We start from the raw sequence: 144,179 nt of genomic DNA, 5'->3' as shown, positions 1-144,179 counted from the left end.
TCCACCTTGAACTTCACCCTGCCTTCCGTAGACTTTCGTATCCTGAATCCCACCTGGTCCTCTCTTCTAGGTTGAAATAGCCATTTCCTAAAGTTCTAATCTGATGGAATCCTGTTCTTTCTTCCCACATGGTGGGAGACAGTGTGTTTCTCTAGGCCTCCGGCAGACCCCAGGGACAGCAAGCCAGCCTCCCCTCGGGCCATTCAGTGATTCGCAGCCACATTGCCCAGTGACCACCTGACTCCTGTGTATCCCATAAACCCAATTTCTGTTCCCAACTTTACAGGCCTTGCATAGCCATGGGGAGTCCGTGGGAAGGCTGCCCTGGCCAGAGAGCTTCCGTCAGAGCATTAATGAGATGGAAGAATGAAGCTGTGAGAACTGATGGACCCTTGAGTAAGGGACCCCAGAGCCCAAGATGCTCTCCACACATGTGCTCCTGTTTCTGGGGCAGCCATAGGAGAGCACAGATCCCTGTGCAGGGAAAGGCTCAGACCCCGCTGGAACCCCCGCCCTCAGAGAGGAGCTGGGAGGGTTTGGCACAGTGACAAGCTCTCTGTGTCTGCTTGGTCCCCTGCAGGTGGGTTTCTACATAGGTGAGAAGCATTTATCCTTGTCCCAGGGCTCGGATCAGAGTTACTCAAATTTTGGGACAAATGAATCACCTGAGATTTTGGTGAAATGCAGATTCTAACTCGGCAGGCCTGCAATCCTGCGTTTCGAACAAGCTTCCAGGAGATGCTGATGCCACTGCTGCAGGACCTCCTTGGGGTAGCGGGGCCTAGCTGACAACCCCAAAAGTCTCACTAAAGCCCCTATTACATTATCAATAGGATGCCTGCCAGAGTGAGTGCCACCCCAAATACAAGGGCAGGGAAACTGTTAAAATGGTCTTCGAGTCATGTGAGAAATAATTGAGCCATATGAGTAAAGAGTAATCCAAAATTTATGTCGACTGTTAAGAGTGCAAGCAATCTTAGCATCATTTTGTAGCAGCTCCCTCCCTGGATCTTCCAGACGAGGAAGCTGAGGCTGCAAGAGGGAAGCAATTGGCCCGGGTCACGTGGCCAGGTGGGGACGCCCACGCACTTTCCACCATGATCAACACGGCGCTTGGGGATCTCACCGGTCTTGAAAATCAAGACCGTGTGACTGCGACACACGGTTACAAAGCACAAACTATGAGAAGAAGCCTGTACCAAAAATCAGGACCCATTACTTACTCTCTCTGGGCCTGTTTCCCCACGGGTTAAAGCAATTTTTTTTGATAGACCTGTCCTTTCGAATTCAAAGGGCATCACAGGAGGCAGTGATTGTGTCGCATCATTTGAAAATGGTGGAGCTGAGCGCCCAGTGGGAACCCATCACACACAGCTCTTCTTGCAAAGGACTTCAGTGAGGTGCAGGAGGTGGGGGTCAAACACACGAGGCCGGAGGAGTTTGGGGAGAAAAGGAGAAAGCTAGAGGGACAGGCCTGTGCTAGGCTCTGGGTGAGCCATGAGCAGGGAAGAATCAGGCCCTCTGGCCTGGGGGCTACTTCTGCAGTGAGGGAAATGTCTCACGTCTGTGCTCTCCAGTGTGGTCGCCACCAGCCACATGTGGCTGTCAAATCCTGGAAATGTAGCTAGCGTGTCTGCGGAACTGAGTTTTACATTTTAGTTAATTTTTACTAATTTAAGTTTAAATAACCACATGTGGCCAGTGGCTCCTGTATTGGACAGGGAAGATCTAGACCACGCCCAACATTTGTTGGGAGCTGTAAAAGGAAAACTATGTGTTAGCTCTTCTTACCGCCTGATAAAATGCTGATTAACACCACTGCGATGAACCACCGTTCACAGCTCTTCAGCTGCTCTTGTGAGACCTTCACCTTGCTCTGAAATGAATGGCCATGGTGGCAATGGGTGCGGAAGGGGTGGGAGTGAGGATATATGTTTATCCTTTCACACACTCTTTCTGCCCTCAATCACAAATGCTACAGGCTGGGTAAAATTCCATTAAAAAATAAAGAGGTTTTAGGGCTTCCCTGGTGGCGCAGTGGTTGAGAGTCCGCCTGCCGATGCAGGGGACGCGGGTTCGTGCCCCGGTCCGGGAAGGTCCCACATGCCGCAGAGTGGCTGGGCCCATGAGCCATGGCCGCTGAGCCTGCGCGTCCGGAGCCTGTGCTGCGCAATGGGAGAGGCCGCAACAGTGGGAGGCCCGCGTACCGCAAAAAAAAAAAAAAGAAAAAAAAAAAGAGGTTTTAAAAAAAAACAAACATTAGGAATCTTGGTTGATTCCTGACTACAAATCTGGCTGGAATGGGATGGATAGGCACTCAGAAGTACCGATTCTAGCTAGGCCGGAGGGAGGGATGGAGCCACTGCCCACAGGTTCCTGACCTTGTGTGGAACAAAGACCCCTTGGACAGGCTGTAGAACCCTTCTCCGAAGAATGAATTTAGGCTGTAAAGGAAATTAGGCTGAGATATAATTCTACCCTAGGGGACAAGGAACTGCAGATTAAGAGCTCCTTGATTTAAGCAGAGTGACTGAGCCTTTGCTTAGCCACCTGTCCCCTCTCTTCCCCACTGCCCCCTTTGCCACCTCAGGGGCAATCAGGATGAGAAGACCAGTCAAGACTTGCCTTCTTCCCTGGAAGGTAGGTGTGCCATTGAAAGGCAGGGGACCGCCTCCTGTGACACAGTGAGGGACAACACTGCCCCAGGCAGAAGGAGCGTGTGGGCAGGCGAGGGGCTCCCAGACAGCTGCAGAGGCTGCCCCCTTGTTAGCCCTCCCCGACCCCCGTGTCACTCCCTCAGTGGACATAATGCCATGTGCTGAAATGAGGCATGGTATCACTGACAGGAGAACATAACAAGGCAAATTGAAATAGCACTCTTGATGCAAACACCCTTTTAAAGTTTACCACCCTGATCCTACGCCATTAGACAAAGCAATTATGGACGCTGTTGTCAGGCGCCGCCCCCCCGCCGCCCCCCACCGCATACCCACCAGTTGAAGTGAAAGCCTCTAATGGAGACTTGGGCTATGTGGCTGGAGAGGCTGCATGTGCCTGGGGGGCCGGGAGGGCAGGGGTAGGGGAAGGGCTGAAACAATGGCCACAGCTGGGTTAATTAATCCAATGAGGAAATGGGATAAAAACTCATCTTGCAATAGTAACCCAAAGTGTTCAAATGCAAAGTATGCAAAGTAAACAAGGTAACCCTCTCTTAACAGAAACGCTTGGTGACTGTGAGTGGGAGGATGAGCCTGACGAACTCAGCCTTTGGTTGAGAAATGAGAGGGGCCGTGTGCTAATGAATGCTTTTATGATGATCCCAAATAATAAACTGGTAACGTTACATCTGACAGGAATTTTTCCATTCTTTTTTTTTTCTTTTTGTTCCCCCAGCATTTATAGTATGCACATTCATGCCACAATATAACCTTCATGGATTCTGATAAAGCTGGTCTTAAAAGCAAATTTATTTCTTTAAACATTCTAATGCAAAATCAATTTAAAAGGTTCTTCAGATTTTACAAGGCATGAAAGCTATTCAAATAGAATTGACATGAATATTTTAATGTCTGTTTAGTAACGGTTACAATGAAGCTGTTCGTGGTTGTGTCAGGTACTAAAAACATACTTTTCCATTAAATATCACCATTGTAGAGCTTTCTGCTGAAAATTTTAATAAAGTCTGTTTCTAAAAGTTATGATGGGGGCTTCCCTGGTGACACAGTGGTTGAGAGTCCGCCTGCCGATGCGGGGGACGCGGGTTCGTGCCCCGGTCTGGGTGGCACAGTGGTTGAGAGTCTGCCTGCCGATGCGGGGGACGCGGGTTCGTGCCCCAGTCTGGGAGGATCCCGCATGTCGCAGAGCGGCTGGGCCCATGGGCCATGGCCGCTGGGCCTGCGCGTCCGGAGCCTGTGCTCCGCGATGGAAGAGGCCACAACAGTGAGAGGCCCGCGTACCGCAAAATAAAATAAAGTTATGATGGGTCAGTTCTGCTTAGTAAATGCAGCACAATATGCCATATCATTTTGTACACAATTCAAGTTTTTATTAAGCTTCAAAATACATGCCTTTTCTGAGTAAATAAACAGCTTAGATGCAGAACCAAAAACAGACATGGTCAGACATGGCATCTGTGAGGAGTAGGACCAGGATATTTTGGCTTTTCCCTTTGTACCTTCTCCACTGTTGGAATGTACATTTCTACATACATAATAACTCTAACAATAATGATCCAACAATGATAGCTGAAGGTTTGTCTTTTCAAATATAGAGTTGAACAGAAAAATAGAAGACAGTAGTTTTTTGTTTGTTTGTTTTGGTTTTGGTTTTTTTTGCGGTACGTGGGCCTCTCACTGTTGTGGCCTCTCCCGTTGTGGAGCACAGTCTCCGGACGCGCGGGCTCCGCGGCATGTGGGATCTTCCCAGACCGGGGCACGAACCCGTGTCCCCCACATCGGCAGGCAGACTCTCAACCACTGCGCCACCAGGGAAGCCCGAAGACAGTAGTTTGACGTATAAAATTCTCAAATTATTCCAAATGATTTTTATGTGAATGAAAAGTCTTCCCTTCAGAAAATTAAGGCTAATGCTAACTAAAATATACCCATCTTTTAAAAATTGGATTATTGGTTCTTAATGATTTCAAACTCACTAAAAACATCCTATACTTTAATAAACCCTCCAAAAATTACAGCTAATGCTATTTAGATTTAAGGAAATTCACCCTTTTCTTCTTTTAATGAGTACCATTCCTTTTTTCCCCCAAGACCAGGAAGTGGTCTCCAGCTTACTAAAAGTGAAACAATGCCCCCTCCTCCCTCTTCCCCAGCTGCCCCCCCCCCCAGTTCTTGGTTCCTTTGGCCACTCAGGCCTGTGAAACATTTCCCTCCTCCTTCCTTCCAAAGGAGCCCCACATTCAGAGCACCAACCCCACTCTTTCCCTGGCCCACTCCTACCCTGAGTCTAGGCCTTGACCATCTATCAGAGTTTGTATTCTTGATGATAAGAAGCCCACCTGACAACCCCATTCCCAGAAACGAATATATGCAAAGCACCTAGAACAGGGCCCACCTGCCAGGGGTGTATAACACTCGGTCGCTTCCTTTGGGATCGTTCTCATTGTCACCATCGGTATTACTATCTGAACGCTGAGTACCAGTTTAAGGTCCCACCTCTGCCGTCAACTACAGTAATCTGAGCTTAGGTTGGACTCACACTACTCTTCGAGAAACCTCTTCTCCCTCTCTTGATCTGTAGAGAGCGGGTAACATTTACCTAGCCTGGGACACTGTATGGAGTAAGTGTGCTGCTGTACCGAGCCCTGGTGAACCGAGCTCTCAACCACTCAGACCACTGAATTGTCTTCTCTGTGGTCTTCTTGTCTGCGGTTTTTGTCCCCAGTTCTGATTGGCCGTATATATTGTTTCAAATAGATCTTCATAAATATAACTTTATACATTCTTGCTTTAAAAAGTTGAACGGCTCCTCACTATCCATACAATAAAATACCAAGTTCTGCATCTTGGCCTGGGAGCTTGTCCCATTTGGATGTCCACCCACTTTCCCTCCATCCCCACTGCTGGCCGCCACAGCCTTCAGCCTTAGCCCCCAAAGGTTCTTCATCCACCTGAAAATCCAGCACCTCTTAGCTGCCCTGGTGCCCACTTTACAGGTTTTCCTTTGGCTGATGGGGGCTGTGCTCCTTTGCTTTCATCCCACTCTTGAGCCAGGCTGGTGATGACTCGGGACAGGATCAGGGCCCCATGGGCCTCCATCAATGTTTGCTGTTGCTGCTGAAATAAAACGAGAAAATGCTGTCAAACCCACAAAGCAGGGTGGAAATTGAAGGTGTTAACTAAAATGCCACTTTCACATAGATCATTAGCCATCGTTGTGAGGAAAGAACTCTGAGGCACATCCACAAGGAATCCGGGGCTCTTGCAGGTGACCCGTCCTTCTTCCTGCACTTTGTCACCTGATGAATCTTAAATGTTTGACTGTGAGAGCTCTAGTTTACTATGAATCCAAGGAGGAGGCTAGCTCAGCTCTCCTGCAGGAATCACTAGGGGTGAAAAGTGCAATCTTTAAAAATCTCTGGACCAACTCTGTAAAAAGCAAAAAAGTTTCTCAAATAAAAATGCACATTAAAAAATAATGGACTAGTGATACAGCAACAACATGGGCGAACCCTGAAAACACGCTCGGTGAGAGAAGCCAGATACAAAATATCACATATTGTATGATTCCATTTATATAAAATTTTAGAAAATGCAAACAATAGTGACAGAAAGCTTCCCAGCATTGCCTGGCATGGGGCGGTGGAGAGGTACAGGAGAGAGGGGTCACCAAGGGGCTTGTGACTATACTCACTGCCTTGAGTGTGGTGAGGGCATCACGGGGGTACACGTATGTCAAGTGTATCCATCTGTACACTTTAAATGTGTGCAGTTTCTCGTATGTCGGTTTATCTCTCAGTAGAGCTGTTAAAACCAAACACCTTGTATTCAATCAACAAGAAGAAAAATAAAGCCACACAATCCCGTGCCTTCAGCATGATTAGAAGACAAAAAAAAAAAAAATGCACACACTTCCCGATCTCCCCCAGTGTCAGCACCTCGGTGAGTGTTCAAGCCTGGTAATCAGGTTGGATGAGCCTTTGTTTATCTTGCTTTCAGCTTTAACTGAAGAAAACACTACTGGGTTTCCCCACCAGGCTTTCCAAAGTCAAGATTTGGGATATTCTTGACAAGATGTCAGTCAGACAAATATAACTCTCTTTTCCATACTGCTATAATACATTTGGCAGTACACTAGTGTGTGACACTTTCACCAATCAACAATAACACATCTTGTCATCAGGAATTGCTTTACTTTTTTGGTATTTCAATTGTTCTCTTCAGGTAGGAAGAATCTGTTTTGAATAGTTCTAGAATTTTTGAAGCGATTTTATGGCTGTACAACTGTAGGCCAATCAAAGTTGCCAAAGCAACAATCTATATTTGGAGACTCCCTGTTCAAAAGGGCACTTTTGAATTATGTTTTAAAATTTAACTTTGTTTTAAAATTATTTTAAGCTTTCAGAAAGTTACAAAAATAGTTCAGAGAACTCTTCATCTGCTCCTGACCCAGATTCCCTCCCCCGAGGTGAACCTATTATATAACCATAGAATGATCATCACTATCAGGAAATGAACCAGACTCCCAACTACAGACTTTGTTTGGATATCACCACTTTTCCACTGATGTCCTTTTTCTGGCCCCGGACCTACTCCAGGATCCCGCTTTCCATGTAGGTATCACGTCTCCAATCAGGGCAGGTCCTCAGTCTTTATCTTTCCTGACTTTGAAACTTTTAAAGTGTACTGGTCAGTTATCTTATGAGTGTCTTTCAGTTTGGGTTTGTCTGATGCTTTCTCATGAGATTGAAATTGTGCCTTTCGGGAAATGCACGGAGAAGAAATGTTGGATTCCTCTCAGTTCATGACGTCAGGGGTACATGGAGTCGATGGGTCTCATCACTGGTGATGTTAACCCTGATTGTTTGGATGAAGTGGTGTCTGCCTGGTGTCTCCAGGGCAAGGTTACCAGCTTTCCATTTGTAATTAACAAGTATCTTAGGGGGAGGGGAATATTTAAATATTCTGTTCCTCCTCAAATTTTGCCCTGATTTTGGCATCCAGTGAAGGATCTTGCCTATGACAATTTTTATTGTGATGTTGGCTTAGTGATGATTTTGTATTTCTCTCATTCACAAGGATACTTCTGCACAGATGTGTAGGTATTTCAGAATAGAGTTCATGCACTTGAAGATTTCGTACAATGATCTCAAAAACTACCTCCAGGGTCAGCTCTGGATATCTGTTCCCCTCCTCTCACACTGCCTATGATTTCTCATGGTGGAAGTGGAAGTTTGGTCTTAATAAATCAAACATTAAAGGTAACCCCAAAGATGAAAGGCTACGGGAGTAACACAATGACGGTGAGAAACAGGGGGAAGGAAGCAGAAAGGTGGATGCTGTGCACCAACCCCAGGATGCTCTCCCCCCAAGTTTTTATACACTTTTGGGAAGCAGGCAAGATTTTTAAAATGAGGTACATTTAAAATGTGCTATTTGTATCTCCATTTGTGGGGATTTATTGTTGTGTTTATTAACTGGAAATTTATTTCAAAGAATATAGCGGCTTCTCCTCAAAACAACTAAGAATGTACCAAAGGTGGCCACAGACTTCTGCTCTGCCCTGTTTCCAGGATAGCTCTGGATACTCATGTTCAAGGAGAAGAACTTAGTCTCTGGTTTCCCAAGAGTGTGGCCAAGGGGCGAGGGTTTTTTCTCGGGAGACGGGGGATAAACAAGCTTCCAGCCAGAAATACAAAACTTTGTAAGAAAGAACTTGTTTTGAGTTACTCAAAACCCACAGGGAAAGTAAAGGTGGTTTCGATCTTCATAAGCAGATATTTGGAAACTACGCAGATTGAGAAAAGGCCTGTTCAAAACATGATCTGCCCAGCTCAGCTGAAATCCAAAGTCTTGATTTTGAAGTATCGTCTTGCTTCAGAGTGATCCTTACCTGGCAAGGTGAGTTCTTGGTACTGAGGAAGGGAAGTGATGTGGGCGCTGATTTAAGCTCCAGCATTGTGCAGGGGGCTGTGTCTTTTACAGTCTTTGCAACGAAGGGTAGTGAGGTCACAAGTCAATTTTACATGACAACTGCTCATCTAAAGAAAATAAATTTTTATAATCATACTGCACATTTGTTTAGTATTTACTATGTTCAGGCACTGTTCCAAGTGGTTTATATGTATTAGTTCATTTACTACTTATAACATCCCTATGTGGTAGGTACCACTTAGTGCACCCACTTTAGAGATGGGAAAACCACATCATGGGAACGTTTAAGTTACTTGCCTGAAATTGCACAATAAATGGCAGACGTGGGATTCAAACCCATGCCATCTGGAGTCAGAGCTGGTTCCTTAGCCTTCCTGTTCTACTAGCCACAAAAGAAGTGGCTCATCAGGTAGTATCAAATAAAAGGCAAATGTTATCTTTTATAATGTGAAGTGTCAGGGGGATGTTTAGAAAAACCACCATCAGCACCATCTGTCAATCAAAAGTCCAATCTTAACTGTTACAACTGTATCGCATAAGCATCATGCATGCCTACTGGGGGTGGACAGCTCCTCTGGGCCATACTGAAGGCATGCAGCAAAGGTGCATTTTCACACCTTAGTGCAGCCTTACCTAAAACACCACTCCCTTCCCCCTTGCATTCCATCAAGGAGGGGGCATGGGGATCAGAAAGGATCCATTTGTCATCAGCACTCAATGTCCTGACAGGCTCCAGACAAAACCAATCTCAGCTAACATGAGGGCTCTTTCAAGGAAAATAAGCCTCAAAGCAGGCAAAAAGGTCTTTTAATTATCCTGGACAGTTGTGGACACGGGTAGGTTAAAGTAATGCTACTAGAAGGAACATGCATTCTTTACATGGGACTGGAGCCTTTGGAAGGAAATGAACAGGCCCTGGCTGTGGCTCGGCGTGTTCTCCTGTAGGTGAACTCCAGAGGCGAGGAGCAGCAGCATCACTGTCAGGAGTGGAAGCAGGAGGGCCACGTCCACAGCATGCTCCCCGCCCCCAGGACCACAGGCCGCGTCCACAGCGTGCTCCGAGCCCCCAGGACCACAGGCCGCGTCCACAGCGTGCTCCCAGCCCCCAGGACCACAGGCGGCGTCCACAGCGTGCTCCGAGCCCCCAGGACCACCGGCCGCGTCCACAGCGTGCTCCCAGCCCCCAGGGGCCACAGCCTGGGGGGGCCCCACTCTCTGGATCAGCAGAGCCCTGGGCAAGGAAAACCCCGAGCTACTGGAGTTTTCAAGAAAGAAGGAGGAATTGAAGTCTGGGACTTCTTTCCTTCTTCCAAGAAGGAGGCAAGTGTGCTAGAGGAGAAGGCTGGGAAGCAGCGACAAAAGAGAGACAGTTAGAGGAGGAAAGAGGGTGGGGGAGAGGTACCCTGCCATGTCCTTCACAGGGTCCACACAAACATCACCTAGATTTCCACTCATTTTTCTTTCAAATTTTTTATTTCCCCCAGAGTAGCAGCTCTGAATGTCAGGAGGAAAGAAGTATCATTGAATTAATTCATATCACGTACAGAACACCCATCACTGAGAGACACTGGTTCTGTCAAGAACCTGCCCTGGGCTGGCGCTCCAGACCCCGAGTTCTTACCGGTGTTCTCGGGCTTCTTCCCACCATTCACACTCTATGTGGACTATAAACAAACAAACAGAAAAACAAAATAACAGAACAAACCAAGCCAAACACACACAAACATGCAGGTACAGAGTACAGAGTAGTGGTTACCAGGGGGGAAGATGTAGGGGAGGGTGAAATAGATAAAGGGGTCAACTGTATGGTGATGGATTGAAACTAAATTTTTGATGGTGAGTATGCTGTAGTGTATATAGAAGTACAAATATAATGCTGTACACATGAAACATATAATGGTATAAACCAATGTTACCTCAAAAATAAAAGACACATATAATAAGTGTATGACTTGATGAACTTCTACAAAGTGAACACATCAGTGAAACCAGCATCCAAATCAACAAAGAGAACACTCCCAGCATCCCTACAAAGCCCCTGCTCCCTCTGGGTCACTCCCACCCAAGGGTAACCACTATCTTGACCTCTAACAGCAAAGATTAGTCTTGCCCGGTTTTGTAGTTTATATAAATGTAATTCTACAGTATGTATTTTCTTGTGTCTGGCTTCTTCTACTCGAGATAATAACTGTGAACTTCATCTGTGTATTTGCGTGTAGTTGTGGTTCGTGCATTCTCATTGCTGCATTTGTTATGTGAGTATGTATAGCACGATTTACTTATGCATTTACTATAGATGGTCCTTCAGGTAGATTCCAGTTTGGGGGCTATTATGAATACTGTTTTTACGGACATTCTAGTCTATGTATTTTGTTGAAAAGATGTATACATCTCAGTTGGATATATACCTAGGAGTGGAATTGCTAGATTTAAAAAAAAATATATCACCTGTTCCCAAAAGAAATTTATGATGGATTTTTAAAAAGTCACAGATAGACTAAAATTCAAAACTATTTTATCAAAATGAAAGGTCCTGAAGTAAAGAAGGGAGCATAGTTTTATACACACCAACAAAAAATTCACTCCTGTTCACAAACATGGTTCATTGTGCTTACCTTCTTTTCTTTAAAGAACTGAAACAAACCCTACCTTTTAATGATGAATTAAAATTTACTCCTGAATTACCAGGCTACTTCATGTGCAATTTTCACTCCTAATTACTTGAGGGGTGGGGATAGTCTATTATGTATTATATAATATATATTATAAAGTGGTTTATATTTATCCCAAATTATCACACAGTAAACACAGACCAACTTCAATCATATTTTATTATAAAAATAGTAGAGTAATAGGTCTATATTTGCCTTAATAGTATTGTACAATGTCAGTTTCCTGGTTTTGACAGCGTACTGTGGTTCTGTGAGATGACTATTTTTGCAACTTATGTCTTAAGTTATTTCAAAATAAAAGGTTTTAAATAAAAAATAATAAAATGTTTAATTAGCCATAATTCTTTGCCTACCAGAACCATCTTAGTATAGCATATTTCCTTCTACTTTTGTCCCTATGAAATAAGTGCAATTTTCTAGTCTACTCTTTTCCACCACCTAATATATATTGAAAAACATTTCCCCAAGTTTTCTCACCAATCTTCTCTCACAGCTTAGAGAAGTTTAATCATCCAAGTTTCATCATCCTGACTATTGAATGTTTAAGTTGATTTCCATTTTCAGGCCAAACAACAGCTATCCTGCAGGTATCACAGTCTCGCTGGGGAGAAGCCAGAATGAGCCTGAGGCCCCCAGGTGTCTCTGTAGGAGTCCCCTCACCAGCGTTGGCTCCCCACAGAGCAGAGGGTACACTGGCCACGCCACCTACTTTGCAAAGCAGATGTCAGGTTCTTGCCAGGCAACTGCACTGCAAATTTTAATGCAACGATTTTTAAACTTTGTATTCTGAGAACTATTCTGTGTACAACAAGCTCCCCAGTCCACTAAAGACAGAGAACCTAGTATTTCACAGAGACAGTACTTAACAAATCACCATGTCCTCTGGCCCATCAGTTCCACTCAGCTCTAGACATTCATCCAGCAGACACCGCCACCTCTCTTCTAAATGCACTACATATGTACGGCTGTTCTCAGTGGCAGTGGTGGTAAGAACCGCAGTGCTCACCAACAGGACCTTGGTCAGGTGACTGACGGCAGCTCCTTAAGATGGAACATTACGCTGCTTAAAAGAAAAAGAATGAAGAGGCTCTCCCTTTGAACTACTGTGGAAAATCTGTAAGATACATGATGAAGTGTAAAAATGCAAGTTGAAGTACACCAGTGTGCTACCACAGAAGGAATATAATCATATTTATTTGAATTTACATAAAGCGTCCACACGAGACATGGATAACAGCAATGGCCCATAGGGAGGAAAATGTGGAGGCTGGGAAAGGGGATAGGAGGGCAGAATGTTCACTGAATATTCTTTTTGGTAAATGATCCCCTTTGATTTATGAGGGGTGATATTTATGAGGTAGGTGATATTTTCTGATAAGGAAATAAAGTCCCAAAGTTTTCCAATAAGATTGCATTTTACATAGATAGCTTGTGGGAAGCAGCCGCATAGCACAGGGAGATCAGCTTGGTGCTTTGTGACCACCTAGAGGGGTGGGATAGGGAGGGTGGGAGGGAGGGAGACGCGAGGGGGAAGGGATATGGGAACATATGTATATGTATAACTGATTCACTTTGTTATAAAGCAGAAACTAACTCACCATTGTAAAGCAATTATACTCCAATAAAGATGTTGGAAAAAAAAAAAAGATTGCATTTTACACAAACGAGTACTGCTCCAGGAAGGAAAGAAGGAATGGAGAAAGAAGAGAGAGTGAGAAAGGGGGAGGGGTCAGGATGGGGGTGGGGGAGTCAGAGGGAGGGACTGAGGGAGTGAGAAAGGACAAAAGGGAAAAAGAAAGAACCAGACCCAGAAGCAAGCCCTTGCTCAGCCTCTGGAGTGGCTGTCTACTTCCTGAATACGGAGTGGGCTGTTGAAAGAAGGACTACTTTGAAGACAGGAGTCTGATAAAGCTACTGTGAAAGCACTGGCCTCATAAATCCCTCCAGTGGTAATGGCAGGGCCGACACAGGGATCTCATTTACCAAGGGGCCAAAAAGCAAAAGGAATTTTCATTCTTTTTCCCTATCCCACCATGTGAAATTCATCCTCGGTGTCACTGAGTGTCAGTGGTATTGGCTCTGCCATGATGGTGCTCTCTAATGCTGCCCAAGCCCACATTTGCCAGAGCCCGAAAGAGGTGCCTTGAGAGTATCTGCAGCAGCTGCTGCTGCTACAGAGGCTCAGAAGCAATATGAAAGCATAACAATAAGGAGTAGGTTCGTCTGGGAATGACAGGAAATTCCAAATGAAAGTAGCTTATATCAGATACAGATTTCCTTTTCTCTCTCACAAAATAAATCTGAAGGCAGACAGTCCAGGATGGCAGAGCTGCTCCGCACAGTACTCAGGAACTCAGGCTCTCTGGAGTTCTCTGTTCTACTACCCCTATCATGATCCTTGTCCTCATGATCCAAGATGGCTGCTGGAGGCCCACCCATCACATCCATGTTCTAGGCCAGCTGCTAAAGTAAAGAACAAAGAAAGATGTGCCTCTTCTCTTGAAGGAACGTCACACAACACTTCTACTTTCAACTCATTGGCCCAAACCTAGTCATATGGCCACACCCATCCAGGAAGTTGGGAAATGCTGCTTTTCAGTTGATCACATGTTTATCCTAAATAAAACTGAGATTCTATTATAAAGGGGGAAGGAAAGAAGAGGTCAGTGGTACGCAAACAGCAGCCTTCTGCAGGAGCCAATGTATATGAAGAGTTTACAGTAATTTTATCCTCAACACATATTTTTATCCACCAAGAGTTAGTTATATTTTTTCAAAAACTCTTTATGGCAGTCCACATTTGGAAAAGATGCTCATAATTGTTTTGCACTTAAACTGAGTCTGTAGAGTTGAAGCTAGGGAATTATCTTCATAACGGTATTGATAACAGCGAAGCTCGGGACCTCCCTGGTGGTGCAGTGGTTAAGAATCCGCCTGCCAATGCAGGGGACATGGGTTTGATCCCTGGTCTGTAAAGATCCCCCATGCCACGGAGCAACTAGGCCAGTGTGCCACAACTATTGAAACCCGTGCGCCTAGAGCCCATGGTCCGCAACAAGAGAAGCCACCACACTGAGAAGCCCGCGCACCGCAACGAAGAGTAGTACCCGCTTGCCTCAACTAGAGAAAGCCCGCGTGCAGCAATGAAGACCCAATGTAGCCAAAATAAATAAATAAGTAAATTTTTTAAAACTGTGAAGCTCAGTGAAGAATTAGCAAAATTCTTATGTCCCTCCACTTTCGAAGGCTCATGAAAGGAAATGTAGTTTTGATATTAAGGTAATGTTGCTTTGGTCATAACTATGACCTTAAACAGAACCCACTGTTCTCCTCGTGACTCACATTGTAGTTTAACAAAAGCCTAAATCAAGAGATTCTGATGCTCCCTCTTTTTTCTAGGTGGCAGTCCTTGGTTAGACAAAGAACAGGCTTAGATTTAGCTGTAGTTTACTTTTCAGTAGCAGTTATTTATGAATCTGCTGTTATGCCTATTCTAAACTCTACTATTTAAGCAAATTTACTTTCAACTCTCAACTGAGTTCACCAAAGACAAGTAATCCTTCTGCAACTGGCAGGGCTGAAGATTAAGCCACCCTGGGCAATTAAGCGTATCCCAAGGTTCAGCTGGTATGCTGCAGTTTACATTAATTACAGGCGTTTAGCAAGGTTCTACAGCTTACACCCCTGCTTTGAAGGAGGATTTGTAGCCTTCATTAGCATCCTGTATCAGGCTAGGATGCTGTGGCATACGCCACCGTCAGGCTGTGTCACAGTATTATGAGATTAGGGCTGCAAACGTCATCCTTCTGCCACTAGTGGAACCCTCTAGTACTTGGCCTCCGGGAGCAGCTGCGCCAGTTTTTGAAGGCAAAGCCTGAGAGGGTGCCAGTAAGGAAGTGCAAACAACCAGGGTTAACACGGTTATGAAATTTGAAATTGGGGATTCCATTTTGAATCAAAGCCCCAAATGGGTACAAATGAACATAACTTTCAGGATGTCCAATTTGGTGTTTTTAAAAGGAGACTACAAGTATGGCAGCAATATCAGTTAACTATTGCTGTGTTATAAACGTTTCCAAAAGAGTCTCAGCAGCATCCAATAATAAGCACTCATTTAGCTCCCAAATCTGTGTGTCTGGGCATCGACCAATTTAGCCTGGGCCTGGCTCGGGTGACTCAGCTGCCCCCAGGATTCTCATTCCCCTCCTGGGACTGGCAGGTTAGCCTAGGCAGGCCCTTCTCATGATGGTGGCGGGAGCAAAAGAGTGAGAATTCACAAGTGCTGTCCAAGAGTTTGCTTGTGTCACGTCTGCTGACATCCCATCGGCCAAAGCAGGTCACTTGGCCAGAGCCAAGGTGTATGGAAGTATGCCCTGCCCTACAAAGTTACATGGTGAAGAGCACAGATGTAGAAAGGGATAAAGAATGTAATGCAATCTACCAGGTGGGACAAAGAGACTTGAAAATATACACCTGATTAATGATGAAGAAAGGAAATGAGTCAATGAAAAATGAAGTCCCACATTTAAAAAAAAATTACTAATGGAAGACTGCCAACTATGTTTAGGACCTAGAGGATCATGTTCTATATGGCTGGAACTCTATTAATTTAGGGTCATCTAGACCAGTTGTTCTTAGCATTCCTGAGCTCTGGATTTTTCTTACACACATGCATAAACATACAACATTTTATAAGCCTCCTGTGGACTGTCTGAAAACCATCTATAAGCCCTGGTTAAAATTGCATTTTAAGGCAAACTTCTCATTGTGACAGGTGGGGAAACTGAGTTATATTATGGTTTCTTTATGCTTCAAAGAGGTCTTTCAGCTGGTGTAAAATGTATGTGTTTGGTTGGATTTGCTTTAAAACCTCCTGAGGCGTTCCTTCACACAGTGTAAAATCCCTGACCCTTCCTGTGGCCTTCAGGGCCCTCCAAGAACTGACCCCTGCCTACCTTCACAGCCTTGCCTTCATCTCCCATCCTCCCTACATCCAGCCACACAGCCTTCCATTCTGTTTCCTGCACCTGCCAAGTTTGAGGCCTGTGCAGTTGCTGTTCCCTCTGCCTGGAATGTGTGTTTCCTGCACCTGCCAAGTTTGAGGCCTGTGCAGTTGCTGTTCCCTCTGCCTGGAATGTGTGTTTCCTGCATATTTACACTACTGGCTCCCCTGCTTCATTTAAAATTCTGTATAGAGTCTGTCTCTGAACACCTCATTTAAAGTGCCACCACTCAATCGCTCTTGCCTTGTTTATAATTTTAGTCATTTGTTGTTTCTCTCTCCATCTGGGGGTAAGACCAGAGGGCAAAGACTTTATCTTGTTCCCCAGTGCATCCTTGGCAACCAGCAACAAGCCTCAAACAGCAGGCACTCAGTAGGCATTAAATGAGTAATTTGACACGTTACACTGTAAGTTGTACGTCCACAGAGAAACCATCTCCACAGAGGAGATGAAAACATACTGGAATATATTCCACAACCAAATAAGAGAGAGAATTTATACAGCTCATTCTTGCAAAGAAAGTGGAACCCTTCTACAAGTCTTCTGGGTGGCTTTCCTTTAAGAAACTTAATGTTTAATATCAAAGTAAATAAGGACAATTCATTAAGTCAAACTATTAACCATAGCTAACTAGCCCTCTCAAGGATTTTGTAGGGTTTTTATTATTGAGTGATAGCTCTGTTGGTACAAATGGGAATGTTGTCTGAATAAAGCTTTGGGGTAAGAACTTGTAACTGACAGACCAAGGGGCATGTTGGTCCCTTTACAGGTGGGTGCCATATGGCTCCCTTTCTTGGTTTGTGGCTTTCTTCTGTATTACCAATTTGAAATTTGGAGCATCTTATAAAACACCAAATGGAAATGGTGAGTTGGCTGTGAGGAAGTTATAAGCTATTCTTAGCAGTGATTTATGGAAGTTCTGATTTCAGAGGTTAACAAAGATTTGCTTTGGGTTTATGTGCCATTTTCCGAAGTCATTCTGAACTGAGAGATAAATACGTAGCCCTCTTTGCTGACGCCTTTTATGGGTAGGTGCAGCTGGATGAAAATCAGCCACAAAGGAGATCCCGGTGTTATCATTAATGGTGACTTTGTGTAACAGATGTTGTCTACATATTAGAGGAGGCTGCTTAATTTGTCTCTTGCAAACATGAAGCCTCTTAAAACTATTATGTACTAAACATTGTCTGGAAAATTCCATTCTTTTGTAACACAGTCCTCCTTCAGGAAGAGCAGCAGTTGAGAATTAAAAGAATAAAAGCGGGACTCAAATGAAGGAATACTACGCCCTTTACATTTGTGTGCATCATGATTACGGCAAAGAGAGACCAACGGGGGGAAAAAGACATTATGGTATTGCCAAAGGAGAATACATGTATTAAAAACAAAAGTCTAAATGAATTCTGGGCAAATGGTGACAAATTAGGGCGGAAATGGGGTTTTGCCTCCTGCCATTTGCAAGGAGGCATCCCCATTGACTTTACTAGCTAAGGACAGAGTGATGACAAAGACCTAGAAATCTTGCGCACAATGTTAGGAAAGTGACTTCATCCCACTCACCATCTGGTCAGCTCAGCCTATTTTTCAGGCAAAAGAGTAATCTCTTGTTAGGCACATTAAGCCCCAATTCTCCACACTGCCTACCGTGCACACACACACACACTGTTGTGATAGTCCTATACCACACTTCTCCACCTTTTCTTCTCTCTACAAATATGTGCGAATTCCGTTTTTATTTTGGGGCATCTCTGGGGAAGGTATCATGCATATCATCAAACAAGTTGCTTTCACCTTTTTCTCCGTAAATAAAAGGAGACTTTCACGAGACCATAAAAAGAAGGTTGTAGATGGTAGAGTTATACATTGATATAACCACTTTGGAAAGAAATTTGGCAATTTTTATCAAGAACCAAAAAGACTTCAATTTATAAAAATATTGAACCACTGTTGCACACCTGAAACTAATATAATATTGTAAGCCACTATATTTCAGTAAAACAAATGAACCAAAAAGACTTCAAACATTGTGCCCCCAAACTTCACTTCTGAGAATCTACTCTAATTCAAAATAATTCAAAATAATAAAAAGACATGTCACAGAAATACATTTTTATAATAGCAAAAATGGAATTTTTGTAATAATAAAATTGGAAGCAAGCCCAAATTCTTATATTAGGTTATATTTAATAAATTATTATAAATTACCTAACAAAATATTTTTCAGCAATTAGAATTATGGTCATGAAAACTAGTAACATGAAAACATTTATGCTAGATGTTAAAGGAATTAAAAAATGAAAAATTGTATATATATGATTATTTATATCCTTGTACAATATGAATATGAAAAAGACTCTAGGGAAATATACCATAAAGATAAATATGTTTGTAAAACCTAGAAAGATATAGAAAGGAGGCATGGTGCAATCTTAAGAGTAATTATTTTCCTCAGTAAGCACCAGCTAGTATATATGAGAAACAGTTTTCCGCATACTAAACTACTTCATTATACATTTATCGTTCCTGGCAACCGTCCTCCCTGTGGCCATATTTTCCGACTGTTCATTAGATCATCAGTATATATGAAAGAGTAAATGTTTGTATCAGCACTCATTTCAACCCTAAAAACAGCACACTTGTTTCTCCTCTTGACTTAGAGGAGGGGTGCAGAAGCCCCTCCATCATGTTCCCAAGGAAACTCCAAGAGTCTCAGAACAAAGGTCGACACAAGAGAGTTGAGGCAATAAACTGTCCTGCAATGTTTCACCTAATTAATTCCTCAGCACAATGATTTCAAGGTGTGTAATTGCAATATATACTCAATAATAAGGACCTTTCCTCCTTGGAATCCATTTTAGCATTCTAAATACAGAGAGGCTGGTTGACTTAAGACATTAATAAAGACCTCCAAGACTGCTCACACTTTGAGGGTCAATACAGAAACACCTGATACCCACAGGCCCTACGTGTTATCACTGGCTGCCACGGAGCACCAAGAGCTGGCGCCGGAGACTATCTGTGGACTCACAGATGACCAGCCTCAGAGTCGAACATAGCCTTCTAAAAGTGTAAAGTAGCTTACTCTTTGCTGTCGTTGCTAGTGCCATATTGCTCAGGTGTTGCACATAACTTAGCTCAGAGATGTATTTAGTTTACAATAACCTCCCCCACTCCAGAGGCGAGGAGTCCCTAGTTTAAAACAAACAAACAAACAACTGCACCACCCACAGACTGAGCAGAAAGTAAATACCACCCAGGAAATGGGGCAGAAGCCAGGTGGAGAATTCCTCCGCAGGCCTCACATGTCCTGAAGGTCCTACTCTATGCCCAGCACAGAGTTGGCCTCGGGTTGCTTCAAAGGCATTAGGATCATTCCCTGCCCTTAAGGACCTTAAAATCTGGTGGAAGGGCATGATGCATGAGTAATTGATGGTTAAGCAGTCCCTACTAGTAGGCCATGGACAGAAATTGTTTTATTTTTCTCCAGCCTCTGCTTCCAGCTGGGCTGCATCAGATGCCCCTATTCTGGTCCTTAACATCTTCGGTCCATCACAGACTTCCCTAGTCCAGCCACTATGGAAAACAGTATGAAGGTTCCTCAAAAAATTAAAAGTAGAACTACCATATGACCCAAAGTCCCACTCTGGGTATATATCCAAAGGAAATGATAACAGGATATCAAAAAGATATCTGCACTCCCACGTTTATTGCAGCATTATTCACAATAGCCAAGATATGGAAATGACTGAAGTGTCTGTCAACAGATGAATGAACAAAGAAGATGTGATACATATATACACAAAGGAATATTATTCAACCATGAGAAAGAATAGGCTGCCATTTGCAGAAACATGGATGGACCTTGAGGGCATTATGTCAAGTGAGTTAAGTCAGACACAGAAAAACAAATATTGCATGATCTCACTTTTATGTGGAATCTAAAAAAGCCAAACTTGTAGAAACAGAGTAGAATGGTGGTTACCAGGAGCTGGAGGTGATGGGGGAATTGAGGACATGTGGTTCAAAGGGCGCAAACTTCCATTTAGAAGATGAATAAGTTCTGGAGACCTAATACAAGCATTATACACAGCATTATTATAGTCAACAATATCGTATTATATTCTTCAAAGCAGCTAACAAACTAGGTCTTAAATGTTCTCATCAAAAAAGAAAAGATAATTATGTGATGTGACGGAGGTGTTTAGCTGAAGCTACAGTGGCAATCATGTTACAATATATAAATGTATGAAATCAATACTTTGTGCACCTTAAATTTATACAATGTTCTATGTCAATTATATCTCAATTTAAAAAAACTTCCCCAATTGCTTCTGGTTATTAAATTAAGTACATATAATTCTACTGAAATTTCATTTTCCTTATGATAATTTCAATTTTTTTATATTTGATATTTGGTAAAATACAAATGTAGTATGTTGTATTCCTAATGAACCAAATAATGACAACAATAATGATAATACTGCCGTGAACAACTCTGTATTTCTCACTGCATTTTGGATGATTTCTCAATACTCCTGCTCTTGGTACACACTGCCAAGTCCTTTTCCAGGTTAGCTGTACCAATTCACACTCCCACAAGCCATTATGAAAGCCCCCGTCTTAACACAGCCTCAGTAGCATCATCTATTTTTAATCTTTTGTAATTTCATCAGCAAAATGGTATCTCATAGCTGTTCTGATTGACATTTCTTTCTTTACAGATCAGTCTGAATTTTTCACAAATTTATTTTTCATTTATATTTATTTTGCAATATTACTATTCTTGTTCTTTACCCATGTATCTATAGGGATTCTAATGTATGAACTTTTTATAATTTAAAGCCATTATATTTGAAAGTCATTTTTCATAACTTGTTTACTTTTAGTATTTTATCATTTCTTAAGCATAGAGATAAAAGTTTATGAACTCAAAAATACTGATATTTTCCTTTGTGATTTTTCATTATGTTTAGAAAATGGTCTATTCTTCTAGAGATCAGTTTTATATTTATCAAATTTTTTTCAAATACTATTACTTAATTTTCTTATATTCAATTCTAAATTTATCTGAAATTTATCATAAGGTTTGGGCAGAGAAGGAGAATCTATATTTTTCCCGCAAATAGCCTGCCAACTTTTTCAAAACATTTATTGAATTATCCATCTTTTACCTACTGACTTGTGATGCTTTTCTTATCAAATGTTGTTTTCATGTACAATTACAATCATGTAGCTAGCTATTCTGCTGCACTTAGCTATTTTTAAGCCTTAACCACTGTGTTTTAAATAGCATACCTTTAAAGCATGCTTTTATAGGGGATATCCCATCACTGGCTTGACAATATCTGTCTTTTTATCTCTTTCAGATTAACTTTAGAATTATTTTCTCAAAGCCCTCAAAAACAGACCTTAAATTGCCTTAAATAAATTATCTAATTTGAGAAGAATTAGGTCTCATTACTCATGGCCACTAGCCATCCTTCCCAGAAACACAAGTGTCTTCATTTATTTGAAGCTTCTTTTATATTTCTTTTTCATTACTGAGATTTCTTGTTAAGAATAGAGATTTATTTTTTTAAATTAAGTATACTAGTCCCATTATCTGCAATATTTTCATATTAGATGTTATGTAAATAGTCTTGAAGCTTCAAAGAGTGAACTGATTTTTTTTCCTGGTTGGCTTGTGTGTGTGTGCTTCCATATTAATTTCAATAATGTAAACCTCTAATTGTCTCTTTTGGGTTCTATCTATACAGGCAAAATATAATAAAGAAGCAAATTGAAAACCAAAAGAAAATAAAAGGGATAAGATAAAAAAGATAAAAGGGAAAGAAAGGAAAGTGCTGCTTATTTCAACTGGATCATTGGTATAGGTCTTAACTTTCGATAAGGAGACATAGCTTATTAAAAGATATACTACTGGAATTCCCTGGTGCTCCAGTGGTTAGGACTCAGCACTTTCACTGCCATGGCCCGGGTTCAATCCCTGGTGGGGGAACTAAGATCCCACAAGCCAATGTGGTCAAAAAAAAAGATATACTACTTAATTTTGTAATGATTATTCTAGCTTAATATCCATGCATCTGTGTAGCATGTACAAAGTTAAATGCTCAAAGTGCTTGTTGAACATAGCTAAAGCACTGGGTTTGAGCTAACCTGACTCTCTAACATTAAAGCCACTGAAGAATACATTTCCTCCAAAATGCAGGGGTCTATATGGAAATATAACATTGTATTATGTTTGTTATTACTATACTGTATTCATAATCCTCCCAAATAGTTTTGTTTCAGGGTGATTCATTTTCCCTGGGATTTGGACTTCATACTGGTGATTTTGTCATCATGTTCTTAGAGAATTGCAGGCACACATATTTGTTAATATTGAACACATGAGTGTCACCACTGGCTTCTATATAGAACAGGTGCATTAATTACATCCTAAAATGAAAAAACTTGTCTTCTCAAACATTTTTTAACTCTAGAAAATATGATAATGGTTTTTTATATCAGAGAGTTTTCATTCTTCACTTAGAAGAAACTATGTCTTCCAAATGCAGAACACTTTGCTAAAGATGATGGCACATAAGAGAAAGTGTTTTATAGATAACACTAGTTTTTCATTCCAAATGTTTATAGTTTACGTAACAGTATATATGGAGCTTAACTGCCACAGAAACATTTTCCCACATGCCTCTTACTCTGCACTTGAATTTTCTACCTAGAGTCTCAGCAATTGCAACACTTTAAGTACTTGATTGTGGTGAGTGATTTTTGAAGTTTTTTGACAGTTTGCTTAAGTTCCACTTCAGACACACCTCGACAGACGTCTGTATCAACTCTCCCCGCTTCTCTGCAACAAATGTTTTCTGCAGGATGTTCACAGGGCTTGATCACATCTCTGCTTCACACAGGGTTGAACATCAAGGTCATCTGACCTAAGTTCAGGAGAGCTGGACGCTGCTTGATAGGGACAAGTCCAATGATGTATTTTTTATCCAGAAGGCTAAGCAATTCTTTTGAAGAATTTTTAAAGAGGCCAAGACACATGGGCCTTCTTCTGAAGGCAGCTCTCCAATCAGACTGAAATTCCAAACTATCTTATAACATTGGTCATACTGTCAATACCATTTTGAATATCTGTGACTAGTTTTCTGAATTTCACCTTGATAAAAGTCTATTGGTGAGCAGTTCTTTTTCTTCCGCTGCACCTTCAACCTACAGCCTACAGCAACCACCCCCTCTAGAAAGCTTTCTTTCCAGTTAATAGCAGTGTTTTGGTGAGTTACTGAGTTTTAAAAGTACACATAATAGACAGAGGTATAGAGGATGTATGTTATCTTAAGGCCAGGAAACACCTCTCTATTATCATACACTAAAGAATGTTAACAGGTTTTTGTTTTACTCTGCATAATTTTTTTGAAGAAACTAGGAATATTAAAGAGTCAAAGAGGTAAAAATGAGAAACTTTCCTCTAATGACCTTATAACTACAAGCCAATCTATATACAATTCCAGAATTACAACATATTTTGGGATCTCTCTCTCACTCAATGTCACCATCATCAAAATCACCAACAATATTCACATATATCTGTGGTATATTTTCTATGTGTCAGGCCCTGTGATTAGTATTTACTTATATGGATTAACTCATTTAAGCCACACTATTATCCTTTCAGGAAGATGCTACTACTATTTCCATTTGCAGATGAGAAGAAGGTTAGGCTCTCGGCTGTACTTCTCACAGGTAGGAAGTTGGAGCTGGGGCATGAGCCCAACTGGGTGGATACCTGAGCCCTCAATCTTCATCACTTGTATACTGTCTTGCTTTCTGTCCTTGAGGCTTCAGCCAGGAGCCAATCTTTGAATCTCCCTTTCCTCCACACCCTTTATTCAATTACTCAGGTCCCATGGAGTCTCACTGGCTCTCAAATCTCCATCCTCCCCTTGGCTGGGCTTGCACCAGCTCTTAACAGGTCTCCCCTCCATGACTGCAACTGCCTCCTGCCTCACTGTCCCCCGACTCCAGTCAACCCTCTGCACCGGCACAAAGCGAGAACCCAATCAGCCCAGGTTCCACTTAACAAAAGCAGAGATGTGACCATGTTACTCCCCAGTGAGGACAGAATAAAGCTTCAAACCTTGAGGATGGTATTCAGAGTTCTTGCGTTCAGGTTCCAAGCCACCTTTCCCGCTGGATGGTCTGACACTCCCTCTTGCCAGCCTAAGATCCAGTAACCCAAAATTACCAATAATCACCCAGACAAGCCAGGGACTTTCCTGACTCTGTGACTTTTCTCAAATTCTTCCCTCTGTTTGGAATGTCCTTTCCTCTATCCTACCTCTAATCCCCAGTTTCTGCTAGTCAAAAGCCTAGACCTTCTTCAAGACCCTGCTCAGGTGCAAAGCCTTCCTTGACTCCTTGAGTTGGGAGTACTTGCTCTCAGAGGACTGTTTACATAGGTCCACACTCCTTTATGCACAGTTCAGAAATGTAAAATGCTGTGAAAACCAAAACTTCTTTTTATAACTTTGATGCAAACTTTTTGGTGGCCTCACCTAATCCAAACTGACGTGAGACTGTCATTTATAGTCAGTGTGAAACTTTGCCTTTCACTTTAGAAATGTTGGCTTCACTTTAGAAATAAAAACTGCGTGTGATTACCACATACTGCCCCAGATTCTGCTGGGGGTGTTACATAAAATATGGTATATGAACCATATTACCATACGTTCTGAATTCCATAGTGCCTCTGGCCTCAGTAATTTTGGATGATGGATTGTAGACCTATGCTTAGTGCTCTCCACAGTATTTGATATAAAAGGTAGTTTTATCATTCATCTCACCAGCCACCTAAGGTTCGTCTTAATAGAACCAGGCACATGTGTGGCTGACGTCACCACATACTTCATGTAAGCAATGAGGGGCATCAGGAATGAGTCCCCTAACCTTCCTGCTGCAGTCTCCTGCCTTTTCTTCCGTTCTGGTTTTACTTTGCTTAGTTCCCACACCTGTGCAGGACCAACTCCTTCAATTTGCACTCTGAATCCCATCCCTTCTTCAGACCTGACTGCTTTAATTATCCCCTATATATTCCCTACATTACCCATTGGGTCTTTTCATTCCATCTATAAGAAAATTCAAGTCTTCCCATGTTCTTTTTAAAAACATTTATCCACACTGACTTAAATAAATAAATAGTTGCTCATCCTTATAGTAATAAACCGACTAATAAATGTAGAAGGAACATATCTTTTTAGAAAAAAACACATTTTATAACCATCATAGCAATAATTGATTTAGGCAAAAATCATCAATGAATACTAAATATTAATAGTAGGTGACTGTCTAATGAGGAGCAGGATATTTACATAGTCTCAAAGTATCTTTCCATAAATTACTAATTATGGAAGGAAAACAGCTACTTTACAACGGAGAAATATGGCAGACCCCACATCACCAAGTAATGTAAGATCATATCCCCAATAAGGGAACAAAACAACATCATGTGCCTCTTGATACGATGCCTTGAGAAAGACACATCACTTCTGGGGCAGTCCTGGAAAATTAGAAGCCTTAATCAAATTTGGAGAGAGCATCATCAAATCCACAGTGAAGGACATTCTATAAAATAACCAGTCTGTACTCCTCAAAAAATGTTAATGTCATGAAAGATAAAGAAAGACTTAAGAACTGTTCCATTTCAAGGAAACCAAAGAGACATGACAACTAAATGAAATACACAATCCCGACTTGCATCCAGAATGGAGAAAAAATAGCTATAAAGGATTTCTTAAACACGATTACTGAATGTAGATTAGATAATGGCATTATATCCGTGTGAAAGTCTTATTCTGGTAACTGTACTGTTGTAATGGAAGGTAATGTCCTTATTCATTGGAAACCTGCACTGAAATATCTGAACGTAAAAGGGGCATGACGGGGCCTCCCTGGTGGCGCAGTGGTTGAGAGTCCGCCTGCCGATGCAGGGGATACGGGTTCGTGCCCCGGTCTGGGAGGATCCCATATGCCGCGGAGCGGCTGGGCCCGTGAGCCATGGCCGCTGGGCCTGCGCGTCCGGAGCCTGTGCTCCGCAACGGGGGAGGCCACAACAGTGAGAGGCCCGCATACCACAAAAAAAAAAAAAAAAAAAAAAAGGGGCATGACGTCTGCAACTGACATAATTCAAGAAAAGAGAATAAGAGACAGGATGATAAAACAATGAGGCAAAATGTTAACAAATGGTGAATGGTGAATTTGGGCACATGGGAGCTCTTTGTACTATTTTTGCAACTTTTCTGCAAGTTTGAAATAACAAATGAACAAAACATTCCTTAGACTCTAGCTTCACCTAAAGTCAACAACTTTTTTGTCTCCTCTCTTATGGTCTCATTCTTCTTATACTCACTGACTTCACTTCCTCACTTTGTGTTGACTTAAGTTCCAATTCCACTACCTCTTTTTCTCATCCACCTTAACCTCCTTTGAGCTTTTTTAAAAATTCCCGACTCTTCTGTAAAATCTTAACCTCCTTGGGGTTCCACAGTACAACTCTCTCTTGTCTTTACCCTACTTTCCTCATCTTTCTTGGTATGTTCACTGACTCCTCATCAGGTGGTTTTCCCCCCAAGACATCTTCACTTTCTTTTCTTTCTGTTCACCATTCTCTCCCGAAGCATCTCATCCACTCCCACTGCTTTCTCCTGAGCAGTTAATCCAGCCCTGGCTCTCTCCCAAATTCCAGAACTACATAAACAATGGCCTAATGATGAGCTTCTCATGGATGCTGCCAATTTTACCAAATTAACTTTACCATCTCTCCCTTCAAACTTTCTTCTGTAGCCCATGTCTCAATCAGTAAAGTTCCTAACCACTCAGTCTAGCTTGGAACCGCAAGGCTGCTGTTAACTCCTCTTTCCCTTCCTCTCTCTGCCCCTCCTTCTCTCCTCTCCTCTTGGACACTTACAGCGTCTGGGCTTGGCTGCCTAGACACCTGTGGGAGTGGCTGGTTGAATGACGCCATCCAGCCTCTCACTGGGTTGTGGCCCAGACTCCTTAGCATGAGAGTCAAAGCACCTCCCAGTCCCGGGGCAGCCTCTCTTCTGGCTCCACCTGCTCCCACCTCTGCGGCCCTCCTCCTGCTCCAGCTACACTTACCCTCTCACTGGAACCAGGCACATCACGTCATCTCATTCCTTCACCCCTCTTCACCTGCTGTTTTATCTACTCTTCCCTAATCCTCCACCTGATGATCCTACCCATCTCCCAAGGAAGGTCCAGTTTAAATATCACTTGCATTACAAAGCCTTCCCTTATCCTTCCCAGTTTAGTTGAACCAGATTTAATTCTCTGAACTCCCACAGCACTTGATTTAGACTCCTGTTTTAGAGCCATCTGCAGAGTAAAGTATAGCCCAGTTAGTGGTGTACACACCTGTCTCTCCAAATTTTAAACTCCTAGGAGGCAGGGCTACATGGGATTCACTTTTGATTTCCAGTAACTCCCAAGCACATGGTAGGCTCCCAGCAAGTGTTTACGTGGACTTTCATGTCTGCTTGCTGCGATTATGGCAGTTGCCCTGAGACAGTTCTAACAACATCTGTGGCTCTTACTTTGAAGTGCCTTTGTTGGGAGCCCATTGGCCAATTACAGTTCCTTACTCCTGTCTCTGCTGCTCAGTCTTGGCTCCATGCATAAGCCTTGGCTTCCACTTTGGCTCCTACCCCTGCCCTGAATATCAGTCAGGCTGATGTCCTGCACTGTCCTGAGGTCCCATTTTCCTCTTGCCTGCCCTCTTCTCTGGAACCTGAGCTTCTGGAAGAGGTGCGGTTATACCTTGACTTGGAACGATGGGTAGAAGTAACCACTCAATTCTCTTCAAAGACTTCCATTCTGTTCTTTTGTCCCCATAGCCCAGCCCCCGCCAGGTGAGCCGTGCTCTGCCTCGAGTCCCTCTGGGTTAAACAGACATTGACTTTAAGCTCCCAGTGAGACCTCATGGAGCATCTGGTAGAAACCCTTCAACACACAGAGAAGGGAATTGAGACTCAGAGAGATAAATAGACTCGTCTAAGGTCATCTGGCAGTTGGCAGCAGCCTTTTGAGTTCACTGCTTTTTCCACTTTGCCTCTGTGAAGAGAGGTTTACATATCATCACTCATGATTATGAAACAGATTCCCCTTATGTTATTTAGTACCAGACAGTCATGTTCCAATATTTGATTGCTGAATATATTATATTTCTCTATGTTTGCTAAGTAGGTTTTCATGTATTGTAAATAACGCAGATGGACAATGTCTCACAGATGGGAACTGACTAAATATTGGTCCTTATTTTGCCAGATAATTGTAAAATAATAACCACCTGGGGAAAAAAATCAGATATAGTTTTCTATGCCATATTGTCTTCAATAACATTGGATCTGATTAACATGGAAAAAAAACAAAGCTGAAATGAGAAAAATAAAGAGGGTTATTTACATCCTGCTCTGTTTTTATGTCCTCAAAAAAGCTGTACTGCAGCACAATTTCAATGATTGTCACAAAATTGGTAGTTCTCAGCAGCACCTAAGATTCTCCATTGACCTGATTGTTCCTGGAATTCATTATAAAAGAAAGATAAGGATAATTTTCCTGGGATTATTATCAAGCATCTGATTGTATAAGCAACTACAATTTTCAGGTGTTTTCTGAGCATAAAAGTACAGCAAACAGAAAGCAGTGATTAAGAAGAAACCCACAAAACATGTTATATTCAAACCTCCTTGTGTCTGTATTTGTTTTGTCTTCTTTAGAATTCAAAAATCAAAGAAGGCAGAAACTATTTATTTTGATTCACTTTTACTTAATACTACCCTTCCTGTAGCTTATGTAAATGCCTTTTCTACTTCTTATATTTTGACATGTGTTAAGTGCTTTTACCAAAAAAAAAAAAAATCTTCTAAACAATGCATGAGCCATTTCCAAAATAAAATGTCTTCCCCAGCACTTAAACTATATTCAGTTACAAACAGGAGTTTAATGATGTCCAGTATGAATTTAATTATACAACCGTTCATGTGATGATTTGTCTCCCTCACTCTACAGTAAGTGACATAATGTTTTAGTTTGGGTTCCTCCATAAGCAGGTCCTGAGCTGAGGATTTTAGTGCAAGTGGTTTACTGGGAGGTGAACGCTGGAAGCACCTCTGGGAGTGAGGAAGTGAGACAGAAAAGAAGGAAGTAAAAAGAGGGTGTATTACTGAGCAGGTCACCACTATGGGCCATTGGGCTCAATGCTGCTGGGGACCTCTGGGATGCTATGTGGAACGTGCCTCAGACTTGTTCCCCCCTTGGGAATACCAACCCACCCCCATCTGGCATAGTGTAAGGGCAGCTGGGGTGGGGAAGCATTAATTTTGCAGTTTTTTTGGCCTGAGGCTAAATAAAACCTTCAGCAAAGAAGTCAAAGTGCTGATGGTTGGAAGCCGTAGTGTCAACATACACAGGAATGATGAGTGCAAAGGACATCTGGGCAGGGCACCCACAGTTGTGCTATCATAGTTTATGCCTATTTAGGGACTTCCCTGGTGGTACAGTGGTTAAGAATCTGCCTGCCGATGCAGGGGACATGGGTTCGATCCCTGGCCCGGGAAGATCACACATGCCACGGAACTAAGCCCATGCGCCACAACTACTGAGCCTGCGCTCTAGAGCCCGCAAGCCACAACTACTGAGCCTGCGTGCTGCAACTACTGAAGCCTGCATGCCTAGAGCCTGTGCTCCGCAACAAGAGAAGCCACCACAGTGAGAAGCCTACGCACCGCAACGGAGAGTAGCCCCCACTCGCCGCAACTAGAGAAAGCCCGCGTGCAGCAACAAAGACCCAACGCAGCCAAAAAAAAAAGGTTATGCCCATTTTAAAAAATACTGGATGTGTTTATTATTGAATAGGTGACACACACATGGTTGAACTTTTTTACCTTCTTAACCATTTGTTTTTATTGAAGTATAGTTGATTTACAATTTTGTGTTAGTTTTAGGTGTATAGCATAGTGATTGGCTTTTGTTTTTGTTTTGCAGATTATATTCCATTATAGGTTATTACAAGATACTGGGTATAATTCCCTGTGCTATATAGTAAATCTTTATTGCTTATCTACCCTATGCCCATTTTTGATCACCACTGCATCACGCAGCAGAGAGTGTGCCATGTGGTAGATGCTCAATGTGGAAGGAAGGAAGGGAGGGAGGGAGGAAGGAAGGGAGGGAGGAATTGCCCTTCTAAATCCATAACCAATCTAAGCATCACAATGAAACTGAATCATTGATGGATAAGCTGGTTCTTAATGTGTCCCTTTATTCTATTTTATGTATCAATATTTTCTACTGTACATTTGCAGCCTCCCAAAAGCCTTTGTGGAGGTAAGAAATGCAAACAGCGTAAGGAAGGGCAAAAAGTTCACTTTTCAGATGATCAGGAAAAATGGGCAAGACTGTATTTAGAGAGAGGTGAGGTTGTCCTCGTGACCAGCAGAGCCTTAAAGGATTTAAATCAGCTCTTGGAACTAATGCATCTGTAATGGAAGGGGATTCTGAGGAGGGGTATTAAGACCTGCCCAGGCAAAACTCTTCAATTTGAGTTGAGATATTACTCTAAGATATTACTCCTCAGTTTGTACATTTCTTCCCTTCTATTCCTAATTCCCATACCCTCATCCTGACCAAGGTCCCTGCCTTCACACACAGACTCAATATCAATCTCTTTCCCACCATAAAGACTACTCCCATGTCCTAGTCAGCCCTAATTCCTCCTCATCAAAATGTACATGTCCTACATCCTACGGAACCCTGCCCCCTCCTGTTCCAAGTTCAGCCATGCCAAATAGCACTAAATACGAACAGGTGAAAGAACATGTGCATGATCTCTCCCAACCGCACATGTGCATTTTTTTATTGGGGTACAGTTGCTTTACAATGTTATGTTAGTTTCTGCTGTACAACAAAGTGAATCAGCTCTATGCATACATATATCCCCTCCCTCTTGGACCCCCCTCCCACCCCCTCCATCCTTACTCCAAAGTGGTGACTTCTAAATACCACAAGCTTATAAGGAAAATTCTTTAAAATAAGATACAACCCTTTTATTTGGGAATCATTTAAAACTTACAAAAAGCAGCAAAAATAAAAATAGCACAAGGCAACCCTGTACCCAGATTGTCTTCCCTCCCTCTTTTCCCTGCATACTTTTTGCTGAACCATGAGGGTAACATACATCATGGCCCTTTATCCCTAAATACTACAGTATGTATTTCCTATGAATAGGAATACTCTTTTTCTTTAACTTTTTATTTTATATTGGAGTATAGCCGATTAACTATGTTGTGATAGTTTCAGGTGCACAGCAAAGCGACTCAGCCATACATATACATGTATCCAATTCTCCCCCAAACTCCCCTCTCATCCAGGCTGCCACATAACATTTAGCAGAGTTCCCTGTTCTATACAGTAGGTCCTTGTTGGTTAATAGGAATATTCTTTGCGGGGGGGGGGGTTTGTTTTTGTTTTTTGGTACGCGGGCCTCTTACTGTTGTGGCCTCTCCCGTTGCAGAGTACAGGCTCTGGACGCACAGGCTCAGCGGCCATGGCTCACGGGCCCAGCCGCTCCGCGGCACGTGGGATCTTCCTGGACCGGGGCACAAACCCGTGTCCCCTGCATCGGCAGGCGGACTCTTAACCACTGCGCCACCAGGGAAGCCCCGCAAATGGAATTTTGACTCAAGAATCTGGTATATGACAAGCTTTTACAAAAGGCACAAATTAATTATATAACATAGCATTAAGTGGTGAAAAAATGAGTAATATTTGATTCTTCAGTTTTCCCAACCAATCATTCAGGCCTTGAAAATTAGTATTGGACATGAAGCCCAATATATCTCAGAACTACGTATGTTCACAAAGATATACATAACTAATCTAAGTCAAAGAACCCACTGAAATCAAATGGCCATTTACACTCTCAACAAAAGCAAGAATATCTAAGAAATAAATACTCCATTACGTCAGTTTGTATTGTTGAAAGTGCTTACTGAGAAAGCAGAAAATCTATAAAGCAAGCAGTCAAGGGCAGTAACTGCTGTCTAAAGAGAGAGAATGAAATTACTGACAATGATGAAGTGATTTCAGGAGGAAATGAGAAAATCACATATCAACAAATAGAATTTTTACAAAAGAAAATAGTTTATCCAAGCCTTGATACTCAGCATTCTGGAAATAAATGCATTGCTGACATCTGATTCATATGACATTAGTAACTAAATCACCAAGTAATGGAAAAACTCAGGACTGAGGCATTATCGTTAGAGGAGTATAAGGTCATGTACGTCAGTATGGCTGAGGAAGTCATTTTAAATCTGTTTCAACATAAATGTCTAGGCTATCAAGGAACCTGAGGTTAGGTGTGATGAATACCTACAACATTAGTATTTGGAGTTCCTGACACATATATTTTTAGCTTTTTAAAGGTGTTTGGGGACTTCCCTGGTGGTGCAGTGGTTAAAAATCTGCCTGCCAATGCAGGGGATATGGGTTCAATCCCTGGTCCGGGAAGATCCCACATGCCGCGAAGCAACTAAGCCCATGTGCCACAACTACTGAACCTGCGCTCTTGAGCCCACGAGCAACAACTACTGAGCCTGTGCGCCACAACTACTGAAGCCTGCACACGCCAGAGCCCGCGTGCCGCAACTGAAGCCCGCGCGCTCTAGGGCCCATGTGCCTCAACTACTAAGCCTGTGTGCTGCAACTACTGAAGCCCACCCGCCTAGAGCCCGTGCTCCCCAAGAAGAGAAGCCACCGCAATGAGAAGCCCACGCACCGCAACGAAGAGTAGCCCCCGCTCGCTGCAACTAGAGAAAGCCTGCGTGCAGTGACAAAGACCCAGTGCAGCCAAAAAATAAATAAAATCAATAAAAATTTTAAAAACTAAAAACATAATAAATAAAGGTGTTTCGTTTGTTGGTTGTCTCCAGCTATTAGCAACTACAGAAACACCTTTGAGCATGAACTAGCATTTTGTGGGGGATGGACTCTTCAATATGCAAAGGTGCTCCTACCTTTCGGCACTTCTGGGAACCTAAGGATATGTCAATGTAACTGTTCAGGGATTGGTGGTTACCATAAGAAGTCTGACTGCTATCAGCTTTTAAGCCACACCCTTGCCTCTGCCCCTCTGCCCCACATTTGGGCAAGTGGATGGGAAAACCTTAGTGCTTCCTCTGCTGACGTCAGAGGAAGGTTCAGACCAGGCAAGGCCCTGCCCGCACGCAGGAACCCACCCCAACCACAGGAAACACGCGTATCTCCTTTCCGTACTCTCTCACCCATTCTGGACCTCCTTGGCTGCCTGCCCTGCTCTCCCTAGAGACTTCCTATTGTGGACATAATTACACTTTTCATACCCTCTTGGTGTGTGCGTGGTACCATCGGTGCCACAACAGAAACAAATTTTGAGAGGGTGTCCATTCTGTTTCTCAGAGTGGCTGCAACAGTAACTAATAACATATTGCTTAGCCAGGCTTCTCTCCCCTGATACAGAAAACTCTAGGCCAACGGCTTAGTAGCTTAAAAATTATAAAGCTAGTATATATTTGGTCAAAGCTGGAAACAAAAGACTTGTTCAACTTAATAACAAGAGAATCATATGTTCTACATTTCACTTACTTATAAAACATCCGGGACAATTGTATTAACAACTCTGTAGACACAACCAATGTCATCAAACTGGGCTCTTGGTTATACTCAACTTCTGTGGTGCTCATGAGAGTCTATTTCACCAGACCTGTCAAGAAGTAACTTCATACTACCCTCCTCCATTAAGCCTGGAAGAAGATTTTTAAAAAATCATCAGTAGCAATAAATACACTTAAATATTTTATAATCTTTGCGTGGGAAAAGAGTGAAAAACTAGAAGCCACAAAGGAAAATAACAACACATTTGACTGTACAAAAATTTAAAGTCCTTTTGGCAAAAGACACTAGAATCAAAATTAAAAGACAAACAACAAACTGGGGGAAATATCTGCAATGTATACACAAGACAAAGAGTTAACATCTTTACCACATAAAAACTCTTACAAATCAAAACAGAAAAAATGTTACCGAGTTTGGGATTGACATTTACACAATGTTATATTTTAAATGGATAACCAACAAGGACCTACTGCATAGCGCAAGGAACTCTGCTCAATATTATGTAACAACCTAAATGGGAAAAGAATTTGGAAAAGGATACATGTGTATGTATAACTGAATCACTTTGCTGTATACCTGAAACTATCACAACATTGTTCATCAACTATACTCCAATATAAAATAAAAAGTTTAAAAAAATAATTTAAAAAAACAGAAAAGATGAATATTACAGTAGAAAAAAATATATGAACAGGCAATTGACTATTAAGTATATGAAATGATGCTCACCCTATTAATAATCAAAGAGATACAAACTGAAACAATAAAACACTCTGTTTGCCCTAGTATGGGTATGATCTGAGATAGATGAAAAAGAACGATAAAGCTCAGTGCTGACCACAGCATAGGGAAAAAGTGAACCTTATGTACTGCTGGTGAGAGCATAAATGGTGCTGTCTTTCTAAAGGGTAGTGTGTATCAAAATATAAATTTTATCTGTTCCGCCTCTAAGGATACATCTTAAGTCAATCATTGTTCAGGTGCACTAAGATGTACCTACAGGGATGTGTGTGGGAGTATTGTTCACAGTATCTGAAAATTGGAGCAACGTGAACATCAGTCAGTGAGGCACTGGTGAAGTAACCCATGCTATAACTAACTATACAATGGAATTTCACACAGCTTACAACATGAAAAATGCCATCAACACAGGAGTGAACGAAGAAGATTACAGTCTGTGTAGTATCACCCCATGTATGTTTTTTTTTAATGAATAAAAGAATCTAGAAGACTACATACTAAATTTTTAAATGGGTGACTCTGAAGTCATGTCTTGGAAAAGGGCAAGAGGCAGCATGACTGAAGGCCCTGGGATCATTTGCACACAGGTGCCTTCCTAGAAGACTGAAATTTGGAAAGCGAAATGGAGTGATGAAGACTGCAGGTAAAATCAGCTTCTCCTCTGGCCCCAGATGGCTGCTGCTCCAATTACTGGGCCACTAGGGTAGAGGGAGATGTCTTCCACTGACAACAGCCCTACAAATAAGGAACCATGAGCTCAATAGGGATGGGTGGCTGAATCAGGTGGCTGAGATGCATTTTCATTTACCACCACCCAGCCAGTTATTCCTGGCTATACTGCCCTCAAGAAAAGGGAGATGAAAGCGCCTGTTGTAACACTGTGGGATGGGGATGGGAGCACGGGGGGTGCTACAAAGTTCTGAGGAACTCTGTAAACAGCCCAAGCCTGGCTTCGTGAGCTGGCTCTGACCTAGGCAGAGGGGACAGTAAGGACGACTACTCCCTTTATCAGGGAGGGAGGGAAATGACATCAAGAAAAGGGCAATGGCTTGCCTTCTGGGAGCTGTCGGAGCATGTTGAGGCAGAGTCCCTTCAGAGGCATACTCTGCAAGCTGTCGATGGGACGAGAGAGAGACAAGCTTTGTCAAGCAGGAAACACCACGGTATAGTGGAGGCAACCTAGTGCCACCCTTAGCAGGTGCAGTGAATGTCCCTATCTGTAAGCCTAGCTGCAACATTCTGGAATCTGGTGCTCAGCCATGTGCATGGAACAGAGTGGGAGGTCCCCACAGTCTGTGAGTGACCGTGCTCATCGAGTGTCAAGGCAGGGGTGAACGTTTCCAAGGCTACAGAAAGCCCACCCAATGGCAGTTAGAGAGCAAGTGTCACTGAGGAAGAGAATACAGTAGATCAGGGTTCTCTGGTCAAAGCAAAAAACTTCCCCTCTCATTTCTCTCTCTTCCATAGCCATGGGATCCCCAGGAGCGAGTGACTAATTTAGAAGCTCAGACCCTGGAGGTGTATGGAGCATAGTTTTTTAGTGGTTGGTGCTCCAGCCCTTGCTCCCTTCACCCCCACCACCCCCAAAATAGACAAATCCACCTACAGCTAAATATGGACTCAGAGAGACAGTACTTTAGAAACAAAATCTCTGATGAAATACAGCTCTTGTCAAAGAAACCAGAGACGTATTGCTTTGAACAGGCAGGGGAGAAGCTCCATCCTCCATCTTGATGAACACTCTGCCCTTCAAACTCAGGCCAGAAAAAATGAAGTTAGACAAAAACAAAGAGACCCTTACTAGAAGTTCAAAGAAAAAAAATATTTCTACTTTATTTGTAATGTTTTACTCTTGAATACTTTTAATATCGAAACAGATTTTCTAGAAACTAGAAATTATGGGACCAAAGACATTTAAAACTTAACCACACTAATGAATTTAAAATTTTTGAGATTTATACTCATAGAGATCAGTGAAACAGAAATGAGAGCTCAGAAACATTAGATATACCCATATATGGTGAATTAATTTTCAACAAAAACAGAAAGGCTATTCAACAAATGGTCCTTGAATGACTGGATATCCATCTGTGAAAGAAAGGAAGAGAGAAAGGAAGGAGGGAGGGAGGGGGAGAGAAGAAAGAAAGGAAGGAAGGAAGGATGGAAGGAAGGAAGGAAATAACTAGATCCACACTTCCTCATAGTCTCACAAAAGTGGACACAAAATGTACCACAGACCTTAAAGTAAAATCTAAACCTTTAAAAGGGCACGGTTGATTTTTTTGTTAATGTTAATATTCTATATTTTAATTGTAGTGGTGATTACATGACTGTGTACATTTGTCAAAACTCACAGAATTGAACACTAAAAAGTGTGAATTTTAATGTATGTAAATTATACCTTAATTAAAAATTTTTTAAAATTATGAGTGTTAAGGGGGCTTCCCTGGTGGCGCAGTGGTTGAGAGTCCGCCTGCCGATGCAGGGTACACGGGTTCCTGCCCCAGTCCGGGAGGATCCCACATGCCGCGGAGCGGCTGGGCCCGTGAGCCATGGCTGCTGAGCCAGCCTGTGCTCCGCAATGGGAGAGGCCACAACAGTGAGAGGCCCGCGTACCACCAAAAAAAAAAAAAAAAAAAAAAAAAAGTTATGAGTGTTAAGAAAGGATCACTTTACATAAAACCTATCAACTCTGCCACTAACCATCAAAAGTGACTTCGGCAAAACCCTAAACTTTCTGGGCTCAACTCTTTAGTAAGTATATTGAAGTCAACGTAAGTGGTTCCTGAAACATATAAATATGTTTATAAATATATCTGGGGTTGACTAGAGGAGAAAAAAACATGAATTGTACAGAATTTAGAGACCATGAATTATATAAAATTCAGAAACATCATTACTTCAAAATATTTCCCAGCCCTTGAAAACAACATTTAAAAGATTTGGTTTATTTTTTAACATTTGGGAACATGTTTGTTTCTTCGAAATAAAACAGTAAAATGTAAAACAACCAACCAAGGTCTTTCTCTCTTTTGTCATTAACAAATAAAGCTTTTAGTACAAAAGCAATACAAAGTAGCTATATTGACCATAAGCTTTGTATTTTCAGCAAGGTTGCTACACACAGCAGTTTCCCAGCAATGGAGATAAATTTTAAGACATCTGAGCCTGTCTCTTCCCTGCACATAACCTCCTGCAAAAGGGGAAATTCACTTCACAGGAGCTTGGGCACAATTCATATCCTCTGCCCTCTGACTCACAGGCATATTGTAAACAATGTCACCACAGCCCAGCACTACACACATATGCAAGCTTGCCCACTGGGGTCTCATTTAGATGCATGGCTCCAGGCTGGGCTGGTACTCATAACAATCTCCTGCTGCACAGAAGTTCCATGCCTAACCCTTAGCTCCAAAGCTGGAATGGGATTTAGGACACTGAACATCAGTTTCCCCTAGGCCATCCCATTAAAAGTGTATAAATGGATTTAAACTCTACTTAGAAAAATTTGGAAGAGAAGTGGACTTTTCCACTTTGGGAGGTTTAAAGGGCACAGTGTCTGAGAATCAAAGAATCTCTACATTGGAAGTTATATAGTGCCCCCTCACATCCAAGATAGTTATGCCTTATTGTAAGTACCTGAAGAGTTGTCGCTTAGCTTCTGCTTTTACAGACTCACCTAGGGGAATAGGAAAAACTTAGTGGCATTCCCAAATCAATTCACAATTAGGAATGGATTTTCAAATTTATCAACTACCCAACACTGTTGAATAATTTTCCCAGAAGTTTCTTATGTTGAATTAAGATCTGCCTACATATATAAAATTTCCACCAATAGATCTTTCAAAAAAATTTTAACTGAAGTATAGCTGATATACAATGTTGTGTTAACCAATAGATCTTTTGATGCTACTGATAACAAATCTAATCTCCCTTTTATAACTCTAAGTATTTTCAGACAGCTTTAATTTTGCATTAAAAAATTTTTAATGTAAGCTGGCAATTCCCAGAACAGCAAAAAAATAAAGTTCTTAAACAAATATATAAAATTCTACTGTCTAATAAACTGCTTATTTAGTGGCTACTAAGTGCTTATTAGCATATTTCACTCCCAAAAGTAAAGAGCTTAGAAGTCATCATTCTCTTCTTTACAGCGAGCAAAAAGCTGAACAAACTGAAATATCAGTGGCTTTTCTTGGACCCATTAGAGAACTGAGGATGCAAGGCTATCTGCCACCTTGAAATCTGGCAAGATGGGAGAACTCTCAGAGTCACAGCTGAGATCTGCTTAACTGGAGCAGAAGTGCTAGAGCCATAAACTGGTAGGGGCACATAAATGGTAAATTTGATGAATCGCTGGAGGCTGAGGGTAAACTAACATAAGAGTGAGAATCTCTTTGGGGGGTTCAGCCTTAGGGGGGTCCACACTTCTGTGGGTTTTACCTCCAAGAACCCCACCAGTTTCTTGTGATAAAAAGCCAAGAAAGATCCCCTCAGGGCTGTGGCAGGGGGAGGGGAAAAGTAATCACTGTGAAATATACCCAGAGCACTGCCCTACAAATGCCCATTCTTCAAGGGGAAGGACTTTGCTGAAGACTTATCTGACCTGGGGGAAGGGCATTTCTCCAACCCCAGCCCTCTCTAGTTTTTCTGCCTCACTGAAGGCTGGGGAGAGCTAAAATACACTTGTGAAGGTCACATCCAGGGACACAGGCCCACTAAAAGACTGAGATTTAATCATAAGATTATAGAACACTTCCCCTCCCCTATGCTTTACCACTATATCATTAGTATTACAGTATAGTAACAGTGGGACTGCAGCTGAAAGAGCTTTGAGACACAGACTGTATTTAAGGAAGTCCTTAGTGCAGCCCTAAAACAACGAGAGAGACAAAAGCAAGGACTTCACTAGAAAAATGTGAAGGCCTCTGGCACCTACAACTACAGAAAACATTAAACACAGCAAAACTCCTAAGCAGATTAATATTAAAATGGAAATCAAAAAAAAAGCTGGGGTAGCAATACTTGTATCAGAAAAAATAGACTTTAATACAAAGACCATTCAAGAGACAAAGAAAGACATTACCTAATGATCAAGGGATCAACCTAAGAAGAAGATATAACAATTGTAAATATATATGCACCCAACATAGAAGCACCTAAATACATAAAGCAAATATTAACAGACATAAAGGGAGAAACTGACAGTAACACAATATTAGTACAGAGCTTTAACATCCCACTTACATCAATGGACAGATCAACCAAACAGAAAATCAATAAGGAAACACTGGCCTTAAATGATACATTAGACCACATGGACTTAATAGATATATATGGAAAATCCCATCCAAAAGCAGCAGAATACGAATTCTTTTCAAGTGAACATGGAACATTCTCTAGGATAGATCACATGCTAAACCACAAAACAAGCCTTGGTAAATTTAAGAAAACTGAAATCATATCAAGAATATTTTCTGAACCACAACACTATGAGACCAGAAATCAAATACAAGAAAAAAAAAGTAAAAAACACAAACACGTGGAGGCTAAACAATAGACTATTAAACAACCAATGGATCATCAAAAAAAATCAAAGAGGAAATTTTAAAAAATACCTGAGACAAATGAAAATGAAAACACAATGATCCAACATCTATGGTACAGAGAACTTCCCTGGTGGTCCAGCAGTTAAGAATCCACCTTCCAATGCAGGGGATGCAGGTTCGATCCCTGGTTGGGGAACTAATATCCCATATGCCACGGGGCAACTAAGTCCGCATGCCACAACTACTGAGCCCATGTGCCACAACTAGAGAGCGCACATGCCACAACTACAGAGCCCACATGCTCTGGAACCCAGGCACCACAACTAGAGAGCCCATGTGCTCTGGAGCCCACGAGCCACAACTAGAGAGCCCACACACCACACTAGAGAGAAACCCACATGCCACAGCGAAGATCCTGTGCATTGCAATGAAGCTCCCACATGCCACAACTAAGACCCAATGTAGCCAAATAAATAAATAAATAAATAGATAAATAAATAAATAAGAATTTTAAAAAATTATAAATATTGGGCTTCCCTGGTGGCGCAGTGGTTGAGAGTCCGCCTGCTGATGCAGGGGACACAGGTTCGTGCCCCAGTCTGGGAAGATCCCACATGCCATGGAGCAGCTGGGCCCGTGAGCCATGGCCACTGAGCCTGCGCATCTGGAGCCTGTGCTCTGCAATGGGAGAGGCCACAACAGTGAGAGGCCCACGTACCACAAAAAAAAAAAAAATTATAAATATTTATTTATTTATTTATTCTTGGCTGCATTGGGTCTTAGTTGCAGCACGTGGGATCTTTCATTGCGACACGTGGGCTCTTCGTTGCAGCACACAGGCTTCTCTCTAATTGTGGCGCGTGGGCTCCAGAGCATATGGGCTCAGTAGTTGTGGAGCGCAGGCTCTCTAGTTGTGGTGCACGGGCTCCAGAGCGTGCGGGCTCAGTAGTTGCAGAACGCAGGCTCTCTAGTTGTGGCGTGTGCACTCTAGAGCACATGGGCTCAGTAGTTGCAGCACATGGGCTTAGTTGCCCCATGGCATGTGGGATCTTAGTTCCCCAACCAGGGATCGAACCCATGTCCCCTGCATTGGAAGTCGGATTCTTAACCACTGGACCACCAGGGAAGTCCCAATAAATATTTTAAAAGAAAAAAAAATCTATGGTACACACCAAAAGAGGTTCTAAGAGATAAGTTTATAGTGACATAAGCCTACCTCAGGAAATAAGAAAAATCTCAAATAAACAACCTAACTTTACACCTAAAGGAACTAGAAAAAGAAGAACAAACAAAATCCAAAGTTAGTAGAAGGAAAGAATTCATAAAGATCAAAGCAGGAATAAATGAAATAGAGACCAAAAAAAATAACAGAAAAGATCAGTAAAACAAAGCTGGGTCTTTGAAAAGATAAACAAAAATGATAAATCTTTAACCAGATGCATCAAGAAAAAAGACAGAGAGCTCAGATCAGTAAAAAAAGAAATGTAAAAGAAGTTACAACCGACACCACAGAAATACAAAGGATCATCAGAGATTACTAGAAACAACATACGCCGATCAAATGGACAACCTAGAAGAAGTAGACAAATTCCTAGAAATGTACAATCTCCCAAGACTGAACTATTCCCAAAAATTTCAGAGGAAAGAATGCTTCTGAACTAATCCTGTGAGGCCAGCATCACCCTGACACCAAAACCAGACAAAGATATAACAAAAAAAGAAACTTACAGGCCAATACCACTGATGAACATAGCTGCAGAAATCTTCAACAAAATATTAACAAACTGAATCCAACTATCTATTAAAAAGATAATAAACTATGATTAAGTGGAATTTGTCCCAGGGATGCCAGGATGGTTCAATATATGCAATTCAATCAATGTGATACATCACCTTAACAATATGAAGACTAAAAACCATATAATCCCCTCAATAGATGCTGAAAAAGCTTTTGACAAAATTCAACATTGGTTTATGATAAAAAGCTCTCCAGAAATTGGGTACAGAGGGAACATATGTAGACATAATAAAGGTGATATATAATAAGCCCACAGCTAACATCATACTCAACAGTGAAAAGCTGAAAGCATTTCCTCTATGATCAGGAATGAGAAAGGATGCCCACTCTCACCTTTATTCAACATAATATTGGAAGTCCCAGCCACAGCAATCAGACAAGAAAAAGAAGTAAGAGGAATCCATATTGGAAAGGAAGAAGTAAAACTGTCACTGTTTGTAGACAACATAATACTATACATAGAAAATCCTACCAAAAAAAAAAAACTACTAGAGCTTATCAATGAATTCAGTAAAGTTGCAGGATACAAAATTAATATACAGAAATCTGTTTCATTTCTATACACTAAAAATGAACTATCAGAAAGAGAAATTAAGGAAACAATCCCATTTACAATCACATCAAAAATAATAATATACCTAGGAATAAACTTACCTAAGGAGGTAAAATAAAAAAACCTGTACTTGGAAAACTATAAGACACTGATGAAACAAACTGAAGACAACACAAACAGATAGAAAGATATATACCATGTTCATAGATTGGAAGAATTAATATTGTTAAAATGTCCTTACTACCTGAAACAATCTATAGATTCAATGCAATCCCTATCAAAATACCAATGGTATTTTTCACAGAACTAGAACAAATAATTTAAGAATTTGTATGGAAACATGAAAGACACCAAATAGACAAAACGACCTTGAGAACGAATAACAGAGCTGGAGGTATCATGCTCCCTGACTTCAGACTATGCTACAAAGCTACAGTGATCAAAACAGGATGGTACTGGCACAAAAACAGACACATAGGTCAATGGAACAGAATAGAGAGCCCATCAGTAAACCCACACACTTATGGTCAATTCATCTATGACAGAGGAGGCAAGAAAATACAATGGAGAAAAGAAAGTCTCTTCAATAAGTGGTGCTGGGAAAATTGGACAGCTACATGTAAAAGAATGAAATTAGAACATTTTCTCACACCACACACAAAAATAAACTCAAAATGGATTAAAGACCTAAACATAAGACCAGATATTATACAACTTCTAGAGGAAAACACAGGCAGAACACTCTTTGACATAAATTGCAGCAATATCTTTATGGATCCATCTGCTAGAATAATGGAAATAAAACAAAAATAAACAAATGGGACCTAATTAAACTTAAACACTTTTGCACAGCAAAGGAAATCATAAACAAAATGAAAAGACAACACAGGGAACGGGAGAAAATATTTGCAAATGATGCAACTGAAAAAGGGTTAATCTCCAAAATATACAAACAGCTCATACAGCTCAATATCAATAAAACAAACAACCGAATCAAAAATGGGCAGAAGACTTTAACAGACATTTCTCCAAAGAAGACATACAGATGGCCAGTAGGCACATGAAAAGATGCTCAACATTGCTAATTATTAGAGAAATGCAAGTCAAAACTACAATGAGGTATCACCTCACACTGGTCAGAATGGCCATCACCAAAAATTCTACAAATAATAAACGTTGGAGAGGGTGTAGAGCAAAAGGAACCCTCCTACACTGCTGGTGGGAATGTAAATTGGTACAGCCACTACGGGTATGGGAAACAGTATGGAGGTTCCTTAGAAAACTAAAAATAGAGCTGCCATATGATCCTGCAATCCCACTCCTGGGCATGTTATCTGGAATACACATAATTCAAAAAGATACGTGCATCCCAATGTTCATTGCAGCAGTACTGACAAGAGCCAAGACATGGAAGCAACCTAAATTTCCATTGACAGATGAATGGATAAAGAAGATGTGGTATATTTATACAATTGAATATTACTCAGCCATAAAAATGAATGAAATAATGCCATTAGCAGCAACATGGATAGACCTAGAGATGACCATGCTAAGTGAAGTAAGCCAGACAGAGAAAGACAAACATCATATGAAATCACTTATATGCAGAATCTTTTTTAAACAATGATACAAATGAATTTATATACAGAACAGAAATAGACCCACCAGCATAGAAAACACATTTATGGTGACCAAAGGGGAAAGGTGGGGGAGGGATAGATTAGGAGTTCGGGATTAACATGTACACACTGCTATATTGAACACAGATAACAAGCAGGGACCTACTGTATAGCACAGGGAACTGTACTCAATAGTTTGTAATAACCTACAAGGGAAAAGAATCTGAAAAAAAGAGATATTTATGTATGTATAACTGAATCACTTTGCTGTACTCCTGAAACTAACATGACATTATAAATCAAGTATACTTCAATAAAAAAAATGTTAAGGTACTTCCTTTATGCCTGAAGAGTCATGTTTTCCCCAAAGGGAGGATAATGTTATTCAACATTTTGGCTGTAGAGGGGCTTACCTGGTGGTGCAGTGGTTAAGAATCCACCTGCCAACGCAGGAGACAGGTTTGAGCCTAGTCCAGGAAGATCCCACGTGCTGCGGAGCAACTAAGCCCGTGCACCAAAACTACTGAGCCTGCGTGCCACAACTACTGAAGTCCATGCGCTTAGAGCCCATACTCCACAACAAGAGAAGCCACCTCAATGAGAAGCCCATGCACCACAACAAAGAGTAGCCACCGCTCGCAGCAACTAGAGAAAGCCCATGCACAAACATGAAGACCCAATGCAGCCAAAAATAAATAAATAAATAATTTTTTTTTTAAAAAGTGGAAGGAATCACTACTCAATATTGAGGTTTAAAAACAAACAAACAAAAATTTTGGCTGTAGAATGTCATGGGACAAGAGGAGATGACCTGAAGGGGCAGTGTCAGGAGATGGTGAGAAGACTCAGTCCTCAAAGGAACAAATCTTTCTCTCCCCAAGTCCATATCCATTACTATACTAACGTTACTTCTCAGCTATCTCCTTTGACGTATCATGGGTTGCCAACCTCTGCAATAAAACATGGTATTTTAGGAAACATGTCTTTTTGTTGTTCTCAGAAAGAAAGCAGTGAGAGAAAAAGAAAGGAAGCAATAAATAAAGCAAACACTTTATGCAACAGCTATGATTGGTGACTTCATCTATTATTTAAACCTATTTAATCTAACCTTCACATTTTTACAGATGGGAAAACTGAGTTCAGAAAGATTAAGTAAAATTTTCCATCAAATTTTACAGTTTGATAGAGTAGGAGTCAACTGAAGTCTAATTCTAAAGCATGACTGCATTTTACTATGCCATATTCCTCTCAAAGAAAACTAATCGGGGATGAAAATACAAATATATCAGAGTCCTAAGCTAAATCTTCTAGCTTGAATACTTATTTAAGAGTGGTTATTTCTGAATGTTATTTCAGAGGACTTTCCCCTCGCACTTTATATATTTCTTGGTTAATTTTCTTTTCTTTTTTGATTTTTTAAATGAGCAATAGTACTTTAGCAAATAGAAGACTATTAAGGAAATACTAAGTTATGTATGTAAAGCTGAACTAGACTGGTAAAAACAATTTTTTTTAATGATTATCCAGTGTTGGTGAGAGATGTAGGGAGAAAAGGTTACATCACACACCACTGACACATTAACTGATACTGGTTTTTTTTTGGAGGCTAATTTGGCAACTCCTACCAAAATGTATAATAAACTTACCCTTTGATCCAATTTTACTTCTAGAAATCTATCCTGCAGAAATATTTGTACCAGTACACACAGATCTGCATGAATGTTCACTGCAGCACTGTTTGTAATAGAAAGAGAGAAGGAAAGAGGGAAAGGGAGAGAGAGAGAGAGAAAGACAGGAGGGGAAGAAATGAAAGAGCCTAAACTCATTAACATGGGACTGAAAAAATAACATATAGTAAACCTGAATCATGGGATATAAATAAGTAGATTCTAGAATGAGAACATCTACGTGCACTGCCATGAAAGCACATATTTGTACTAACAAGGAACATATGTATAAGTACTAATTTGGAGGGACTTCCCAGTGGTCCAGTGGTTAAGATTCCATGCTGCCAATGCAGGGGGCACAGGTTCGATCCCTAGTGGGTGAACTAAGATCCCACATGCCACACCATGTAGCCAAAAAAAAAAAGTACTCATTTTGAAACTGATATAAAATATCATTCAGTGAAGAAATCAGAATATATATGAAATGATGCCATTATATTTTTAAAGTGTGAATATAAGTTCTAGATACATAAAGAAACAGAACTACAGAATATGTGTAGTCATACAGATCTGGAAAAACTCACACAGAAAACCCTTCATACCTTCATAGTGATTACTTAGGGAGATTGGCGTGGGATTGGGTATTTGTAACGGTGAGTTTCACTTTCACTTTTACCTTGGCTGAGTTTGACCAACATTTTCTGTAAAAGCACCAGCAAGTAAATATTTTAGGCTTGTGGGCCATATGGTCTCTGTTGCAACTACTCAACTCTGCCACTCATAAAGGTGTGTGGGTATATTCAATAAAATGTTATTTATGAACACTGAACTTTAAATTGCATATAACTTTCACATGTCACAAAATATTATTATTCATTTTTCAACCACTTCAAGGTAGAAACCATTCTTAGCTCCTGGGCTGTAGAAGAACAGGTGCCTGGTTGAATTTGGCCTGGGGGCTATAGTTTTGGAGCTACAGATAAAATTTTAATATATTGGGTTAAATAAAATACATTTTTATTTAATCTCACCTGTTTCTTTTTACTTTGTTTAATGTAGCTACTAGAAAATTTTAAATTATGTATGTGATTCACATTGTATTTGTATTGGACAGAACTGTTCTACAATAATATACTTCAACAGTATTTTTAATTGTTTTTCAACACGATTCTATTACTTCAGTAACTGTAATAATATTGAGCAGATATCAATAATGCCTATAATCTACAAATCAAATATTTACATAATTTTGAGAAATTATATTGTAAATATTTTTAAGGAGATTGCTTTATTACTGCAGTAACTATAGAAAAAAGTCTTTTTATCACTGCTCTATTAACTCTGCTTATAGTCACTAGAAACTTCCAAACTTTCTGCTGTCCTTATAAAGAAAATGTACAGAAAACAAATATCCAGTTGAATAGTAAGTTTTTAAACTTTATCTAGATAGCCATCAGAATAGTCTGACAATGTAAGAATAGTTTCATTAACAATAACTACTCAAAGATCACATAAATCCTAATCTATCACCCTTGTAGAGATGCAGGAAAGAAGTATCTTTGAGATCTCTTTCCCACGCCTTTTCAGAATATTTTTTCATTAGAAAAGATAAATGCACCCCTATGTTCACTGCAGCATTACTTACAACAGCCAAAATATGAAAGCAACCTAGGTGTTCATCAATAGATGAATGGATAAAGAAGATGTGATGTATTTATACAGTGGAATATTACTCAGCCATAAAAAAGAATGAAATCTCGGCATTTGTGATAACATGGATGGACCTGTTATGCTAAGTGAAACAAGCCATACAAAGAAAGACAAATACTGTATGAGTTCATTTACATGTGGAATCTAAAAAAAATGAACAAACATAACAAAACATAAATAGAATTATAGATACAGAGAACAAACAGGTGCTTGCCAGGGTGAAGGGGAGTAATGGGAGAAAAATAAATAGGTGAGGAAGATTAAGAGGTACAAACTTCCAGGTGCAAAATAAATGAGTCATGGGTATGAAATGTACAGTGTAGAGAACATAGTCAATAACTATGTAATGTCTTTGTATGGTAACATATCAAAACTAGACTTATCGCGGTGATCAGTTTGAAATGTACAGAAATATCAAATCACTATTTTGTGTAACAGGAACTAACGTAGTGTTGTAGGTCAATTATACTTCAAAACCAACCAACCAACCAAACAGACTCATAGAAAAACAGATCAGATTTTTGGTTACCAGAAGTGGGGGGTGAGGGGAGGGAGAATTGGACGAAGTTGGTCAAAAGGTACAAACTTCCAGTTATAAGATAAATTAACACTAGGGATGTAATGTACAACATGATAAATACAATTAACACTGATATATGTTATATATGAAAGTTGTTAAGATAGTAAATCCTAAGAGTTCCCATCACAAGAAAAACAGTTATTTCTATTTCTTTATTTCTCATATTTTATACCTATATGAGATAATGGAAATTATCACTAAACTTATAATCACTTCATGATGTATGTAAATAAAATCATTATGCCGTATACCTCAAACTTATACCGTGCTGTATGCCAACTATATCTCAGTACACCTGGAAGAAAAAAAAGAATATTTTTTCACTTGAATCACTGTCAATGTCAATCACACTTTCTCTTCTATTATAACTATCAAATGAGATAAACACCTAAAGTTCACGAACGTACCTAGCACATTAGTAAAAGATTACTGTTAGTGGGTTTCAGGATTTTAGCCTTATCTCCACCTTACAAATGGGATATGTTCTAAAAAGTTCATTAGTAAGTCAATTGTTTAGAACCTGGCGTGTGCATATATATATACACATATATATGTACACACAAGCATACGTTCATATGTACATATAATTTAAAATAATAAAGTAATAAACACATACGTACATACAATTTAAAAGTACCATTTCAAGATCAGAATATGGATGCCAAGAATAAGTTTCCTCTTTCTGGTACCAGAAGGGCTCCCTTCCCAATTTTCTAAAGCATTCAGGACACTCCTGATAATCACCTGATAAATAGTAATCACTTGATAAATTCTTGGTTAATAATTGTGTATATTCACTACAAACTTTTTTTGTTTTGGGGCACTTTTTGTATGAAAAGGAGAAAACATAATATGATAATATGATTAATATAGTATCTTCTTATATTTAGAGGGCTTTGTGGGAGACCAGACTTATAATTTGGCATCAAAAGGTTGAATTGGGACTGATATCTGCAAATGAGAGGGACATAGTTACCCTCAGTATAAGAACTTTCTAATAACCAAAGCGTAACAATGTTGTGGTTTTTATGAAGTCTTCTTTGAAAAGTGTGGAGTTCAGTCCTGGAACATCAGAAGGCTACACATCTGGACCATATTACTTACTTTGCTCCCACCCCTCAGTTACCTTAATTGAGCTGATTTGGTGTTGAGGTCTCAAATTTTTGAGGAATGGCCACTAAAACAAGCTAACTTTAGGAAATAACTCTGCTAGAAAACTATTAAGAATGTTACAGTATTCAGTGTTTCCTATATGAAGCCCCCTGTGAGGAATTTCTTTTAGAGCGCTTCTTTTCCTGAAGAATCGAGGCGGGGGTGGGGGTGGTGTTTGTTTTTGGTTTTGTTTTGTTTTCTCCCCTAAAAATAAGGAAAGTGTAACTGGCTTTTTCAGCTGACCACTAGGACGCTTACAGCCAAGGTTGAGGTTCAACTACAGGAACTTGGTAGGCTTTATGGCCCATAGATTTGATGATTTTTTCAGCCATATCTTAACTTCTTACTATTACAAGATCCTTATTTACGAGGTCATAATTCTTACTAAATGTTTGAAGTACACAAACATATTTATTTAAAAGCTGCCTCATATCCTTTATGAATCAAGTTAGAAGAAGAAGTATATAATTAAGCTTTTCTTTTTTGCATCATATAACTAATTCCCCCTGAGTCTATGTCAAAACATTTACATGAGAGATACAATCTTCTGCTTGAATATATGGAAATGTGGCAATCTATACATACATAGAAAGCTAAGGACAATTGTGGTTAGACTTTCTGGGGTATGAAAAGTGTTTGATTTTCATGAGTATTTACCTATATTCATTTATTGCCTACGTAGTTAAATGCAGGCATATATGGAATACTGAATAGACGGAACATTCTGCATTTCTCCTTTTGAAACGGGTATAGAATAGACGCTCTGATTTGATCATTTAAGATCCATGACCAAATCGTCTCTTTATGCCACATAAATGTTTTTTTTCAAGAGCAGAGCACGTAAACAACACTTGCACCTACTGAACCTGGGTTTTATGTGAAAATGATCTCAGAGGGCGCTGGAAACCCCAGGTTTCTTTTCGATCCTCTCGTGTCTTTAGAAAGCAATTCCTAAACCACCATTTCCATCACCCTTTTAATCTCTGCAAATGGTTCATAAGAGCTGCAGCAAGGCAGTCTGTCATCAATTATGTTCATAATGACAGCTCAATCATATATGCACTACCACTGATTATTCTAAAGAAACATTGCATTTAAGAGAATTAACTCTAGAAGAAATCATCACACATACCAGACTTTTTACAGAAAACTTCATATGTGAAATAGTTTTCTTTCAGATCTTTCAGAGTATTTTATGTGTTTATAACAGTAAGCATACAAAACACAAATCAAAACAATGACTTTGTATTCCATCATCTAACTCCTAGAACAACTTATGCACAACATCCAACCGTAATACACCCTTCACAGTTCAAGATTTATTTATCCTATTAAAAAGTGAACTTTAAACAATTATAAATTCTATTTTAAATTTCTTTTATACTGTGTAATTTTTAAAAAAATCTTTCACCCACTGAAGTTTGCCATTTATTCTTACAGTTAAGTTAGTTTTGTTAGCTTTTTAAACTATTTTGCATATACATATATGCTTTTTATTTTAGAAGAGATGACCTACTCCAATTTTTACCTATTTCTTCTGTGAGATAATATTTATTTCTAAAGACATGCTGTATACCAGTGATAAATTGCTTTCATTCAAGCTGGTACTGATTTTCTCAAGTAATTCTTACTTGGCATTTTTGGCCAAATTCCAATAGCTAGTAGCTTGTGACACTTGTGAAATTTCCACTAATTCTAAAAGCAAAAAACCGTTTGAATCATCTTTTCAGTATTACCTCATGTAATTCCCTATACAGCTACAAGATCAAATTTAGTACCTAATTTTCAAATACTTAATAAACACTAGGTTTACTGAAGAGTCATCTCATTATTAGTTCACTTAAATGGGTATTTTGAGGCAATATTTAGTGACCTTCAAGTCCATCTGACAGGTATGTTGTGATTTAAGACTCATTTTACTAGGTTTTTATTTTTTGTTTTTTTAAAGGAAACCTTAGGAGGAAACTTTCAGCAATCAGTTCTCCTCACTGCACTCAGTGTCTGTATAAAGTAGATTAATAAAATTATTTCATATCAAGCTTTGTAAAGCAAATTATTGAACCAAAAATTAAATTGTTTAAAATCTACCAAAACTGACATTGATGAGGTGAACACTAGCTTACTGCATCAAGCACAATTCTCAACCAAGAATGCAGATAGAGACATAACAAATAGCTCCACAACGTTCATAGTACACAGAACAAAAAGGGCAACATTCTCTAATTATGTTAATTTCATAGTTCTTTCTTCTAAAGTGTGTATAGTAAAACTTTATTAAATGCAACAAATAATTTATCAAAATGCCCCAAATTGGGGGCTTCCCTGGTGGCACAGCGGTTGGGAGTCCGCCTGCCGATGCAGGGGACATGGGTTCGTGCCCCGGTCCGGGAAGATCCCACATGCCGCGAAGCGGCTGGGCCCGTGAGCCATGGCCGCTGAGCCTGCACGTCCGGAGCCACAACAGTGAGAGGCCCGCGTAAAAAATAAATAAATAAATAAATAATGCCCCAAATTGAAGTTTCTCCTTCAAGTAAATGATAGCAGGTGTAAAGCCTGATACGTTCCTTGATAATCACAAATCAATTTGTAAATGTAAGGTGATACATCTTTAATGTGACGTGTAGGAGAGAAAGAGACTTTAAATTCAATGAACCTTAGATTTGGAAAAATTGAGTGCACTTGAGAAAAAAAGTTATAGAAGTATATATTTTAAAAAGCTGTGTGTATTCACGCAGGTATGTGTAGAGATATGGTACAACCTTTAGAATGACTAGCTCCTCACACAAAATAATAAATAGAAATTCGATTTTGCTTAAAATTCAAAGCATTATTTTTTCCTATAAAAGAACCATTTAATTACATTCCAAGACATGTAAAAAATGTCAGATATTGTTCAATGGAAATGCTATTATATTCTAAAAAGTTTAAACTTTCTGTGTAAGCAAGATATACAAGTAAACCTGTTATCACAATAAAGAATATATTTCAATATTGCCCTTGTTTCCCATATCATGTATTTATTTTAATACTTACTCTAAAAATAATTTTTATGGACTTCCCTGGTGGCACAGTGGTTAAGAATCTGCCTGCCAATGCAGGGGACACGGGTTCGAGCCCTGGTCTGGGAAGATCCCACATGCCACGGAGCAAATAAGCCCATGTGCCACAACTACTGCGCCTGCACTCTAGAGCCCGCGAGCCACAACTACTGAGCCCGTGAACCACAACTACTGAAGCCCGCGCACCTAGAGCTCGGGCTCCACAACGAGAAGCCACCGCAATGAGAAACCGGCGCACCGCAACAAAGGGTAGCCCCTGCTTGCTGCAACCAGAGAAAGCCTGCCAGCAGCAATGAAGACCCAACACAACCAAAAAAATAAATAATTAATTACTTTAAAAAATAAATACATAAAAATAAAAATAATTTTTAAAACATAGAAAAATTTAAATTTCTAGCTTAAGCTCATAATCCTAGGGTGAGAGAGTTGTGCCATACTGGTCAATTTTCATATTTTTACCCCTTTGGTGTAGCCTAACGTTATTATCCCCTAGAAGGGGAGGTTTGTAGTTTTTCTTTTTGCTTTTTAAGAACCATTTAATTGGCCCTCATTATTATGATGATTCCAACAACAGTCATGTCTTAACACCCTCTACTCAGTCTCACATTGTACTAATAATCATTTAAATTTAAAACGTATTCATTGGTCAGAAAACTATTTTCAATCTAAAAATCTGAGTATCAGGAAAGAATGACTCAAGATTTTTTTTAATAGGAGTTAAACTGCAAGGAATTTGCATTTGTGAAGAAATTATGAAAGGATGAGGTGGGGGTTGTCCAGGTCTCTAGCCTCTTCCTTCTGTCCTCCCAAGGAGAGAGAGTCCCACTCCCCTCGGCCCTAGCTGCATTTCAGCACACCAGGGACAGAGCTGAGGGTTAAGAGAAGGAGGCTTGGCGGGGAGGCACGTGGGTATTGTGGAAACCCTCCCCTCTGCCATCCCCCGCTGCAGGAGGAGGAGGGAGAAATAACAAAGTCATATAAATACAAGTGTAAAATTATCATAAGAGACTCATAATAATTGAACATTCAAAACACAGAGTCTTTTAGAAGGACTAAAAAGAAACCAAATTTCAGAAATTGGCAAACATTTTAAAAATAATTTTTTAAAAACTTTGTGTGTCATCTCTGTAACAGTTTTGTTTCCTCTTTATAATCACAAATTTTGCTACAAAATACTAGTATCCTGACCTGCTTCATTTTATTCCTCCCCAACTGCAAAGACAATATTTTAAAGCTACTTCCCAAAAGTGAGAATTTTACCAATCAAATTATTTCACAACTATTTTAAACTAATCACAAATGTAGCAAGTGTCTCATTTCTAAAAGGCACTTATCTTCTTGAGTGTCAAGCAGAAAGTTATATTTTCCAACACAGTTTTTCTTTATAAGGAAATTCAGGATACATTAGAAATCTACTTGCCACCTTAGAAAAACATTTCCCTTTAAGTAACTGACTGGTTTTCTCAAAGTCTCTCAGGCCCCTTTCTCTGAGCTCCTGTCTGACAACAGCAAATCCTCTATCTGGGGAAGCCTCCTACTTCAGGGTTGTTTTTGCTAAATAATTTTGGCCCTAAGGTTAACAAACACATGAGAAATTTTCATTAACTACCACATTTTTGTCAGAAAGCTAAGAGATTCTACTGAATCTTTTTATCTAGGAAATGTTTCTATATGTCTGCCACAGCCCATTTATTAAGTTTTCAGTGGTGTAATGTATAAAATTACAAAAACCTAAACTGGGAAAAAAGCAAGGTATCAAACTATATGCTACCCCCCTGTGTGTAAAATGGTAGTATGCTTCAAGAGGTACAGACTATGCCAGAAGAAACAGGTAATAGTGCCTCTGAGGAGGGAAAGTGGGAGGATGGGAAGGGGAGGAACATCTCTTTTCACTGTGTTCTCTTGGGTAGTATTTGGTTTTGGGTTTTTTTTTCTGAGTGCCAGCATTGTTTTTAAGGAAAGAAAAAAACCAACAAGAAAACATTTCTCAGAAACATATTTCCTATGAAATCCAATTTCACAAGTCAATAGTATTTAAGAATCTACTGAGTATAAATTTCCATGCATAATTTAGGCAGACAGTATGATGAAATGAAGTTGATAAAGAGCTTTAATGGAGCATCAGTTGGATTATTCTAATTTGTATCTGTATATAAATGTACATACACATCCTCCAGACTACACCTATTTCCAGAATCATCTGCACACATTCAAACAGTGTTTCCAGCATGAAGCTATGTAACTTCTGGAATGAGACACAAACAGCTGATAGGGAAAAATGTTGAAGATTGTGGATTTTTTTTCCAGAACTGTTCACCTCCAGTAAAGGAGTACTAATTAGGGTATCAAGTTCCCAAGCAGCCAGAAAGTGACTATCTGCAGAGAGCCCCCAGATATGATAAAGTGCTTTTTTATTTAAAGGTGGGAACTTTCCAGATGTAAATGAACTTGTAACAGGACCCACTACAGTTGAAAAACAAAATAAGCAACAAATTGTAGTTTAACCACTCAATGTGAACTGCTATCCTAAAGTTCTATAAAAACATTACACAAGATGAAATGTATAGCCTGAAAACAGAATAAATAATAATTGTCTTAAAAAAAACTGTAATTGTAAACACTTTTGCCCTTTGCGTAACTCAACAACACGAATGAAGACTGTGATAATAGGTTTCACTTCTAAAACATGTTTCGACTTGAAAAATAAAATATAACGGTTCACAAATGACTTTTATATCCATAGATGTTATAAAAACTACTTTTACTTACTCTCTTGTCTCTGAGGAAAGCTTGAAAGGAAAGACTTCTTACTATTTTTAAGAGAATCAAGTAAACAATTCAATTTGAATTAAACCAAAACTTAAAAACCAAACTGCAGTTTTTAAGATTCTAGCAACTACTTAAATACATACAATACATGAATACTTCTTTGTATTAAATCACTAATTTTTAAAAAATTAAGTAGTCAATTCCAGTGCAGGTGAGGATGAAGACCTAGCCCAAGGGTTTCAAGCTGAGGAAAGACCTGTAAAAGTAGTGTGGTGTAAAAATTGTAGCAATACTAATCTTACTAAGTCAGCAACTGACATCTGGAAACAATCATGATACCTTGTCTTTCGGGTCTTTCAGTTTTTTAAAATACTAATACTCTAGTACTTGCCTGGTTGACACTTTTTTCCCATAGGTGAATACTGGTCCCTCCCCCCCAACCCCACCCCCAGATTCTTTGCAAAGCTCACTGAAATGAACAAAACAATGATTAAAACAATAAGAGTAAAACCATGGAAGACATTTCAAACAAAGCACTGAAACCAAACAAGGAAAAGGTAACTGTTCTTCCCTTCAAGACTGTGTACTATTAGGTTTTATGTTCTATCAGGTTAAACTGGAATTGTTTTCATACATCCTGTTCCTTTTTTAAACAATAAAATCTTGCTTAAGAAAGCACTCTCCTTGTTTTTCTTTCTCCTGCCCCAGTCTCCAGGAAAACTTAAAAACTGCATCTTCATTTCCCTGGTTGTTTTGTTTTTTTAACTGCAGGGCTGTTTTAAAAATTTAGTCAGTATGCTTCTCACACTTCTTTTGTCTTATTCTTTGTCGTGTACAGCATTCAGAGGAAAGTTCACAATGTCTAAGTTCTTTGCTATGCAGGTAAATATGCAAATCAAAGGATGACAAAGTTTTTTAAAGAATCTGTTTATCTACAGTATTTTTGAAGAGAAACTACCATTTTCACCTGATCTGTGCATCCATTTCATAATCCTTGAGCAGGTTATATTTTTCAAAGAACAATAAAAAGACCTATTTCGAATAGCTAGAAATATTTGGATTTTTGGGGTGTTTTCTTTCTCTTCTTTTTGATCATTGTAGTGATAGGTCAGTAAACCCTAAGTTGGATATTTGTACTTGGGGGGACGGGTGCGGGGGGAAAAAAGTGGGGGGGAAGAAACCCGTAAAGAACTTTGCAGGTGCAAGCTGAACAGGAAACATTAGAAAAGATAAAAATGTACCCTCTTTCCCTTACCCGACCTCCATCCCCACAGAGGAGAAACAGAATACTTACAAGTTAGCATCTGTGTATTTGTATCTCTATGTGTTTTCTCTCTTCTTTGGATTTGGATACTTTGAGCTAATTTGGAAGTGCCCGTTTGGTTGTCCACAAAATGATGCTTGAGAGTCTAAGGATGCATAAACTAGAAGCCCTAAAAAGGCACAGGACGGTCATTGTACCTCACTCTTTATGCGCTGTTACGGTGGGACCCAAGAGCCTTTCCTTTTCTCTTTCTTTCTTTCTCTCTCTCTCTCTCTCTTTTTTTAACACTTTAGATGATGGAGCGAGTGAGAGGCTGGTAGCTGGAGACGAATAGGCGAGCCCTGCACCATCCCCCCCCCCTCAACTTAGCACCACATCCCCCCTCCCCAATTACCCTGGACTTTGCTACGAAGTCAGTAGTTTTAGGAAAACTGGGGTCTGGATAGGCAGAGGCGCGGAATCCTTCACTTCAAGCCTCGACGCCGGCCTCGGAGTTTCTATTTCTGGTGGTCCAGGATTGGGATAACGGCCGGGATGGAGGCGGGAAGCATGGAGAAAGCAAAGGGGGGTGATCTTTTCAAGAAACACCCAACTGCCCCCTTTACCTTTTTTGTCTCCACTATGGGGAGGTGGGGGGCCGAGAGAAAAAGATGTCAATGACCATTGTTTGCTCGTTTGCGATGTTGCTCCGCCCCCCGAGTCTGTCGTAAACCTGGCGCGGGACTAAAATAAACCCCAGATCCCGCAGCTCCGGGGGCTCAACGCGCCGCCGACTCCTGGTCACAGGCGCTGCCGCCCCGGCCCAGGTGGCGGCGACCCACGGCCGCCGCGTCCCGCCCGCGCCCGCCCCGGGCCCCCCTACCTGGCCGTCCGCCGAGCCATGTCGTTGAGCCCCAAGCACACGACGCCCTTCTCCGTGTCCGACATCCTGAGCCCCATCGAGGAGACCTACAAGAAGTTCGGCGGCGCCATGGACGGTGCGCCGCCCGGCCTGGGGGTGCCTCTGGGGGCCGCGGCCGCCGCCTACCGCGCGCCGCCGACCGGGCCCTCTTCGCAAGCGGCGGCCGTGGCGGGCATGCAGCCCCCGCACACCATGGCGGGCCACAACGCTGCGGCGGCGGCGGCGGCGGCGGCGGCGGCGGCCGCCGCCGCCACCTACCACATGCCGCCCGGCGTCCCGCAGTTCCCGCACAGCGCTATGGGCGGCTACTGCAACGGCGGCCTGGGCAACATGGGCGAGCTGCCCGCCTACACGGACGGCATGCGGGGCGGCGCGGCAGCCGCGGCCACCGGCTGGTATGGCGCCAACCCGGACCCGCGCTACTCGTCAAGTGAGCGGGGCCGGGAGCGCGGGACGGAGGGCAGCGGACCGCGCGGACTTTTCCCGCCACAGTCCGAGGCGCGGGGGGCGCTGGGACCGGGCCCGGGGCGCGCGGGGTGTCCTGGGACCCTGAGCGCGCGGGGGGCGCTGGGACCCGGCCGGGGTCGCGCGGGGCGTCCTGGGACCCTGTGCGCGCGGGGGGTGCTGGGCCCCTGGGCGCGCGGGGCGTCCTGGGACCCGCCGGGGCCACGCCGGCGTCGCGGCCGCATTGGTGTGAAGAGAGCTGGGTGGCGGCTGACCGGCATTCCCCTTGGGCCCCTCCCCAGTCTCCAGGTTCATGGGGCCATCAGCGGGAGTGAACGTGGCCAGCATGGGGTCGCTACCGGGCATCGCGGACGCCGCCAAGTCTCTGGCGCCCCTGCATACGGCTGCGGCGGCGGCGGCGGCGGCGCCGCGGAGGAAGCGCCGCGTGCTGTTCTCGCAGGCGCAGGTCTACGAGCTGGAGCGGCGCTTCAAGCAGCAGAAGTACTTGTCGGCGCCCGAGCGCGAGCACCTGGCCAGCATGATCCACCTGACGCCCACGCAGGTCAAGATCTGGTTCCAGAACCACCGGTACAAGATGAAGCGGCAGGCCAAGGACAAGGCGGCGCAGCAGCTGCAGCAGGAGGTCGGCCTGGGCCCGCCGCCGCCGTCCCCGCGCCGCGTGGCCGTGCCCGTGCTGGTCAAGGACGGCAAGCCCTGCCAGAACGGCGCGGCCACGCCGACGCCCGGCCAGGCCGGCCCGCAACCGCCCGCGCCGACGCCCGCGCCCGAGCTGGAGGAGCTGTCGCCCAGCCCGCCCGCGCTGCACGGCCCTGGGGGAGGCCTGGCGGCCCTGGACGCGGCGGCTGGGGACTACGGCGGCGGCGCGCTGGGCGCCAACCTGCTCTATGGCAGGACGTGGTGACGGCGCGGGCCGGGCGGGGTCCCTCCTGACGCCTGAGGGTCGGCTTGGACCGACGGCGGACGCGGAGCTCGCAAACGAACGGACGGGTCGTGGAGGCGGGCGGGCGCGGAACCTCTCTACTGGGGGTGGGGACGCGACAGCCCCAGGATCGAATCACGAGCATCGCGCCAGGGGGCTTTGAGGTGGTCATTTCCTCCTTCCAGAGGTTCCTAAATTATGTGAAAAGCCGGCCGAGTCCATATGCACCACGTTCCTAACCAAAGCTCTCAGAGTTTTAAACGTTGGAGACTTCGTTGGTGTTTGTTGCTCTAAAAACCAACCCAGCTTTAGCAATGAATTCTTCTTGGAGTGGAACTTACCTTGGGAGATTAATTTTCGAATCCCCCTCCCCTTAAGTGCAATTTCATTAATGTTTGATGGAAAGTAAATTTAATTGTAGCTCAAGGTGGATCATGCACATAGCAACATTATTGCAGAGGAGTTATTGCCATTTACAGAAATGGAATAAACTTAATCAAAATATTGCTTATACGAATTGATACAGCGTTTTAAATTTAATGCTGTTTTTTAAATGTTTCGATCATTATTTGGCAATGAGTGTTTGTATATTACCCTAAAAGAGGATTTTCTCCCTAATATGCAGTTCATCAAAAGAAAGAAGGGTTGTAAGCTACTTTTTATATGGAAACTGGTCTCCCCAATGAATGGATAAAATAAATGACACCCTGTCTTTCTGTAGACATGTTATTTACTCTTTCTAAGGCATTTGCTTATCTTAATTTGAATACCGTGATAAAACATTAGAACAAGTAAGCAAAATTGCTAAGATAGACATCAATTAATTAACCTGTTTGAAAGCATGTCAAGAAGAGAATAGGGTGATTTACTGAATTGTAATCAGTATGTAAAGAATAAATAACTAAAATATTTATAATTTTCTCATATTTAGAACTTAATAGGGGTTACACACCGACTTTGTTGGTGTTTTCTTGTACAAATAATGTATTTACTCTTTAATATGATGATTTATATTTCCTGTGTTTCAAAAGGATATTTAAATATAACTTAAAAGAACCTTAAGTACTTTTTTTTTTGGTAAGAGTCAAATGGTCATTTATTTTTCACTAAGTTGTATAGGTTTTTTTTTTTTTAACACTACTTGGCATGATGGGACAACACAGCTCAGTTGACTCATGATTTAAAGAACTGGTAGCGGAGTAAAAATACTAAAAGCTGAAGAACGTGAGCTTATGAAATGAAGAAAAATTAAAGACGTTAACATGGGTAAAACGTGATTTATAAATGACCAAAACATCTACCAGAGACCTTAAAGCTCTTCTACATTTGAAGTTTTAGAATTATAGTTTGAAGCGAAACATTTTATTTAACTTCATTGTTTGGGTGTTTTTCTGAATGTGCAAAGTGCATTCTTTAAGAAGGTGTTTTAAAAGTTGCACTTTCTCTATTTTATATAGTAAATAATAATAATAGTAATTTAAAACTCCAGTTCCTTCCACAAAGAGGAAAAAAAAAACACTAAAGAAGCAAGGGGATCAGCCTTTATCAAGGGGCTGTGAATGCATTTTTGTAAAATGATAACTGATTTTTAAAACATTTTACATTAAAAAATAAGCAGAAAAAATAGTATGACAATGGTGCAATACACCTGAAGGAAATTTTCCCAATTTGGGTTTTTGCATACTAATAAAATTGACTTTCAGAATATTAGCCAAGCTAGCATAACTATTACTGATGTGCCACATTTCAAAATGATTGTTTATATTGATCAGATTCCTTCAAATTCTGAAATTTTACTTCTAGAAAACATGTTTTAAAAGTTCACATGGTTTGTAATTTTTTTTTTTTTACAGCCCAATACTTAACAAAAGCAAGAATATCTTATGGACTAAGGGCTCCAAGTAACATTTAAAGAAAATAAATCTTCATGGACAGTTTTTTCCTTGCTAATTTCTGGAACAAAAAATCCCTTAGACTAAGTGAACTCTCTATCAAAAAGACCATTAAGAAGAAACAGCATTCTTTATACAATATTTTCTGAAAGTGTATTTGGTACAGGCGTATCTCTTTCCTTTCAATGTTCCTTTAAATAGTAAAGGACCCAAGCCAGAAGTAATTGCTGCAGAGGGCTTAACATTCTACACCCAGAAACTTACTGAGTTTATGTGTGCACATCCTGAAATTAGGACAAGGTTTGATTTTGAAACATTAAAACAGAAAATGCTTTTATTATAGAATTCCACATTCTGATTAATGCAAAACAAGAGCTTTTTTCTTCTTTTGCAATTAGTGCTTTGCAGATCTTTTATAAAAACACAAACGGCCAGACTAGGTGAAACTCATTAACTGAAGAGGAGGATAAGTGTCCACGACCAAGAGGGAGGGCTGGCGCAGGGTCTAAGTGGAACAAAGCCCCTCCAAAGTTTAGCAGAGGCCACAGTAAAACTCGGTTTCAGAAATGCGAACTGCAGATGTGACACTTTCCTAAATGTTTTGGAGTTTTACAGCATTCTAACGTATCTTTTCCAATTGAGGCACAGAAACCAAGATCCAGAATCAAAGTTGCAGAGAGGAACGGCAGGGATGGCAGGTACTTTTCTGAAATCTGTGCTGGGATGTAAATTGAAGCGGGGTATGTGTGTGTATGTGTGTGTGAGCGCAATGTTGAAGGATACAGGAAGGGTGTTTTGTATATGGAAGGGGGGATGGTGTGTGTAACCCAGTTGTCTTCTATTTAAGGCTTTGCTTAGAACTAAAACCTAATGGTCGGAACAAGTAAGTCAATCAGACTTTTATCAACACAGATGTTGTGTTCAAACTCCATTCTGCTATCGACTGTTTACTTTCAATTTAAAGCAAATCAGAGATGCAATCCTGTTCACTAAATGCAAGCACCTTCCAAAGACTTGCTTTGTTAACTGCATTGAATACTGATGATTTATAAACTTTTAGAATAAACTGGTGAACCATTGTCACATAAAGACCCATCGATTGGATTTTTAGCTATGAATTTGTGCATCAGATAGTGCACTGTGTAGTGGCAGTATAAATTTCAGATGTAGTTTAAAGCATGAATGATACTGCCCAACTGTTTAATATAACACTAAAGTGTGGATAAAACCCTGTATGTTAATTACTCAAGTCCAGTTTTTAAAAATAACTGCTGCTTGCCATGCCCAAATACAATGGGACAGGGCACTAGGATACATTTTATTAAAAATGAATTAAATAAATAGACTTTTGCTGCTAGTGAGAACTGGTGAGCATCTGGACAAGATTCAAAGAAGACTTGAAGTCAGGAATTCGCTCTCTCCAGTAAGTATTAAGATAACTTTGTGATTTTAAGATCACTTTTATGTCATTATTTTTAAGCCTGGAGGTAAGCTTAAATGGAAGCTTCTGAAAGAGGTGTTTTGGTTTCATTTGTCTTTGCCTTAGAATGTTTACCTGCAGTTGAATGAAATGCCTTTTATTTCAGCTTCTAAATTCCATGTAACCTCTAATTTCAGTAGTTGCTTAAGTGATTTCTAATAAAAGTTTAACCATGAATTTGCCCAAGTCTAAGTTGTGCAGGCTATTTTGTAGTAGTGAATAGCTCCATTCCCATTTCACACACACAAATTAAAGCATGTTCCTCTTTGGCCCTCTTGCATGTGTACGGTGTCAGACAACAAGCAACGCAGGCATTCACTTCACCCCGAGTGGGGCGTTTGCTACTTGATTAGTTTTACTTTTTTCCCGGTTAGAAGTAGCAGAGCCGTCGCTCGCGGGCACGCAGCCGGTGGGTCGGCTCCAGGCCGCCCTGGGGGCGGGAAGCGGCGCCGACGAGTCGGATGCGGCAGGGGCCGCAAGCCGCCTGCGAACCTGCGAACCGGGCGTCCAGGTGACTTCGGAGAATGTCTACATTCTAATTTCGAAGCAAAGCGAAATTCGTTTACGTTCAGGCTTGGAGCTTAAATCAGCAGCCTCGGGAGAAGACCCTTTCCGTTCTTTCCTTCCAGGTCCCAGTATTCGAACGCGTGCGGAGCTGAGACGACGCTGGGCTGGCGGAGAAGCTGCGGCGCGGGGGCCGCCCGGGGATCCGGGCCAGGATGCCGGGCCCCCTGAGCCCCGGGGCCGCGGGCGTCCCCGCCCCCGCCGAGCTCCCCCCGAGCCCGCCCGGCCGGCCCTGGCTCTAGCTCTGCCTGCCGGTCATCTCCCCGCCTGCCTCCCCGACGCTACACGGCGGCCGGACAGCACTTTCGATGGATGGCCGTGGGCTCTAAGGCTTTGCCTCACTGGACCCTACGGAGGACAGCTGCTCACCACGGGCTCTTAGCGCCGCGATGAAGTCGGGCTGTTTTCAGGTTCTAAGATTCTTAAAAATCTTTAATGAGACCCTGAAAAAACTTGGCCCTACGTAAACATACTACAATGGAGTTAATTACATAAAATTGACCCGTTGACTTTACACCCGAATATGGAGGGGATAGTTATAGCTTTAAACATGCCATTTAAAGTTCTAAAAAGCGTTTACTTGTTAAAATAACAGGGCATTTTTCTGGGAGTTAGAAAGAGATGCAGAGTAAGGAGAGGGAAGGAAGCGAGGTCTCACCACCCGCTAGTGGGACTCTAGCCGGCTTAATTTTTCCATCAGGCTTTTTGCTTAGGTGTCTTCAGAACACTTTAAACATTAATTTTCAAACTTGTTTTGATCCGTTACATGTAATGGTGAAAGAGCCAAATCAGAAACAATTATTTTAGACACGCTCATGATAGCTTAAAACAAAATTAAAAACTAGACCAAATTTAAAGATCTGAGAAAATACAGGTTCTGCAGAAGTGTGGGTATGGGGTACTTACGAAGCTCTGTACACTAAGTAAGACATGTATGTGGACTCCTTTGGAGTATGCAGTACTGATTTAGGCGCTATACATTTTCAGTATTTGGAAGATAGAGAAATCTAACAGAAGGTATTATTCCCACTTTAATGTATTGTGAAGTAATATATAATGCTTGTGTTAATTCCCAGCAGAGAGACTCTTTATCTCAACAATAAAGGACCCTGCTCTATTCACCCATCATCAGCAATGAACTCAATAGCTTCAAAATACCTTCCTATCCAAGGTTAAGGTGGGACTTTTTCTGAATAGATTTAAGATTAACAAGTGTGCCTTTGTAGAATACTAAAGCAAGAATGTCCCAGGTCAGAAAGTCAGAGAGAAACCTTACTTTACAATCTGAGGCTAGAATGGAAAGGTGGAAACAAGGCAACAAGTCTTCATACGTGTGTCTGGGTTGGTTGTGGCAATGAAAATGCATATGGAAGTGCTGCACGTGAACTGCAGGCATAAATGTAAGGAACTATAGTGTGCTTAGTAGCAAGAAAAAAATAAGTACAAGTTGAAATCTATTGTGAAATAATGCAAAAACTTGCCAAGGAACATAGGCAATTTAGCTAGGAATTAAACTTTAAGTTTTCTTTCTTTCTGCCCTCCCATTGGGTTCTGTGGAGTGTTTTTTCAGCTTAAGTACAACTGACCTACACCACTGTGTTACTTCCAGGTGCATAAAATGATTCGATATTTCTATACACTATGAAATGATCACCACAATAAGTCTAGTTACCATCTGTCACCACAAAAATAATATTATTGATTATATTCCCCATGTTGTACATTCCATCCCATGACTCATTTATTTTGTAGCTGGAAGTTTGTACCTCAATCCCTCTCACCTATTTCACTCATCACCACTCCCCGGAATTTTTCAACTTTTCTTAGAGATATAAAACTAGTCCTTAAAACTGCAGTATAAATCTACATGAAATTTGTAAAATGTAAATAATTTATTCTCATGAAGATTTTATAATTTGCCAGATCAGTAGCAGACACATACATGGGTTGGTTGGGTTGTCTTGCTGACCATATCCTCTTAAAATCTACTTCTTCATTTTCTTTTGACATCTAATTGTAGAAATAAATTGTTTTCTGATATACTGATTAAAAAACACACAAAAAAACACATGCTTGGCCAAGATTTTCAAAGTTTAAATACTGTAAAAGAAAAACAAGAGACCAGAGTTTTAAGTTTTGTTTTTTTTTTACTAAAGTCCAGAAATTTCCATATGACAAGTACATTAATGAAATGTTCCCAAAGAAATACTGAACAATATACACTCTAAGTTGGCTGAGAGTTCCAGCTCAAGAGTTCATACCTAATTTTGCATTAAAAATCAGCATGGATCTTAGATGATCTAGAATACACTGTGTTTTGAAATCCACAGCTGGTTTGATTTTTGAACATAATGAAAAACCAGTATTCCTGTTCCGTCAAATGTGTTTTACAAGCAATAATAAATTCAGATCCACTGTATTATGCAACACACATCTTTGGAAAGCAACATAAACAGTGAGATCGGATCAGTAGAAATATACACAGTTAAAAGAAATACACAAAGTACTGTAGTTTTATTAAAAACTACTACTTGAGAAAGAAATCTTTCCACAAATAGCATAAAACTGTAGAATGATGAAAGGATTTGGGAAAGCTTTACAAAAGCCTAATTCCAACTGTATCTTCCTGAAGGTGGTGGCAAAGGGTATTTCCTTCCTTCTCTGGGATATCCCTGGAAAAAAAGAGCAAAAGAAAGAGTTTATCTTCTGGATTAACACTCCTGCAAAGAAACTAATCTTACTTCTCTGTGGAAAAACACACTATAAAGAAGGTGAATATGTCTTACAGGTATATCACATGGAAGGTCTCCATAAACGGGTACTTTTGGTCTGCAGCTTCACAGAAAGCTGCATGCAAAGTGGGACATCAGCATAGATGCTCACTGACAACTAACCAAACAAGCCTTAACAAGCGCTTGAAAAATTCCTTAAAATGCACACAAATGAAGGATAGTTAAGTGTCTTGTGTATAGCACTTGTCATTCTCAGTTCTCCCTACCACCCCCTCCCCAGCTCGTAATTCAAGCCACACTGTGGTAAGGTGCCCACATCATCTTCACACATATTATATACTAGGAAAGTCATTTTGCTTAACAAAGGCAGGAGCTTGCTGCATCAGTTGAGGCCTAATGAACTATTAATTTTAGGGTTTTTTGTTTGTTTAGCTATAAATAATAGTGTACCACATTAGGTTATTACATAATCAATTACTGGCAGTATTCCTAACAGTTCCTAATATGCTTGCAAATAACATTTCTGTACAACCTGAAGGTAAATGTGATGTGTCTCCCATCACAATTCCCTTTCTACGGAGGATTCTGAAATGGACCCCCTTCCCCATGTTGCCACTCAGAGCACTTCACTAGTTTAAATTATAACATGAATATGTGTAGTCCTTCAAGGTCATAATGTAGGCTAAGGACTTGTTTAGTCATATAAACTCCACTAAAAATATAATGAAGTCATAATTTTACTGCTTTTAACAATAAACTTCTAAATTTAATAGCGCTTCAAAATTCTGATTTAATTTTAAAAAAATCTCCACAGAAAAAAAGACTAAGAAAGAAATTTATTTCCAAAAGGTCCTAAAGGAATTATAATGTACAAACGGTTTGCATCTCCTAAGTGAATAAGAATTTTACCTCGTGTAACAGCAAAAAGCTCCTTTAAAGGGACGCGCTCCCCTAAAGGAGGCAGGGGAGGCGCTGAACTGGGGTCAGAAGTCACAGGCGTCCCCAGCTCTGCTGCCCAACCCAAAGGCAGGAGGGTTAAGCTTTCGACTCCTGACTTGGAAAATGAGGTGACTGGACTAAACTTCCTCCAGAGCTTCTTCTAGTTGCAAGTGTGCCTTCCTTTCCAAAATATTCATCATTTAGGTTGCCCAGTGTCCCCTCGACACTAGCAGCATAAACAGTCTCCATCTACTGAACCTACCGATAGCATCTGTAGAGATCTCGGGCTGAGAGTGTGCAAAGTCATATTCTACAAACTGATTCTAAAGAACGGTAACAAAATTCTCTCAAAAGACAAGATGATTACTTTCTTGTAAAGTGAACTGAGACCTGTAAGAATACACCAAAAAAGTGTGGAAAAAAAGATTTTTCTTAGCTGGCAGAAGATTTTTCTCAGCTGTCAGAACAAAGGGACACATGGCAAGAACCTGAGTTAGAAAATTAATATTCGAAGCACTGCAAAAGGCTGTAGGCGACACCAGGTAAGCAATTTAAAAACCACTTCGCATCACCACAGGTGCCAACTCCAGGAATAGCACACACTCTGAATCACTGCATTCAGATCCTGTTCTCTGGCAAGCGTTTGATTGAAGAGCATGTAAATACTGGCCAGGGTGTCAAATGGCTGGGGGACAAACAGACTGAGGCAAACAGACCTCAGGCTTATATGTTGCTAAAAGTGGATGCTATAAAGAGAAGGGAATAAAGCTTACACTTACTGAATGTGTCTAGGAATTATTATACTCACTCAATGTATAGCTGTTTAAATTTAGTTAAAAAAAAAAAGTGGGAAATTAGATAGGAAAGATTTCTTTCCATGCAGACAGAGAACAGATGAATCAAGACAGAAGACTCCCAAGAGGAATAAAGATAACGGCTGAAAAGGTGAAATATTACTTTCAGCTTCTAGAACATTACCATTTATTTTGAGAGATCTAGTTTCTATGAAACTAAAAAGCAATACCCTATGGATAAATACCCTAAGGATAATGCTTTGGTGATGGACCATATTTGTGCTAAATATCAGATTGCTGTGATTAAAGGGGCTTTTGGTCTGAAAATTCTTCAGCATCATCAAAGGATAACCTATTTAGTGAGGCAGATACTCACCCCGTATACATTTTTAATGAGGGATCCAAGTTCGACTGAGCTACTCTATCAGTAACTTATCCACAGATGTTTAAGAAAACCAAAACCAAACCAAACCATGGAGTCCCAAGAGGCACGGTTCAATTCAGAGTGAGCAGTAAGCTTTCCATGCCACAGCCCCCGCTGCATCACCTGTCTCCCGCCGCGATCGTCACGTCTGGGTGCATACCCGCCCGGCCCGGCGAGCATCTGGTACTGGTTTGGCTGGAAGGCTGCGTTTGGGGTTTGGAGCATCCGGTTCCATGGCAGCAGAGGTTCGGCCCCAACGCCTCTGTGGAAAAGCATCATGTTTGCATTAAAAGTCAGAAGGCTAAAACCTGGCAGGTATCGTCATCTCCAAATCTGAGGACAATCCAATCTGCCTGGATTTGTCGTAGGGGATATGTAGTATCAGAGTGGCCTTTATGTCCCTCACAGTGAATGTAGTTTAACATGTTTCAGGAAGTATCAGCATTTATTTAAAAGGATGTTTAAACTCAATTGAATCAGAAAGGTCTGACTTAAAAAAATTTTTGTTCACCTTCAACTGTCAAGTTTCCTTTTAGTCACTTAAAATTTTGGACCCAAGATCACCAAGTTGGCTACATTTTAAGATGCTATCCAGGGCTTCCCTGGTGGCGCAGTAGTTGAGAGTCTGCCTGCCAATGCAGGGGACACGGGTTCATGCCCCGGTCCAGGAAGATCCTACATGCTGCGGAGCGGCTGCGCCCATGAGCCATGGCCGCTGAGCCTGCGCTCCGCAACGGGAGAGGCCACAACAGTGAGAGGCCCGCGTACCGCAAAAAAAAAAAAAAAAAAAAAAAAGATCTTCTCCAAAGAGTAAACATGTACAAGACAGGAGAATGAGGCTTTATTTTTAAAAATGTCCAGGCTGGTTCTTGGAGTCCATTCTTTCTAGTTAATTGCACACTGCAAATGAATTCTTACTGCTGAGTATTCTGAATCTAGGGTAGGGGACTTGGCTGTTTTTTCCCATCCATTATTCTGCTCAATATGTCAGAAGGTCTGATCAGGAGGAAACCTTTTCAAGTTCTATTGATGCAGCTTTCAATTGACCACGGTGACCTAGCAACATGAGCACTAATTGGCATGGGCTGACTGGCATTTGGTGTACAGTTTACATGGGAACACAGATTCAACAGCTATTATAACCCAGTTTGCTGGCCCAGATTATGGTCAAAAGAAATGTTTTAATTGTCTTCAAGTGCCTATTTTAACTTTGCAGATACAAAACAACAGGTATGATGTATTAAATCATAACAATCTAAAACTGTCACATAAATAATGTAGCAAAGATTTACCCTCTAAAAGCAATCACCATGTATGACATAACTTTCTTGAGGCATTTTCCTCAACTTCCATTTTATAGAACAGTCATTACAAAGAATAAACAGTAGCAAAATTCTCCAGTATATTTTAGCATTAGAAGCTTTGGGGCCATTACAGATGTTGGGAGGAATTATAAGCAAACTTTAAATTTGCTAAAGCAGCTATAACTGATCAGCATATGAATTTCACTTCCTAGGTCTTAGGGGGAAAAGCCCAAAGCTGGGCTCACTGGGTAATGCATTCTTCTCACAGCTATTCAAGCTTGAATCCATCCTCTCTACCCCCCACTCTCCTCCCTTCACTTGGAGCTTGCCCTGTTTTTTTTGTTTGTTTTTTTTTCAAACACCAAAGATAATTATTTTTGTGTGACGGCTCTAAGAACAGCTCTTTTAAGAACTCTAGAAAGGCCAATGCTATTCTTCACAGTTCGTGGTGAAACCAGGACTCTAATAATATAATTTTCTGGGAGTCAAAATAAAATGAAAAATCTGTACCTCAGAAAGAATATGCATATATTCAGGGTTTTTAATTATTTTTTGGATTCATTAATAAATATATTTTAGTGAGAAGGCCTCATCTATTTAGCAAGAACAGCTCCATATGTAGAGAACATATGGTCTCTTCCACTCTCTGCAGGACTGAGGGGTTAAGGTTTGTGCTGTGACCAAGGAGGCTCATCAAAACTGAGCATGCAAGCCCCACTTGCATTAAGTACAACTCACACATTGTATTAACTGTGATCATTTTTTCTTTCCAGTTTTATAATGCTAAAACGCACTCAACTGAGTTTCAGGAAAATCTGCTGGTATGGATAAAATACATTATAAATGCAATTTTACATTATTTTATGATTTAAAAATAGGTTAGGAACAAAGCCACAGTTTAAAAGCACAAAGTTCTCCTTTTTGTTTGAAATGATTACTTGAAATGTTTTTGACAAGAACAGTATTTATAAAACTAATTTAATTAAAATTAAATGGAAATAGCAGGTAAGAGGGACATGTACACTCTCTTCTGCTTGTTAGTGGCAGAAAGGCCTTCATTTTACACAAGTTTATCACTTTTCTACACTGTACTAATTATATTAGTTTGCAAATACTTACAAACTGAAATTTGCCCTGGAAAATACATTTTAAATCTGGGATGGAAGCGCTGAAGCTGACACGTTTTAACTTTTTAAAATCAGTAGCCATCGATTGAGGCAACTTATTTGAGGCATTTGGCATCATGAATGGCAACAATATTCTTAAGTTTCTAAATTACTGCTCTGGAAAGTAGCTGGTAATGCGATGTAACTACATACTACCACTGGGGTATCTTTAATTTATATATATATATATATATGTGTGTGCGTGTGTGTGTGTGTGTGTGTGTGTGTGTGTGTGTGTGTGTGTATAATATATATATATATATATATATATATATATATATATATATATATATGGCAAATGAGCTTTAAAAAATTTTCTGTGACTGAGCTTAGCACCCATTTAAGTTAAAAACTAAATGGCCACCTTGGATACGGCCAGAAAAGAGAATGCTCCGCTGGCAAAGACACACACAACAGGGCAGAAACCCAGGTGAGGAGGAGGCACACGCTGGACCTCACTCGCCATCAACACAATGATCGCCCGGTTGTCTCTGTGTGGGGAGAAGAAGGCGGGGGCAGGGATGCGCCGAGTGTATTTTTAAGTGAAATGAATATATGAATTATATATACTATTTCAAAGTAGGAATTAATTCAAGAAAGTGTAGTTTATTTTAAAAAAAAGTACACTCAAAATTTTCTTCTCTAATAGGGTTTTCAACCAAACACTCAAAACTGTGCAGTGGAAAAGTACTGAACTAATGATCAGTAAAACCTGGTTCTAGGAAGAATTCTACTTACCAGTTGTGACATCTCAGCAAAGTCAAAGTGACTATGAGTTTGTATTTTCTCCTCTATGCCTTGTAAGGTCAGAAAGGTTAGACTGACACGTGCTATAGAAACGAGTGATGTACTGTATTTGCTAAGAGGCTGGCTAATAGAGAAGTTTAGGAGGCTGAATTCAAACTTTGTTTTCTTTATGAATAAATGATGTGTTTCTTAAACGACCATGATTTAAGACATAAGAAAGAATTATATTACGCTCACACGTAACTTCTGCTTTACAGCATGATTTTAGTTTCTGACTAAAACTAAACCAAAAACATCCACAAAATATGTCCCAGATCTGTTGGGTTCACAGAGTCAGTCCAGAAGATACCAACTTGGCGAGGGCAGAACAAAAAAACCCGATGGATGTCAGGACACAAGGTGATAATCTTAGGGAAACAATGGGTGGAGGGAAGGAAAGCTTCAGGACCGAAGAAAGGGTGCCTTGGAAGTGGAAGGGGCTCCTTTTCTTCTATGAAGTCCCCGTGGCCTTCAGGAATATGATGCTTAGAGTCAGTTTTCTGATGAGTTTCGCTTGAGTGAAAAGTTTCTCAGTAAAGGATGGTGAGGAAGAGAGACCTCAGATAAGCTACTGAACTGTGTGCCTCAGTTTCGTCATCTGTAAAAATACCAACATCCACTTCAAAGGGTCGCTAGAGGAATAAGTGAATCATGTTTCTAAAAGCATGTGAGCACAGCGCTGGCACTTCATAAGCAGATGATAACACTGGGGATTCACAATATGGGAAAAAAGCAAGCAACAAAGTGGAGAAATGAAATCTTAAAATCAAACTGGACAAACGTAATGCAGAAAGACAGTTATTAAAATGAGATCAGTGTGAATGGGATAGTATGTAATTTAGAAAAAAATGTACCCCTCACTCATTTAATCTGTTTGACAATGGTGCTACTCTGAGGATGCTGAAGTGGTACATACCATGTGCCTTGAGCACTTATACTGAAAACAAAACATAAACACAGGCAGTAGCAGTTATTTTAAATTAAAATGCAGCTTGCACTAAGTAGCTGATACTATTAATAAACAATTGAATAACATAATTTCTTTTATCTTCTTGAGGAAAATAATGAAATGAGGTTTTGGAGTCTCTAAAGAAAGACCTTTCTTAAAGGGGGTAGGGGTTATAACCCTGTTCAAATAACAACACCTCATTCATTTCAGATGTGAACAGCTCAGACTGCTAAAACGGCAGAAGAGAGGCAAACAAAACAGATCAGAACTGGGAAGGCAAAGAAGGAAGCCGTACTATGAGGGGGTTTAAACTCGTCTTAGCATTGACTGGTGCTGGCAAGACCAGCATGAGACGACAGACTTTAAAGCTGCCCTTAAAAAATTATTCTTCAGATGTTAATATAATTATTCATAACACGCCCGGCTGCCTTGTCGTGCAGAGACCACCTGACTTCGGAGAGCACAACTTATCAATGAAAGAACACATGTCAAACATCCCTTGTTATTAAACCATGTCACATTCTTCCTCGTCCGTGGTACTTATTAGACTGCAGATCCCATAATCCTCTTCTGAGTCCCTTCTGCATTTAATTCAGTTCAGTCTTAAGTAGTTAAAGAAACTGTTTTCAGTGGCAACTAATAACTACTGACCTACAGTGACACTGCACTACAATAGGCCTGTCAGCCCTGAAAAAGTTGTACCAAAGAAGCTGATTAGGACTTCAAGAGGTTTGCAGCAAGAATCAATGGTTGGTCTGTACTGATGCTGCGCTGCCGGCACAGAAATGATAAAAGTGGAACCCCATTAGTTATGCCTCATTAAGCTGCACAACACTTCTAAAAAGAAATTTGTTTAGCCTGACCAAAACCTAATACAACTTTAAGCTCTCTGTGTTGCATTTTTCAGGGCACCTCAAAAGCATCAATAAAATAAAGGCCAAGAACCAAGAAAAGCAGGAAAGTATACAGGCATGAATCTTTTACTTCAACGTGTTAACCATCTATTTTCCTAAAGAAAGGGCACAAGAGAAACTATTTAGAGGGAAGAAAGTACATTTCATACCACAGAGAAAGCCCGAACTTCAAATGCTGATGTGAAAGTTACTGAAAAGTCATATTTGCTTTAATATTACCTGTCAAATCTTTGCTGCTGGAAAAGGGGAGGAGGACCTCGCCAGGAATCCTGGGGCCTCATATCTGGAAGATAAACAGGAAAGGGTTGAACAGGAGATTTTTTTTTTTTTGAAAAGTAATCACTATTCAGCTACCCACATATATTATAATTAAAAATTCTTGAAAAAAGTTGAGACTGAATATAAATTAAATAACTAGCATAATTACACACCCTGGAAATGTAAAAGGATATGAAACCAACAGGGTCAGTAAATCTGTCTGTTAAATTATTTCTCCTTTGATAACAAAACATAGTTTTAGAAGCCTTGGTCATTAAACTCACATTTCTCTCTCCCTCACTATCTGTGTACGTACATATGTAAAGGTGTTTTACATTTGTATTTTAAACGCTGTGCAAAATGATGGTATTTTGGTTTTATCCGTAAATACAAACTGAACGAACAGTAACTTTAATAGAAATCCTAAGATTTGCCCCCGAAACGTGTAAACAGGACAGAATGCTGACTTGCCTATAGCTGTGCTAACATGAAGCAGACAGTACACAGTCTCTCCAACACAGGTCAGAAGACATGTTCATAAAGGGACTGCCCACTTCCCTATTGTTTTCTGAGAGTCAAACCTCTTCCCCTAACAGAAGCTAAGCTGGGAACATCGAACGAATTACAAGGAATAGTTAAGTGGCTGCTGGTCCTCTGTGTAAATGGGATGAAGGGCACCCCCAGCACAGTCGGCAGGTTGGTATCAACCAACCACTATTCCAGTCCCCAGTCTCAGTCATCTCAGCCACCTTCCAGCAGGGTCTGAGTGTGACCTAATTAAAACAGCTGTTCCAGGAGTTGTCTAATGAGGTCTCCGCGTGAGGACAGTAACCTCCTCCAGACTCCCAAGGCCCAAGGACAACAAGGCTTACCATAATGTATTCAGGCTCACATTTTAATGGAAACACAAACTAGAAACATGCTTTTCGAAATTACTTTCTTAAAGGAAAGAAGAAATGAAAGCTTATCTCTGCTTACCAACCAAAAAAATGCAATCTGGGTTTACTTGGGGGTGGGGGGGTGGAGAAAAGAAGAAAGAAAAGTAGAATTGTGCTTTAAAACCCCCTGCAAAGGAGAATCTGGAACAAGTAAGGCGCTCACAAGGGTTCCAGCATGAAACACCCAGCTGCTGCTGCTCTGGAAGCAACACAGTCGAGGTACTGGACCAAAGAAAGCCTCCTAGATGGACAAGCCACCCCAGGGGAGCCACCCCAGCCCCTGGCCCAACGATCAGTGCACGCGCCAGGCCTTCACCACCATCACTTCCGAGCAGAATTCCATTCTGAACTGAAAGAAAGGTGGCACCCCTAGTCAATCTGCATTAAGTCCCCCTTTTATCTCTTAAAAACCAAATTAGTAGCGGTCAAACTGAGAACAATGCTGAGGAGGTTTCCCGTTGGTCATTAGATATTCAGAACCTGAATGGAAACTCAGGAAGCTCACTGCCACACAATCCACAGGAAACAGGGCCAAGATCCCTAGTCTAGGCCCAGAATAACTTCTGAATCACTATGCAGACTGTACACCACCAGAAAATCTAAATCAGAGGAGGTAAAACCAGAAATTCTTACAAGACAGCAAACCACCTGTGCAGTTTACTTCTATAGAGAAACTTAAAATACACTATACGATTTTCAGTGAGTTACGAGAAAGCAATCTACTGAAAGTAAAGCCAACATTTTGGCCACTTTTCCTGATGATTACTTTGTTAAACTTGTAGTCCATAACTATTCAGATACTGCACAAAACTTAGGTCAGTGAAAATTGGTTAAAATGTTCCCAGGAAGTATTGTATTTTAGTGTCTTATTATACAAAATTAGCTAATATAGCAAAGGTCAAAAGAAATACAGTAAATTTCATTTGGACCCCTGTCTAGCTCTGTACTTCACATGTCCCAGAATCACTGTGGTCACCTGGAAACATGCCTCTTTTTAACACAAAAACTTAATTCCGTGATTCTGGTTGCATGGTGTCTCTTTATATACGATGTCATCACAGAACACACTCTCCATGGTACTAATAAAAGCTTCCACACAGGATCCCTAATAAATATAAAATTGAATGAAGGTAATAAAAAAGCACATTTACATTAAGACAAGCCTTCAGAAATGTTTATCCTAATGTTTTATGAAAAATAAAGTCAGGGAAAAAGCTGGTATATTTCCTCCCAGGAACAGTATTAAGTGGAGGGAAAGTCCTCACCATCAGGAATACATGTTCACTAGATCCAAATACGCTGCGTGTTAGATAAAGCACACCGGTATTTCTAAGTAGAATTGGAACGTAATGTTCACTAAGTGTAAATGCTTTTTTTGGAGAGGGGGAGCCCTTCTCAGTAGTCTAATTGTATACCTGTAAGCGTCTAGAAAAACAGCCAGAGCTCCTACCCCACCAATTCTGGTATGCCAGATGCTGCCCACTCTGTTTTGCTTTCACTATTTCTCACCTCCAGGACAACTTTTTTTTTTCCACACAAACTCAGCACATGCAAAAACTATAGTTTTTTGTTAAAAACCTAAGCAAATTGTGTTAAGACTTTAAAATATCTCTTGCTTTCAACCCAAGAAGAAAAATAAAAGGGACTGAAGACAAATTTCAAGGCTACCTTTAAACAAATCTCTTCATGTGGCTCTGAGCAATATATATGGCCCTTAAGTGTTCATAAAGCAGAAATATTTCCTGGCTGAGAAGTAATGAAGTAGAATGTAAAACAAACTTATTATCATTCATTTGTATGGCTCTAAAAGAAGATCCATTTGAGAGGGAGAAAAAAAATCTAAGATAGTGAATTGCACTTCACAAAGGTACAAGCAAGAGAGAGAGAGAAAAAAATGACAGCTAATTTTTTCCTGTGGTCTTTAAAAACGTATCCTTTTTCTAGAGCTCTATGGCCACAGAAACCAAGGCTTCACCAATAGCTCCTCAAGTGACAATTTACCTAATCAGCGCAGCAATCATGGAAAAGATTCCATGTTTACTGATTGCACTAATCAAAAATCACTTTTCAAATGCAGCTAATTGACAAGTTTACCGACTGAAATGAAGAGAAGTGACATGTCACGTTCTCCAGGTTGCAGAAGCGAACGCTTTATTCATGCTGAGCACTTGGGGCTGCACTTGACTCTGACAAGTTCCCAGTACCCGGACAATCACCCGTCAGCCAAAAACTGACACATCAAAGACAAATCAAAGACTGACAGTGAGAAATGCCTGCAGCAGACGCTCGACAGAGCTGCAAGTATGACCAATGGCTCTCCTTGATGTAATTCTGCACCACATGAAAAACCAGCTGTGATATTGATACTACAAATATTTTTAAAAACTCACTAAATAGTTTAGATCTCAATTTTACTAAAACTATTTCTAAACAAATTTTAAAGTTCAAAATTCTACAAAGAGGAATGCTATCTTTTATCACTGAATACTTTCACAGTATCTACTATGTGCCAGGCACTGTTTCAAGTACTTAATAACTTAAACTCACTTAGTGTGGATATTTTGTGAGATGGGTGTTCTCTGTACCATTTTAGACGCGAGGAAAGGGAGTACTGACAAAAGCCTGACTGAGGTCACAAGGCTATTAAGGGGTGGAGGGAAAGCCAAGACCACCCCCCCAACACACTATGCTGCTCCATGGTTCACGTGCACTTGTACTGTCAGCTGAGGTGACTCTTCATGTTATTTTATGTCAGAAGGACCAGGAGAGCTGCCTCCTCAACCAGGAGGCTCAGAAGCTCAGGGTCTCAAGAAGGCAAGACCGGGCATCTGCAAACTACTTTCAATATTTCCAAAGTTTAGAATTCACATGACTACACACACCCAATTAAGACAGGAAGGAAAAATAAACATACTTATTAACACATGCACTTCAGGAGTAAGCATCTTGACAAACACAGATTCATTGGGAGAAAATAAAAGATCTTGGGTACAACATCTGGAATCACTGCTCTTTTTTTTAATACAATTTTTACATTCACTTTATTAGTAATTGAATGTGGAAACAGTTTAACATTAGAAAATAATTCTTTTTGACATCTGACATTTTTTTTGAAAGTCCATAATTACTTTTTTTCTGTTTTGTAAGTTAGTTCATTTGTATCCATTTTTATTTTTAAAATTTTTTTGAATTTCATTTTATTTTTTTAATAAAACAGGTTCTTATTAGTTATCTATTTTATACATATTAGTGTATATATGTCAATCCCAATCTCCCAATTCATCCCACCACAACCCCCCGCCCCGGAATCACTGCTCTTCTTAAAAGGGTAATACTACCTTAAAACACTTTGTATTCAAAAAAGATATGTAAATATAAATGTAAACGAAAGGGATCAGATACAAATTAGAACAGAAAATACACAGAGAGAGAGATGAATGGAAGACAGATGGATCAACTGGTTGCCATATACAAAAGGATTAGGTCTGTCCGCATAAATATGAATATGAAATCTAGAGGTCACAAGAGACCATGAAATAAATATGCCAGAAAAATATTAATGACAGTAAACTAAAAAAAAAAAAAAAAAAGAAAAGAAAAACCAAATCTTATGTTGAGCCACATGTAAAGAGTATTGGGGAAAACATCCCAGAACGTGGAATTTCCTTTCTTGACAGTTGGCAGCATCTGTCTGTGCTTATCATACAACTGTGACCAGTTTACTACCATGCAACAACTATTCTAGATTAGGCCGATTATTTCTCCAACACATCTCTTACAAAGGTATCAGGGAATACTGTGTGAAATGACATGGTTGCCTTCTAGGAAGTCCAATGTCACAACCCCAGACTTTTCTAGGTTCTCGTATAACCAAGAGCAATTAGAAATCTTTAACCTATCCCAATCCTGCTTAAACTTTCACACTTCTGGCTTATACGGATATGATTCCCAATTTCCTCTCTCCTGAGCAGGTATCAGATCCTTATCGCTACCTCCAGGCAGATGGCATCAATGTCTTCAGGCATTTCAACCTCCACACAAATCAGAACTATCATGTTCTTCCATCTTCGTCCATCCTCCTGTGCTTCCAAACTCTCTAGTCCCCCAGGTGCCCTCAGTGCACAAGAAGCCTCATCTGGAATCTTCTCTCTCCCGCACTTCGCACGTTCAACCCTTTAGTGCCTCCATTCCCACCTTCTCCACTTGGAATCCACTTCGCCACAGATCAGTCCAGACTTTCACCATCTCCCCCTAAACAGAACCACCACCAAGTCTTTCCACAAGCAAGATGTGGTTCTAGAAACGAGATGTAACTCCACACTTTTTTGCTTTAAATCGTTTTTAAAAACTCTTGCCAAAAAAGAGAAGAATTCAGTGGTTTGTATGAGTCTAAGGATTAAGACACGACAACAATCTCACAGTAACCCTTACTAGAGAACAAAAATGTAGGAAACACTTTCTAACTTGTTTTATGAGGCCAGACGTGTGAAGAAAGCTATAAACTAATCTTTTGTAACACAGAGATGAAAAAATAACCCACACTATACTGACACACACACACACAAAATTGATATATTACAAACAATTAGGCTTATTCCAGTAATGCCAGGTTAGTTTAACAGTCAAAAATCAATCTGTGTACATTCACCATGTAACAGAAGGAAAAAAACAAACAAACATTACCATCTCAAGAAATGGAGGAAAAGCATTTGATAAAATTCAATACCCACTAGAAACAAGGAATAGAAGGAGACTCCTTCTATAAATGAAAAAACTATAGCAAATATCATATTTAATGGTGAAATATTACAAGTTTTCCCCTTAAGACTAGGAATGAAACAAGGATGCCCACCATCACCACTTACACTGACTCACACTAGAGGTTCTAGGCAGTGCAATAAAACAAAAAGACCAAAAGACATCAAGATTAGAAAATGAATATATAGAACTGTCACAACTCACAGATGACATGACTGAGTGGGGAAAAAATCCAAAAGAACATACAGACAAACTTTCAGAATACACAAATTTTAGTGAAGTTGTTGGATAAAGTCAATATTCAAAAATCAACTCTTTATATATACAAGCAAGCAACTGGAAAATGACATTTAAAAGATATTACTTACAAAAACATCAAAATACACGAAATATCTATGAATTTCTTTTGTCCTCGATTTTTTATCGTGATTCAAGACCCAGAGAAAAGCTACAAGAGCACAAGGAGTTCCCACATGCGCCTCACCCACTTTCCCCAAATTCTGGCTCATCAGATGACACTAAAAGGAAAAGGCAAGTTTTCAAGTGGAAAAAGATACTTCCAATACGAAAAACCCCAAACAAACTCATAACTGGACTATAAAAGAGCTCCTACAAAGTAAAAAGAAAAAGGTAGACAACCCTGTAGAAAAATGGACAAAAGACCCAAACAAGCACATCACCAAAAAAGATAATCCAAGCAGTCAATAAACATGAAAAATTGCTCCAAGTCACCAAGAAGAGGCTAATTCAACGTGACTGAGCTTCCACTACCCGTCCAACAGAGTGGCTAAAAGCGAACAGGCTGACAACACCAGGGGCTGGTTAGAGCAGGGAGCAGCTGGACCTTCCCCACACTGCTGCGGGGATGTAAACCAGGCTGCGTCTGGCACTTCTCACGAGAGCTGACCGTGCATATAGCCCTGACCCTGCAGTTCTGGGAACGGACCCACCAGAAGCGTTTACAACACGCACCAGGACGTGAGAGCTTCACAGCGGTCCGTTCCAAGCACCCCCAAGCTGGGGACCAACTCCACACTATCCCAACTGGACAGATAAATGATGGTCAGTCACATAATGGGACACAGGAAGCAATGAGAACAAATGAACTCGCGCTACAGCGACAGGTGGATAAATCTCAGAAGCAAAACATCCAACTAAAAAGGGCAAATTTAAAAAGGGTAATGGTGTTAAGAGACTGTTAGATACTATGTTTAAAAAAAAAAAGACAAAGCTAATCTATGGACGACAGGTTGCCTTTAATGGGCAAGGGCAGTGCCTGGGGGAGGACACAATGGGGGGCTTCTTGGGCACCAGTAACTTTTTAATTAATTTATTTATTTGGTTGCATTGGGTCTTAGTTGCGGCAGGCAGGCTCCCTAGTTGAGGCAAGCGGGCTCCTTAGTTGGAGCTCGCCCACTCCCCGGTTGTGGCATGCAAACTCTTAGTTGAGGCATGCATGTGGGATCTAGTTCCCGGACCACGGATCGAACCCAGGTCCCCTGCATTGGGAGCGCGGAGTCTTAACCACTGCGCCACCAGGGAAGTCCCAACTTTCTGTTTCTTGATCTGAGTGGCGGTTACATGACTGTGATTATTTCATAAATAAAGTGAGAGGCCTGCGTACCGCAAAAAAAAAAAAAAAAAAAAATTAAACTACATTTATGATTTGGCACTTTATGTATGTTACATTTTAATAAAAAGTATATGTGAAAACACACGTATAATAACCTAATTTTCAAAAACTGCATATATGAAGAATTAACAGAAGAAACACTGCTTATTTCAGGATCATGGATTTATTGGTTTTTAAAATATGTTTTACTATTATGCACCATATTTTATTTAACTAACGTGTATTACAGTTAACATACATTTAAAACATCAGCTAAAAAAAACCAGATCAGCCTCCCTACCTTCATAATCAGTTCCAATGCATACTCTCTGACTAATTTTATATTCTAAGCTTAATACCACCTGACTACTTGCAATGTACTTCAAGCTCATTATTTTCTCTCAGCCTGGAGTTTTCCAAATTCCCCCTTGTTGGCTCAATTTAAATATCGCATCCTGGTTGTTTTTTTTCCATAAACTTTTTCACTCCTCCCATCCCCACCCCCTTTGAAAAGATATGCTAAATACAATGAGAGTCCCAGCACTGATCCTCAGGTGACTCAATGTTTACAAGTCACCAGGCAGAGAGGGCCACTTGTTTCTTGCTCAAAGTGAATCCCTACTTTACAAAGCATATTTCCTATTTTTTAATGATGTAATTAAAGAGATTCTAAGTGGAACAGATTCTAATCAAAGTTTCTAATCAAAGCTTCTTTGTAAGTATAAACAAATTTTATCTAATTAAGTGTTATAAAACAGCAAATAACCAGTTAGTCAAAGTAATAAAAGGGAAGAGGGGACCCCACTATTTTAAATAAAATGCCCAGATGCTGACAAGAGTTGTCTGTTTCCAAAAAAGGCAAACTAAGAACTCTAGAATTGCAGGCCCCGAAGGGTATGAAATTCTTTACCTCTAGTATGACCTTGATAAATAAAAGAACTTTCTGACTTCTTTCTCTTACTGTTGGGGCAGGATCCTGCAGGGTGGAAGGGGACCTCGGATGCAGTACTTGGATTTATATGAATCCCACATTGAGTGATTTTCTGGGAAGGGACTCCATGACTTTTACAGATTCTCATAGGGCCTATGATTCCCTGATTAAGCACCACGGATCTAGGCAATATTTCCCAAAGTGTGGTACATATCACAGGTGGTACAGAAGATGATTTTCTGGGGGTCCAGGAACAAGCTTGTTCTCTTCGTGATTGTATTCATTTTGATGTATATTTGAAAAAATACAGCAAGCACGTCAAACCCATAATGTATTGATACACTTCACAAATTAAAAATAATAAGTCAATTTAAGTCAGTGGGGAAAAAAAGACTTCAAAGTTGTAAGTAAGATGTTCAGGTGCCATCTGGATAAACTATGGTGGCAACAGGCCAGCAACTGGGCCTCAGGAAACAGGAGGTGGAAGGAAGACACAACCCAGAGCACGTGTGCTTTCACCTCTGCTCCTCAAACCTCTTGCCACACCTCGGAAAGTCTACTCAATGTGACAACCTCAGAAATCCCCCACAACCATGCTCTTGGGAAGTACTGGCTAAACTAAGCCACAGAGATTGTACCTGGTTCTAGCACTTGCATCTCATTTTATCCCTGTATTTGGAAGCTGTGATACCAGTAGAGATAGAAATAAATGGCAAAGAGCCACAAGGAAAAAGGAACTGATAAAGAACGTGCGAGTAAACAGCTGGCTCTAACAATTAGCTGGAGATGCTCTCACAGCTCACTGGTGAGATCTCAGGGCACAGATAACTCCTACAAAGTGATTAGACTTTTCTGTTGTATGTGGTACATGTTGATACATATTCCGCATGCATTACAAATGGAAAATACTCAGAAATGCTATTTGCTAAATTTTCGGGGGAAAGCAGCTGAGGGAACTACTGTACCAAGCAGATCTCCAAGAAGCCCATTAAATAAACCCTGTGCCCCTTCTGTGCTTCCTTCACTAAATAGAATAAAACCGCTGAAGTCCACAGATTTCATGGTGGAGTCTAACAATGTGCCATTCAGTGTCATTAAGCCACACAGAGAGACACACAGACAGACAGACAGACAGACAGAACACAGTGAAAACAGGACCCTGAGAGAAGGAGACCATCAGAACTCCTTTCTTACAGGGCTTCAGGTTAAAAATGGTTTTGTAACTAAATCAGCATGAAAACAATACTAAGTACAAAGCACAAATATTTCCCAACAATCCTCACTTTAATCTGGTTCTTTCTTTGACAGGTCTAACTTTGGTTTAAAAGGAGTTCTAAGGGTTCTCTGCAATAGAGTAGCCCTTCCTGTTTTTTCTAAACTTAATTTTTATCAACTATTTGAGACATTCAGAAAAAAACTTAAATGCTACGACACTTGGATTTAACAAATGTTAGCATCTTGCCACATTGTCTCCCTCCTCCCCACGCAGGGGCTGACTGGTGGGGCAGCAACCAGACAACCCAGAATGCAGAAGCACAGGCTTCACAAAGAAAGTGGCTGTGAGAACTTGGCACATGACCTACACTTCCCTGAAAATGAGCCCGGCCACAGAGCTCAGACACAACAGTTAATGGGGATACAGTTTAAAATTAATACAAAATCCGAAGCCCAACACTCAACTATTTTCCCCCATTTCCACTGCAATCCAAATGCCATACAATCACTTTCACAGTTACCATTTCTGATTCACTTCTGCCCACAAAACAAGTTATAAGGGGTCAAGGAAAGGCCACAGTCTTCACAGAACCACAAGGTTAAAGGCATATTTCTACCTAAAGCAAAGCCTGTCTTTATGTTAGGCAGTTACCAAGATACAATTTGAATTAAGAAACAGATACTGTTGTCTTTCAAGTGATTTCAATTCCATGTCTACTGCACCTGATTTAACTGCCCCATTACCCGTATTAATGGAATCAACAGGAGCTTGTTTCGCATACCTTTTTCTGCATATGTTCACCCAGAAGCAGATTTAGAAATGAAAATAAGAAATCCAATTCATATTATTCAATTAACTATATACAGATAAGATAAAAATATCTGAAAGTCTGTATGGAGTATTCTCTTATAATTCTTCTACACATTATGTTTTTAAGTCCACGATGTCTGCACTGACATCCTAAGTCTTTTTAGCAATGAAGATCAGAAGCCACCCTTTGCTGCAGTACTTAATTTAGCAGGTAAACTAATCCATTACTGAAAACTTACTTGACATAAGCTTTGGAATCTGGGCTTGTCCTCTCAACAGTGGCCGGTACAAGTTTCCCTGGTAAGTCACAGGTGGTGGTGCAGCGTTGCTGTAAACGCCAGTTCCAGAGCCTCTGGGCATAACATGGCTATAAAAGGACCCCCCAGCCAGCAAAACAGTTACATAGACATATATCCAACACATAATAAACAAATGTTGGCAGCCGTCTTTTTACCACTAGATCTGATTAAGACAATGCAAATTTAAAAGATTTATAGTGGGCAAAGTTCAAAACAGTACCTGATAACGGTGACAGCAAATATTCACTTAGCACACCAAAGATTTTTAATAGTCATGTAAATATTTATTAATTACTTTATGCAAAAAATAATTTGAGTCTATTTCTCTTTGTTTGCATTATATTTAGTTTTGCCCTCAAAGACCCATGCTGTTGCTATCACTATGCAGTTGACCCTTGAACAACGTGGGTTTGAACTGCGCAGGTCGACTCATAGGTGGATTGTTTTCAACAGTAAATACTAGAGTCCTATACAATCCACGGTTGAGGACTGTCGACTGCTCAGAGGGTCAGTGCCCCTAACCCCAGAGATGTTCAAGGGTCGACTGTATATATTACTACTCTATATCTTACTATTTTCAGTTTACTATTGATATATCAAACATTTCCCTGTATCTTTCATAGTCTTCCTAGGTGTTAACATCTATACCTATAGAATATTTACATGTTGATATCTCATATTTTACTAAACCAGTCCACCATTTAGTACCAGTAGTATAGACAACAATGCCTAGAGAGATCTGGGCATATAACTAGGCTCCTCTAAAATATCTTCTCAGGATAAATTCCAATAAGCAGGAATCTGGATCAAAAGTTCAGAGTACCTTCAGAATTTAAAACTCTATTTAGAGGTATTTCTATGTTGCTTTCCAAAATGGCTGAAATAATGCAAAAAAGAAATCTTTTAAGAATATTTTAGATTTGCATTTCTTTTACTATTAAGAATGAAGATGACCAAACAACCACAATACAAACTATCCTAAGCAGTTAATCCCCACAACAACTTCATGAGTTAAGTAGGTGTGTGATTATGATTCCCATTTTACACGCAGGAAACGGAGGCACAGGGCGGTTCAGTAACATGAACAAACATACCAAGTGGTAGACAAGGCATCTGATCCAGACGTTTAGGATCCAAAGTCCATGATCCCACTGTCCCTTACTAGCCACTGTATAAAGTACACGCTGCTGATGGTAACCTGCTGCCTAAATCCCATTTTGAATCTTAAGGTTTTCCTATGAATTGGAAATATCTATTTATGAGTTATCATCATTAATTCATAGATGATAACTCATTAATATTTACCCCAGCACATTGCTCTTTTTATCCCAGCTTTACGTGTTACTGTTTCAAAGCTCCCTCTTTTATATACGGTTGTCTCCATAACTAGGAAAAAGACAATTTGATAGCTAATAAGGGCAAAGGATAAAAATCAGAAATTCACAGCAGAGGAGATACAAATGGCCAGCAGACATCTTAAAAGACACTCGACCTGACTAACAGGCCGGGAAACACATTAAGGCAGCACGGAGACTTCAGTGCTTGGGTACAGGCCCCGGAGGTGATGGCTCTGCTCAGAGGTACTGGGGATACCCGGACATGAACTCGGCCAGAACTTTCTTGAGGGTAAAGAGCACGTTTTATTCTTTTGAAATAACGGTCTTCTAGACAGCAAAATCTCTTAAGAGAAAATAATGGAATTCTCAAGCAACACATAAAGCAATATATAGACCAAAGAAACAGAAGTGAACTTTAAAAAATGAAGAAAAGCAGAAAAGTATCAAAGTCATTAAAATATCTGCAAAATAGTTGTATTTAATGGTCTTAAATATTTGTGGCATAAATGCTGACTTAATGCTTTGTGGAAGACCCAGAAAAAGCAAAATACACACACAGAAAAACCTACCACTCACCCCAAAGCCCTGAAGGCTGCTGGATCCAGGTGGACGGGCCGCCGGTCCCGGTTAAAGCCGAGCTGGGGCTTCCACTGCCGCCCATTGCTGGATTTCTCCCAGTCGCCAGGTTTCAGTACTGGTGCAGGTTTTCTAACCATTTGAAAACACAAAGTTTAGTTATAGGGATGAACTTCGTTTATACAAAATAAACCTAGAGAGTTTTATAAATGCATTGTTGCTTACCTTGCTCCCGGAAGCATTATGGCTTTAAAAATGTAATCTTCAGCAAACTGTGGGTCTTTAAAATTAATACTAGAAGAGAACAATACACAATTTAATGATTATACTGGATTAGCCTCGCTTAACTACTATCATGTAAACTCAGGTACTTTTCACCTTTATTTTATTTATTTAATTTTTTTTAAGTTTTTTTTTTTGGCCACACTGCGTGGCTTGCAGGATCTCAGTTCCCCCACCAGGGATTGAACCTGGGCCCTGGCACTGGAAGCCTGGAATCGTAACCACTAGGCCACCAGGGAACTAGGTACTTTTGACCTTTAAACAGAATAAGTAAAATTCAAAAGTGTTCTCCAAAAATGATCTTAGTCACTAGATTTTGCCAAATTGCCAAATGGCTAAACATTTTCCTCACCAAACTGCCACTAATTTCCAGGATGGCCCTCGTGTAACTTTCTGTGCAAGAGTCATGTTCAAGCTAATTGTGAGTGATCACAGAGAAAGAACAGACATTGCCTGCCCAACTCTTGAGAAATTCCAGTATAATATCAGAGACAGGTCCAAGAGGTTTGCAACAACCAAAAATAAAAAACACCTTTCATTTTGTTCAGTCCATGGCAAAGACCCTCCCCTCTGGCATCTTAGAGAAGATGTTACAAGAAAGATGCAAACAACAACAGAAACATTTGCAAAATCAAAAAAAAAAAAAAAAAAAAGAACACAAATAATCCATAGGGGAAAAAACACAAAACCTCCCAGTTGGAAGCCTGTATCCTGCTCTACTAATGTGTGTTTCTGTGATAATGTAACAGTCACCATTTGAACACTACACAAAGGCTGTACATTCAGACTAACAAGCTGGGCCAAACTGCCTTTCTGGTGGGGGGCGTGCGTGTGTGTGTGCACGCGCCTCCCAAAGTACACAAGTCTTCCTTCTGACACAGCAATGTCTCTTCTAGGACTCTGGATACGCGCCTGGTTTATACTTACGGATGCTCATGACATCAGTATTCATAATGTTGAAAAACTGTAAAACCTAAGTGTATGGACAATAGTGGACTGGTTAAAGAAACTATGGTTCTTTCTAAAAACGGTATCCTCAATTGATATTTTTAAAAATGTAGTAACAAAATACTTAATGACATGGGAAAAGTACACATGCAACAGACTAGACATACATTCACCAAAAGGTTATTTGTACACTCAACCATTTCCTTTCCTTCTCTGTGCTTTTTTATATTCTCCAAAGATCCGCCAAAGATTACAAATTACAGCTGCAATCAGTGAAAAAAGGTTTTATTGAACTGGTTGACATTTTAGATAGCTAACTTTTTTTTCCTCTTCAAATACTGCCACTTAAAATAATTAGGGCCCATCTGTTATAGAGAAATTTTTGTTGCAGTAGGATTTAACTGTATATTTTAAGTACACAAAAATAGTTTCATTTATAATAAAGATGCTATAAGCTCAAGAACAGCTGAACAACACTTCATTTATTCAATCTGTTCCTCTTACAAACTCACTCTTCACCGCAACTGTCTTTATCTCAGATGTTCTCTATTCCAGATGGCTTAGGGCAGGGCCAGGCACGACAGGCAGTATGAAAGATTTAAGAGGGTGAGAGAGAAAGAGATAGGTATCTGGGTCTGTTAGGGCTTTGCAGATACATAGTAAAGAGAGAAAACTGGGGACTTCACTGGCGGTCCAGTGGTTAGGACTCCGAGCTTCTACTGCAGTGGGCACAGGTTCGATCCCTGGTCGGGGAACAAAGATCTCACAAGCCATGTGGCGTGGCCAAAAAAAAAAAAAGAGAGAGAGAGAAATCTGATGATAAAGCAAGACTTGCAACTGAAGTATCTCAAAATAGTTCTCTTAGTGTCAGCAGGCCTTTTCGGCAGTTTACCAAACAAATTTTCAGAGTGCCCACTGCATACACGGTCTCAAGGTGGGAGCAGGGGCACAAACACTGACCAAGCACGGAGCCTGCCTCCCCTTCTAATAGGGGAAATAGACAGAAAAGGTTTAATAACAGTTTAATAAGGAAGAAAGTGGAAAAGGCAACAACAGGCACAGGAAAGACGCTGAATCAAAGCATGTGAGTGCACATGCCTTCCACATGCACGCCCTTGTGAGTGTGGGCTAAATGCATGTATGTATGGGGGAGGGGGGCCTTTCACCTGGGACCAAGGAAAACAGCACCCAACAGGCTATGGTTGAAGGTGGGACAGGACTGGCTGCAGGATGGAACAGACATGGAAAGGGGAAAGCTCCGTTTAATTGCAGCAGCCTTCTCCATGGGGATCTGGGAGAGAAGTAACAAGCCCTACAAAAAATGATTTCAGTGACTACATACATTCTCAGTTCTCCCAAGGAAGATACATAACCAGTGCCATTCTAAAGGCACAGGATACAAACTGGTTCATTACATGCAGTAAATGCTTTAAGTTCTCAAGACTTAATTCTCAGGTGGGACCCCGGTTGAGAAGGGCTGGACTGGAATGAAAAAGTATGTGAACAGAACTGGGCAGTAAGACGGCCTGGTTGAACTGGAATGTTGTCATGAAGGGCTTGTTCTGACCACAACGTAAGGCCACTTCAAGTTGTCAGAGAGTTAAAAGCAATCCAAGATGCAATTCAGAAAGAACCACCCGGCCACACTGCATTAGAAAGATGGGGCGAGAACCAAAAGGACGTCACAGTCCTAGCCTAGGGAATGCTGGGCGAGCTAAAGAAATGGCAGGGCTGGAGCTGGAAGGAAGATCATGCTTAGGTGAGGGCTCTAGGGGAACACCTGCAAGGCACGCACAGAAAGAGCTGAAACTAAAGTGAAAGAAACAGCCAAGTAACAAGCTCCCAGGGAGAACTCTGAATCCCAGGTCATAGGGATAATCTCTCTCGAAAGACAACAGTTACAAGAGGTTTAATAAGAGAGCTGAAGCTAATGTTTGAGAAAACAAATCCATTTATTCATCAAATATGTGCAGTTTATTATATGTCACTTATTCCTCAATAAAACTGTTTTTAAAATTCCATTATTCATGTTCATGCTCTGAAAGGGAAAAAATTTCCAAGCTAGTAAGAAAACAATCTCCATGATCTCTCCCACTTCCCCTCAGAACTGCACTCAACAGAGTGATCTTATACTTAATATGGTTCAAGCCATTGGGAGACAGAAAAGGAGCATTTAAAAATAAGTTTGGCGGTCCCCCACTGAAGGGACAAGGGACACTACTTATGATCTGTAAGATTAAAGCATTCTTCCTTGGAACTTTGAGAACAATTTGAAGACTTATTCTCTCCTAGAAAGAGTTAAGCTTTTACTGGTTGTGAGATTTTTTGTATTTTAAAATTTGTTCCCCAAAATATATACTAAGAACTATTATGCTTCTAGAAACTAAAGTAACAACAGAAGCTAAAGCACAACTCTACTGTACTTTTTTCCAATGTGATAACATCAGCCACAACTTAAACTTCCTATAAGTAAAACAGACTTAAGCAGGAACCCATTAGGCAAAGGCCCAAAGGGTAACTTTTTATTTGGATCCAAACTTTCAAAGTGCCTTTGTTTTTTTTCAGGTTAACGTAATTCAAATTTTTATAGGTAGAGCATTAAAAATAATGGAAATAGGGCTTCCCTGGTGGCGCAGTGGTTGAGAGTCCGCCTGCCGATGCAGGGGACACGGGTTCGTGCCCCGATCCCGGAGGATCCCACGTGCCGCGGAGCGGCTGGGCCCGCGAGCCATGGCCGCGGAGCCTGTGTGTCCGGAGCTTGTGCTCCGCAACGGGAGAGGCCACAGCAGTGAGAGGCCCGCGTACAGCAAAAAAAAAAAAAAAAAAAAAATAATGGAAATAATTCCATTATACAAAAATATACAAATAAAAATAATGGGGAAAAAATATAGATTACTCTGAGAAATTCCCACCATTAGAAACAAGAGGCATTAATTGTGGAGAGTTTACTGGGGAGGGAAAGCAGTAACATGGAGATAAAGTCAGAAGCACCCTCAGGGAGGAGACGAGTTAACAGAACAACCCCTGGACCCGACAGGCTGCCCGGCTAAGGTCAGAGAACGGTGCGTAGATTCGTATTGTTTCATCGAACTGGTGAACAGGGGAGGGCGTTTAACCACTCCCTTGAGGTGGAACAGCGCCGACTCAGCCAGCATAAGCTCCTACCCTCCAGACCAGCTCCGACGAGGGCTTGTACAGTAGATCCCCTCCTTGGTAGGTAACCTCCCTATTATTTTAATCACTTAATTGTCTTCATAAACACACCAAGGACAATATAAATAAAAACTTTAAAGCTAAGCATAGTTGTAAAGTAAGGAAACTGAACAGTGCTTTTATTTTTATCACAAGTAGCACTTTAGACACTTTGCAGCGAAGTCTCAATAGAAAAAAAACAGAATGCACAACACCTTTTCCAATTCCATTCACTTTAAGAATTACCTTAGAAACGCTATTTAAGTACTACTATTGTTTGACAGTGCTAGGACACATCACAAAGAAAGCAGAAAACTCCAGAAACCTTTTCATTTTTACCTTTCCCTGATACATTCCATAATCAATGCTCAATCAGCAAACCACGGCAAACTGTTCACGATTCATATACTTGACATTTTAAAGCACTTGAAGAGTTTAGAGGACTTAACAACGTCTTTTCTGACATCCTATCAGAAGAGGTTAACCAGTTGTGTCCTATGAAGTATTACAGGCAGTGAAAGTTAAACCCTCCCAAGTGTTCCCAACCGTCAAGTCTGTTACTGATTCCGTGTCCTCCACTTCTTCAGGTTTTGGATCTCAAGTTACCTGCTTGCCAACCGTGAGTCTTACAAACACAGCAGTAACGGTCATTTCATTAAAAATCTATCTTCACGTACATCCACATTGTAAAAACATCTCCTTGAAGACAGAAAACATTCTATCCCTTGCCTGATCCATCCAAAAGTGAACACAGAACATTTGAGAAGCAGTCCTCTGAAGAAGTAAGTCTGGGCTCTTAGAAGACTCTGGCAAACACGGGTTCCAACGCTATGAACAGCCAAGCTTTTACATGGGTTTAGAAGGATGCCAGGTGCCATGAGAGAAAAAGAGAAATCTGACAATGCTACTAATGAAAACATCTCTAAAGATTACATAAATCCAGATCACCTTTGAGAAGAGAAGAAAAGCAATGAAGGGTAGGCAAAGGGAAGAGCATTCCAAGCACTGGGAGGAAGGCACAGAGATGAGCGGGACACGGAAGGGACCAGCCTGGAGAGCAAGGAGGAGGAGTCCCTGTGGAGCTGTGGGGACTCAGGCACAGAGCAGGGCTCCACCAAATTATGGCAGGAACCAAAGATCGCCGAGGGGTGGCAGTCTTTAAGAAAGATGAGACAACAGATTCAGTGGGAAGGAAGGTGGCATTAAAAAAAAATCAGCTGGGAGAGCACTACGGTAATCCAGGAGAGAGTACAGAACAGGCTCACTGGGAAAAGCCAGATATGAAAAATAACTGGGAAGAAAAAAATATTCCAGAGCAGTGGTGTAGGTACATGGAGTCGGGTAAAGTGAGAAGCCAAAGCTCCTAAGTCTGGGCATCTGGGGGAACAGGAGGTCGAGGGACAGAACGGAGAGATGGGCAAGGAGGCGTGTGAGGGGCGCAGAACAAAGCAGCCAGTGTGGACACAGAGTCCGAGGTGAGACCAAGGGGGTGTGCGTGCGTCTACTCCCCCAGATGGATAGAAAATTGTGCTGCTACACCAGGAAGATAACTTTTTTGTAATTTAAAAATCATATACAGGTTTTACATATTTAAATTTGACAAAGAATTATTCTAAAATACTATGCTAAGCAAATTACAATGGTGGAGGAAGAGCAGAATGAGGAAAATTCAGGGAGATAGCTCAGTTCTGTTCAAAGTTAAACTACTACTATGTTGAACGGTTTATGGAAAAAAAAATCCTAGGTAACAGCTGGTTATATTCTCTAAGAACCCTTCTATGAATTTAAGACACTTCAATAACTTCTCAAATATACTTTCTCAATACTACAGATAAGACCTAACACGATGGGAAGAATCTACCTAAAGTCAGTGTGAGGAAACAACGTCTCAAACATGGAACGCAATACCAGATGCATGCAAACAGAGAAGGGGGAAAATATCAAGGGTCAAAACAGAACTGGCAGCTGACTATGGAGGCTACCTTTTCAGATTTTTTGTTTATAAAGCAAAAAAAAAAAAAAAAAAAAACACTGGGATACACAAGAAACCCTGAAACAAACACACACAAAACTACAGTAAACTGCATCTCAGCCTCAACATGACCCCTCAGAGAAAACACTGAAAATCACCTCATACGGTAAGAGTTAACACTTCGGTCTTTCATGAATCTCTAGGAAATCAACTCAATTAAGTCAATTTTATTATGAAGTTATATTCAATACATACCTGAATATACAGCTGAATCTGAGATTTCTTTTATAAGTTAATAAATCTTGTGAAAATAGTGGATACCAAACAACACCAAAGGCCATTTCAGGCTCAGAAATCACCACTACCATATCATCATACAAACAAAAACTCCAGGATCTGTCAAGTTTGTAACTCTTCCCTTGGGCAAGTCTCTATCCTAATTAGATATTTAAGAAGAATTAACTATTTCTAGAGGGCTGTGAAGGAAGGCCCTTGAGAACATGCTGAGAAACTGAGGAGCACAGCAAACAGAGAGGACAGGTGGGAGTAACTGGCCTGAAGCTCGGCTGGGAGCCAAAGACCCCAGGAGTTAATACGCAGAGTCCACACCGGCTCTGCCGCAGCCAGACTGTCTGTGGTGGGCACAGCAGCTTGGCTTATGGTTCTGAATCCCACCCTTAACAAAAGAGCCCACAGACAAAGAGCCAGGATAAATTATGTGCAAAGATAAACAAAAATTGTGGGTAGAGATAAATAAAGGCAACTAATTTGGGAAGATTTCCCAAATTCACAATGGTTTTCTTTAAGTAAAAGCCTTTCTAGAATGGCAGTTGCTATCTAAATCCATGAAAGACAGGAAAGTAAACATGCTTATACGTCACAATGAGAAATCTAAGTAAAATCCAAAATATTCCCTGAGAATGAGAGAAAGAATAATGTGTGGGAAAGGAGTATTCAGGAACAGCTTTTACAAAATCCTTGAATTACTAGAATATTTGCCCTACTCTCATCTAAAGACTGAACAAAAACATAAACCCTGCTATCAAGATTAGTAACTACAGGGTTTCCCTGGTGGTGCAGTGGTTGGGAGTCCGCCTGCCAATGCAGGGGACACGGGTTCGTGCCCCGGTCCGGGAAGATCCCACATGCCGCGGAGCGGCTGGGCCCGTGAGCCATGGCCGCTGAGCCTGCGCGTCCGGAGCCTGTGCTCCGCAACGGGAGAGGCCACGGCAGTGAGAGGCCCGCGTACCGGAAAAAAAAAAAAAAAAAAAGATTAGTAACTACATACAACAGTTACATAAGTGAGTAGTAAGTTTGTTGATTTTTATCTAAATAGCTACATTATATTTTACATACTTAGTAGAAAATGCTGTCACCATTGAAGAAACGAAGTATAAGTTTTCCAGATAGCAAAAATTAGCCCCTTAAGTTTATAATTGTTGATAAAAAAAATCCCACAAATTCGTTGTATCTCATCTTAACCAAAATAAAGTATACTAACAGTTTTGTTTTTCAACTCAGCAGGGCCACGACTATAAATGTAATAAACAGTCTTACAATACGGTGAAGCTGTGTGGGCCTCTGGGGTGAAGAGGTCTGTTTGCACATACACAGCAAACTACTCCTGGAAACTCCTACTTTCTACCTCCCACTTTTCTAATCCAAGAAGAATTAGAGGTTGTTAGGGGAAACCAGAAAGCAGAGAAGCAAGCTTGTTAAATCAGCAACCTTAACAATATACGTAATTTAAAGTCAAGAGGCTCTACTAGGAGGTCTGCAACACAGGGACTCCCCAATCTCAAAGCACTGCTGGAATAACAGCTACCATTTCCCGGTGAACCAGTCTTCTTAAACTTATGTGCAAGTTCAGAGCTGCATTCTGGGCAAATGTCAGCAGTTTGGGGAAACTTACCTGATCGCAGCATTCTGTGTCAGATCCCTTAACATGGGAACAGGAGAACATACTATTCTAAAAAGAAACAAGAGAAGAACCATCTATTTGTGAATGGTAACCTTTTGGATAAGTGGAAGCAAGATGTTGCTATGTTTCTGAGGAATCATTAAAGTGCACCAGCAAAACAACATAATTGTATATATCTTTAGAAAAGGGCCTTGTCTTCCTTGCTTGTAATCTCACTAACAGAAAACAATTATGGGCAAAGGGCTTTTATCAAAATTTGTAAAGAATACCTACAAACCAAAAAGGGGGAGGTGGGGGGACAGATAACTTAACAGAAAAACAGAACAGGTGTTTCATAAATGAGGAAAACCAAATAGTTAAGAGGTATACCACACGGCATTCAATTTCATTAGTAATCAGAGAAATACAACTGTCAACCACAAGATCCCAACAAGCATCCACCAAATTGACAAAAATTAAGGTCGTGACAATCCCAAGAGTTTACAAGAACATAGAGCAATAGGATCTCTCACAAACTGACGCAGATTATAAAACAGTGTAATCACTTTGGAAATTATTATCTGATATTATTATCTGATATTATCTAGAAAAGATGAAGATACACATATTTTATGACCCACAATTCTATTCCTGGATCTATATACCCTCGAGCAGCAGTTCTCAAACTCTGATCTCAGAGCCCCTTTACACTCTTAACAATTGAGGACCCCAAAGAACTTCTGTTCATGTTGGTTATATCTGTCAATATTTACCTATTAAAAATTAAAACTAAGACATTTTTTAAACACTAATTTAAAGATAATACTAATAAACCTATTATTGAAAACTTAATAAGGCAATTTAGTAATAAACCTACCATTAATTTATATAACATTTTAATGAAAAAAACCACTATATTTTACAAAGCAAAACAAAAACAAATGAGATGAATGTTACTGTTGTAACTTTCTTTAATACATGGCTTAGTATCTATCTTAATAGCTGGATTCTGTTATCCGCTTCTGATTCAATCTCTTGAGATATCACACTACATTTAGCCTCTGGAAAACTCCACCATACACTCAAGGGAGGAAAAGAGTGAGAAAGGCAAACAGCATCATAACACCTTAGTATTATTATGAAAATAGTTTTGACCTTGCGGATTGCCCCAAGAGCTGGGCTTTGACCCCAAGTCTTTTCTTAGTCCAGGGGTATTCTGTTGTTGCTTTGTTTTCTCACTACTTTCTCATTATTACTAGAAAATGAAACATTGAGGCAACAAAGTAAAAATGCTAACTACACATCCTCCCAATCGCTTCAATTATATACAATGAATGCTTACTGATCTGGAAGAATGGCTTCTCCATCCAAAGAAAACTTTCCTTGAATCCCATGACATAGTTCAGGTGGTACATCCACTGACTGTGGAAAAACACAGCCCTGATTATACACCCGAAAGAATGGAAAGCAGGGACTTAAAACATATGCTTGTTCGTCAACGTTCACAGGAGTAACATTCCTAACAGCTAAAGGGGGAAACCACTGAAGTTCCCATCAACAGATGAGTGGATAAACAAAATGTAGTGTATACACACAATGGACTATTATTCAACCATAAAAGGAAGGAAATTCTGACACAAGATGGCTGAACCTTGAAAAATTATGCTAAGCGAAGTGAGCCAGCCACAAGAGGACAAATACTACTGTATGATGCGACTTAGTGAGGTATCAAGATTAGACAAATTCACAGAGTCAGAAAGAAGAAGAGAGGTTACCAGAGGCTGGGAGGAGGGGAGGATGGAGAGGCAGTGTTCAATGTTGTTTAATGGGTACAGAGTTTCTGACTGGGAAGACAAAGAAGTTCTGGAAACGGACAGTTGGTGGTAGGTGCACAACTTTGTAGATGGTCTTAATGCCACAGAATTATACACTTAAAAATGCTTAAAATGGTAAATCATGTTTATATTTTACCAAATTTAAAAAGGTATTCCTGATTAATTAACTAGGTATTCCTGATTAATTAACCAAATAAATATACTGTTTAAAAACACTTCATGTTGGAAGGGAGACCGTACCTCTGTGGAACCTGTCTTGTACAGCTCTAAAAGGAAGTCGTTCAGTGGGTGATGTTTCCCCACAAATAAGACATCGCCTCCAAGACTGTTTCTTCTAGCTGGGGGGAAAGTAGGAAAAGGATAAAGATCAAACAATTATATCTGCAAGAGCAACTTTTATGACAACAAAATTAAAAGATGCATCGAAATTTTAAAAACTTAAAGTTTGTGAAAAATAATTTAACAATAATAGGTCTAAATAGGTGACATGTCTCTGCAGAAGAAAAAAAAACTTTGACGATAAGGTTTCAAAAATCAATGACTATCAAAAAAAATTACTAAAATATAGCTGAATTATTATGGGATTGCAAGATAAGGGTCAGAGTTTTCTTATTTATACAGAACTCAATTTCTTATTATAAGAAATAAACATTCCCTGAGGAAACACAAATTGTATCACCTGAGAACAAAAATTATCCTAAGGATGGTTGATGGAGATATTATTTCTATACGTTTGTTACACTGGTATTAAATAAATTTTCCAATTGACCCCAGCCTTGCAATTTCCCAATATTTTAACTGTCAGTATTAATGACAAAATCCCACTTTCTGTGAGAAATAACATTTCAAGTTAACACTCTGAGAGCAAATGCTTTTGACTCAACCTTCAAGCAAAGTTATTGTTATTTGGGGGGTAGGGGAGGAGGAAGAGAAGAAGGGAGATGGAGGAAATCTAATACTTATAACTTAAAAGTTTCATTTAATTACTATTCAATTTACAGATAATAAATTTTAAGAAACAAATTTAACATTTGTTACAAAGAAGTAAAATCAATGATTTATGCCCCCTTTGTGAAAAATTCACAAATGAAAAAAAAGGTCTAATTTTATAAGGAAACGTGAAGTCTGTGTCCCACAGACTCACTGCTGCCTGAGTGGGACGTTGGCCTTACTCTCTTCCGGGGTGAGGTCCGGGTACACCTCTTCCAGGGCAGCTCGCAGTCTTCGCTCATCCACGAACGGCAACAGAGCCACACCTGGGGACATAAACGCACACCAACCGCCCAGCTATTAGGGTCACCTAAATTCCAACTGGTCCAAATGAACATTTCTAGTAGAATATCCCTGCTAATATAAAAACATTTGGGAACTGAACTCTAATCTTTAGCCAAAATTCAAATGTAGAAGAAAAAATTCCAAATTTCCCACCCTTAAAATGGCTCATATGGAAAACCATGTTTGATCTTAACTCTGTGATAATAAAATTTTTAAATTAAATGAACAAGTGGCCACCTAGACACCAGCCTCTCTCTCTGTTCTCGCCCTCCTTACTAGATGCCCTCAGGCAAACCAGTCAATCTCCCAAAGGCTGGAGTTCATCCTTTCATCTTTTTAGGACCTTGGTTTCTTCTTTTGTACAGAGATCATTCAACAAAAATACTCAGAAGTTCTGTTTAACTAGAATACTTGAAATGACTCTCGCAGCTCTAAAATTGCACAATATTCTTTTATATTTTAAGACCTAATAATTAACTTATACACACAAAAATTTTAGACACTTGTTTGCTTAAATTAACTTTGGGGGGGTAGAATAGATGATTATTTTCAGGCTGAAAATTGTCCCCTGGAGTGTGCTAGAATTGAGATCCTTGCTTTATCTGGATGCATGTGCATAATCTTCAAAGAAACACACCAGTAATACAGTATCTATTACTAGAAATATATACGAAGCTATTGAAGCATAATAAGTGCTGCTGTATATAGTAAAAATAGTATTTTGGCCAAACAAAAAATTTAAGATAAATAGCAAAGAGAAATGTTAAATAAAGCTAAATAATTTTGAAACTACTGCCACTCAGAACTGCTGTATTTGTGATTTTTTCCCTTTAAAATGAGAAATGAAAGGTTTCCAAAGTTGTCATTAATTATTTAGCTACCATATTTTCAAAGTTAGGAAACGTCTTCAATTGTACTACGAGTAAGGAGAATACCTAGTTTAAGGAGAATACTAACTTCTAGCGTGAATTGTATGGGGCCTAAAAAGCTGGTAAACACTCAGATGGAAAAAACCTAGAAAGTTGTTCAAGTGGCAATTAGTCATTCACTTAACAAAAGTTATAACATGCAAAACGACAACATTATCTAGCTTTCGTTTTCTACCTACTAGATTTAGGATCTAAACAAATTATCAGAAAGACTTTCCTACGGTATCAACTCCAGAAGCTAATTCCAAACAGTCAGCAACTTGCAGTGATCATGACAGCCATGTGGTTAACCAGTAACGAACGAGCCCTACTGGCCGAGGGAGGAAGGAGCGCCTCAGGCCCAGGTGTCACAGTGGTGGTGCTTGAGAACGCGTTGATAGTAAGCATGACAGCAGGGGCCGCTACTTTTTTCTGAGCACCTGTTTCCTATGCTACATGCTTTGGTTTATTGAAACCTCTCAACAGCCCAGAGGCAGCCCAAATGGTGGTAATATTTAGTTAACACAGTGGTCAGACTCTCTGGGTTCAGATCTTAGTTCTGACGCTGTGTGACTCGGATCAAATTACTTAAATTCTCTGTTCATCTATAAAATACACAGCATTCGAAATAGCTATGCTAAATTATTATATATAATAATTGTAAGTACACATGGTCAATAAGTGTTGGAAAAATACCCAGATACATTTTATCATCTATCATTTTAAGATGTACTCAACTTAGGCAAGAACTTAACTAAGAATTATCATTACTTTCCATACAATTTAAAGATATGTATGGAGAAAAAACTACATCTCCTAACAGTAGTAAATTTTACCTCAAGAAAGGTATGTTCTTGCTACAGAGTCTAATAAATGAAAATATTTATATAAAATATAAAAATATTAAAGATCTGAGTTTAAACCCATGCTAAAATTCATCTGGGATCTTAAGAGACCCCAGACAGCCAAAACAATCTTTAAAAAGAAAAATAAAGTTGGAGGACTCACATCTCCTGATTTCAAAACTGACTACAAAGCTACAGTAATTAAAACAGTATGGTGCTGGCATAAGACAGACATTCTGACCAATGGAATAAACAGCCCAGAAATAAACCATCATATGCACTCAAATGATTATCAACAAGGGTGCCAAGACCACTCAGTGGGGAAAGGGCAGTCTCTCCAACAACCGGTGGTGGGACAATGGATATCCACGTGCAAAAGAATGAAGTTGGACCCTTACATTACACCATATACAAAAATTAACTCAAAACGGCTGAATGTCCTAAATGTAAGAGCCAGAACTATAAAACTCTTAGAAGAAAATATAGGGAGCAAGCTCCATGACACTGGATTTGGCAGTGATTTCTTAGACACCAAAAGCAAAAGCAACAACAACAAAATAGTCCAACAAAAATTGGACTTCATCAAAATTAATAATATATAAAGTACACCTACAACAAAACAACAAAAACTCAATTCAAAAATGGGCAAAGGACCTGAAAAGACAATTTTCCAAAACAAGATACACAAACAGCTAATAAGCACATGAAAAAGGAAACGATCAACATAATTAATCATTAGGGCAATGAAAAATCAAAACCACAGTGACATACCACTTCACACCCATCCAGATGGCTATTATCAAAAAACAAAATAACTACTGGCAAGGGTGTGGAGAAACTAACTGATGTGCACTGCCTTACTTTTCCTTGGACAATTTATACTACACTGATAGTCAGCAAGTCATCTGCATGTTTATATATTTACTTATTCATTTAACAAACACTTACATAAATAACTTTACTTATTTTTACTTTACTACTTCCTGTTCTCCTATGCCTCCTCTCCCTCTATGTTACTCCTCTACAAAGCATCTTCAAAAACAACCTAAGACCCCAATCTTTTGACCTATAACACAATATGCCCACAGAGTACAACACGTGCACAGCCCCAATCAACGGGTTGCATTTCCCACTATCATTCTGTTAAAGTAATATGAAATTCCTGTTACTACATAAATCAAAAGTCAACTCTAAAAACTCATAAAATAATTATTTCAATTGGAAAATTATTATTTATTCCCCTTTTCCTCCACAGTTCTCCTTGAGTTATTTTACTGGTCTCTGTGCCCCAGAGAATAATCAGGGAAAAAGAATGAAAGCATGGTATTACCAAACATGCTTATCACTCTAGAAAAATATACGGTGGAAGAAGAGGTTAAAATGATTTGCTGAAAGGGACTCTGGTGTGAAACAACAATTGGCTTACTGTGTGAGAGGCCTTCTTGTATTTTACTGTCATCACACATTTTTTGAGTGGGAAATATCACCTTACATTTAGTACTAATTTTTATTGCCATTCTTTCTACAAAGCCTGTGAACAGAATGGAATGAGAAAATAATATACAGATAAATAAGAAATAAACTTTAAGTATGATTAATGTTAAGTATGTAAGCTAAATTTCTAATACATTTTTCAAAAGTTTCCACAGAGTGTAAGTAAATCTCCACATGGACACTCTCATGTTTCTACATTGCTCAGCAACCTCACAAGGCGTCAGCGACTGAAAGGAGCAAGTCCCAAGTCCCATTAATTAATCACAAAGGAGATAAAAAATATGACTAATGTATTTCAACCCATTTGTTTACCATACTGTGACTATTAAAATATCAATCATTGCTAATCCCAGTTTGGATGGCAAAATATAGAAATTCTTTCATCCCATAAATCATGTTTGTGCACAGTTTTACCAAGAGAAAATTATTTTAACGAAAAGGAATAATGTCTAAATTTTACCTTGCCATGCATACTTCTTCCCATTCAAATCAACAGCAAAGTCTTCCGGGTAGAAGTCAATTATACTAGAATCCTATACCAGGAACACAAGTAAAGATTCAAAAAGTGAAGTCACATATTTCTGTTACAAAGAATTTGATATAACATTTGATCACGTTATCATGCCTGATAAGAAAATGAGCATCTTTTCCTTTTAAAAATGGTATTCCTTGGGCTTCCCTGGTGGCGCAGTGGTTGAGAGTCCGCCTGCCGATGCAGGGGATACGGGTTTGTGCCCCGGTCCAGGAAGATCCCACATGCCGCGGAGCGGCTGGGCCCGTGAGCCGTGGCCGCTGAGCCTGCGCGTCCGGAGCCTGTGCTCCGCAATGGGACAGGCCACAACAGTGAAAGGCCTGCGTACCACAAAAAAAAAAAAAAGTATTCTTTAAATTGCAGGTCTAGTGAAACAAAATGAACTATTACATACATTTTTTTAAATAAATTTATTTATTTTTGGCTGTGTTGGGTCTTCGTTGCTGCACACGGGCTTTCTCTAGTTGCGGCGAGCAGGGGCTACTCTTCTTTGCGGTGCACGGTCTTCTCACTGTGGTGGCTCCTCTTGTTGTGGAGCACGGGCTCTAGAGCGCAGGCTCGGTAGCTGTGGCGCACGGGCTTCGTTGCTCCGTGGCATGTGGGGTCTTCCCGGACCAGGGCTCAAACCCATGTCCGCTGCATTGGCAGGCGGATTCTTAACCACTGTGCCACCAGGGAAGCCCCAACAATTATATTTTAAAAGATGAAAAAAAAGGCATTATTATAGAGGAATTTTAAAGCAGACAGCTGTGGACCCAGCATAGAGTGAAGAGCTTACTGACAACCCCACCTCCCAGCTGGGTCTCACTCCTCGCCCACAAAACCAGCTGGGAGGGGATTTCAAGTGGGCCAGCCTTAGCTCTAGCAGCCACCACACAGGCTGGAACAGCCAAAAATAATGGCTTACATACAGGTAGGCTGAGAATAAAAAAACTGTTCTAAGAATTTCTCCCAAACACACACGATTTTTTTTTTTACTAAGTTGGGTCCTGATGGCCAAGGAAAGCAGAAAAAAAACGAAGTGGTGAAAAATACACGAACTCAAATACTTTTACTTTTTTTTCTGCACTTTGCTCTCTTAACTATGAGACGCAAGACGAATTGTGGCTAATGTTGGTAAAATGTACGACAAAAACCCAGTTACCAACACACTCAAAATACTAAAAGACTCACGGGATCACTCATGAGCTTCCGCCATGATGGAGGTAGAAAGTTACCACTTGCAGCTGGAAAAACCCCCATAAGTTGTTCCAGTGGTTTAAACTGTAAAAAAGAAGAAAAAAAAAAAACTTTAACATACAACACACAGTTTTTATCTAAGCCAAAATTCTGCAAATTTTATGGCTCTAAATAGTTAAGCTTACCGGTTTCGTACCCTTCTCAAAATCAGAAGCCATATCTGCAATACCTTCAAAGTCTGAAGCGAACGGTGCATAATGGAATGGATAATACCACTTCCAGGAGGCACAACCCTGGAATCATTAAAAATAGCAAACCCAAAAATCTATGTTAATGATATACACAGAAAAAAACAAATAAAAATTAAGACTATTAACCTATATATTCTATTTATAAAACAGGACTTCTAGTTTATATTCCATGCATTAAGTTTTTCCATGAGTCCTGTTATTTTGATTAAATCTGAACTTTTTACTTCGTATCAATGGCCCCTTGATTTAAATAATACTGCAAAACACCTTTAATAATCAGTAGTTAATACCAAACTTTATATTCACAAACACAATTTGGTGACGATTTTTATTCTTATAATGTGTTTGGTGGCATTTCTTTCAACTCTAGAGCTGCCATCATCAAATAAAATGAAGAGCAGTTGCAGCTGACACTTACTGTGCCTACAGGTGAGGAAGGGACATCACTGTGACTGAGAGTAAAACAGGCAAAAGCTTCATCTTACTATTCCCTATATTTTCAGGGAAAATTTTCTCTTTATTATAAAAATATTTAAGTAAGCCCATCAAAACGGAAACAAGTTATACGCATAGAAAAAAGAAGTCCTCTGATATATGTTTCGACTCTGTGCCTGGTGAATTAAAATCTTGGTAGGAGTAAAACATGAAATTAAAATATTTTATAGTTGATACTCAGCACATTAAATTACTTTCTACTTACTAATTTCAGATCACACCAAACTGAACTTGCTTCACTCTCCGAGCCCAAAACCAGATATTAGCTATCTGTGTTACAATCCCCATGTCTACCTAACCTCTCAACAATCTGACATCCCAATTATCAAAGGCTTTAAGTCAGATACAGATGACTCCAATTAGAAAGCACTCCAAGTAACATCACTACCTTATACGGAGGAAATGGTATCATTCAAATTCCTTTCAAATTCTTACTAGTATTTTCCAGGCTTTGTCCTTTGTTCAGTCATTTAGTGACTATCTATTAGTTCCTCACTTATTTTTTAAATTAAACACACACTACACTTTAGTCATTTGAAAGACAAAGTATACTCAACCATACTCCCTGGTGTTGAAATCTTTTGACACAACAAAAAAAATAGCTTTGTTTATATATTAACACCTAAGGAGCTTTAGAAACAAGTATCATTCAAAGTAATGAATTTCTAAATAGTAAGCTTAAAGAAAAGTCTAGGTTTAATCTCAGAATAGAGCTCAATAATACACATTATTATAGAAATTATGATCCTAAAATGACTAACTAGAGGTTTAGAGGGAAATATTCTCTTTGTACCTGGTAATAATATCGAAGAACCCAGCAGAGTCCTTCAACGTAAGACTGCACAACTTTACGTCGGAATTTCTCATCAGCTGCATCAACATCAAATTTGTTCTTGTAGTACCGCTGTTTCCAACCAGCTTCCCATAACCTACAAACCAGGCAAAGCCAGTGTATGCTGAATTATTATGGCAACTGTCTACCTGTTTATCGCCAAATCAATTTATATTTAATGTCCAGGTGAAATGTAACTGAGTTAAACAGTAATGCGAACAAACATGGTTTCATTTAACTATTTCTAAAAAGTCCACTTTCACAGGATTTATTACCAACTTAAAGATAGTTAAACATCAAAAACTCAAACACTGATTCCAGTAAGATCATTATAAAACTACATTTAAAAAAAGAATAATCACTTATGCTAATAAAGTAGATACAGAACACTTGTTTGCTCAAATTTTCATACTGTTTTACATGCTTTTTGATTGCGGAATAATTCTAAAACTACATTTTTTTTTTTTTTCGGTATGCGGGCCTCTCCTGTTGCGGAGCACAGGCTCCAGACGCACAGGCTCAGCGGCCATGGCTCACGGGCCCAGCCGCTCCGCGGCATGTGGGATCTTCCCAGACCGGGGCACGAACCCGTGTCCCCTGCATCGGCAGGTGGACTCTCAACCACTGCGCCACCAGGGAAGCCCACTACATTTTTTTTTTTGATTAACTTTTTGGCTGCATTGGGTCTTCAGTGCTGCGCGCGAGCTTTCTCTAGCTGCGGCACGTGAGCTTCTCATTGCAGTGGCTTCTCTTGTTGCGGAGCACAGGCTCTAGAGCTCGCAGGCTTCAGCAGTTGCGGCACGTGGGCTCAGTAGTTCTGGCTCACGGGCTCTAGAGCGCAGGCTCAGTAGTTGTGGCGCACAGGCTTATTAGCTGCTCCGCGGCATGTGGGATCTTCCCAAACCAGGGATTGAACCCGTGTCCCCTGCATTGGCAGGCGGATTCTTAACCACTGCGCCACCACGGAAGTCCCTAAAGCTACACTTTAAAATTTGCTGAAGATATTTTTATATAGTTCAAGTTCCTCAGTTTGTTAAAATATATTTAAACTATACAGAGAAAGTCAATTAAATTACTTAAAAAAAAAGACTTGCATGGGTAATTCTTTTAAAGGTAAAAAGTGATTTATAAAATAATAATCTAGAAACCAGGCAGAAATTATGCATATACCTAACCTACTCTCCCTATGCTTGGGCCTCTTTGAGCTAAGAGTTGAAGGGAAGGACACGCATGCACATGTGCACACGTATGTACGTATGTATATTCTGGTAAAACTTAGAAGCAGGTCAATTAACTCACTAAGTTATCATTAATCACTGAAAGTACAATGTGAAGAACCACAAAGTACTCATTTCTCATTCTCCAAGAGATTAAAACATTTTCTTGAAGGAACACAAAGAAGGCAAAAAAATTTTTTTTTAATCAGGACAGATCAAGAACATCAAGATGATTCTACAGTAAGGCCATTTTCTACCATGTGCCAGATCTTACAAATTAACTGCAGTCATGTTTCAGAATACAGGTATGCCCTGCTTTTCAAAAGTTCACTTTACACCACTTTGCTTTTACAAAAGACCCCCATTAATACCTGTTTTCTCTAATAGAAAGAAATGCAGAGATTTCGCTTTAAAAAAAAAAAAAAAGGCAGAAAGTGGGAATCTCGTTTAGCACGTTTGTTTTCAGCGTGCACCCCAGGAGCAGGAGTGGCCCCGCCAGCCCCTTCCCCAGGAATCACACTCAGCTCTTAACATCCGCCGCCAGAGCTGTGAGCTGTGTCTGTGAGCATCTGAGCTTTATCTCCATTTATTTTGTGCAGCAAGATGTGACCTAAGGTAACTGCTTCTTTACGCCATTTCGGCTCTGAAAGGTTTCATAGGCCCCATCCACTTTCGAATACTGGGGAAAACCCGCACACATTACCAATTTTAATTTCCCGCATACACAAAGGATTCACAGAACATCAATCAGGAGAACTATCCTCTATCCATAATGTGGATTATCACCATTTTACAGAAAATATGAACAAAATAAATGTTAAGAATCCCAAGCATTTCTTGAGAAGCATTTCTACCTTGATTATCCCCAGCACCTGAATTAAATAATAAAGTACTAAATAAATCAAGTTTACTATTAAGCTAGTATTGATCATGATGACCTCATAGTAAAACAAAAGACATTCTAAGAGGAAATCCATTGTTATAGAAGCAGAGGATAAAAACTCAGGTCAGGTAAATGTTTGATGACCAGTCATCACCGATATTAGAATCTAACATCAAAGAACATTTCTAATCATAAATGTAAACACACCACCCACATCCTATATAAGAAGCACGAGATATGGACCACCATTGTTTGCTTAAGTTCGAACTATATCATTTTTGCTAAATTCTTAATGAGTTACATTTATTAAGATTGTTGGCCTTTTGCACTTGGAGCCCAGGATTCAAACCTAGATTTAAACACAGCAGAGGCTGTTAATCTTATTATATGATGATCTCCAACTTCTGGACAAATTAAAGAATCAAAGTTTCCCATTATAAATGTTAAGTATGGGACTTCCCTGGTGGCACAGTGGTTAAGAATCCGCCTGCCAATGCAGGGGACTCGGGTTCGAGCCCCGGTCTGGAAAGATCCCACATGCCATGGAGCAACTAAGCCCGTGTGCCACAACTGCTGAGCCTGAGCTCTAGAGCCCGCGAGCCACAACTACTGAAGCCCACGGGCCTAGAGCCCGTGCTCTGCAACAAAGAGAAGCCACCGCGATGAGAAGCCTGCACACCACAACTAGAGAAAGCCCATGTGCAGCAACGAAGACCCAATGCAGCCAAAAATAAATAAATTCATTCATTCATTTATTAAAAAAATAAATGTTAAGTATACAGCTACAGGTAAACTTCTCTGTCATGAAATATAACTACGCATATACAAGCCTGTGGTTTTTAAAAATATACAGATTTATTTCTTAACCAAATAAGTTCTACATATTTCATCTTGAGGAAGAAACTTTTCAACTAAGAAGATTAAAGCAAACCATATCAAGTATCCAAGTGTAACTGAACTTTCTGGGTTAAGCAGCTTGAAAATGTAATCTCCACACAGTGACCTTCAGATCACACAGTCAGAGCTGAACACCTCATGCCTAGCCCATCTAGCGCCTGCTCTCAGAGGGAAAAGTGGCTTGGAGGACGAAAACCTGCATACTCATCTAGATACGTAGGTTTCACAGCTATAGCTTACACATCTCACTGGAATTTACTGACTATTCTAACCCTGCACATTAATTACTGGTGGATAAAAAGACCACAGGCAAGCATCTGAAGGCACTGCTGCCCTGAGCTAATAGCTGTAATTAGACCGCCTCTATTTCGGCAATTTGCTAACAAAGTGCGACCAACGAATGGCTTTACCTGACGTTATCCTCTGGCTCGGGTTCACTGTCACTGTCTTCCGCTTTTCGCTTAATTCCTCCTCTCGGAGACGGGGAGCCATCAGAAATGAAACTCGCATTAGGAGACACTGAAGGACTCTGCAGACAATTATGACAGTAGAGAGGAAGGACTTAATTATTCATTTCACATAAGAAGTTACATCCAACTGCTACTACCACCATGATTCACGGTAATACAGTTTTTAAGGCTGTTAAATAGATATTGGTAAACATGTTTAGAAAGCACAAAGACTGATCTTGGCCTATTGCACTTCCCCAAAAAAGAGTAATATGGTACCAAGCTTCCTATGCTTAAACTCGGAAGAATCTGAACATTCTTAGAGTAAAAACTGCTTCAGAAGAAAAAAGAAAAATTTAATTTTATAAATTTTAAAAATTAACTTAAATATTTATTTTCTTTGGTGATTCGCTGATCTTATGAATTCACGATAACTTTCCACCAATCAAACAGTAAAGGGGGAAAAAGATAAATAAATAAATTAGTAATACATAAAATAGTCAAGCTGGTGAAAATGAAGTTAAATGGTATGTGTTCAACCTAGTATAACCACTCCGGAAAGCAACAGTTTAGTAATAAGACTCTGCCAGATAACTGTTAAATTATTTTACAAACACTATTTTAAAATTCAATGTACAAATAAAAATCTATGGGTCATCTTAGAAAAATGCACATCTTATTAGTATTTCAAAGACTTGGATACCACTTTAAATTCAGTATTATCTCTTCCCTTTGTACTTAACTCAATGAAGATAGGCACACCCTACAGTATTTTAATTTTAACTATAAAATTAAAGTCTTCTGCAACTTTAGTTTTATGTTAAATGACCAAAAACATAAGTGGCAAAAAAGGTTTTCATAGTAAAAGTTTTGTTCTATTATTCACAATGTATTAGATATTTTGAGTAAACTGAATTTTTTAAATTGAGAGCTCAGGAGGCTATTTCGTTGACACTATAATTAGCATAAAGGTAGTTCATACCACAGGCTAAGAAAGTTTGTTACAACAAAGTAAAATTATATTTCACATAGAGCTTATAATACTTTCCTTTTAAAAATGTATAGTATCAATTTTACTCATGATACTGTATGGCCAATACTGTCCAAAACCCCTCACAAAACCTAGTAAAAAAAATAAACCCAGGAAGGCACTGTTGCACTGGGAAAATGAGACGGGTATTTTCAGTCAGACAGACCTGAGTTTGAAATACCAAACTAGCCTTTCTCGGTGTATGGCCTTGGGCAATTTATTTAACCTGTCAGCCTCAACTTGAAATGGGGAATGCTACTGTTCTCTATCTTCACAGATTACTGCAGGGATTAAACGAAACACCACATGTGAAAGATCAATAGCACACCTGACTCACTAAGTCATCACTTTCATTTTTAAACCCCACGCTAATCCATTTGGATTAAATTATGAGAGGAAGTTGGGTAAAAAGCAAACTTTCCCAAATTGACAAAATATAAATTCCATCTTTAGATAACAAAAATAATACACCTTCAAGGAAAACACGAAAGACGGGTGTCTGCTCTTTAATGCTAACCCCCCCCACTGCTCTTTTCTCCTCTCCCTCTGCGGACAAAAGGATTCCTTCCTAAACATACCAGATTCATAACAAGTCATAAATTTTTTTTTAAAAGCTGTTTTGTAATCATATTCTGTTAATTGAGAATGGCTGCACATACAATGAAACCATACTTCAGAATGCAAAAATTAAAAACACATATTTATGAAGAAACAGAAACCGTCTGATAAAACACTGACAATGTTGACCGTCAGCAGACATTGGTCAAGTACTGCAGACTAACATGCCCAAACAGCTCAAAAAATCAATAAACAAAAACACACCAAAAGAGCAAAAATCCGTAACTTTAAAGGCCATCTTTAAATGAACTGTTAATATGGCTTCATGATTACTTTAACTTCAGAACATTCCAGATGAAAATCCCACTTTGCAAAGACTCCAAAAGAAATAAATATGTCAAGAGGAATTAATACAGGATCAAATAAGCAACGTAAACACCAACCTCCCCACTCTCACTCCCATGGGAGACGTTACTATTCAACAGTGGTTCTGGTTCTGTGGAGCCTGACTGTAATATTGCAATCCGTCTCAGGGCAATCACAGGTGACAAAGTTTAAACCGACTGCCTCCCTGACATTAAGAAAAAAGCACTGTATCGTATCATCAATATGGTGTTTGAGAATGCCAGTCACTTTCAGTTCCACTCTGTGGGGACTGTAGTCACTATGATCTTAAATGATGGACATCAGCTTTGTCTGTTCTACTCAAGTGTCTCACTGCAATCCCTTTCACTGACCCTCCACATCTCACTCCGTATAAGAAAAAAAAAATCAAAAAGGATACATGTACATGTATACGTCTGGCCAAAACGTTTGTTGGTCTTTTTCCATTAAGATGGCTCTAGTGGCACTTAGCTGTCTTTAACTTCATTTGAAACAATTTTCTTTTCTTTTTTTTGGCTATGTTGGGTCTTTGTTGCTGCACGCAGCTTTCTCTAGTTGAGGTGAGTGGGGGCTACTCTTCTTTGCGGTGCGTGGGCTTCTCATTGCAGTGGCTTCTCTTGTTGCGGAGCACAGGCTCCAGGCACGTGGGCTTCAGTAGTTGCAGCACGCAGGCCCCAGAGCGTGTGGTCTTCAACAGTTGTGGCATGTGAGCTCAGTAGTTGCACCTTGTGGGCTCTAGAGTGTGGGATCAGTAGTTGTGGCGCACAGGCTTAGCTGCCCCGCAGCATGTGGCATCTTCCTAGACCAGGGATCGAACCCATGTCCCCTGCACTGGCAAGCAGATTCTTAACCACTGGACCACCAGGGAAGTCCGAAACAATTTTCTTAGACTGTATTGTGACAGCTGTCACATCAGTGTGCATTTTAAAAAAAACATCAAGATTGGAGAATTTTTGTGTAGCCATTTTAATATTGAAGATGGAAGAAAAAAAGCAACATTTTTGGCATATTACACTTTATTATTTCAAGAAAGGTAAAAACACAACTGAAACGCAAAAAAAGATTTGTGCAGTGTATGGAGAAGGTGCCGTGACTGATCGAATGTGTCAAAAGTGGTTTGCGAAGTTTCATGCTGGAGATTTCTCGCTGGATGATGCTCCACAGTCGGGTAGACCAGTTGAAGTTGTTAGCAATCAAATCGAGACATTAACTGAGAACAATCAATGTTATACCACACGGGAGATAGCCAACATACTCAAAATATCCAAATCAAGCGTTGAAAATCATTTGCACCAGCTTGGTTATGTGAATTGCTTTGATGTTTGGGTTCCACATAAATTAAGTGAAAAAAACCTTCTTGACTGTATTTCCACATGTGATTCTCCACTGAAACGTGAGGAAAATGTTCCGTTTTTAAAACAAATCGTGATGGGCGATGAAAAGTGGACACTGTACAATAACGTGGAACGGAAGAGACTGTGGCGCAAGTGAAATGAACCACCACCAACCACACCAAAGGCCAGTCTTCATCCAAAGAAGGTGATGTTGTGTATGTGGTGGGATTGGAAGGGAGTCCTCTATTATGAGCTCCTTCCGGAAAATCAAACGATTAATTCCAACATATACTGGTCCCAATTAGACCAAATGAAAGCAGCACTCGACGAAAAGTGTCTGGAAAACAGACAGAAAACGCATAATCTTCCATCAGGATAATGCAAGGCCGCATGTTTCTTTGATGACCAGGCAAAAACTGTTACAACTTGGCTGGGAAGTTCTGAGTCATCCGCTCTCTTCACCAGACATTGCACCTGTGGATTTCCATTTATTTTGGTCTTTACAAAATTCTCTTAATGGAAAAAATTTCAATTCCCCAGAAGGCTATAAAAGGCACCTGGAACAGTTCTTTGCTCAAAAAGATAAAAAGTTTTGGGAAGATGGAATTATAAAGTTGCCTGAAAAATGGCAGAAGGTAGTGGAACAAAAGGGTGAATACGTTGCTCAATAAAGTTCTTGGTGAAAATTAAAAATGTGCTTTTATTTTTACTTAAAAACCAAAGGAACTTTTTGGCCAACTATATATAAGTGAATCATTTTGCTCTACACCTGAAACTAACAGAACATTGGTTTTTTTGTTTTGTTTTGTTTTTTGTTTTTTAATTAATTTATTTTGGCTGCATTGGGTATTCATTGCTGTATGCGGGTTTTCTCTGGTTGCGTCGAGCAGGGGCCACTCTTTGTTCCGGTGCGCAGGCTTCTCATTGCAGTGGCTTCTCTTGTGGAGCGCGGGCTTCAGTAATTGCAGCACGTGGGCTCTGCAGTTGTGACTCGGGGGCTCTAGAGCACAGGCTCAGCCATTGTGGTGCACGGGCTTAGTTGCTCCGCGGCATATGGGATCTTCTGGGATCAGGGCTCGAACCCGTGTCCCCTGCATTGGTAGGTGGATTCTTAACCACTGTGCCACCGGGGAAGTCCCAGAACACTGTTAATCAACTATACTCCAGTATAAAATAAAAATTAAAAAAAGAAAAAGAAAACAAAAATCAAACAACAACAAAAAAACACAATAGAAAGGCAGGCTTCTTCTCTTGGGAGATGCAAAACCTCATTTCTCAAATTCCAAATCTAAGGTCCTAAAACTTCTAATTGTGAATTTATGGGAATATAAATTCAATCAGTCTCTTGATATGGCAAAAATTCCACATATAGGATTGCCCTATAATAAGGAATTTTATCATCAATAGGATAATAGAAAAATAAAACTTAAATATCCAAACTTATGCAATTTCCTTGCATCTATCATAGTAAAAGTTTACACAGTATCTTTTCTCCCTTTACAAAACTCTCTCTCTCTCATGCCTACTAGCCTGAAATAAGCAATAGCTTTATCTCCTGTATGCGTGTGTTAGTTCATGGTCTATTCCCTCACCCCTGCTTGCTGTCTTGCCATGTGCTCTGAGCTCTTGGTCTTTTGTCAATACAACAGGAAGCTAATGGACAGAGTAAAGCCTTGCTGGCTGAAACGATCTGCTCATGCAGTTTGGATTACAAAGTTCAAATAAAGAGGGATACCATGAGGCAAATCCATTCTGAGTTCGGTAGTGAGAGCTACCTTAAAACACATACTCGGATCTATTCTATGACTGAGTTGGAGAGTGAAACTGAGGCAGTTAAGGAGTACTTGTATTTAACAGACTGAGGAATACCATTCTGCAAAATGCCCATAACTGATCCCTGGAAGGAAAGGGGAAATTAGGCAGCAAAACCCTCCCTTGTCTCTCACGCCAGAGACGTGAGACATTTGGATGTCCCCTCATGCTTCTAGTACCATCACCACTGTACCTTCGGGGGAAGAGGGAAGCACTGTGGCCCATGTGCATTACAGAGACACTACAGCCACTTAGCCATCTGTATTTACATGCATTTTCTTTCTTTTCACATCATTTAGATATTTTCATATTGATAAAGAATTTGATAGAATTAAAAATATCTCTCAAGGCAAAAGAAATTGAGAAAAACTATAAAACAAAACAACCCCAGGCTAAATGATCAAATTCACACACAACTACAGGGGCATCTGTTAAGTCACCACCCTTCAAAGCTACATGAAAGTGAGTCACTTACAGAGTTATTCTGCATCCTCATTTCATAGGCTGCTTGTCTCGGATTATGCGCTACTTGAGATCCTGGTGAGTTTCTTGAACCAAGGGCATGAGGGGTTAATATTCCACCAGGAGAGAAAGATGGTTGATCTCTCTAACATGGAAATAAATGAATGTAGAAATTAAAATTAAATCACAACACAGTTAGATGACAGGAAGAAAAGAGGGCTATAGAAAGACTCCCCACTGTAAGCACTTAAAAGACGAAATGGATTTCTGTTAACATTACAGGGTTGTCTACACTTTGATATAATGGTAACTTACCCTGTAAACCACCGTTTGTAATAGTAACTCTGCTCTAAAAGTACACAGAATCCACTGTTCTGGTATATACACGTGGAGTCTGAGAATGCCCGTCACTTGCAGTTCCACCCTGTGGAACTATTCAAGTCTCATTAGGCTGTTCTACTACGTTTACTTACAATTTCTGAACACATTCAAGACATAATTTTAGGCAAACAAAAATAACAAATAATAAATAACTATAACATTTATCTTAATGGTAAAAAAAAATAAGTCAAGAGTTTGATTTCTACTCAGGAAATACAGCTTTTTTTTACCCTTCACCTTGCTAGAATTTAACTCTTTATTGCCAATTAATTACAGCTATCACTATAGCTATACTAGGTGACGGTTGTGGCTGACTGATAAAACAGATGTTTTAAAAACAGACACTGACTGAAAGGAAATAATAATATATGGTACAAACTATTATATATAAAATAAATAAGCTACAAGGATATATTGTACAACACAGGGAATTGGCCAATATTTTATAATAACTGTAAATAGAATATAACCTTTAAAAAGTGTGAATCACTATTATATATACTATACTGTACATAATATACTCTAATCACCTGATTATATAATATTATACATCAAATATACCTCAATTTTTAAAATTAATTAACAAAAAGGAAAAAAAATAAAGTAGAAACCAAATATGCTCCTCCCAATCTAAGTGGTTTGCAACTACCTGCAACAATAAATCACTCTTCTCCCTTCTAGGTTCCTGAAATTGCTCAAATCCAATAAAATATGATAATAAGAGGCAGTCCCTCAACTCCATGAATTTAAAATCCAGGAAGGAAGACAAGATTCACCAGAGATAAAGGAAAGGACTGCTCAACCTGGACCACAAGCAGAGGCAACAAGGGAGGCCGTGGAGAAGGCAAGGTGTGCGGGGCTTGGAGTAGGAACCTTCTGGAGGAGCCAAAGGGGGGGCAAGGCTCTGGGTCAGGAGCAACATGGTGTATTTAGAGGACAGCAGGGGAAGAGCTGGCGGCCGGAAATCAACCAGACCATGGTGCGCTCTGCAAGGCAGACTGAGAGAGAACTGGATTCTGAGGGGACTAAGGAGTCACTGGTGATTTCCAAGCAGAGAAACAACAAAGCTATGGGTATCTTGTTCTAGGAAGATTAACCTGACAAAGATATAGACAGAGTATAGTGACTTGTAAGGGGAAACAAAGGGTTGACTGCTTTTATTACAAAAACAATATGATTATTGTAAAAAAAACCTCTTAAACAGCTAAATGCAACCTGCCCCCTCCTGCCCATCAAGTGTTTCCCTTCAGACTCCAGAGAGCTTAGAAAGGACTTCTTTAAAATCAATACCAGGCAGGAAGGCAGCTGGGTGGGCGCCACGTCCCTAACCAACTCCCAGCCGGTAAGGAATAAAGAGCTATTGTAATGAACATCTTCCTCCCAAATCGTAAACTGATACCATTGCCAGTCTTATGATATTAGCTAAAACTCACCTTCATTCTCTTTCTTTTTTCTTTCTGTCGTCTTCTAAAACTGTCCTAAAAGTATAAAATCCACATATTCTGTCAAATAATTACACAAAAATGTAAGAGTTAAACATTACCAGGAATGATTCGGGAGACAATTAAAGTTTTAAAGGAAGACCCCAGAAACCTAGGTACATAATTAAACCAGGCAATGCACTGTATGTTCAAAGTGCTGCTTATCAGAACTGCAGGTGGATAGAGAGCATTCTAAATTGAGTTTAGATACAATTTAAAATGTTCCTCAAATTTTTTTTCAGGCAGTTTTTAACATCATTTCAGGAAAGAATGCAAGAGTCATGACAAGGACCCTTGGTTTTTCCCTGGAGTGAACAGGCTGCCAATAATGGAGAAGATACACATAAGTAAGAAAACAATTCTTTACGTTGTAGCTGAAGATAGTTAATAATGAAGATGACAATTAAAAAATATCAACACGACAATTTAATAATGGGCCTCTATTACCTAAAAAGGGCTGGACAGTTTCTAACGCTGTCACATGTGGGGCACAAGTGGGTAAAGAGAGCAGTGGGGTTCTATGCAAACACTACCCACCAAGATTGCAACAAGTCGACCTAATGAAAGAAGGAAGAAAATTCAGATGTCTCTACTGCTTATTTTGGGCCAGTTAAATTCACAGGAAAGTGTCCAGTCTGCCTTGATTCTTCCCTCCACTCATTTTCAAAATGTAGCCATGGTTTCAACTAGACAGGATTTAGGGTTGACCTTGCTCCCCACCAAGTGAGCCATTCAAAGGCCCCCTTTCCCCAGAAAGCACTCCTCCCACACCTGCATTTCTGTTGAGTGTCCAGGCACTGAAACGACAGCTAAGGTGACCACGGCAGGTACTACACTGACTGTCACCCTACTCGCAGCACTTCCACCCCTCCAAGGAGTACTGCCACCCGCAACAGGACACCTAACGAGATGTGAGCTTTGTGCTTTCTGCAGGAGGGGCTGAATGCTGGATACATGGGGACCTACTCCTGAAAACCTCCTAAGACGTGAACACCACCCACTTCTCTGATGAAGCTTTACCCCTGTCATTAAGGAAACGTCTCTTATCTGACCACGACTCCTCCTTCTGGAATGGTGCCCTCTGCACTGGGCTGCCAGGACACCACACTCACCTTGTTCTTTCACTCCTGCTGCTGCCTTCACTCAACAGCCTCCCAACCCCCACACTGTCCCTGTAACGCTGGAGCCCCTCCGGGCCCGATACTTGGACCTCCCCGCTTCCCTGCGCTCACAGAAGGAATCCTCTCGTCTCATGACTCTCCAGCCAGAGCCTCTCCCAACTCAACACCTCCACCCTCACGTCTCAAGCGTGACGTGTCCAAAACAGAACGCCACCCCCAGCCCTGCACCTCCCAATCTTCTCATCACAGCTGCTCAGACCAGACCGTCTTTCATCTGCTCAGAAAAAAGGCCTTAGAGTCATTCTTGACACCTTTCCTTCTCTCACACCTAGGATTTCATCCCCCATTGGTTCCTGCTTCAACATACGTTCAGAATCCAGCCACCTATTCTCACCTTCACTGCCACCATGCTGGCTCCCCTGGATTATTGCAAAGGAGCCTCTTAACTGGGCTCGCTGCTTCTGCCTTTACCTCCACAGAGCAGCTACAGTGATGGCTTTACAGTACGTGTCAGGTCTTTGTCACTTTTATGCTTAAATGATGCGGACTGAAAGCTGAAGTCCTGTCAATGACCTAGAGGGCGCTACCAGATCCATCATCCTTCTGACCTCTTCTCCTACTCGCTCCCCTTTGCTTCCTCGGCTCCCCCCACAGCGGCTCCTGGCTCCTCACTGTCCTAAACATCCTGTGTACGCTCCTGCCCTAGAGCCTTCGCACGGACTATTCCCTGTCTGAAATGCTCTTTCTGCACACATCTGCATGGCTCACTCCCTCACATCCTTCAGGTCTTTCCTCAAAGCCATCCGTCAGTGAGGCCTTCTCCAGCCACCTTTTCTAGGGTTGCAACCTCCCCAGACACTTCCTCCCCTGCTTTAGTTTCCTTCATGGCACTTAGCACTCTCTAACACCCTGCACACTACACTTCGTTTTTGTGTTGATTGTCCATTTCCCCCGGAAGAATGTTAGCTCCATGAGGTCAGAAATTTCGTGTGCTTTTTTGTTTCATTTTTTGTTGTATCAGTAACACTCAGACTACCACCTGGCACACGGTAAACAAGAAATATTTGCTTAATAAATGAACATTTGCAAGATGAAAGGCAAACATCAAAACTCATTAAATAAAAACTATACATTTCTGACCTAACTGTTCAATTTTAGTAACAAATATTGATTCCTATTCTACTATCTATTTTGTTATTTTTAAGGGAGGAGGCTACGTAAGCAGAACAAGTCCACCTGGACGGACCTTACTGATCTTTAATCTTTTTGTGGGCTATCAAGTCCTTTGGAAATCTGTCAAAAGCCGTGGACACACTTCCCTAGATACTTTTATATTGAATTTCCCAGATACTTCCCCACCAAGTGAGCCAGATACTTTTATATTGAATTTCCGAGGGTTCATTAATTTCCCCAATGCCCAACCATGCTAACAGACATCATATGATGTCAAGGACACCAAAAAAGATCCAAAGCTGTAAAATGCCCTCTCTGCCAGGCCAGCTGGAAACCACATGACACACTTAAATCTGAAGCACTTTGGAATCTAGCAAATCCTATACATCCCATTCTAATGCCAAATACCATCGATATTTAATAGTACAGAATCTGCTAAAGCCACATAAACGGACTTGTCTAACAGGAGATTGTTATACCAAGTAGTACACAGTATATATAGTTTATTTCTTAAGCACAATGGCGGCAGTTCAAGGGGAGCCACTGTAATTGCTGAAGACTTAGTTAAAAACGGCTGTTCTGGGAGACGTTTGATATCCCGAAGTTAGTTATTTGAATTTTACATGTGAAGATTATCAAATACCAAAGGCTTTGAAAGAATGCCTACAGTCCACTCACTGTTACACAAAATGGTACCCAAAGTTCTAAAGAAGAGGCCACTAGCTACAGTACACAAAATGGAAGAAAACATAAAATCCTGTCAGAGACAATGACATGTTCTAATCTGTTAGGAAATCGTGAAGCAAGGTAGTGACATTATGTTGCTATTTGTTCACAAGAGCCATATGACTTGCAGAAAATCAGTTTCTAAGGGATCTCCTCCGCTTTCTCTCTGCTCATTTTACCCACTGCTGGCCTCCCTGGCGACTCCCCACGGTCATCCTCCAGCCCACTCTGCCTCCAGGCTACTGCCCCTCCAGCCCTCAGCTCCCGAGGGCATCTCAAGCCCCGGCTGAAGACTAGGGGCCTGTCCATCCCGCTCTGACACCTCAGGCAGCACCGAAGGCTTCTCCTCTCTCTAGGGACCTCCTCCCCCGGCCCCGCCTTCTCCTTAAACGTCCACACTCCTCAAGGTTCCTGATGGAGGCACTTTCACGCTATCTGAGCTTCCAGGGACATCAAGTTCACACTCATGATGGGCGGTATCTCCCACATGCCAATGGTTCTCAAATCTCCTTTCAAAAGACTTATGATCTGCGCTCCACATATATCCATCTAATTGGTTCATGGACTTTTCTCCTCTCAGGTGTCCTGTGGCCCCTCAAACTCAGTACCTCCAAAATGAAACTCACTTCTACCTTATCCCCACCCCATCCTGCTCCACCCCTGGGGCTTGCTACCTTGGTGAATGGCACCAGCAAACTCCCAACTACCCCAGCCAGAAACCTGGACTTCTCACCTAAGCGCTCACCCTATCACAGGTAACTAATTCCCGAGTGCTTTGTGACTTTATTTCCTTTTTTTATGTCCACATTTCTTACACAGAGCTGCAACCACCTGCCTTGACTGATGTAATCCCACCCAGACCCCCTATACTCTGCCACCACAGTACAGAGTTCCTAGGTCCAGAGCATAAATAGTGCCTATAAAACACACTAGTTCGGGCCTCCCTGGTGGCGCAGTGGTTGAGAGTCCGCCTGCCGATGCAGGGGACACGGGTTCGTGCCCCGGTCCGGGAAGATCCCACATGCCGCGGAGCGGCTGGGCCCGTGAGCCATGGCCGCTGGGCCTGCGCATCCGGAGCCTGTGCTCCGCAACGGGAGAGGCCACAACGGTGAGAGGCCCGCATACCGCAAAAAAAAAAAAAAAAAAAACACACTAGTTCAATTCCAGCATTCTTCTAGCTTTGGAACCCTCATTTCATGTCCTATTGATTAGACAGGTGTTTGGATTTATACCTTAATTAAGATTAAGAGAGAAGAAATTACAATGCAACTCACACGGGGTGCAGTACATAGTTCCACACAGCAAGCATCACAGCCTTTATAAAATCATCAAAGCACTGACCACTCGTGATTACATTGGTGTTTGATACACTACAGTGATTTAACAGCGCACTCAAAGAGGTTAAAAGGACAATCACAGGATCATCACAGCCTATTAGAGACAGGAGCAATTTAGCTACTGCAATAGAAACACTTTACCTCATCATCCTTTCTCTTTTTAAAAATGCTATCCTCAACTTCACCAACTGCTAACATGATCATCTGTACTCTCTGCAGATTGACATAACCACTTTCTGTAAGGTAACCCTGTAAGTGATAAAATACATGTAAAATGATCTTCTTATAAAAGCAAATACTTGTTTTGAAATTATTCAAGAGTGAACTTACCCCAGTTTTGTGTACCACATTTTTGTATATGTTAACCAAACGGTCAATTGCACCTTCCCTGCCACCAGGAAACAAACATTATGTATTAGGACCAGTGTGCACTGTAAAGGCAAGAAGGCTAAAACAACAGTTTGAAGACTGACACAAAACACATACCTAATCTCTAAGGACGGCAGGTGTGGAAGGAAGTCGTTTCCCACAAAGAAGCACATGAAGACCCAGTCATCAATGCTCCTCTCAACATCAAATGTGAACGGCAGGCTGGCCATGGTGAGCTCTCTTTCCAAATACTGCAACCACGAAGGAACGTTGCCATTAAAGCCATGAAAAGGTGCCCTGGTTTAGTGGACCGATGCCAAGAGTCACTGCTACATACCTCACGAAGAACACTGAGACGAATGAAGATAAACTCTCCTTCTGCACAAGGAAGGCTGTCTGCCAGTTCATCGTGCTGCAACAAAGGGGATGAAGACTCAACACATCTACTCTGAACCCTGGAATTCTCTCCACCCACACAAACATTATGGCTTTTTCTAAAGCAAGACCCACTTTAAAATTACAAGTATTAAATAAAAAAGAACTCACCAAACCATCTTAAAAATAAAAATTACCCATAACCTCAATCAGACCTAGACCAGTGATTGGCCAATGTTTTTTGCGAAGGGCCAGACACTAAATATTTTAGCCTGGGGAGCGGGACGTATATGGTCTCTGCTGCATATTCTCATGTTCTGTTTTGTTTTTACAACTCTTGAAAAACCGAAAAAAACCCTCTTAGCTCATACGCCAAATCTGGAGAGCTGCAGTTCGCCAAACCCTGACCTTCATCCAACTAATGTTAACATTTTAATGTATATGCCTCATCCTTCTCTGTGAATACGTATACTTCTTACCTGTTTTTTTCACTCAACATGTCTTTTAAAGAGGTACCATATTCTTAAAACAGAAACCCCTTTAAAGGAGAATGGATATCATCAAGGGAACCCAGAATATGTAGAAACTAGGAGTAACTTAAAAGTACCTGGGGGACTTCCCTGGTGGTCCAGTGGTAAAGAATCTGCCTCCCAATGCAGGGGACGCGGGTTCAATCCCTGGGCGGGAAACTAAGATCCCACATGCCGCAGAGAAACTGAGCCCGCGCACCTCAACTAGAGAGCCTGCATGCTGCAAACCACAGAGCCCACATGCCACAACTACAGAGAAGCCCAAGTGCTGCAACGAAGAGCCCGCACCGCAACAGAAAAATCCCGTGTGCTGCAACTAAGACCCGACACAGCCAAAAAATAAATAAATAAAATAAAATAAATTTTTTAAACTAAATAAATAAAATACATATGCCGTTAAAAAAAATTCCAAGAAGTTTAACATACCTGATTTATAGTTCCTTTTAAGAAGAATAACCATTTGAGACAAATAACTTCTACAAACAAATCAAGTGCAATGGGCATTATTACCTATATGACCTCAGCCTCATGTAGATATAAGCTGTGTTAGGCAAGTGGGGAGTAGAAAGGATGAGTTCATGCGTGGTTGTGAATTTGTGTTTACTTTAAAGAGCTTTGAAAGATACATCTCTGTGAGGGGTAACGGAGCAAGGAGGTAAAAATCTTATCAACCACCGTCTTCCCTTTATCCATTTTTACAATGAGGCAACCTAAATATACTTAATGCCATCGCACTGTACATTTAAACGTGGTTAAAAAGGTGTATTTTCTGTTGTATTGATATATATCAATATTTTATCACAGTAAAAAATAAAGAAATTTTAAATGAGGCTACTACCGCCTCGAAGTTCTTACCTTTCCCTTCTTTTCTCTTGGCAAACCTTCACAGTCTTTGACCTCATGTCCAAACTGATTACAAAGACCACAGGGTTTGGGTTTGTTTGGTTTGAATTCTTCTCTGATAATGGTAAAGTTGGGCTCATGTGTAGCAAGGCCGAGCATAATGAGATCAGCTATCAAGCAACAACAACAAAACAGCAAACAGTGAGCACTCTAGAAGACCCTTACCCCATAACCAAAGGCAAGACATTATCATAACACAAGACACCAGCGCAAAGAAAAGCCCAAATGAGCACACAGAGGCGGCAAAGCCAAAAAGCCTCAAACTTCCTAGAGGCCAACAAGATCTCCTACAGAAATGTGGGCCTAGAATCTAACTACCACTCAGGAGTCAACACTTGGAAACATTCCATTTTGAAGCTATGTGCGGCCATATTAAAAAGTTGAAAAAATGTAACAACAGAAATTCTAGATAGGTGAATGTTAATCACAGATTGAACAACAACTCTATACTAGTTCCCCCTCACACATAAAATAAGCAAGGCATTTTAGAATTTCCAGGCAAAACCCACAAATAATCCATTACTGCACACCAACCCATCGGCTTGCTATGGTTTAATCCAAGAGACTCAGATCCCAAAGAAGAAACTTACCATCTGCTCCACATAAGCAATGATGAGTGTTTGGGTCGTGGTTAGGCTGGGCTAGAGAGAAGGGAAATATATATTAAAGTAAATATGTTTTATACTATAGGAATATCACATTTTACCAAATACTTTCTATACAATGGCTTGTCTCTTTTGAAATGGAACATATAATCAAATATTTATAAGTGAATTTTACCTCTTTGTCTTCTAATGTAATCCATGATTTTATGTTCCCCTTCACCAGGAGCACTAGCATCAGATAAAATAACCTATAAAAAACAGTTTTTAACATTTGTAGCTCACGCCCAGTTTTCTAGCACAAAAATCAACAGAATTGAATGTCTTAAAATAAACTGAGACAACCCTATTAAGATAGTGTTACTAATTAGAAATTTTTCTTAATTAGGTGTGCATGTGTTAGACATCAAAATTATTTCATTGGTTAACTTACTACTTGGAATAGAAAAAAATGAAATGTTTGTGTCCAACTTAGCCATTAGAAAAACAGATTCAGTTCACAAGTTTCTACTCTTCTCACTGCTACTCAAGTATACAGCATCGAATGATATAAGCCCTGAGAGTAATCAGTAAGAGATATCCATTAAATATAATGTACCATATCTAATTAACAAGGAAACAAGCTTATTATAACTTTTATTATATAAAAGTTTTGCTTAAATTCTCAGGAGAACACAGCCATTATTTAGAGGCAGTCCCATGACTTTAATCTTGCTGTATTTTGATTTCTAATAACAGAAATGACTTTCATATATATGTATGTTAAATCATGAGTCCCATCTTATGGCTTTGCAGTGACGATAAGAGTACAAACTTGGCACTGAGAGAAACTCAGCTGTCTCCAACTGGACCGTGCGAGGCACCCCATCTCTAATAACCCTGGAAGCTTCTCCTTCCTCTAACAGCCAACCAGTATTTTATGGGGGGAAAAGGACAAATAATATCAGTCGTATCAAAGGACAGCCTCAAATCGTCGCCCTCATCTTTTTGAAGTACGAAAATATGAAACTTACTGTCAAATTTTTCCACCCTGGGTCATTATTTAAACGATCAGCTATGTAATAGCGAAGGCATTTAGCAAGATTGTCCATGAACTCAGTTCCCTAAAATGATAGAAGGAAATAAATTAACCTATCATTTAAGAGTTAGCAATAACTAGCAAAGTATGAGACTACTTACTGGTGTAATGCAGTTGCTGTCAAATCTTTCCTTTATTTCTTCTGGAGGAAGAAAGCCACCTAGAGAAAAAGGGGCAATGCTTTGTTCTCCCCATAAACAGTGAGGTAACTATTCGATATTAGGCCAGAACAACAAAAACAATAAGTTGAAATACAAAAGAAGGAGAAGCATTGTCACCTGAGGAACAACGATCCCCCTTTCCGGAAGAAAATAAGATTCCTCCCCTCAAATTTAAAGTAAGCTTTAACATGACTGTCAAACAATACATGGTACACAAAAGATACTATATTGTTACATAGAAATATAAAAATTATGACATTCTTCCTAATGCCCTTGGCAGCAGAACACACACACACACACACACACACAGGTTAGGGGCTCTGATCCTACTAACAGTTCTTAAGATGAAGGGGCCTTAGAAAAACAAAGTTAAAATGCTGAGTTTATCACAGCTTTATATCACCTAGAGGGATTTAGAAATCCTATTTTTTCCTCTGTATCACTGATTAGCTTTTTCTCAAGACACAAATATATTTTATAACATCTTCAAGAAAGAGGACACCTCTAAAAGCAAAGACAACCTGTTATAAATATAAACAGGTTTTAGAGTATTAATTACAAGCTGCAGCTAAAACACTCACATACTTGCACACTTCCAGCAAATTAAAATAACAATAAAGGCAGTGTAATTATAAGCTTCAGCCAACTACACTATGTCTCTTTTTCCACTTGCCAAATGCAACATCCTGAATCAATAATCGTGGCTTTCCTGGTCTATCATTTTGCCTCATGGAACAAAACACCAAACAAGCCACCCTGCCAGCACCGCCCTGCACCACACCGCACCCACAGGCATCTTGGAAGAAGCGGTCCTGGGGCGTCAGGGCCCTGGTCATCCTCCTCTCTGACACTCAGCCAACTCCCACCTCTGGACCCATCAGGGCTTTGAGGAACTGCCAAGATGACCACATTCCACCCCACAACCCCCTCCCTGAACTGAGGGAGCCCTGGGCACCTCATTACCTCGGTGCCTACCGCCTCAACCCAAAGTGAGAGTAGAGTGTGCATGACTCGGGGAAAGCCTGGAAACATGGTTCCATCATCCCAGGCCTCCTCATCCAGACCTGAGATCGAGGGAGAAGCAGCAAGCATGCCACCAAGACTGACTTGAGGAAAATGCTTACAGAACTGTAGCTTCCTAACAGCCCCCATAGAAAAAGGAAGTAAGAAGCACTCTTCATGTGTTTCTAGTTTACAGATATATAAAAGTGAGCTGAAGGGCTGCACTCGCCCTGACAGAAGTTGACAATTTGCTCTCCCTACCAGAATTCCCTCCTTTTATTCCCAAGTTTCCCGTTTACTATAGAGTTTAGAAATGAACAAGCTTATTAATGGAATAAACGATTCTATTAACTATTTTTCCTCAACAGTGGACATCAATTTCCCTTGGCTATCCTGGGGTCCTGATTAAATTAAAACCGTACCTACTTGTAAGGAGAAGTCTCCACCCCTACCCCCATCTGCATACATCTGATAAGTTCAACCTCAAGGTGCACATTCTTTACCTTTTGCCAGTATTTCTTCCTTGACTCGCTGCTTCTCTACTGCTGCTTCCATTCCTTCTTTGGATGCTCGGAACCTCCTTGAACGCTGCTGGTTCATTTTAGCGCGTGGCGCCTGAAAACAGGTATTTCACAGTGATGTAATACTGTTCCAAACATTCGTAAGTACATCTGTACATTATTTTGAATCCGTTAGTCTTACAAAAATAGTATGCGAAAATGGAAAAGTTAAGTAATATGTCCAAACAATCCTTTCATGACAGACAGTAGATCCTGGGAGCTTATATTTGGACCAAGAACCTTGAACGCTGAACTTAGGTGAGTGAGTGACATGTCAAAAGGACAAACATCCTATGAGGCCACAGCACTTAATACTGCAGGGTCCATGCCCCGAGGCCAGCTCCACTGGGTTACGACGCTTTCAGGCACCCCAAATGGAAAGCTCACTTTACTCAAAAGACTCAGCATACAGCGAGTGAGTGGTTTCCACAGAACCAGGATCAGGAAGCCCTTCCCTTTGTCCACGACTAAAAGGAAGAATGGTCTCCAAATGGCATTCACAAGACCTCAAAAGCCTTTTTGTATTTCCCACAATAAGGTTCATAATTATCACTCTGTGTCTCTAATAAGGCACAGCAGGTAGAAAAGGAGCAAGGTTTTAATCAAAAGTACTCTTAAATCACTCGAACCAAATGTAACTTCAATCACTGGGTAAGCCTGAATGAAGTGAACTGAACTGCAAGGTTTTGCAGTTACTGAACTGCAAGGTTTTGCAGTTACTGAACTGGGTTTGGGGCTGGAAGGGACTCTCAAGTATCCTGTCTACATGAAATAAGTTATTTCATATTCTCTTTAAACAGTTCCCTTTCCTGTAAAATGAGACCACCTAATCTAACTCTTTCAGGTTCTATGATCTACATTTATATTTTAACAAAACATGAGTTATAGACAAGAGCGTGTACATACACATACGAATGTGCACATAACTTAGACCTGATTCAGCAGAAGCACACAGCGGAGTACAGGGAAAGAGCTTCTTCAAGAAACTTAGCTAATGTGAACTGCAATCTGCTCCAAATAGGACATATTCCTGTTCCCTTTATTCCTCACTACACTTTAACTGCAACTTCAGTTTTCAGGTAGCTAAGATTTTTCTTTGAGTAAATAGTATCTCACAGGAAAGTTAACCTTCTTGGACCCAAGTTTCCCAGATTTTCAAAATTATTTCATTAGCCACCAAAATTATTAAATCTAAAAGAAAGGGAATCAATGTGCATATGGCTAAATAAATTTACGGTTATGATTTACCCTAATTTTCCTTGAACGCTGATATATAGTTTGCTGGTCATTTATAACTGAAACCACTTGATATTATTATAAGCTAGTCCCCTCCGAAGTTACTGTGATGACTACTCACTGCCTATAGGATAAAAGCCAAACTGAGTGTGACAGGAAAGGCCTTCTCAAGCCCCTCTCTCTACTTCTCTTTCCAATCCAAACACCTGCAGTTGCCCCAGCATGTCAGTGTGGCCAAAGACACAGGAAGCGTGTGACCTGGCACATCTGAGACACCTGGAAGGTCCTCCTTCCCCACATCTGCCGCATCCACCTCCCTCCTCTGCCCCTGCCCTCCCAATCTCCAATTATTCTTAACTCTTCAAACAGTGGGACAAAACCCCCTCCTCTCTATTTCCTCACTCCCTTGTAGCAATGACTCCCCCTCCCTCAAGGCCCCCGCAGGTGCCGTCTAACGCCCGAGGAAGGCCCTGGGTAACTAACCTTGCACGTCTACCTCTGCCTCTGGCCCTTGAGTGGCGAGCCCTTCAAAGCAAGGGCAGTCACCGACATCCCCAGCCCCTCACGGGATGCGGCACCAAACAGGCACATACACAAAATACATTTGAATGAATAACTGAAAGATGCGGCTTTCTTTCTCAAATTCACTATAGTCAACATTTTCCACGATTTAGCTTACTTTCATTCTAGACACTGGGAACACAGCAAAAACAAAAATGGGGGATTCTAAGTCATTTAGCACTTACCACTCCGTCTATTGCCATGTAGAGAAGTCGTCTTGGTCTTACAATATTGAAAAGCCTGTCAATGTACTCAAAGATTGCAACCATCATTTCATCCTCGTTTTTCGGTGCTGGTCTACAATGACAAGCAAACAATGTAGTATCATATAGTACTCCTCCATAATTTGTGACATCAGTAACAAGAATGGGTTACATACTTGTCTTCAGGATGAGTACAGGGATGGATGATTCCATTCATATCCAAATACAGATTATCAAACTCCACATCATTTGGATTGGGTTTACTGGCATCGACAGGAATCTTTACACCACTGCATTCTTTTGGCTATAAGGAAGTGATAATTAATAGTAGTTTGACCGTTCAAGTCTGAAACTGACACATCGTAGGCTCAGTATGAACCTGCTTCATTTCTGAATTGGAAATAAAATACTTTTAGTAATCTCTCAATTATAAGATAGGCTATTTTAGTCCTCAAAGATTCCATTGCAACAAGTTACTCTTGACTACGTGGGGGACAGTTACCAAATTCCCAAATCACTCAGTTGTCCAAGACAGAGACCATGGGAGTCATCTTAGAATTCTCTCCCTTACCGCCCATTACCAGTAAGTCCTGTCAATTTAACCTGAAAAATGCCTCTCCACGCCATCTCCTCTCATTCCCATTACCAACATCAGGCATCACCTCTCACCAAAAGATTGGAACGGCCTTCATATGGGCTGCCCCACCTCCAGACTCTCCTGTCTCCAGCCCACACTCTATGCTGTCAGTTTTCTTTCTTAAATACAAATGTGGCTGTGTCTTCATCTTCCCTAATTTTTCCAATGATACCACAGCAGGTGCAGACCAATGAGCCCAGCCCTTACCCACCCTGTCCTGCCAAGCACTGCTCAGGCCGCCAGACCTCCCCAGTTCCGGGAAGACGCCCTTCCATCTCTCAACACCTCTGCTCCTCCTTCTTCCTCCCAACCAACACCCACTTCCGGAAACCTTCTTAATTTTCCAAGGTCTAGACTCCGATCAAATGCCACTCACTTTATAACACTTTGGACACATCCCTCAAGAAATTAACTGCTCCGCCTGCATTTCCTCCCAATTTTGCTTATTCACTTGCAGCACTTTTGTGGTCTTATAATTAGTTTGTCATTCTAACCCCCAGCTACACTGTGAGTTCTTCCAAAGGCAAGGACCACGCCATACTCACTCCTGGAGGCACTCAGTTGTATTTCTGTGGTAAGCATTATCTTTCTCTTTTTCTGCCAGAGCTTCAGCAAATGATAACAATGAGACTGGTTTTTACTCTTACTAATAGCAAAGTCACTTAAAAAATAACATAAAAAAATATAAATAAATAAATAAATAACATAAAAAGTATCATTTGTAATAACAAAAAATTGTGAACAACTTAAAAGCCCATCAGGTACATGCTACTTCATGGATGAACCTCAAAAACATTCTGCTAAGTAAAAGCCAGTTACAAAAGACCACAAAAGATCCCATTTACAAGATCCAGAACAGACAAATCTTTAGACAGAAATAGATTACCTTCAATCTGCGGTTGGGGGAAGGGTGAGGAAGACAGGAAGTGACTAAAAACGGTTACAACATTTCTTTGGGGAATGACGAAAATGTTCTAAATTAGATAACAGTGATTGCTGTACCACTGCATATATACTAAAAACCGCTGAACTGTATAGTTTTAACAGGTGATTTTTATGGTATGTAAATTATATCTCAATAAAGCTATTTAAAAAAGAAATAAAAACAAAAGGTCAACTTAACTAGGAAAAAAAAGAGCCTGTAGAAAGGACTGATGAACTGTGGTACGTCCATACACCGGAACGCCAGACAAAAGTAAGATTCAAAGAAATAGGGCTGGAAGGTCATAAATATCTTAAGCCAAAAAAGTAAGGTGAAGAAGAATAAACATAGTATACCACTTACAGGAAGTTATAAAATACACAAAAAGTATTAGGCATCGTTCAGGGATGAATACGGATGCAGTGAAAGCACAGGAAAGAGCAGGGGAATGATGAACACCAGTTTCAGGACAAGTGGTGATCTTCGAGAGAGGGAAGGAATGAGACTGGGCTTCAGTTTGTATTTATAATGGGGAGAAACAGGCATCAAAACAGGGAAGAAGCTATCAGTGATCAGTGCAGACATCCTGTAAACCAGGAAAGAGGGACTTGATCAGAAGCAGTGAATGGGATAAGTGGGAAGGAAAGCAGGAGGTCAATTTAGGAGGTCTATCAAAGAAGATACTCTGATGAGTCCAAAACAAAAACAAGCTCTATGAAGGCAGGAGGCTCTGTGCCTCTCCACCTCACCTCTACATTCAAAGTCCACATTTTCCTTTCTCCTGAGCCAAGCAGACACCACACTCAGGAGAATCCAAACCCACTTTCTTTATGCTCTCCAAGAAGCCAGATGGTAAGTATTTTAGACTTGTTGACCGAATGATCTCAGTTGCAATGACTCATATCTGCCTTTATAAAGTAAAAGCAGCCCTAAACAAGATGGACATGAATGAGTATGGTTGCATTCTAATGAAACTTTACAAAAACAAGAAACCACTGGTTTGCTATACTGCAGCTCTTCAATGAATGCTGAGTGCAGCTGAGTGAGAATTTCCACTTCCACTACCTAGAAAGTATAGCCTGGGGAAGGAGGTATAGGTGGGTCCTAATTTTGAGAAAAGAGCTCCAAGCATTCCCAATAAGAAAATGGAACATATTTTTCTCTCCAGAGTTCTGAGGATATCTTCAACACATTAACTATACAGATTTAGAGTTTCTTTCTTCAAGAGAAGATTCTGATACTCAACAAAGGAACTCACTCTTCAAGAGCCTTGCCATTAAATCCAATGCCAGTTATCTCCTGCTAGGTTCAAGAGAGATTCTTAATCAATCAAAGAGTAGCTAAAAGGAGAGCTACTCTGAACCCTAAAACCAATTCATTTCAAATAGCTTTTCATTACCTTTCAGGTTTTCCAGATGATAAGCTGAGCACACATTGCAGCCTTCCCTTTCTACCCCAGACCACACAAAAGACTAAAAACAGGGACTTCCCTGGTGGTCCAGTGATTAAGACTCCACGCTCCCAACGCAGGGGGCCTGGGTTCGATCCCTGGTCAGGGAACTAACTGCATCCTGCAACTAAGAGCCCGTTTGCCGCAACTAAAGATCCCGCACGCAGCAACGAAGATCCCACATGCTGCAACCGAGACCCAGCGCAACCAAATAAATAAATAATTTTTTTTAGAAAAGACTAAAAACAAACAAATAACCACAACTGCATAACTGTGCTGAAAAACCAAAAGGAGATCCGTCTGTGACTGATAAATCACAGGGGATGCCCAAAATGTGGAAAACTAGTGATCTGATCAGATGGAACACACAGCCTCAAACATGCAGAAGTGGGAGAACACAAGAGGGCTCTGAGCCCAGAGGGGGCTCACAGGACAGCGTCTGGATGATCCCGCGGCAGCAGCAGGAACAGCCCGGCGGGTCAAGCCCTGCACTCTCCTCTCCCCTGGCCCTCTCAGGCCCCATGGGGACCAGTCAACTTGAGACAGTTACTCCCAGAACGCTTGAGTGCTTGCGGAGGAAGGGCAGTCAGCACCCTGGCTGAGCAGCAGCTCCCCGCAGGGGCAGGGCGCACACCCACCCGAAGGCTGGCCGTCAAGGCGGTTCTGCCCTGCAGGAAGCCCATGCATGGAAAAAGGAAGGGATATATGTATCCCGAACAAGCAGGTGAGAAATTACCCTGGTTGTGCACAAATATGCCAAGGAATCAAGGTAAAGAAGGTATCTGAAGAAGTAAAGATGGTACACGTACACAAACGGTGAATCTGTATAAAAATACACTCCACAGGTTTTGACGTAAACCCCCAGAATGAACTTCACACCAACCTACTGTTCCAGTCAACCTTATATGGCTTTCTGGCTCTTCAAATGTAAGGCGGAAACCACTACTATCAGTAATACCTAACTAAATACATTTTTGTGTAAGTCTGCACAATATTTAACAGCAGCACTAGGAATATCAGGACTCATGCCTGAGGTTCCACTGTAAGGAGAGCTCCCACTGTTGGACGGTAGATAACATACTGTACAACTTGGTTTTAGACTTCCCTTAAAGCAGCTCAGAACTCCAGAAAAGAACTGCAAAACACAGGTGACATTTTGGGGAGAAAGGGTCAAAAGGCTACTGAAAAATTTAAATTACAGTATTTGCGTTAAAAATTCGGGCCATAAATTTTGATGTAGTTGTCAAACAAAAAAACTTAGTATTTTTAGTGATTAGTGTTTTTTCAAGTTGCATGTATACCAGCTCTCCATTTTTATACAGTGTTAGTCAACAAGGACTATTAATTATCACTAACATTTACGGAACACTTCAAATAGGATAGAGACTGTTCTAAGGGCTTTTACTCATGGATTGTTTCCCTCTCTCCTCAAAACAACCCTGTGAGGTACAGAGTATCCCACTTACAGATGAGAACACAAATGCTTAGAGGGGGTAAGTGGCTTTCTAAAGTCACACTTCTGCCAAGTTTAGAGACCAGGATTGAACCCAGTCATCTGAATTCAGAGCTCGTATCTTAAGCAGTATGTCAGACTGATTAATTGCAATTTCACTAGATTCAGCATAAACTTACTGAACACCTATAATGTGTGTCAAGGACTACAGCCAGAACTATGGGGGACACATAATATGCAAGATGTGTGAATCTGATCTTCACTCTCCAAGACAGAGATCATATTGGAGAGCTCGGCTACCAGCATGACTGCATGAGGACTTCTGCCCACTTGCTCCCCAGCTGAACTAGAGGAAATCTTTTAAAAAACCAAAATATTTAAAGCCTTTGGAAACAGTCCAAGAAGCAAACAGCAGTCTAGTCAAGAAAAGCTTTGAAAATTCAGAAATGACTTCATTTGCAACAGAGCATGGAGAAGTTTACACCCAAGGGCATTCATTCTCAAGAACGGCATAAGGTGTGGTGAAAAGAACTGAGTAAAGAATCAGGGATCTAATGAAGATACAGCCTAGACCACAGAGCAGCTGGTCTGCAGGAGAGAACTGGGGAATAAGACAGCTGGGGGGAACCCTCCTGGGGTTAGAACAGATACCAAACATTAATCTCAGAAACAAATCCTTGGAAGGTGCCACAATTTCACTGCATTAGTCTGCAGAGGAATTTATTCCCTGAGCGCTGTTGAAAACAATGCGCAATGGACAAAAATCCATGGAATTTAACCGCTGGGTGATCACAACCAGCAGTTAAGTGGGTGAGAGTAGGAGACAGCCCTATGTGTGCCACTGTCATCGCAGGGTGACTGTGGGCACATCCAAACTGCACCTCCCTGAGGATCAGTATCAGAGGCATAACAACACGTTGAGGAAGAAACTCACCTCGTTAAAATAAGCCAGCCAGTAGCTACATGAACAACAATAACATATCTGGGAAGGGTTTGGGGGACCAGCACCTAAAATATCCTGTTCGCAGTAAAAAAAAAAAAAAAAAAAATTCCAGGCATGCAGAAAAACAGAGAAGTATGACCCACATGCTGGAAAAAAAGTCAGGCAAAAGAAACTACCTATGATAGTGTCCAGATGTCAGATTTAACAGAATAGAGTTTAAAGTAGCTATTATAAATATGGTCACAGAATTAAAGAGACATATCGTTAAAGGATTAAAGAAAGGTATGATGGCAACTTTTATCAAATAGAGATAGTAACAAAAACAAGAATTATAAAAAACAAACAAATGGATACTCTGGAGTTGAAAAGTACAATAACTGAGATCAAAAATTCACTACAGGGGCTCAACAATAGATTTGAACTGGCAAAAAAAAAGAAGTCTTGGGACTTCCCAGGTGGCGCGGTGCTTAAGATATGCCTGCCAATGCAGGAGACACAGGTTCGAACCCTGGTCCTGGAAGATCCCACATGCTGTGGAGCAACTAAGCCCATGCACCACAACTACTGAAGCCTACACTCTAGAGCCCGCGAGCCACAACTACTGAGCCCCTGCCACAACTACTGAAGCCCACGCACCTAGAGCCCATGCTCCACAACATGAGAAGCCACTGCAGTGAGAAGCCTGCACATAGCAGAGAGAAGCCTGCACACAGCAGAGAAGAGTAGCCCCCACTCGCCACAACTAGACAAAGCCCGTGTGCAGCAACAAAGACTCAACACAGCCCCCAAAACCCCCCAAAATACAAAAAGAATCCTTGGGACTTCCCTGGTGGCAGAATGGTTAAGAATTCGCCTGCCGATGCAGGGGACACGGGTTTGATCCCTGGTCTGGGAAAATCCCACATGCTGCGGAGCAACTAAGCCCACGTGCCACAACCACTGAGCCCGCGTGCTGCAACTACTGAAGCCCTCGCACCTAGAGCCCATGCTCCATGGCAAGAGAAGCCACCGCAACGAAAAGCCTGTGCACCGGAACAAAGAGTAGCCCCCACTCACCACAACTAGAGAAACCCTGCGTGCAGCAAAAAAAAAAAAAAAAAAAAGAATTCTTAAACTTAGATAGATTAATAGACATTATGCAAGCTGAGGAGTAGAGAGGAAAAAGGATGAAGAAAAACGAACAGTGCCTGAGAGAAATATGAGACACAAATAAATACATGAACATACAACTGGAATACTGGAAGGAGAGGGGAGCAAGGAGCAGAAAAATATTCAAGGAAACAATAACAAAAAAGTTCCCAAATGTATTGAAAAACAATAACCTACACGTGCAGGCAGCTCTAACAACTCCAAGTAAGATAAGCACAATGAGACCAACAGACAGATACATCAGAGTTAAAATGATGAAGGTATAAGACAAGGAAAAAACCTTCAAAGAACCAATAAGAAAAATGACGAGTCACTTACAAGGGAACCCCAATAAATTTAACAGCTGGCTTCTAGCAGAAATAATGGAGGCCAGGGACTTCCCTGGTGGTGCAGCAGTTAAGAATCCGCCTGCCAACGCAGGGGACACGTGTTCAAGCCTTGGTCTGGGAAGATCCCACATACTACGGAGCAACTAAGCCCCGGTGCCACATCTGCTGAGCCTGCGCTCTAGAGCCTGTGCACCACAACTACCGAGCCCACGCACTGCAACTACTGAAGCCCAAGCACCTAGAGCCCATGCTCTGCAACAACAGAAGCCATCACAATAAGAAGCCTGTGCACCGCAACAAAGAGTAGCCCCTTAAACTGTATTGCAAAATTGTCAGCCTTCCCTCAAGTTATCTATAAATTTGATATGATTTCAATAAAATCTCCACAGGAAATTTTTTAAAAAAAGAAGAAATAATGGAGACCAGAAAGCAGTGGGATAACATGTATAAAGTGCCGAAACAGAAAAAAAAATGTTAACCAAGAATCATATATCCAAGAAGGCCACTGTTCAAAAATGAAGGTGATGGCTTCCCTGGTGGCGCAGTGGTTGAGAGTCCGCCTGCCGATGCAGGGGACACGGGTTCATGCCCCAGTCTGGGAAGATCCCGCATGCCGCGGAGCGGCTGGGCCCGTGAGCCATGGCCGCTGAGCCTGCGCGTCTGGAGCCTGTGCTCTGCAACGGGAGAGGCCACAACAGTGAGAGGCCCACGAACCGCAAAAAAAAAAAAAAAGAAAAATGAAGGTGAAATAAAGACTCTGCCAGATAAACAAAAATTGCATTTGTTGCTAGCTGACCGGACTTACAAGAAATACTAAAGGAAGTTCTTCAGGCTGAAAGTTAAGTGACCCCACTAAAGATAATAATACATTTTTTAATCCTTTCTTTTCTTAACTGCTATTGCAAAAAAACGATTGGACGAAATGATATTTTGTAAAATACTATGGCTTACAACATACACTTTAACATAAATGTAATATATTTCCTAGTAACAGCCCAAAAAGAGGTGGGTTAAGCAAAATGGCAATGTGCTATGGAAGTAACCACAGATGGTAAAGTAATAATTATAGCAATGCACTGTTAGGTTTGCAACATTAATAGATATAATACATATAATGACAATGCCATATAAAAAAAGGAAAATGGGGGGACTTCCCTGGTGGTCCAGTGGTAAAGAATCCATCCTGCAATGCAGGGGACGTGGGTTCAAAACCCTGGCTGGGGACCTAAGATCCCACATGCTGCGGGGCAACTAAGCCCGCGTGCCACAACTACTGAGCCCTTGTGCCTCAACTAGAGAGCCCCGTGTGCCGCAAACTACAGAGCCCATGTGCCACAACTAGAGAGAAGCCCGCACGCCGCAACAAAAGATCCTGCATGCCGCAACTAAAGACCCGACACAGCCAAAAATAAAATTTAAAAAAATCTAAAGCTGATAAGATGTGTATACTAAGCCCTTAAGATATATTTTTTAAAAAGATCACTAATGAAATCTAAATGCTACATTAAAAATATATATAGAAAACAGAAAGTAAAAGGGCAAATGTAAATTCAGTGATATCAATAACATTAAATGTGAATGGATTAAACAATCCAATCAAAAGACCAAAGTTGTCAGACTGGATTTAAAAAAATATCCAATTATACGCTGTCTACAGGAGACACACTTGAGATTCAAAGATACAGAGTGAAAGTAAATGGATGGGGAAAGAGACTCAAACAACAACCACAAGAAAACTGGAGTGGCTGTACTAATATCAGACAAAATACCTAGACTTTATAAAAGACTTACTGGAAATAATGACATTTGATAATGATAAAAAGGTCAATCCATCAAGAAGACATAACAACTAGAAACACATGCACCTAATAACAGCATCAAAATACACGCAACTTTTAATAAATGACAAAAATGAAAGAAACAGACAATTGAACAATAATAGTTGGAGACTTCAATACTCCACTTTCAATAATGGACAGAACTGGACAAAAGATCAACAAGGAAACAGATAACTGCAACAACACTATAAACCAACCAGACCTAACAGACATTTACGAAACACTCCACTCAACAGGATATACGTTCTCAACTGCATATGGAACATTCTCTGGGAAAGATCAATCGCTGTGCCATAAAACAAACCTCAATAAAAGCATAGAAGTGATGCCAAGTATGTTCTTCAACCACAACAAAGTAATGAGCTCAATAATGGGAGAAAAGTTAGCAAATTCATAAACATGTGGAAATTTAACAACACACTAATGAATAACCAATAAATTGAAGAAGATATCAAAAGTGAATCAGAAAATAATTTGAGAGGAATAAAAATGAAGACACAACATATGAAAACTTACAGTGTAGAGCCCAAAAGCAGTGTTCAGAGGGAAATTTATAGCTGTAAGTGTCTATAATAAGAAAGATCTCAAATCAACAACCTAACCTTCATTGGAATCATGCTGGTTATAACTGATTTGAAGAAGGCCAAGTGAACTGAACAAGATCACTTGAACAGCATGTTTCTTGTAACTATCCTTATATTCTTCTCACAAAAGGTCTATAAAATATTTGTTTAGAATTTTTTGTATCAAAATATTTGGAAAATTAGAAGCTTCTTTTTAACATGTATTGATATGACTTGAATTATTATTTTATGAAATTAAGAGCCCTATATACCTGTAAATCTTTTCACATATCATTTAAGCTTAAAAAAAAAAAAAAAAAAAAAACCTAACCTTCCACTTTAAGACACTAGAAGAGCAAACTAAACCCAAAGCAAGCAGAAAGAAGAAAACAAGTATCAGAGAAAAATTTAATGACAGAGAATAAAAAGAACAATTTTTTTTAAATCCATGAAACCAAAGAAGATCAACAAAATTGACAAACCTCTGGCAAGTCGGACCAAGAAAGAAAAAAAGCAAGGTGGGAAACCTAGATTTCACTACATGCAAACAGCACAGTTCTATACTACGCAATGTTACCAAGAGTTAGACACGAAAATATCCCCACTTTTACTTGGACATATAAACTACCAAAAATTAACTTACCAAATAAAATTCTGAAATATCAGTGCAAGGCACTGTTTCATGCATTTAACTTGGATTAACTGACTTAATCCACACAACCACCTTATGTGGCACATATACAGCTGATCTTCTTTATTCACAAATTCCATATTTGCTAATTCACCCGTTCACTAAAATTTTTTGTAATCCCCCCAAATCAATATTTTTGCACTCTCAAGGTCATTCACAGACACAAGGGTGAAAAATTTGAGTCCACTGACACACACATTCTCAACTGATGTTAAACAAGGCAACATTCTGCCCTATTTCAGCTCTCATACAGAGATGACCAGAGCATAGAGACTGTAGGAACAGGGTGGTGAAATGCAAGAAACTCCAGTTCTTCACCATTTAGGAGAGTTTAAGTCATTTTCCCAAGACCAGAAAGCTAATGAGTGGAGGACTGTATAAGCCAAGGACACAAAGTAAAGAAACTGATGGTTGAATGAATTAAGAGTAGTTAAAAAGCCAAAAAGAAATAAAATGGAATCATAAAAAAGCAGAACAATTGTAAAATGGAAACAAAGCACAGATGAGACAGACAGCAAACAGATAGTAAGATTACAAATTTAAATCTAACCATATCAATAATCACATTAAATGTAAGTGTTCTAAATGCCCGATTTACAAGGCAGAGATTGGGAAAACAGTTTGGCAATTCCTCAAAAAGGTAAACATGGAATCACCATAAGACCCAGCAATTCCACTCATAGGTATATATACCCAAAAGAATCAAAAGCAGGGACCACTCATAGGTATATACCCAAAGTACTGATCTATTGTACAAATATCTGTGCACCAATGTTCACAGCAGCATTATTCACAATAGTCAAAAGGTAAAAATAAGTCGTGTCGGGATATCATTATACAGACTTAAAAATTAACAGTTATAGAATATATGTATCTTCAGGTTTTACAGATGCTCCCAAACTGTTTTCCAATAAAATTCATTGCATTTTCATACAATGGGTTCCACAGTGAAATACTACATAGTAACGAAACAAATTTAGATAAATCAAAGAAACATGAAATCTCATAAACACAGATACAAGAGAAAGTAGAGGTTACGGTACCATTTTTAACAATATAACCAAAACTACTCTTTGCTATTAGAAGACAGGATTGTGGGGTGGCCACTGTCTAGAAGGGAGCAAAGGGGAACTTCTGGGGTACGAATACTACGATAATGTTCTGTTTCATAATCTGGATGCAAGTCATACATTTTTATTTTGTGAAAATTAACAAGCTATACACATAGTTATATAACTTCAATATATGAAGAGTTTAAACATTTAAGTGACTATACATGCATATATGTATTTGTGTATATATACTTCAATTAAAAGGTTTCCAAAATCCGAAAAAAAAGAGAAAGAAATTGATACATGCTAAACATGGATGAATCTTGAAAACACTATGCGAAATGAAAAAGTGAAATAAACCAGACACAAAATGACAAATATTATATAATTCCACTTATATTAGCTCCTAGAATAGACAAATTCATAAGATAGAAAGTAGCAGGGGGGGGGAGGGAATAGACCATGTTAACACTAGTCAAAAGATCTGGTTATATTAATATTGGACAAAACAGATTTCAGAGCAAAGAATATTACCAAGGATAAAGGTCATTTTATAATGATAAAGGAGCACATTCAGGTACTTCCCTGGTGGCGCAATGGTTAGGAATCCACCTGCCAATGCAGGGGACATGGGTTCGACCTCTCGTCTGGGAGGATCCCACATGCTGCAGAGCAACTAAGCCCACGAGCCACAACTACTGAGCCTGCATGCCACAGCTGTTCAGCCCGCATGCCACAACTACTGAAGCCCATGCGCCTAGAGCCCGCGCTCCACATCAAGAGAAGCCACCACGATGAGAAGCCTGCACACCGCAAAGAAGAGTAGCCCCCACTCGCTGCAACTGAAGAAAGCCCGCGTGCAGCAACGAAGACCCAATGCAGCCAAAAATAAATAATTTTTTTAAAAAAGAAAAGTATCAAATCTTCACAAAAAAAAAGAAACATATTCATCAAGATGACCTAACAATCTTAAGCATTTATGCACTAATAAAAGAGTTTTAAAATGCAAGGAGCAAAAACCAACCAAACTGAAAGAAGAAACAGACAAATCCAAAAATCTTATAGAAGATTTCCATACCCCTATTAAGTACTGATAGAACAGGAGACAGAAAATCAATGTGCTGTTCAAGTTTTCCATATCCTATCAACCAGCATGATAACGTTTACAGAACACTCTACCCAACAACAGCAGAACTTGTGTCTTTTTCAAGTCAAAATGAAACATTTACCAAGACCATATTCTGGGTCATAAAACAAATCAGTTAAGCTTTAAAATACGTAATTCAAATGACGGAAAGTTATGTTCTCTGACAAGGGAACTAAATTAGAAGTCAATAACAAAAAAAGAATGCCTGGAAAATCCCCCAAATATTTGAAAATTAAGGAACACTCTTCTGAATAACCAATGGGCCATAGAAGTCAAGGGGATATGAGAAAGTATTTTTTACTGAATGGAAATGAAAAGACAACATGTCAATGTTTGTGGTGTGCCACTGGAACAGCACCTAGCAGGCAGCTTATGGCACTCAACAGAAGCAACTCAAAGAAGCAGCATCAATACAATGACCTCAGCTTCTACCTTAAGAGGACAAGAAACACAAGCTAAACTCAAAATGAGCATAAGAAATAAACAATAAAAATAAGAACAGAAGTTGATGAAGTAGAAAACAGGAAAAATAATATAGAAAAATCAATGAAACCAAAAGCTAGTTCTCTGAGATCAGTCTAGCCAGACTGATAACGGAATAAAAGAGAAAGGACAAAATTAGTATCAGGAATGAGAGAAGTGACATCACTTCATTTTCTACTGATATTAAAAAGATAATAAGGAATACTATGAACAATCTTGTAGCAACAAATTGGACAACTTCGACAAACAAAATCTGTGTAAGATACAAACTACAAAGGCTCATTAAAAAATAGATAATCTGAATACCCCTATGTCTACTAAAAAAAATATATTTTTAGCTTAAACCTTCCCAAAAAACTTCAGGTCCAGATGGCTTCAATGATGAATTCTACCAAATACTGAAGGAAGAAATAATACCAATCCTACACAGATGCTTCCAGAAAACTAAAGAGGGTATGTACCTCGCAACTCAATATGAGGCCGAGATTACTCTGATACCAAAACTGGACAAAACATTATAAGAACACTATAGACAAACATCCTTTTTGAACATAAATGTAAAAATTCTCAAAAAAATGTTAGCAGACTGACTCCAAAAGTATATAAAAATAATACACCATGACCAGGTGGGATTTATCCACCTGAAATGCAAGGTGTGTTTAACATTTAAAAATCAATGTAATTCACCATGAAAAAAAACCCTAAAAAACAGAAAGCATAGTATGAACTAAAAGCATAATAAGACATCTCTGAGAAAACACACGAAAAAATCTTGGTGACCTTGGCAAAGATTTCTTAAATATAACACAAAAAGCAGGAATACTTTTTGTATTCCTGGAAAAAGAAAAAGGAAAAAGAAAGAAAGCAGACCACTAAAATTAAAAACTTTTGCTCTCCTTTGCACTAAGTAAAAAGACAAGCCACAGATTAAGGGAAAATACTTGCAAAAAAAAATCAATATGTAAGAAACTCTACAATTCAGTAAGACAAACTAACTTAAAAATGGGCAAAGGTACGAATAGACACCTCATTCAAGAAGACATATGGAAAGCAAATAAGCACCCAAAGAGATGCTCAACATCATTTCTCATCAGGGAAATGCAAATTAAAACCACACTGAGATAACACGACACTAGAATGGCTAAAACTAGAAAAACTAACCATACTAAGTGTTGACAAGGAAGTGGAACAAGCCGACCTCTCATACACTGCTGGTGGCAATGAAACGGTACAACCTCTTCGGAAAACAGTCTGGCAAGTTTTTCTTTTTAAATAATCAAACACCTACCATACAATGCAACCAATTCAATCCTAGGTATTTTCTCTAAAGAAATGAAAGCATGCAATCACACAAAGATTTGTGTACCAATGTTCATAGACTTTTTTTAATAGCCGAATACTGGAAACAATCCAAACGTTCACCAATCAGGTGAATGAATAAACGTGATATATGCACAACAGTGAATACTAATCAAAAATAATAAGAAATAAACTACTGATACAAGTACCAACATGGATGGCTTTCAAAATAATTATTCTGAATGAAAGTAACCAAGTCAGGTTAAAAAAAAAGAGTACATATTGTATAATTTCATTTATATAAAATTGTAGGAAATGAAAACTTATCTATAGAGTCAGAAATAAATCAGTGGTTGACTAAAGATGGGCAGTGGGGAGGGGTTATGGGGAGGAACAACAAACGGGCAGAAGGAATGTTTCAGAGATGATGTTCATTATCTTGATTGTGGTGATGGGTTCATGAACATACACATATGTCAAAATGTATTAAATTGTACACTTTAAATATGTGCAGTTTGTTCTAGGTCAATTATACCTCGGTGGAGGAGTGAGGAGAGAACAGAGAAAAGAAAAATAAATCAATCTAGGAGGACCAGTATTCAGAGTTCAGAGAAGGCAGAGTAAAAGGAAAACAAGAAAAAAATCAAAGAGCATTCCCTAGAACTAAAGAACACAAGCCTCCAGACTCAGAGTCAGCCAAGCACTGATCAAAATGAATTGAAATTTTTTTTAAAAAAATCTGTACCTAAGTACATAATTACAAAAGCTTATACCACCAAGGATAAAGATCTTCTAAAAATTCAGAAAGAAAAACAGATCAAATACAAAAGAATGAAAGCAAAAGAACAGAGAAAACAAGAGCATGAACTTCCTGGTTTTGACACTGGCTCTGACATGTATTAGCCACAAGACCTTGAGTACCTTACTTAACCCCTGTGTGCTTCACTTTTCTCATTTGTAATAAGAAGAAGGAGAAGGCGGGGGGAGGAGGTTGTTACGAGGATTTAATAAATTCATCTGTGAAGTGCCTAGTACATGTTAAACACTACATAAGTGTTAGCTAAATAAATAAATCACATTAACATTCAACTTCTCATCAACAATTCTGGATGACAGAAGTCAAAAGAACAATGCCTTCAAAGTTTTGAGGGAAAGTAATTTTCAAACTCTGCCTAGCTAATGATTATTCACGTATACAAGGGTAGAATGGACTTAGAAAACTTACATACCACACACCACTTCTTAAGAACTCAAGTAAGAACAAAAACCAAGGAAGGGTTTAAGCCAAGAGAGATAATGATTAGAAAACAGTACCTCCAACTGAAGAAATTTTTTAAAATCTCAGGAAGCAGCTTTCCAGCAAGTCTAAATAAGCAGGTGTGACAACAACAGAAATAAAGACTTCAAGCAGTCTCCAACTAGAAAGAGGACTCGATAGAAGAACTGATGAAGGAGAGTCTAGATGGGGAACAATGTATAATGGAAAACAGGCAACACACAGAAAAAGACAGAAGTAGCACAAGAGAAGAAACAGAGTCACAGTACATAACCTGAGTCTACACAGTGACAATAATCACCAATACTATTTGATTTTTCATGTTTTGAAACGAAAGCTGTATAGCCAAAGCCCTGACAATTTAATTCTGGATGCCAATGAAGCAAGAGCACAGCTGAGAAGCCTGGGATGAAGAGTAAGGAAACAGCAGCAGAAAAGCTAATACCTAACCTCAGAATGTGAAGAATCACGGGATACTTTGTAGAGGAGATGGATAAAACAATAAAGGAATATTACTTAAATTTATCAAGTTTACCAATAGAAGAAATAAAATTATTTCTAATTCTGATTAGGAGGATGGGGGCCGTGTGGGGAAGGGCGCTGTATAAGTGACTACAGCCTCTTCTATCATAGCTAGAATTCAACAGATACACCCAAAATCAATAAATCAGACGTAAGCAGGACATTTAGAGATAGAACCAAAAATAGTTTAAACAGTTATCACTAGAGAGTAGAAATGGGATAAGATGTAAGTAAACTTAATAAAGTTTGATAAGCGTTTTAAAAGCAAAGGACACGAGCATTCAGTTTAACAGCTTCTCTTTGAGAAAAACACAGGGAGTACTGGAAATTCATCAGAACAAGAGTTTTGGTTCCTCCTAGGATAGAGAACCTAAGCAAAATCAAGATCTCACATCGAATGAACCCTGGAGATCCATCTACCTGTCCAAAAAACAAACAAACGAACAAACAAATCTCACTAGCCTAAGCAAAAAGTTCCCAGTGTCGACTGGGCACTTCCTTCAAAAACGAAGGGGTGGGGAGCATAACGTGTCCCTGAACTTCCCAATCCGGAAATTCTCATTAAGAGTACAAAATCGAACTGGGACGGAAACAAGGAAACAACAAATACAAAACTCAAGAACGGCCAACAGTCTACGTAACACTAACAAACCAACAGCAAAAAGTGTATTGTCCAAGTGCATCCAGGAATTCTGAAAATGTCAAAGGCATGCTGCCCAGCAGTCGGGCACCTAGACAAGGGGGCACTTAAGGGACTTCTGTCCTATCCTAGACATTTCCGAGGTGCTGCTCTCTCCGTAGGACCTGACAACAGCAACAAATGGCCTCTCCCCTAGCAGAAAACCTTTCAGGCTGGGACAGGAAACGACAAAAAGCTGCCTCCCCCCCCGCCCCCCCAGCATTACTTCACAAAGTGGTCAGAGGCTGCTGGCAGGGGCACCCGCGCATCCCTAACCAGCTAACTCAGCTGACCAGCCGCGCGCTGCCCGACGGACGGGGAGCCGCTTCCGAAACCCAAACCGTGCGAGCAGGGAAGAAACAAAGCCGTGGGCGGGGCCTTCCGCCGGGGAATCTGCGGGCCGGGGCGGAACATCCCTCCGCGAGCTCCGCCGCTCGGCCCTCGACCCGCCCAAGCCAGCCCCGGAGCCCGAGGCCGAGCGCCCGCGCCCGGCGCCCGGCGCCCGGCGGGCCGCGGCTGCCGGGGGCGAACGCAGCGCGGGCCCCCGCACGACGCCCCCCGGGCGGGCGGCGGGCCCCAAGGACCGCGGCCTGGACGTCCGGGCGCTGGCGTGGCGGCCTCCGGGCGCCTCCTCACCTTCTCTTCCACGCAGTTGACAATGATGGACGGGTACTTGCGGCTGAGCCAGCGAAAGAAAGCCGGGACTCCCATAGCGGCGGCGCAGCTGTAGGCGGCTGCCCGGCCCGCGGACGGACGTAACCAGAGAGACAGGCAGCAGCGAGCCACGGGCACTGGCACTTCCTCCCACGTGCACCCGGCGACAGGAAGTGAGGTGATGACGCCGCCGCCGGGGAAGCCGGGAAGGAAGCTCCGGCCCGGCTGGGCGGAGCGGGCCTGGTTGGGGGCGGGGCTGGCCAATGGAGCGGGCGGCGAGGGCAGCAGCCGGCGTGGCTCGGCGCGCGTCCTCGGCGGTACGCGTCCCGGAGCCTCCACTGCGGCGGGCGCCCCTCGGGCGGGATCCCTGCCGCAGGCCGCCAGGGAGCCTTGGCCGGTCTGGTCTCCTCCTCTTTCCCACCCATCTTGATTCACGTAGAATATAAGCATCTACACGCACTCGTTATTTCTGCTTCCTGCTTTCTCCCGGTTTTATGCCACAGTACGTATCTGGACTAGCAACCGTATTTTTAAAAAGTATTTTGCACTGATGATGGCTGGTTTGCATAAGTAGCTCACTTTAAATAGTTATAAAATGGAATGTACCGTTCAGCATCTAATTCAAGCATCCAGCTACATTTATGTGTATAAAATAATTACTGGTATCACTCTCTAGCATTTAATTGAGCGTTTACAATGTGCTAAAGCATTGGCTAAGGGATTCTCAAATTTGATCTTAGAGCCTTTTGGCATGCCCCATCTCGCAATTTCTCTAACCACAAAAATCCCCCCTTTTTTTTTGCTAGGCCTTGTATCCCTCAGATACTTTTGGAGTGTATACAGTGTATACAGGCTGCGACTGACGTTTTTCCAAACTTTGGCTGTATG

The 144,179-nt window shown here is 40.5% G+C and overlaps 2 protein-coding genes across 2 annotated transcripts; one reads left to right on the top strand and one right to left on the bottom strand.

Annotated features, from left to right (window-relative positions):
- Positions 1 to 57,355: 57,355 nt before the first annotated feature.
- On the top strand, positions 57,356 to 58,742 carry NKX2-4 (NK2 homeobox 4; the record flags this gene model as incomplete). Its single annotated transcript, XM_082644611.1, has 2 exons — positions 57,356 to 57,806; positions 58,123 to 58,742. 2 exons carry the CDS (start codon positions 57,356 to 57,358, stop codon positions 58,740 to 58,742), a joined length of 1,071 nt encoding a protein of 356 aa, XP_082500737.1.
- Positions 58,743 to 64,823: 6,081 nt separating this feature from the next.
- On the bottom strand, positions 64,824 to 143,450 carry XRN2 (5'-3' exoribonuclease 2). The gene is made up of 30 exons (XM_082644911.1): positions 143,274 to 143,450; positions 126,381 to 126,508; positions 126,187 to 126,298; positions 124,148 to 124,259; positions 122,583 to 122,641; positions 122,417 to 122,506; positions 121,582 to 121,654; positions 121,392 to 121,442; positions 120,754 to 120,911; positions 119,331 to 119,405; positions 119,111 to 119,244; positions 118,955 to 119,012; positions 118,766 to 118,873; positions 114,220 to 114,264; positions 112,419 to 112,550; positions 106,787 to 106,905; positions 103,341 to 103,476; positions 101,987 to 102,094; positions 101,796 to 101,885; positions 100,551 to 100,623; positions 96,741 to 96,824; positions 95,809 to 95,906; positions 95,076 to 95,155; positions 93,746 to 93,802; positions 85,665 to 85,733; positions 85,440 to 85,571; positions 83,467 to 83,594; positions 72,924 to 72,987; positions 67,709 to 67,847; positions 64,824 to 65,368 (listed from the first exon to the last, which is right to left on the bottom strand). The coding sequence occupies exons 1-30, from the start codon at positions 143,346 to 143,348 to the stop codon at positions 65,303 to 65,305; spliced, it is 2,853 nt and encodes a 950-aa protein (XP_082501037.1). The 5' UTR covers positions 143,349 to 143,450; the 3' UTR covers positions 64,824 to 65,302.
- Positions 143,451 to 144,179: the final 729 nt, after the last annotated feature.

Source organism: Mesoplodon mirus (genome assembly GCF_964341445.2).
Source record: "Mesoplodon mirus genome assembly, chromosome: 15".
NCBI lineage: Eukaryota > Metazoa > Chordata > Mammalia > Artiodactyla > Ziphiidae > Mesoplodon > Mesoplodon mirus.
This window is presented reverse-complemented; position numbering and strand designations above follow the sequence as displayed.

Coding starts and splice junctions, on each gene's coding strand:
- XRN2 (XM_082644911.1), bottom strand. CDS start 143,348: ATGGGAGTCCCGGCTTTCTTTCGCTGGCTCAGCCGCAAGTACCCGTCC. Junction 124,260..126,186: donor ACATGGCAATAGACGGAGTG/GTAAGTGCTAAA, acceptor ACCTGTTTTCAG/GCGCCACGCGCTAAAATGAA. Junction 95,907..96,740: donor GGACCTCACCCCGGAAGAGA/GTAAGGCCAACG, acceptor CTTTCCCCCCAG/CTAGAAGAAACAGTCTTGGA.